Below are 144,179 nucleotides of genomic sequence, written 5' to 3'. Positions count from 1 at the left end.
TTCTTTTTGTTTGCATTTTGACTGCTTGTGTTGTGGTTATTGCAAACATGATGCCTTGTATAAAGGTGTCAGTTTTTGTACCAGTTGAAAGGGTAAAAACCTATTACTATATTTTGCCACTGGTAAAGGAGGTCTCATAGTGTAAATGCTTACCCCGAGCTCTCAATACTTTGATAGTGCGCTGTTTTTGAGTTGTACGCCTTTTGGCGTCATCTGGTCCAACACCAATGGAGACTGGGCTCTAAGAAAAGCTGTCTCGGGTGTGGACCAATCAACTTCAAGGACAGTGCATATCATTATCGTTATCAGAGTTTTTTCTTTTTGTTTTCATTTTGACTGCTTGTGTTGTGGTTATTGCAAACATGATGCCTTGTATAAAGGTGTCAGTTTTTGTACCAGTTGAAAGGGTAAAAACCTATTACTGTATTTTCCGAGTCAAGCCCTTTAAGCTAAGAAGCTAATTTTTTTAAAGGGAGATTCGGCCGGTGGACAGCATCACAGCATTCGACAATTACATAAAAAAACAAGCTTAATAATAGAAATTGTGTCGTAAAATTGCATTCACACTTTCAACATCAGCGACGATGGTGGCGCTTTTGGGGAATCCGTCGACCAGCGATCTGTAAATGCTTACCCCGAGCTCTCATACTCTGATGGTGCATTGTCTTTGAGTTGTGCGCCTTTTGGCGTCATCTGGTCCAACCCATGTGAGACTAGGCTCTAAGGAAAGCTGTCTCGGGTGTGGACCAATCAACTTAAAGGACAGTGCATACATTATCAGAGTTATGTTTTTTGTTTGCATTATGGCTGCAGGTATTGTGGTCTATGCAAACATGACTCCTTGTAAAAAAGGTGTCAGTTTTGTTGCCAGATAGAAGGGTAAATAAAACAATCATCATACCGATCTGCTTTGCGAGTGGCATTGCGAGAGGCAGCTGCCCACACGGTTGAATATCCGACCAGTGCCGATGGTGGCGACTTAAAGTGATCGTGGTGATTGGAAACAATCGAAAGCAGACTCAACTCAAAACGAGAAACGAACGCCCCTGAGCGAATTGGCGAAACCATTCCACGTTCCTATGACGGGTGCCGGTCTATCCCATGCGGTTGAAGGTAGCCAGGCAACTCTTTAAGGGCCAGACTAATTAAACTAATCCAATACCTATATTCTTGGTTCTTTCGGTAACGTCACGTAGAAGGGAAATAATAAAATAATATAAAACAATAAAAATTCTCACGACGTTTAGACTGCAACACGTGACTTTACCGAATGAACCAAGAATATGAATCCCTGCAGTCACGAAAGCTTTAAATCAAAATTTAATTCAAGACCTCTTTAATTGAACACGACGATAAATTGACGATAAGTTACATATTCTTGACTTTTGCTATACGTGGTGATGTTCTAAGTGCAGTGCCGTATTGTACATTGTTGATGTAAGTTAATCCTTGACGATATCCAAATTCTACGGATTGTAAGACGCAGCACTTTTGCCCGCGCGTGCGTCTTATAAACCGGTAAGTGTGAAACCCGCATTCGTCTGATGATTATTTAATGAGCGAATGATACCGGGCACAAGTTTTTGGAGGGGAGGGGTGGTCGGAGGGTGGGGGTGAGGTGCGTCTTAATTTCCGGAGCGTCTTATAATCCGGAAAAGACGGCGAATACTGTCACGGTTACGACGCTTCTCCGCAAATTTACTTGAACGATTGTTCGGCCTGTGGCGTATTCGACTGTAAAACGCAGTCAAGGTGAATCGACGGTGAATTCGCCTCCTGCTAACGCGTGGCGCGCGTGCGTGTGAGTATTCTACATATTCGTGGCGTCTATTAACAACAACGACAACAAGGTCTGGTTGTATCGTAGTTATTGTTGTGATTAATGCGCGTTTTGCTAAGGGAGGAATGTTCTGTAATGGATGACACGAGAGGAGTTCTGTGTGGGATGAGACCTGAGGGTTCCTTCCGTAGGAATCATTGCATCTCTATGATGTGTGGTTAATATCCTAAGTACGTGTGTAGCCAGTGCCGGAAAAAGCTAGTGCGGGGCCTGTAGCGTTGCGTTATAAAGGGGCCTTAAATAAAACAACACAAACACGTAAATATTAAAACACAGTAAAGTAATTGTATTTTTTCATTTTCTATACAGCCGGATAATACGACAAATCGCTAACCTTAAACACCTAGTCGTTCATAAAAGTTGCAGGCGGTATAGTACTATAGTAATAGAGCAAGTGCAGAATCACCGAACCGGAATTGATAGCTTGAAAGCATTTAGCGCGGGGCCCCAGAAAGTGCGGGGCCCGTAGCTACTACATGTGTAGTAGCTACTACATGTGTAGTAGCTACTACACGTGTTGTAGCTACTACACGTGTAGCTACTACATGTGAAGCTACTACACGTGTAGTAGCTACTACATATGTAGCTACTACATATGTAGCTACTACATGTGTAGCTACTACATATGTAGCTGCTACATGTGTAGTAGCTACTTGTGCTACGAGGATAATCCGGCACTGCGTGTAAGTTTTAATGTCGCGTGGAGGTCGTGCATTTCGCATGCCCTGCCGGGTGAACCAAACGCCCACAGTTCGATTCCCGACCACGGCTTTTAAACGTCAGTGGCGAGTGCTACCCGAACCGGTGACGGACACCCCCCCCCCCGCTCCACTCCCACACACCCCCACTAATAAATGAAACTGAAACCTGAAACTTCACCAAGCCGCGCTGAATCAGCGTGGTGCAGTACGGACACACTTCAACAACAGCGTGGAGAAACAGCTGATTGGCAGACTTGTGGACATGATCACTACGATTAATAATTAGATTCAAATGGGGGGAGGGCGCGCATCTCATGAGCCAGTGGTGGAAATTCCACAATCCCTGGCCGGGTGACCGCCAGTTCATTCTATAGGATGGCCACCGTTCAGTTGACATCCCACTGAATATTCTTAGGTTTTTTCGGTAAAGTCACGTTGGTAAAAACATTAAAATTAATAAAAGTAAAATAAAATAAAAATCACGACGTTTCGGAGGCAACACAAGCTTCACAAGTTGCCTCCGAAACGTCGTGATTTTTATTTTATTTTACTTTTATTAATTTTAATGTTTTTACCTACGTGACTTCACCGAAAAAACCTAAGAATATGAATCCTTGCAGTCACGAAAGCTTTAAATCTAGAATCCCACTGAATGGTACTAATTGTATCGACCATGCTGAGCTGATGATTGATGACCGGGGCTGAGTTGCCGGCCAACTTTGGCTCCGATTCTCGAACTCTTGAGTCCATGTCGGCATTTGACGTCGACCGAGCTGTGGTCGATGTCAACTTATTATATAACGTCGTGGAAGGGATTTGAGAACCGCAATTTGACGCAGATGCAGGCGACTCTACGCTTGTAACGACATACATCGCACATTGGAACCGCCCCGATATTCGTAAGCTAGGCTTAGGGAAGGTTTGTACAGCTGTGCTGAGTTGTGTGGTGCAGGGTGCTAAATATCAGCGTAATGAAGACACAGTGTCGACCGTTCGTAACTTTCGAGTGACTGACACTCAAAGAGTGTGACGCCTAAGCGGATAAAAAGCACTCGAGACCCGATGCAGTGAATACAACGGCACATCTGCAAAGGGTTCCCTCGCTTTATGCGGTAGATGTCTTCTAATATAAAAAAAATAGTGCGCATAAGGCTACGACACGATTTGTTTTTTAAATCAACTACTTATGTATTTTTTTTATCAGGTAAGGCCCATTGAGCGATAGAAAGCTCTTTTTTTTTAGAAGCGACCTGTCCACAAATGATAGCTCAACGAATTGGCTCATAACGTTGACATTTATAGCACTTAAATACTCGAAGCCCACGTTTCTAAATGTAGAGAGGGAAAAAACCGGAGGACGCGGAGAAAAATGCAGGCTACCACGGTAAGAGATCAATATGCGGGCTTCAAATATACAGCAGCAGGCGTCAGGGTCGGGATGAACCCACGACCTCCTGTGCACAGTACACACACACACAGTACACCCACAGTACTGACACAGTACACACACACAGTACACACACACACAGTACACACATACAGTACACACACACAGTACACATAGTACACACACAGTACTGACACTACACACACAGTACACACACAGTACTGACACAGTACACACAGTACACACACATAGTACACACACAGTACACACACACAGTACACATAGTACACACACAGTACACACACAGTACTGACACAGTACACACACAGTACACACACAGTACACACACTGTACACACACAGTACACACAGTACTGACACAGTACACACACAGTACATATACAGTACACAGTAAACACACACAGTACACACACAGTACACACACAGTGCTGACAGTACACACACAGTGCTGACATGGTACACACACAGTACACACACAGTACTGACGCAGTACACACACAGTACACACACAGTACTGACACAGTACACACACAGTACACACACAGTACACACAGTAAACACACACAGTACACACACAGTACGCACACAGTACTGACACAGTACACACACAGTACACACAGTACACATACAGTACACACGTAGTACACATACAGTACACACGCAGTACACATACAGTACACACACAGTACACACAGTACTGACAGTACACACACTGTACACACACACAGTACACACACACAGTACACACACACAGTACACACACCGTACACACACAGTACACACACACGGTACACACACACAGTACACACACAGTACACACACAGTACACACACACAGTACACACACAGTACACACACACAGTACACACACAGTACACACACACAGTACACACAGTACACACACAGTACACACACACACTACACACACAGTACACACACCGTACACACACAGTACACACACAGTACTGACAGTACACACACCGTACACACACAGTACACACACAGTACACACACACAGTACACACACACAGTACACACACAGTACACACACACAGTACACACACAGTACACACACACAGTACACACACACAGTACACACACAGTACACACACACACAGTACACACACAGTACACACACAATACACACACAGTACACACACACAGTACACACAGTACACACACAGTACACACACACAGTACACACACACAGTACACACACACAGTACACACACAGTACACACACACAGTACACACACAGTACACACACACAGTACACACACAGTACACACACACAGTACACACACAACACACACACAGTACACACACACAGTACACACACACAGTAGTACACACACAGTACACACACACAGTACACACACAGTACACACACACAGTACACACCCCTAATGCTCCACGTCCGACCGCATAGCCTCATGTAGAGTGCAATCAAACACCATCGAGTGCATTTGGTGGTAGATACAGTGAGGGATGATGATGATGTTCATGATGATGGTGATGTCGATGATGATGTTGATGGTGATGTGGATGACGATGTTTATGATGATGATGGCTACACTGTTACTGATGGATATATTAAGAACGAAACCCCACAATTTGCAGTTATTTCTCTTGTTGTCCTCTTGCCCAAATTAACAATTTACAACAACAAGCTATATATATGAAGTACCGTTGATGACTCTTGGACACCGTTGGTGAGGCACACCTATTTATTCCGTACAAGTAGTCACAACTGTGGACATACAATACTAGAGGGGGTATCGGCCCCCTCCCCCGGCTAGCTGGGAATACACTGCTAGCTATCTCTGACCTACCTCCTAGTCCTCCACTAACGGGCTAGGGGAGGCTGTCTGGCCCGACACTGGTAAGTCGGGCTACGGTACCCGGAGTCCCAGAGCACTAGCTCTGGTTCTCGGGACCACGCCGCTGGCTCGGTCCTGCGCGGCCCTGACAAGGGCGGCGTCCCAGGGGAGTCCAGGGCTCTAGCTAGACGATCTTCGGTCTTCACTGGTTTAGCTTTAACATTCTGCCCCGAGCCCTCTGACACATCCCCCTTTATACTCCACCCCGCTGAGGGGTGGGGCCCCGGGCTGCCTGGTGCGGACGTCGTTGAGAGCACCCCCCCCCCCGTGCACTCACGTAGCCCCGCCCACTGTGTTTGTTTCCCATAAGCTGCCATGCATAACGGCTCTCTCTCTAACACCCCTACATATATATGCACGTGCACGGATTATCCAAACCTGTCAACCCTGTCAACCCATGGCACTTTGTAGGATGAACGTTGAGATCTATAAGGGAGGAAATAATAAATTAAATACTAGCATACGACGTTTCGATTGCAACACAAGCAATCATCATCAGCTATAAATGTCGTATGCTAGTATTTAATTTATTATACTGGTAGGAACGAAGTGGACCAGACCACCAATAGATTAATGTGTCCGTCCGTCCGTCCGACTGTCCGTCTGTCCGACAAGATGGCCGCCCGCTCCCCCTGCGATCTGTGAACTAAACAAGATGGCCGTCGCTTCCGGCGCCTCACAGCGAAACTTTAAACTTCACTTCAAATTTACTTTACTGAAACGCAGCACGTTTTTTTTAACACAGAGACAAGATACATTTATGTTAACACAGACACGAGATACATTTAATCGCCTTATTTGCGAGGCCCACGGGCCAATCAGCACGGTGCTCAGAGCTATTGATGGGCACCGGGATACAATCGCAATTATCTCACCAGATATTTATTGGAGCTATTCCCAGGACTCAACAAATTGATCGTTTGGAAATGAAAGACTACGAGTCTTTAAATCTCACAGCGTTTCTTGTCAAAACAAACACTTTTAATTAACGTTACACTAGAATACAGTATTTTTTTCTTTAACTCCTCTATACCCGGTCGATATCCCTGTACCGGTACTAAGTATTATTCCTACCAGCCCACCCCGCAGGGTCCTGTTTTTCTCTTTATACGTGACTTTACCGAAAGAACCAAAGAGTAAGTCCTGCAGTCCGTAATAAGGTAGGGGCACTGGCAGCTATGGATTATGTAACGACGCTTTTCAACGCGTGATTGCCCTCGGAGTTTAAAATGATTTACAATTAGCAAAACGGAAGCCGACGACGGGAAGCTGCCAGGGGAAAACGCGATTCGCGTATTTGGCGAAACACACGTGGGAGTTCTTCGTGAGCCAGGTTCGCGTTTTCACTTTTTTAAGTCGGAGGAGGAGGGGGGGTCAAGCCCTGGCCCCCTTTGTCCAGGGCGGTTGCCCGAATGGTTAATGTTATCTGGACGTGCATCGCATGCGGTTGCGAGATGTTAAACCCCTCGCCTGGTGTACAGGAGGTCGTTGGATTCGATCCCGACCCTGACGCCTGCTGTGTATGTGGAGTTTGCGGCGTCTCTCTCTCTGTTTTCTTGGAATTTCTCTTATTTAATACAGCTATCGTGCTGTGACGGTTCTACCTGAAGACGGAGGCTTGTGTTGCCTCCGAAACGTCGTGATTTTTATTTTATTTTTATTTTACTTTTATTAATTTAATTTGTAATTTTTTACCTACGTGACTTTACCGAAAAAAACTAAGAATATGAATCCTTGCAGTCACGAAAGCTTCAAATCTAAAATTAGTCTCTCTCTCTCTCTCCCCGTGGTCGCGTGGATTTTTCTCCGAGTTCTCCAGTGTTTTTCCCCTCCACATTTAGAATCGACATCGTCACGCGTTTAGAGTGTTTTGGGCTGCTGTACAATCCACGTGATGAGCCACTTCATTGAGCTGTCATTTGTGGCCACGTCGCTTCTGGAGAAAGAGCTGCTTAGCTCAGTGCGGCTTCCCAGGCGAAATGAAAATATTTTAGTTTCAAGTAAATAAAACATTCACACTACGCTCGTACTGCGTATAGTCGTGTCTTTCTGTCAACCGCAAAACAAAGATCCCCCGTATAGCCTTAACAGACTGCTGGGACAAGTGCTGTTCGCTGCGTAACACCGACGACGGCCGGCAAACCACGCACGTACACACACGCGTACAACAACAACAACCGCCATTCGCCACTAAGTGGCGGTGACGTCACCACGACGCTTGTGCCAGGCCATGTGCACCTTGAGGCCACGTGAAGTGTCGAACGCCCGCTGGCAGGAGGTCACGGGGCAGACCCAGGTGCCATGGGTCGACTGACCGAGATGACCGAGATGACCGAGATGATTTGACATACTATACCGTATGTCAAACCATCAATCAAATAATGCATACGATGACAAAGGTCCCCCGTGTAGCCTTCGCCGACTCTCGGGGCAAGCATTTTGTGTGAGCTGAGCCACCAATGACGTTCGTCAACACGATGCACGAGGCGGGCGCGAGTCCAGAAAACCACCCACGGCCCGGCCACCTTTGTCTCCCCAAGATATGCAGGTCATCCGATGATCAGGACTCCGGGTTCGGACGTTACTCGTCACTCTGCAGCCAGTGCCGGATTCAGCTAGTGCAGGGGCCTGTAGCATGTGGTGTGTGTGTGTAAGTCGATGTGTGTGTGTAAGTCGATGTGTGTGTGTGTAAGTCGATGTGTGTGTGTGTGTAAGTCGATGTGTGTGTGTGTGTGTGTGTGTATGTCGATGTGTGTGTGTGTAAGTCGATGTGTGTGTGTAAATCGATGTGTGTGTGTGTGTACGTCGATGTGTGTGTAAGTCGATTTGTGTGTGTGTGTAAGTCGATGTGTGTGTGTGTGTAAGTCGATGTGTGTGTGTAAGTCGATGTGTGTGTGTGTGTAAGTCGATGTGTGTGTGTGTTTAAGTCGATGTGTGTGTGTGTGTGTAAGTCGATGTGTGTGTGTGTGTGTAAGTCGATGTCTTTGTGTGTGTGTGTAAGTCAATGTGTGTGTATGTATAAGTGTCTTTTTTGCCCGGGCAATGCCGGGTACTTCCCGCAAGTATGTTATAAAGGGGCCCTGCAAAAATATACGTAAATATTAAAACACTAATTTTTTACATGTGTAATGCGGGCGTAAGCGACCTTCCGGAGGTGACGTCACGGGGGGTGGAGTCATGTGACGTGGGGGTAAGGTTCGGGGCTTTAAGCGGGTAAACCGGAAGGGGAAGGTAGTCGGGGTGTGAGCGGAAAAGAGTGAGGCCACGCGGGCGTGTGTGGAGAGGGGGGGCGCCGACGGCCATCGGGAGCCAACCCCGAAGATAAGAGGAAGCTGCGGAGTGTTGTGCAGCTGGGGAGGAGACAGCCAGGAGGGCTGCGAGTTAGAGGCAGCGGTGTGGCTGCCAGGAGGAGCTGCGGAGAGAGAGAGAGAGAGGGGGCTGCTTGTTAGAGGCAGCAGTGTGGCTGCCAGGAGGAGCTGCGGAGAGAGAGAGAGAGGGCAAGAAGCTGTCAGAGCTGCGGAGGGAGAAGAGCAGCAGCGAGTACAGCCAAGGGGGGCTGTGTGAGAGAAACAGCAGCAGAGCTGCTGTTGTGGATCGGGCCGACATTGGAGTCAGCACCGTGGAGAAGCTACAGAGTAAAGACAGCCGTGTGGGTGTACAGCACGAACCGAATAATAAAGGACACTGAGCCAGACATCGTGGTCCAGTCGTTTATTACACTGGTGTCGGAAGTGCAACGGCATGTCGAAACAAGTGAGGAAGAAAGTTAATCCGGCGCCTGCATCGGCTTCTTCGTCCGACGACGACGAACTCCCTCCAACCACGGATCCTGTTGGGGTGGTGGAGGAGAGCCAGGCTGAGGCGACCACGGGAACGGGTGTGGAGGATGTTGGCGCGGTAGCGGGTCCGTCGACATCATCAGACGCGGATCAACGATGGCAAGCGATGGCGGTACAACTGGAGGCACTTCAGGACGTCCTGGCGCATCTATGCCATCTCGTCGCGCCAGGGACGATGGATGATGCAAGTGGTGCTCCGCGGGCCGCCACGTTGCCTGTCCTGCCGCCGCCATTGCCCACGCGGCAAGAGGCCGCCATTTTGCGCGCTCCGTGGCGCCAAACCGCCATCTTGGCCACGCCGCGGGCCGACGCCATTTTGAATTTGCCATCACAACCACCACCATTGGAAGACGGCGGGAAGAGGAGTCGGAGTCGCCACCTTACAACAGTTAAAGAATTTTCCGTCGGTGGGGACTGGAGCGCGTTCGCCTGCCGCTTCTTGGCGGCGGTACGCACAGCAAGATGGACCGATGCGGAGGCTTTGGAGGTGTTGCCGACTCTCCTGGACGACGAATCTGTCCGATTCTTCCGTTCCATAGCGACCGATAAGAAGGCAACTTTACGTGGTGTTTTTCAAGAAATGGCCGATGCTTATGAGCCACCAGATGATGCGCATCGGCGATTCGCTCAACGACAACGAGCACCAGAGGAGTCGCCCGTGGCGTTCAGGGGTGCGGTGCTGGAGCTGGCCATGGCAGCTTATCCTGAGACGCCACAGGACCTGCTTGAGCCTCTCATATTAGGGAAAATGTTGGAGCTGTCTCGGGATCTAGGGATCCCCATGCCTGTGTGTGGGCATGAGAAGCTAACTTCCCGGATGGCTGCTAAGTGTCTCGATGCGCAATTCAACCTCCGTCGCTGGAAACAAGTGACGGCGTGGACGGGGGGGCCCGTCAAAGATGGGGATGCGCTGGGATGGAACCCTGCGCAGGCCGTCTATGTTCCGGATGACCGGGGCCCTCAACAACTGACGGCCGCCTCCGCTCCATGGACGGGACGCGGCGGGCCGAGACCGCGCGCGGTGCTACCAGAACGGGGCCGTCAGGAGGCGAGGCCTGCGCTTCGGCGCAACGAGGCCGAATGTTTCCGCTGCGGGCGTAGGGGCCACTACGCCAGAGACTGCTGGGCCCGCTTCCCGGCTCCGCCGCAGCAGGAGGCCTCGGCACCGGTCAAGTCGGCTAAAGATCCTCCGAAACAGGCATGTCGGCACGCACCAGACACTCGGCAAGGCTTTCCACCTCACCCACCACCTGTGTTGCGCGATCCTATTGTTGTTGTTAAAGAAAGGCCATCGACGGGGCCTTGTCATTCAGTTACGCAGTGGCGCAAATTGGCACGGAGAGTTGTCGCGGCCGCTACGGGTTCGTCCACTGTACCGGGGTCCATACAAGGTGTGGACGTGCGCATTTTGGTCGACTCGGGGGCGTCTGCGACTATTATATCGGATGTCATTTTCCATCTGTTGGGCATTCCGTCGGGGGCTGTGCGTCCGGTTTATGGGTCGTGCGTCGCTGCGAACGGGGGTAGCATGGGCATCGTGGGTCAGGTGGATGCTAAGATATCTATTGGGGATGTGTCGGCCTCGGGTGTTGTGTTGATATCGAGATCTTTGGCGGTTCCTTGTTTGTTAGGCACCGATTTTTTGGCTAAGATGCCCATTTTGATCAAAATCAATGAGAATTGTATTGAACTGCCGGGGGGCCATCAAATCTCGTTTCTGCCGTCGCCCTGGGGGCGACCTGCTTCGGCCGTACAAGTGCAGGCGCTGTCCGTCGCATCTGTGGACATCCCACCTGGTACACAGATGCTTATACCCTTGCGGTATCGGAAGCCCCTGCCTGATCGGCTAGGAGCAGTAGGGGTCTTGTTGTCACCGTCCGCCACGATAACAACCGGGTTGGCGTTAGTGGGGGCACAGACCATCGTCCGGCCGGATCAATTACCGTTTTTACAGGTGCTTAATGCGGGGGGAGAAAACGTCCGTGTCCCGGCCGGTACGGTTGTGGCACATGCCACTACGGCGTTTGCGACCCATGATTGTCCACATAGCCGGGGAGTTGTTGCTGGGGTTTCCGAGCCAAGGAGTTCGGATGATCGTTGGGTTGCTCAATTATGTGACGAAAATTCTTCCCTGTCCATGGAGCAACGTGGTGCGCTGCGTAAATTGTTGTTGACATATTCCGATGTGTTCAGCTCCGATGATTTGGATTTGGGCCGCACTTCCTTGCTTTACCATCACATTGAGACGGGCGATGCTGCCCCTATTCGATTAAATTCGCATCGGATGAGTCCTGCGGAGCGAGAACACGTACGGGGGGCAGTGGAAGACATGTTGGCTGCGGACATTATATCGCCATCTAACAGCCCATGGGGCGCTCCAGTCGTCTTGGTTAAGAAGAAGGATGGCAAATTGCGTTTTTGTGTTGATTTCCGCAAATTGAATAAGATATCGGTGGCAGATGCGTACCCTCTGCCGCGTATGGATGACTCCCTCGACGCATTGTCGGGGGCTAAGTTCTTTTCCACACTGGACCTCTCTTCGGGATTTTGGCAGCTTCCCCTTGACGAGTCCTCACGGGAGAAAACCGCATTCCGTACGCCTCAGGGGTTATTTCAATTCAACTGTCTCCCGATGGGATTGAATGCGGCCCCTGCTACATTTCAAAGATTGATGGAGCTCGTTTTGACGGGGTTGCAGTGGGAGACATGTCTTATATATTTGGACGATATCATTGTCTTCAGCCGCACATTCGATGAACATTTGACGCGGCTGGAGACAGTGTTTACGAGGATGCGTTCTGCCAAATTGAAATTCAAACCAAAGAAATGTCACCTACTGCAACGGTCCGTCCGCTATTTGGGGCACATTGTGAGCGCTGAGGGAGTGTCCACGGATCCGGAAAAGACGGCGTGCGTCCGGGATTGGCCGACTCCGGCCACCGTGGGGGATGTTCGGCGGTTTTTGGGATTTGCCTCGTATTACCGAAGATTCGTGCCGGGTTTTGCGACGATTGCGAGGCCTTTGCATCTCCTTACGGGTAAAGGACGGAAGTTTGTTTGGGGACAGCCGGAGGAGGCGGCCTTTCGGAGTCTGCGTGATCTATTGGCCACGGCCCCAACATTGGATTATCCCGATTTCGATCACCCATTCATTCTTGATACGGACGCGAGTGACACAGGTATTGGGGCGGTGTTATCACAGTCTAAAGGGGGTGTAGAGCGTGTCGTGGCGTATGGTAGCCGAGTCTTGTCTCCTGCGGAAACCCGCTATTGTGTCACTCGCAGAGAACTATTGGCGGTTGTTTTTTTCCTACGGCAATTTCGACCATACCTCTACGGTCGTTCTTTTATTGTGCGTACGGATCATGCGGCCTTGCAATATGCCCTTAAAATTGACCAGCCATCCGGACAGTTGGCACGTTGGTTGGACACGCTACAGGAATTTTCCTTCCAAATTCAACATCGGAAGGGTGTGCGCCATGCGAACGCTGACGCACTTTCCAGATTACCGCGGCGCGGCCCTTGTAAATGTGAGTCGGGGACGCATAGGTGTTCGCCGATTCCAAACCCCCCTCAGCCGCTCACGCTGGCCGTCGAGAAGTCGGACACTCCGATGGAACCGGGACCGGCTGACGGGGTTTTGAATCTGCCGCGGTCTGTCTGGATCCGGGAACAGATGATGGATGAGTCATTGGTGTCCTTGCGAAAGCGGTCTGCTAAGGACAATGGGAGTCCGAGTACGGCTGTGGGGCCGCAAACCGCTCTCCGAGATGGTCTGCTTATGTGGCGGGAGGGGTTCCAGGAACGTTGGCGCCTGGTGGTACCAACGTCCTTGCGGTTCGAGTTGATTAGAACCCTCCATTGTGACACTCTCTTACATTTAGGGGTGCAGAAGACCTTGTTGACGTTGCAACGTCATTATTTTTGGCACGGCATGGCGACAGATGTCGTAGGGCACGTGCGCGCGTGCCCTGCGTGTGCACAACGTAAGCCGCCGAAACATCCTTACGTGCCGCCTCTCCAGTCGATTCAGGTGTCTCGAGTCAATGAATTGGTGGCACTGGACATATTGGGACCTTTTCCACCATCGGCGAGGGGTAATAAATATTTGCTGGTAGGGGTTGAGTACCTCTCCCGTTGGCCGATGGCCTGGCCGTTGCCCGATCAGTCGGCCGCGGCCATTACCGACGCCTTTTTGTTTGGGTATATTATGGATAAGGGGGCGCCTGAGAGACTCCTCACGGACCAGGGCAGGAATTTCTCTTCTAAATTATTGGCGGAAGTGTGCGCGGGCCTTGGGACTAAGAAAGTACGGACATCCCCATACCATCCGCAGACGGATGGTATGGTTGAACGGCTGAACAGGACATTGTCTGCCATGCTTTGCCATACCGTGAGTGAACAACAATCAGATTGGGATCTGCACATCCCCGGGGTGCTTTCGGCGTACAGGATGACGCCTCATGCGGCTACAGGATATTCGCCGTTTTACCTTATGTATGGTCGGGAAAACGTGCCGCCGGTGGATGTGCAATTGGGAACTGGGGTGAAGGGACCTCGGAAACCACTTCCTGAATACATCCAGGACACGGTTCGCCGAGTCACGGAGGCGCGGGAGAATGCCCGCGTGGCTACGGCCAAAGCCCAGGCCCGGAACGAGCGATATGCGCGACGGTCTGAGGGGGAGTGCCCTTGGAAGGTTGGGGACCTAGCCTGGCTTCATTGTCCACAGGTACGTCCGGGGACCTCGCCGAAATTGCACAAACCCTGGCATGGTCCCGTACGCCTCATTGCGGTTCCCAACCCACAGACAGCACGCGTCCAGATTGGGTCTCGTCGCTGGGTTGTGCATACGTCGCGCTTGAAACCATATGTTGCTCCCTTACATGATGCGTCATCCCCCAATATTGCCTTGCCGGGGTCTGTTGCTGCTGACTCTCCCCTGCCTGCGTCCATTGATCTCGCTAGAGCGCCTGTCGTACCTGTTCCAGACAGGCCGGCCGTGACATTGCGGGGGACGAGGGGCCCTGCTCGGAGGACGCCTGCCAGGTCTGCGGGACCTTCGAGCCCTGCAGCCCTTCCGACCCAGCTGCGGGCACGGTCACAGGACAAGCCCAAGACTAACTCTTTAGAGACACGGGACGGCGGTGGACTTCCAGCTGCGACAGGGGGATTACCCCCTGTCGTTCCTCGACTTTCATCGCGTTCCCGTTCTGCGAGTGGGCCGCCGACCGTCCGGGACGGGCCGGCGACCCGCACACGTTCCAAATCGCTTACGTTTCGTTGATTGTTGCTGTCTTGTTATTTTTTTCTTACAGTTGTATTTATTGCATGCTTTTGTACGATCGTTGATGTTGATTGCGTTGTTGTTGTTCTTGCTGTTACATTATATGCTTAGTGTCCTTTAGGGGGGGAAGCTCGGTTCGCCGCATTACGATTTGCTATTGGTCAGCCGAGGTCGGCTGGGATTTTTCTACGGGGGAGGGTGGTGTAATGCGGGCGTAAGCGACCTTCCGGAGGTGACGTCACGGGGGGTGGAGTCATGTGACGTGGGGGTAAGGTTCGGGGCTTTAAGCGGGTAAACCGGAAGGGGAAGGTAGTCGGGGTGTGAGCGGAAAAGAGTGAGGCCACGCGGGCGTGTGTGGAGAGGGGGGGCGCCGACGGCCATCGGGAGCCAACCCCGAAGATAAGAGGAAGCTGCGGAGTGGTGTGCAGCTGGGGAGGAGACAGCCAGGAGGGCTGCGAGTTAGAGGCAGCGGTGTGGCTGCCAGGAGGAGCTGCGGAGAGAGAGAGAGAGAGGGGGCTGCTTGTTAGAGGCAGCAGTGTGGCTGCCAGGAGGAGCTGCGGAGAGAGAGAGAGAGGGCAAGAAGCTGTCAGAGCTGCGGAGGGAGAAGAGCAGCAGCGAGTACAGCCAAGGGGGGCTGTGTGAGAGAAACAGCAGCAGAGCTGCTGTTGTGGATCGGGCCGACATTGGAGTCAGCACCGTGGAGAAGCTACAGAGTAAAGACAGCCGTGTGGGTGTACAGCACGAACCGAATAATAAAGGACACTGAGCCAGACATCGTGGTCCAGTCGTTTATTACACATGTATGGTAAAGTAATTGTATTTTTTATTTGCTATACAGCCAGATAATACGACAAATCGTCAACCTTAAACACCCAGTTGTTCATAAAAGTTGAAGGGCAGTATAGTACTATAGTAATAGAGCAAGTGCAGAATCACTGAACCGGAATTGATAGCTTAAAAGCATTTAGCGCGGGGCACCTTGAAAGTGCGGGGCCCGTAGCTACTACACGTGTAGCTACTACATGTGTAGTAGCTACCAGAGGTGTGGACTCGAGTCATGTGACTTGGACTCGAGTCAGACTCGAGTCATGAATTTGATGACTTGCGACTCGACTTGGACTTGCATAACAATGACTTTGTCCCACCTCTGAGATGTGGACTCGAGTCATGTGACTTGGACTCGAGTCAGACTCGAGTCATGAATTTGATGACTTGCGACTCGACTTGGACTTGCATAACACTGACTTTATCCCACCTCTGGTAGCTACACATGTAGTACACATGTAGTAGCTACTACACGTGTAGCTACTACACATGTAGCTACTACACATGTAGTAGCTACTACATATTAACTATTGTTGTTAATAATACTGATTGTTTGACATTCGTAAGGCACTTGGCCATCCCATGTTGTGTAGAACGTTGCGAAGAGTGACTGAGATGAGTACATACAAAGTGAGGAATGATCGCGTGACGCAGTGAACAACGCTTAACACGGACGACTTCAAATGAAATTGTTTCATAATCCACGTGTTTGACAATACTTACCGTGTGCACGCGTCTGTGTGTCAGTCACTTTATACAACAACAGCAGCGATGTAGTAACACATTCCTGCGGAGGGAGCTGGTAGGAACACGTTGGGTTGCTCGGTCAATGGCCAGGGTCAACGGCGGCGTGGTGTATTCCGCAAATATGCCCGACTGTGAGGGCGGGCACAAGCCGGCGTGAGTAGGTTAAACGTTGAGTTTTATAAGGGCACCACGGGGTGACCAGCCCCTTCCCACCCAGCCCCACCCCTCCCACCCCCCACCCAGCCCCACCCTCCCCACCCAGCCCCTCCCCACCCTTCCCTCCCCACTAAGCCCCTCCCCACCCAGCCCCCCCACACCCTCTTCTCCCCACCCAGCCCCTCCCTGCACGACGGACGGACGGACACAATAATCCCCTGTGGGCTGGTGTTAACAGAGGTTCCTACCAGTATAAAGTGGTTCGTGTGCGCGCGCGCGTGTGTGTGTGCTGGAATGGTGTGTGTTCTGGTGTGGTAGAATGGTGTGTTAGGGTGTGATGTAAGTGCGTTAGAATGGTGTGTGTATTAGAATGGTGTGCGGCGAGTGTGCGGTGAGGGTGTGTTGTGAGTGCGTTAGAATGATGTGTTATGGTGTGTTAGCGTGGTGTGTGTGAGGGTGTGGTGTGAGTGCGTTATAATGGTGTGCGGTGAGTGTGCGGTGAGGGTGTGTTGTGAGTGCGTTAGAATGATGTGTTATGGTGTGTTAGCGTGGTGTGTGTGAGGGTGTGGTGTGAGTGCGTTAGAATGGTGTGTTTTGGTGTGTTAGCGTGGTGTGTGTGAGGGTGTGGTGTGAGTGCGTTAGAATGGTGTGTTTTGGTGTGTTAGCGTGGTGTGTGTGAGGGTGTGGTGTGAGTGCGTTAGAATGATGTGTTTTGGTGTGTTAGCGTGGTGTGTGTGAGGGTGTGGTGTGAGTGCGTTAGAATGGTGTGTTTTGGTGTGTTAGCGTGGTGTGTGTGAGGGTGTGGTGTGAGTGCGTTAGAATGGTGTGTTTTGGTGTGTTAGCGTGGTGTGTGTGAGGGTGTGGTGTGAGTGCGTTAGAATGGTGTGTTTTGGTGTGTTAGCGTGGTGTGTGTGAGGGTGTGGTGTGAGTGCGTTAGAATGGTGTGCGGCGAGTGTGCGGTGAGGGTGAGCGTCACAATGGGGGTTGAGCATGAGGGGTGAGTGGCCGGGCGTCGGCCCAACCCACGCGCAGGCCTCTCTCACCGGCAGCGCTGCTGCTGCTATTCGCCAACAGCGATTGCTCCAGCGAGTCTGTTGGCGGCTACACGGGGGACCTTTGTCTTTGTGTGGCGAGGGAGTAAGTGGGTGTGGGAGTTGTAGTTTTCCTGTTTTGCGAGCCGCAGTTTGTGTTGTTTCTTTCTCCCCCCCACCCACCAACACCCCCCACTCACCAACCCCCCACACACACCCCCCACTCACAAACCCCCCCACCCACCAACCCCCCACACTCACCCCCCACTCACAAACCCCCCCACGCACCAACCCCCCACCCACCAACCCGCCCACCCACCAACACCCCCCACCCACAACCCCCCACCCACCAACACCCCACTCACCAACCCCCCCCTCCACTCACCAAACCCCCCCCCCCACTCACCCCCCACCCACCAACCCCCCCACCCACCAACCCTCCCACGCACCAACCCCCCCACCCACCAACCCCCCCACCCACCAACCCCCCACACCCACCAACACCCCCACCCACCAACCCCCCCACCCACCAACCCCCCCACCAACCCCCCCACCCACCAACCCCCCACACCCACCAACACCCCCCACCCACCAACCCTCCCCCCACCCACCAACACCCACCCACCACCCACCCCCCACTCACCACCCCCCACCCACAACCCCCCACCCACCAACACCCCCCCCCACCCACCAACACACCCCCCACTCACCAACCCCCCCCACCCACCAACCCCCACCCACCAACCCACCCACCAACCCCCCCACACACAAACCCCCCCACCCACCACTCTGCCCCCACCCACCAACCCCCCCCCCCGTGCCCCCCTCCCGCCACAACACACATTATTTATTTCCACACTCCAAGCCTCTGATCATTAATTATTACATTAATATTCTTTGGTTCTTTCGGTAAAGTCACGTAGATAGAAAAAGTAAAAGTAAATAATAATAATAATATAATAATAAAATCTCCGTGACTTTACCGAAAGAAGCGAAGAATATGAATTCCTGCAGTCACGAAACAATATACATTAATAGGCAAGGCACACGCATCATTGTTACTGAGGCGGGCGGGGTGGGGGCGAGGGGGGGGTCGTTTCCGAAGAGACGAGGGGTTTGCACAATAATGTGACAAAGACAAATGCAAAGATCCCCCGTGTAGCCTGTAACAGACTGTTGGGGCAAGTGCCGCTACACCTATGAAGGCCGGAACGGCACACGAGGGGGTGGGTGGCCAGCACCACGCCCGGCTGCCTTTGTCTCCCCAGTGCCGATATGAGTACACATCACACCAGGTACTCATTTGAGGCTGAGTCGACATAGGGGAGGCCCAGGACCGGTTCCAATATTCGTCACTGGTATTGGACATACACACACAAAAGACAAATATCCCCCGTGTAGCCTTAACAGACTGTTGGGGCAAGTGCTGTTAGCGAGCACCTATGAAGCTCGGCATGGCACTCGTGAGGGTGGGTGGCCAGTACCACGCCCAGCCGCCTTTGTCTCCCCAGTGCCGATATTAGTACACACCGCACCAGGTACTCATTTGAGGCTGAGTCGACCTAGGGGAGGCCCAGGACCGGGTTAGATAATCGTCACCGGTGTTGGCCATGAGCGGGAATCGAACTCGGGGCCGCTGGGTTCGTAGCGCAGCGTAGCGCTACCCGCTACACTACCGCTCCCCACAAGAATATAGAAAAAACAAATATCCCCCGGATAACCTTTAACATACTTTCGATTTAAAGCTTTCGTGACTGCAGGGATTCATCTTCTTGGTTCTTTCGGTAAAGTCACGTAGAAGGGAAGTAATAAAATAATAAAAATAAAACATAAGGCGCTCTTCTTCCACCTCCAACCCAGCTTATATATAAGTTCCAAGCTTGGCAGTGTCTCATTCTTCACCTGAAGACGGCTGCTTGCGTTGTAGCCGAAACGTCGTGAAAATTATTTTATTACGTTTTATTTTTATTATTTTATTACTTCCCTTCTACGTGACTTTACCGAAAGAACCAAGAAGGATTTAACATACTGTTGGGGCAAGTGCTGTTAGCGAGCACCTATTAAGGCCTTCGTGACACACAAGGATGGGGGGGGGGTGCATGGCTATGAGAGGTGGAGGGAGGGAGGGGGGGCTAACTGAGGCAGGCCCATGCAGTCAGAATCAGAACATTTATTGATCCTGGAGGAATCCGAAGAGCTATGAAGTTCTCTTTCACAGTCGTCCCGCGGAAGCTCGTACCGCAGTGGCGCTAACCACTGCGCCACCGCTCCTCCCCCCACACACAACGCTCAGCTGCCGCACTGTCACTGGGCGAGGGAGGGAACGCCACAGGGTCAACACCGTCCGACCCAGCCCATCGCTATTGGTCTTCAGGGGCCAATTTCGACTTCATAGCCCGTGAGTGCATTAGGGCCGCCGTGTAAGCCACGCAGCTGCGCACCGCACAGAGCGGCCCCGGGGTTAGGGTCGGGTCGTGTTAGGGTCGTGGTTCTCAACACGCTTGTTATGATGTTTGGTACGATGCCCCCCCCAATGAAGACCACTGGTCCACGTGCTCACCATCCCCCCCGTCTATCCCACCCTCCCCCACCCCACCGGCGTACGAAGGACACAATACACAAACAGATCACGTTGTCCAACGCGGTGTGCTTTGTCGCCGCGACGCGCAACTAAAGGTCTCTCCCCCGCAGCCCCCTACCCCCGCTCCCACCGTCGCATATTCTATAAAATTTTATTTATCCTGCACAGGATCCACGCCGCAGTCTGCGCCCCCCCACTCCCCTCCGAATTGGCTATCGCGCCACGCGAGTTCAGAACCGCTGGGTTCGAGTAAGGCCTCTGACCACGGCAGCTCTCTCTCCCACTCCAGCAAAAAAAAATACAGCATATATAAAAAAAACATGTTTTTTCTTACTGTGGTTTTCCCACCTGATGATGGTTGCTTGTGTTGCAATCGAAACGTCGTGATTTATTTTACTTTCTACCTACGTGACTTTACCGAAAGAACCAAAAGGTATGGGTTCCTGCAGTCACGAAAGCTTCAATTCTAGATTAAGGCAAAGTGGTTCTTAACCTTGACTGCAGAATTGCACCCCGTTGGTTCTTAATCGTAAACATTCTTTTTTTTACAATGTTAATAAATACGAAGGGGTTTGATAAATAAAAAACAAATAAGTTGTAATCTAGATTTGAAGTTTTTTCGTGACTGCAGGGATCCATAATCTTTGGTTCTTTCGGTAAAGTCACGTAGGTAGAAAAATAAAATAAAATAAATTAAATCACGACGTTTCGGGCGCAACACAAGCGTCCGTCATCAGGTGGGACAACCACAGCAATAAACAAGTGCTGAATTGTTTCAGCTGAATTGTTTCAGCTGAATTGTTTCAGCTGAATTGTTTCAGCTGAATTGTTTCTTGCTGTGGTTGTCCCACCTGATGACGGACGCTTGTGTTGCGCCAGAAACGTCGTGATTTAATTTATGTTATTTTCTACCTACGTGACTTTACCGAAAGAACCAAAGAGTAAGTAAGTTGTGCTTACATGCCCGTGCTTAATCTGTTTCTTCGATGATTCACCTTCTAAAAAACAAATCTGGACGTGTCTCGCACCCCCAGGAAGGGCATCTCGCACTCCTCAGGGATGTGCGCGCACCCCAGGCTAACAAGAAGAAGAACCTCTGGAGTAAGGCATAGAGAGATGTACAGGGTGGGGTGGAGGAATTGGGTTGTGAAACGAACGCTGGGTCGATTCTTCCATTCGCGTCGATCTGCTGGGCTCGTTCTGAGATCGCGCGATGGTTCGGGTCAAACAACAGACCCGACCCGCACGGATTGAGCTGGATTGGATAGGGGGGGGGGGTTCATTTAGCAGTGGATAGATCAAGGCTGGTAATGATGGAATAATCACTTTCAAAGTCACGCTGATATTCACCCACCACCCACCACCAGAGCCCTCTTTCGCCCCCCCCCCTCCCTCCAATCCACCCCCCCACCCCCCGTGGTTTATTTAACTTAATCTGTCAACACGTTTGACTGATTTGGCTTTTTGTTGTTGTTAATTCTTTACGGAATAAAGGATGTATTTCTTCACGTGATGTATATTTTGGGCCGACACAATGGGGAGAGAAAACGGCCGCATTGTGTTACACAAATAACACTTCAATTGCCCCTTTGTTTGCATTTATGACTTCTTATATCGTAACAATATTAATAATGAATGTTCACCCTGGTTTTTTGTAATCAACTGTTGGATGGAAAAGGCCGTGGGGTTTTCTTTTGTACCGTACTTGACAACAATACAACTTTTTTTTACTAATCAATCCAGGACAGCAACACTTTTGAGTCAAATTAACTCTTTTTCAGGAGGTTCCTGTTGCAGTTTATATTTTATTTTAAGCTCTGTTTAGACAATTAACGATGAGTTATTTATGATACAATGTGTTCGGAAAACGGGGAGCGCCCAGAGATAGCCCACGCCTTTGTGCGAGGGGAGCTACGCTCTTGCCCCCCCCCCCCCGTACAGTCGGAATCAACAGATGGAGATTAGTCCACACAGTTTGTGGCTGTACCGTCAGGGACATTTCACAGCATCAGTGCGGTGATCCCCCAACACCCCGCTGCTGCCTGCTCCACACAGTGCACAGGCGGCCACGTGCAGCGTAGCCAACAGGGCCCGTGGGAGCATAGAAGTGCAGTACAATGAGTCCTCGTTTTTGTCGCGGAAGATGCGCTCCTGGAAAGTACCGCGTTAAGCAGTAAAACCGCGTTGAGCGAAAACTGTTTCCCCATAAATAATATAACGGTGAGGTTTGGCGAGACACGATGTGACTACGCACACGCGGTGAGATGACGGGACGATTTACTGAGTGTGCGCCCCAGTGTTACTGTACCATTCCGCGCACTGCATCGTCCCGCCCAGCCTCGCAGCTCAAGAAAGTAGTTCGTCGTCGACCGCTCAGAAACCGCGTTATAACGGGGCGCGTTCCGTGTTGTAACGGGACGCGTTCCATGTTGTAAATGGGCGCGTTCCGTATCGTACTAAAATTGTTCCCAAATGGAAGAATCGCGTTACAGCGAAAACGCGTCAAGGTGTGAACATCGCGCATTAAGCGAGGACTTGCGGCATTCTACAGAGAAACATAAAAGTGCAGTGCAACAATGATTGGGAGCAGTGGCACAGTGGTGAGCGTACTACATAGACTCCGCCAGGCAGATAACGGAAATGACAGGAGTAGACATTCTTTTCGATGTCGGTACATTTCAAGAGCCGCAATGCACTGTGTGGTGAATGCGAGACGGTCCTCAATAAATAGTACCACGGAGATGCAGGTTGCTGACCCCTGCTCATGGTAAACTAGACTCGCGTGGTAAGCTGGACTTCCATGGTAAACTTTACTTTCATGGTAAACTGAACTCCCATGGTAAACTGGAATTCCATGGTGAACTGGACTCTTATGGTAAACTAGACTCGCGTGGTAAGCTGGACTTCCATGGTAAACTTTACTTTCATGGTAAACTGAACTCCCATGGTAAACTGGACTCCCATGGTAAACTGGAATTCCATTGTGAACTGGACTCACACGGTAAACTGAACTCCCATGGTAAACTGGAATTTCATGGTGAACTGGACTCTCACGGTAAACTAGACTCCCATGGTAAACTGGACTCCCATGGTAAACTGGACTTTCATGGTAAACTTAACTTTCATGGTGAACTGGACTTCCATGTTAAACTGGAATCCCATGGTAAACTGAACTCCCATGGTAAACTGGAATTCCATGGTGAACTGGACTCCCACGGTAAACTGAACTTCCACGGTGAACTGGACCTCCATATTAAAAGGGGAATTCCATCGTAAACTGGACTTCCATGTTAAACTGGACTCCCACGGTGAACTGGACTTCCATGTTAAACTGGACTCCCACGGTGAACTGGACTTCCATGTTAAACTGGACTCCCACGGTGAACTGGACTTCTATGTTAAACTGGACTCCCACGGTGAACTGGACTTCCATGTTAAACTGGACTCCCATGGTGAACTGGACTTCCATGTTAAACTGGACTCCCACCGTGAACTGGACTCCCATGGTGAACTGGACTTCCATGGTCAGGGCTCAGCAACCAAAATAACAAGAGGAGAGATTTTACGAATTCGGTAACCCCCGCCCCCCATCAACATTTCAAGAGCCATAATTTCAGTCTGTCAAGAGTCGCATGCGGCTCCAGAACTGCATGTTTCCGACCCCCTGGAGCTACACTGTCCCATTGAGAACCCGGCTCCAATCTATAAACTAAACTATTAAACAATGTTTGGTTTTGCCAGGTAAGGCCCACTGAGCTACAGCTTCCAGATTTGAAGCTTTCGTGACTGCAAGGATTAATATGCTTAGGTTTTTTTTCGGTAAAGTCACGTAGGTAAAAAAATTCAAATTAATAAAAGTTAAATATTTTTTTTTATTTTTATTTTACTTTTATTACCGAAAAAAAACCCTAAGAATATGAGCTATAGCTCTTTTTCACAAGCGACCTGGCCACAGATTCTGGCTCAACGGAGCGTCTTATCGCGTGGACATTCACAGCAGCCAAATGCTCTAAACGTGGAGGGAAAAAGCGAAAGACCAGGAGAAAAATCCACGTGACCACGGGGAGAACGCGCAAACTCCAAATACACAGCAGCAGGTGTCAGGGTCGGTATCGAACCCACGACCTCCCTCATACCAGGCGAGGTAGTTAACATCTCCTAGCCACCGCGGAGCAATCACTAGGGGTTGGGGGGCTGTATCCAGGAATCGAACCACCAGGCCTCTGAGTGATTCCAATCTCAGCGTGATTTGCCCTCTGTGCCAACCAACCCACCCCGGGTCCCCTCCAGAAAAAAATCATTTCGGCAAAAACACTCCCGCAAAAACACTCCTTATCGGGTGCTCTTGACAGCTGGCGGATTTACAAAAGAAATAAGGCAGCCGAATGTACAAATCTTTCTTTCTTCCCCCCCTCTCTCTTCATCTTTCGAGCTCATATCACAACGCTGTTTGGGAAAACAGCGTCGTGATGGATGTCACGCAGGCACGTGCCACCCTCCCGGGGGTTGGTCACTCAACAGGTGTGTGTATGTGTGCGGATGGGTGTGTGTGAGTGTGTGTGCGGCTACGTGTGTGTGAGTGTGTGAGTGCGGATGGGTTTGTGTGAGTGTGTGTGTGCGGATGGGTTTGTGTGAGTGTGTGTGTGCGGATGGTTTTGTGTGAGTGTGTGTGTGCGGCTGGGTTTGTGTGAGTGTGTGTGTGTGCGGCTGGATTTGTGTGAGTGTGTGTGTGCGGCTGGGTGTGTGTGTGTGCGGATGGATTTGTGTGAGTGTGTGTGTGTGCGGCTGGGTGTGTGTGAGTGTGTGTGTGCGGCTGGGTTTGTGTGAGTGTGTGCAGATGGGTTTGTGTGAGTGTGTGTGTGTGTGCGGATGGGTGTGTGTGAGTGTGTGTCTGCGGGTGGTTTTGTGTGAGTGTGTGTGTGTGCGGCTGGTTTTGTGTGAGTGTGTGTGTGCGGATGGGTTTGTGTGAGTGTGTGTGTGTGCGGCTGGGTTTGTGTGAGTGTGTGTGCGACTGGGTTTGTGTGAGTGTGTGTGTGTGCGGCTGGTTTTGTGTGAGTGTGTGTGTGCGGATGGGTTTGTGTGAGTGTGTGTGCGACTGGGTTTGTGTGTGTGGGGAGCGGTAGTTTAGCGGTTAACGCGCTGCGCTACGAGCCCGGCGGCCCAAGCTCGATTCCCGCTCACGGCAAACACCGGCGACGATTATCTGAACCGGTCCTGAGTACCTGGTGCGGTATGTAAACATCACTACTGGGGAGACAAAGGCGGCCGGGCGTGGTGTTGACCACCCCGCCCCATCGTGTGCCGTGCCGGCTTTCATAGGTGCACGCTAACAGCACTTGTCCCAACAATATGTTACAGGCTAGACGGGGGATCTTTTTCTTTATCTCCTTCATAGGATCTGCTATTCGCTAACAGCACTTGCCCCAACAGTCTGTTGAAGGCTAGACGGGGGATCTTTGCCATTAACTCCTTCATAGGAGCTGCTGCTCGCAAACAGCGCTTGCCCCTAACAGACTGTTGGGGCAAGTGCTGTTAGCGAGCACCTATGTAGGCTGGAACGGTACACGAGGGGGTGGGTGGCCGGCACCACGCCCGACGGCTTTTGTCTCCCCAGTGGCGGTGATTTTTTTACACACCGTACCAGGTACTCATTTGAGGCTGAGTCGACCTGGGGGAGACCAAGGGACCGGTGTTGGCCGTGCGCGGGAATCGAACTCGGATCCGCGGCTTCGTAACGCAGTGAGCTAACCGCTGCACCACCGCTCCCCGCAGACTCGCGTGCGTACATACAGACTCGTACAAACGGACAGACTCACAGAACCAACCAATTTACACAGACACATGAGACGCACACTTCGCTACGAAGTCAGATTTTCGGGTACGGTTAACATCAGTGGCGAGTATGTATTTCACTGTCTGTTGGACTTCTTTCGCACCGTACGAAGCCCACCGAGTGATATTTGAATCAGTCCTGGGCCTCTCCTATCTCGGTCGCTTCAGATCAAACGGTATTCTTTCTGGAGTGCGTGAAGACCAACACTGGGGAAAGAAAGGCGGCCGAGCGTGGCGTTTTGCCACACAACTCCCTCATTGTTCAAAATATAATTGAGCCAACATCCCAATGTAGCAGGACCCTCCTGTATAAGGTGTCTTGAGACTCAGTGAGATATTTATTGGTTAAATTATTAGCGCGACACAGCATTGGAATTTCCACTTTTTCTTTTTCGACATGATCACAATCAAACAAAAGCGTCTTTCCCGGTTTAGACGTATAGCGCGTATGGGTTAGCGTGGTCCTAAAGGGCAGCGGTGGAAATTCCACGTTCCCATGGTCGGCGTATGTGGGCGGGGGAGGGACGCGGGGTTGATTGGCGGCGGCGGCAATTCATCCTAACATCGCAGTCGTAGCCGCAGCAGCGGTAGCAGTGACTGCTGCATTGTCAAGGCGTAATTTATTTAAACATTGCGTGTCTGCGGTCGTAATCTCTGAGTCACTTCCGCGCATTGAGCCGCTCTTCCCACCCCCTCCCCGCCCCTGGGTCTGAGGGCCCAGCGCGCGCCACGCTATCAGGTGCTTCCCAATGAAATCCGCGCGCACGCGAACACAGCCTTGAACCCGAATTAGGAACGAGGAGGAGACACTGGAGGAGACGGAGTGACGGAAGGAGGAGTGGGTGGGTGGTGTGGAGGGGGGGTCAGTGGAAAGTGCAGTGGCTGGCCAGAGATAATGATGATGGACAAAACTAAAGCTATTGTTTTATTTTATTTTACCAGGTAAGGCCCCACTGAGCTACATAGACCTTTTTCAGACGCGACCTGGTCGCAAATGATAGCTCAACGAAGTGGCTCATCATGTGGGAATTCATAGCAGCCGAATACTCTAAACGCGTGATGTTGATTCTGAACGTGGAGGGAAACCCGGAGGACCCGGAGAAGAGTCCACGCGACCACGGGGAGAACATTCAAACACCAAATATACAGCAGCAGGCGTCAACGTCGGAATCGAACTCACGACCTCCTGTATACCAGGCGAGGTAGTTCACATCTCGTCTCTTTGCTTGGGTAGGCAGGCAGGTAAGTAGGTAGACAGATAGGTAACCAGTGAGGTAAGTAGGTAGGCAGATATGTAGGAAGGTAGGTAGATTGGCAAGCAGGCACGGGGGCAGGTAGGCAGGTAGGAAGGTATGTAAGCAGGTTGATATGCTCAAACATAGGCTGACAAGATGACAGACAGACAAATTAAATAAGCAGACAATGTTTCCTTCATATATATTACCTCTCAACGTAAAATAAAAGCTACACGACACTGCATAATGATAAAGACGGGGCACTGGCAGATCGGCATGCGGGTGGGCGGAAAGACGGGAGGACCGCCAGACAAGGTGCTTGGTAGATAGACAAGCCAAGGGGCCGGTCGATAGATATACTGGTCCAGGTGGGTAGGGCGAGAGAGGCGAGCCGATGAAGGGGTATGAAAACAAATAGGCAGGTGGCCTGGGTGACTGGATTACAGATGGACATGCAGGGAGACAGACAATCAGGTTGATGGACAGGCACACTATGGTATACAGATATGAGATACAGTCACACGGACACGTGGACACCATGTGCCTAGATAGACATACACCACCCATACAAAGATAAAGACGCCCCCGCCCTCAGTATAACTTCAACAGATTGTTGGGGCAAGTGCTATTAGCGAGCACGTATTAAGGCCGGCAGGGCACACAACGGGATGGATGTTTACGCATCGCACTCGGTAGCTCATTCGAGGCCCAGGACAGGTTCTAATATACATGGTATTCGAAAAGGATGGACCCAATTTCAAAGCGGTATATTTCACGATGGCAACATGTTACAATTACACTAAAAGTTACAGACGGTTTAATGAGTTAGCATTTTATAAATGATCTATGTGCCCTCCACCCGCTGTACGGACAACATCGAGACGATAGTTGAATTCGTCCCAAACGCCTCTCAAAGTGTCGTCTTCTTCCACTGAAGTCACCGCTACCGTGATTCTGTTTTTGAGGTCTTCCAAATTAGTCGCTAATGGTGGCACAAAACCCGGGTTTTTGACGTATCCGCACAAGAAAAAGTCGCAGGGTGCGATGAAACGCACGCTGCACCGCAATTACGGATTCAGTCTTGCTGAACTGCAGAACGCAAAACGCCTTGTGTTGCGGGGTCGTTATCTTGCGAATGACTGAGGCTCGGGGCTGTTTGTGCGCTGAGAGAGGCATCTGGTGGTAATACTTTGAAACTCTATGCCCCGCCCTTTCAAGTGGTAAGAGTTTAATTCATGGGCGGTTCGTGGTTGCAGAGATATAGCGATTTCAAATCGGGTCCATCTTTTTTAAACATGCTGCAATTGGCCACCGATGGTCGCCGTAACTGGGACTCGATTCGTAGCACGCTAACCGCTGCGCCACCGCTCCCCCGCATGTCGCACACATCCACGCAGATGCACACAGAGAGACAAAGGCCTGCAGTGAGAGTAAATTAAATAAACCACCTGACCCTGACCTTGCAAAGGGAAATATATCGATGTCCCCTCACCTGGTTAAATAAGTGGGATCAATCTCATTGTGGATAAATGGGGAATTTAAATGCGCACACATACACGTGCACGTGCATGCACACCTGCATATACGTACGTATTACAAACATAAAGACCCCCCATATAGCCTAAACAGACTGTGAGGGCAAGTGCAGTTAGCGAGCAAATATGAAGGCTGGCACGGCACACGTTGGGGTGGGTGACCAGCAGTGTGGATGTTTACACATCACACGAGGTCCTCAGTTAAGGCTGAGTCGACCTAGGAGGTGAAGGACCGATTCAAATATTCGCCACTGGTCGTGATCGATGGAAATCGAACTCGGGTAGACAGGTTCGTAGCGCAGTCACACGCAAAAACACAACAACAACAACCGCTATACGCCACGAAGTGGTGGTGACGTCATCACGGCGCTTGTGCCAGGCTAGGTGCACTCTGAAGCCACGTGAAGTGTGGAAGGCTCGCTGCTGTCAGGAGTTCACGAGACAGACCCAAGTGTCTATGGCTTCACTGACTGAGATGAACGGCAGATGCAACACCTAGGCCCCCCCTGACCGTGCCAGCTTGCGTTTTATTCGCCCGCTGCTCCGCTCGTTGTTGTGAGCGTCATTTTTCCACCCTCCGTTGTTGCTGGAGGGCGACTGCCTCCAACTGCCCAGTAGCATCCATCAGGAGCCTCCTTCACATGGGCCGACCTTGACACCGCTGGTATCAGTAATCGACCTGTTCGCTCAGCTCCACATCCTCCTGCATCGCATCAGCTCCATCTCTTCTCCAGCCCGTGCAGCGCCCGTTTAGCCCCCTCTGCCCGGATAAAACAGAAGCTACTTGGGCATACGGTGGCTGGACACGCGATGGCTGGGCACGTGCGAATACACACAGACAGACACAATTCATACCATTTTCTCAATGTATTTTGATGATGCCAAATGCATAGAGCATGACCTCTCCGTGCGTATGGCTTGTGTAAAGGCTCTCTCTGCGGGGAGCGGTAGCGCTGTGGTTAGCGCTACGCTGCGCTACGAAAGCCGGCCACACCGAGTTCGATTCCCTCTCACGGCCAAACACCAGTGGCGATTATCTGAATCGGCACTGGGGCTCCTCTAGGTCGACTCAGTCTCAAATGAGTACCTGGCGCGGTGTGTAAACATCAGAACTGTGGAGACAAAGGCGGTCGGAGGCGATGCCGGCCACTGACCCCCTTCATGGGCGCGATTCGCTAACAGCACTTGCCCCAACAGTCTCTTGAGGCTACACGGGGCACCGTTGTATTTGTCTCTGCATCGGGCCTGCGTTTGAAGATGTGGCACGTTTTTGTGCTATCGCCGCCCCTAATCTGTGCAGGACATCACTTTTCCGAGGACGTGCGTTCCATCAGTTGTCGCGCCGCCACGTTTCCTGCACACAAAGCGGTGTTGGGCTTGCGAGATTACCGCACGCGCGTGTGTGCGCACGAGTGTGTGTGAGAGTGCGGGGTGGGGGGGTCCTTTAAACCTGCAACGCTGTCCCAACGTTGACCCAACGTTGGCGCGACGTTGGCGCGACGTTGGCGCGACGTGGTTGGAATCGATGGGCCAGCGTTTGTCCAACGTCCCATTTTTACTGATCTTTGAATTTTGTTAATTTCAATATATATAGATACACACACATATCTTGCGTACCGCCTGATAAAAGTGATTCGAAGCGAATGGTCAGCACCCTCTACTTGTTATCCAAAGGTCGCCGGTTTTCGATTCGCTCTCCCGGCTCGGCAGCCGAATCAATGGGATGCGAGTTTCTGTCCACACGAGCAGCATACATGGGGGACACACCAGAGTTAACCTGGACCGAATCTTCCGATATTCCGTCACCGATGTTGACCGGGTTCGGAGCGCAGCGCGCTAACCACTGCGCCACCGCTCCCCGCTTGCACATCCACTGGAATGTCTGTGTGTGTGTCTCTGCGACGTTCTTAAAGTGCACCTTGCGTGGTACAAGCGCCGTGGCGACGTTACCGCCACTTAGTGGTGAACGGTGGTTGTTGTTCCCCATTGGAACCTCCTTTGCCAGTAGCAAAATATGATAATTGTTTATTATACCCTTTTATCTGGCAACAAAACTGACACCTTTTTTTGCAAGGAGTCATGTTTGCATTGATCACAATACTTGCTGTCGGAATGCAAACAAAATACACAACTCTGATAATGTATGCACTGTCCTTGAAATTGATTGGTCCACACCCGAAACAGCTTTTCTTAGAGCCTAGTCTCACATGGTGTTGGACCAGGTGATGCCAAAAGGCGCACAACTCAAAGACAATGCACCATCAGAGTATGAGAGCTCGGGGTAAGCATTCACACCATTGGAACCTCCTTTGTCAGTAGCAAAATATGATAATTGTTTTTTTTACCCTTTTATCTGGCAACAAAACTGACACCTTCTTTACAAGGAGTCATGTTTGCATTGACCACAACACTGCCTTTGTCCACGCAGCAGTGTCCATGGGTACGACCAAAGTTAGTTGAGCGACAGGACACGAGTGGTGGAGTAAGGTGTGTGTAATGTGTGAGAACGCCCAATACGTATGTCCACTGTGGAAGAATAGGCCAAGTACATTCCGGTGCTACCGCCGGCAGTGGCGTTAGCAAGCAATTGCAGGGATGCACCTTTGCCTCTTAACCTTGAAGGTGATTTGGTGTCAGAGACATCGGGCCAGTACGTTCTGAGTCCATGGGTTAGAATCCTGGGCCAGGGTGTCCGTTTGAGAAGGTTCTTAATGGCAGTGTCAAGCCCTGAAAATGGCCATGTCAACATAATGGCCATGTGGACAGCTTTGATTTCAGGGTTCACCCCGTAGGTAGGGCTGGATGTCGTGATAACGATGCTTCTGCTGCTGGTAACAATACAAAAAACACATTACCAAGCTGCGGTGTGTACAACATTCTCTGGCACGTGTCGTGATGGGCACTGCGAGATGCGACCGTGTCCGTCCAGTGCGAGCCGAGCTGCATTGGCATCCAGTTGCCGAACGAACACGTGGTTCTAACGAGGGTCGCGCTCGTTGCGCACACTAAGCGCTTGCCACAGATGAACCACAACTCCCTCGCTCATCTCGTCCAGGAGCATAAACTACCAGCACGCGAACTCCGGTGGTCACCCTCGCAGCAGCAGCGGCAGCGGCGGCTTTTGGGCTGCGAGCCATCGGACAAAAAGACGACGATTGTCACCGCATCGCGGGGCGCTTTCAGATGCGCTTCTGCGGCCGTCTGGAACGCTCTTCTTTCCGATGTTACGAAATCACTGGAGCTGTGCACTTTTAAATCATCATCTCGATTGGCAAACTCATTTTTTTTAAACTGCTTTTGTTGTGTTGAGTTTGTTGTCCTTCTCCCTGCACCTCCGACGAGCATGGCCGGCTACCTACGATGCAAAAGAAGTTCAACGTGCATACAGACAGACAGAGAGACACGCGTACGCGCACTGACTTGTACAAGATGGCATGTTGACCTCCGATAAGCTGAGGCGACACAGGTGCGAAGATGGGGAGGCCGCGGTGCAGATGGAGGAAGCGGTGGCGGTCTCTGTGCAAACACGGCCGTGCCATGGGGTGTGAGCTGGCCTGCAGATAGGAGGCAGACGGGGGCAGGTTAAGCATACTTCACCTTCCACGGCTCACGTTTGCCCTCACAGCCCAGTTAAGTAAATCAGTAGGAGACCCTCACATTGATCCGCCTGGACACCATCTCCTTGAAAGAACTCCACTTTGTTTTTTTTATCAGACATGGTCGCCCGGATTGTTCTTCATGCTGCACGAAATCTTATTGGGGCAACTCTCGACTACAATTAAACAAAAAACGAATATATTCAACTTCTTGTTGTCGTGCGGCTGCTGATGTAGACGCAGAGCAGCAGCTACAATGTCACGCTCAGGCGGTGAAGCCAGCAGATAATGATTATGATGGTGATGATGATGATGGTGATGACGAAAATAGTGGTGGTGGTGATGATGATGATAATTATAGTGGTGATTATAACAGCGGTGATGATGATGATGGTGTTGATGGTGATGATGTTAATGCTATTGATCGTGTTGATGGTGATAATGATGCTACTCCTGATGATAACGGTGTTAATGGCTGATGTAGATGCAGAGAAACAGCTACAATGCCACGTTCAGGCGGTGAAGCCAGTAGATAATGATTATGATGGTGATGACGATGATGAAGATAGTGGTGGTGGTGATGATGATGATGATGATAATTATAGTGGTGATTATAACAGCACTGATGTAGATGATGGTGTTGATGGTGATGATGTTAATGCTATTGATAGTGTTGATGGTGATAATGATGCTACTCCTGATGATAACGGTGTTAATGGCTAATGATGTAGACGTAGAGCAGCAGCTACAATGACACGTTCAGGCGGTGAAGCCAGCAGATAATGATTATGATGGTGATGATGATGATGGTGATGACGAAAATAGTGGTGGTGGTGATGATGATGATAATTATAGTGGTGATTATAACAGCGGTGATGATGATGATGGTGTTGATGGTGATGATGTTAATGCTATTGATCGTGTTGATGGTGATAATGATGCTACTCCTGATGATAACGGTGTTAATGGCTGATGTAGATGCAGAGAAACAGCTACAATGCCACGTTCAGGCGGTGAAGCCAGTAGATAATGATTATGATGGTGATGACGATGATGAAGATAGTGGTGGTGGTGATGATGATGATGATGATGATAATTATAGTGGTGATTATAACAGCACTGATGTAGATGATGGTGTTGATGGTGATGATGTTAATGCTATTGATAGTGTTGATGGTGATAATGATGCTACTCCTGATGATAACGGTGTTAATGGCTAATGATGTAGACGTAGAGCAGCAGCTACAATGACACGTTCAGGCGGTGAAGCCAGCAGATAATGATTATGATGGTGATGATGATGATGGTGATGACGAAAATAGTGGTGGTAGTGATGATGATGATAATTATAGTGGTGATTATAACAGCGGTGATGATGATGATGGTGTTGATGGTGATGATGTTAATGCTATTGATAGTGTTGATGGTGATAATGATGATGCTACTCCTGATGATAACGGTGTTAATGGCTAATGATGTAGATGCAGAGAAACAGCTACAATGTCACGTTCAGGCGGTGAAGCCAGCAGATAATGATTATGGTGATGTTGATGGTGATGACGAAGATAGTGGTGATGATGATGATGATAATTATAGTGGTGATTATAACAGCAGTGATGATGATGATGTTGATGGTGATGATGTTAATGATATTGATCGTGTTGATGGTGATAATGATGCTACTCCTGATGATAACGGTGTTAATGGCTAATGATGTAGATGCAGAGAAACAGCTACAATGCCACGTTCAGGTGGTGAAGCCAGCAAATTATGATTATGATGGTGATGATGATAATTATAGTGGTGATTATAACAGCGGTGATGATCATGATTGTGTTGATGGTGATGATGTTAATGATGGTGATGGTGATAATGATGCTACTCCTGGTGATAACGGTGTTAATAGCTAATGATGTAGACGCAGAGTAGCAGCTACAATGCCACGTTCAGGTGGTGAAGCCAGCAGACAACCGCCATCAGGAGCCGTAGCGGAGTTAGCGGCATCACCATCATCATCATCGCTGCGATGTTTACCTTCGTATTTGTGGATCGGGGCATTGCGTCGTTACACGTTGTTACGTTCTCGTTCTGGATGACCACAGTAGCCACACTACTACTGGAGAGTTTGAATTTTACATTTGTGTATCATCAGCCATCTGCATCTTCTATGTTGTATGTATATAAAATGGGATGACAGTCCATGATATAGGTTTTTTGGGGTTAGATAGCGTAAATATATAAATGTGTATCTACATTGTCTTTGAGCTGTACGCCTGTTGGCGTCCTCTGGTCGAGCACCAATTGGGTCGAGGCTCAAAAGAAAGCCGTCCCTGGTGTGGACCAATCAGTTTCAAGGACAATGCACTATATTACCATAGTGGTTTTTTTGCATTTTGACTGCAAGTATTATGGTTAATGCAGACATGAATGCTTGTAAAAAGGTTTCAGTTTTGCTGCCAGAAAAAAGGGGAAAACCCCCTATTATTATATAAATGTGTCGTGAAACCCGCCACCACCCGGCACAACCAATTCGTAAGGTTTGTCACGTAAATAAAACATACCACATCGTGACGAGTACAGCACGCCGGTGTGTTGGAGAGTAAACCCACAACATTGAGAGTATGCGTTTACAACGATCCCGTGAATTACCTTGATCACCATAATCGTGAACTGTGATTTATATCCACTGCTGGATGAAGCCCACTTCACACCCATTGGAACCTGATTTGCCAGTAAAAAATATGATAATTGTTTTTTTTACCCTTCTATCTGGCAACAAAACTGACACCTTTTTTACAAGGAGTCATGTTTGCATAGACCACAATACCTGCAGTCATAATGCAAACAAAAAACATAACTCTGATAATGGATGCACTGTCCTTGAAGTTGATAGCTGTATACTTACTTAATAATATATTTGTACAGCTATCGTGCTGTGACGGTTTCACCTGAAGACGGAAGCTTGTGTTGCCTCCGAAACGTCGTGATTTTAATTTTATTTTTATTTTACTTTTATTAATTTAAATTTTTTACCTACGTGACTTTACCGAAAAAACCTAAGAATATAACTCATGATGGATATGCGTCTTATAATACGTTTTTTTGTTTGTCTCTGTGTGTGTGTGTGTGGGACCAGGTTGGGCTAACTTTAACTGACTGCTCGTCTGTTATATGCGTCTTATAATCCGGCGGGACAATGTTGGGATAACTTTATTTATCGATCCTGGCTTCTCTTTAGGGACGCGCGTCTTATAATCCGGATATCCCGGTCAACATTATCTGCTGCTGTAAGCAAGCGAATGCACCACGCTGGATGGTTTGTCAAGGTCTCATTAATAAAACAATAATATTCGTTGCATAGTTAGGAATGATTTCTTTGGGAAGCTAAATGCGTAACTATGGCCGCCTCGCGTTGCCCGGGTAACGCGCCCTAGCAACCATGCCCGCCCCGTCTACAATTCCCACCGCGGATAGGCGAGGGCCGACTCGCCCTACACCGCGCTCCATTGGTCGCGCGCGCGCACGTGGTCGGGCGAAGCCGCTCGCCCATTGGTTCGGAGCGTCGGGTCGAGCGCATGCGCTCTATGGATTTAGCTACCATGGCGGAGCGAGTACAGGGCGGGCCGCTAGTCTTACCGACGCGTTGGTGATGTTCGTGCAAATATATTTTTATGATTAGAAACAAATACGGGAATCAAAATGTGATATTAATGCTCGTGTGTATCAAAAGACGACGAAGAGGGACCAAGCGTGCGCCGTCAAGAGCTCTCGACGGCTGAACGGGAGATATCTGCACCGCGTTACAGGTGAGGCCTGCACCCGGCCTATGCGAGTCTTAGCGACGACAATGTTTGTTCGTCTAAAAACGTTCTGTTTATTGAGCAAATGATTATTGTTATCACGTATTTATTTGTATTGCTATCGAGGGGTGGGCGTCGCGGTTAGCGCATTGCGCTATGGACTCCTGAAGCCGTCTCCCTTCAATTGCATTCGCGTGCCAGTTGTCACATCTGTGGCCAGTGGTGACATCTGTGGCCAGTGGTGTCATCTGTGGCCAGTCGTGAAATCTGTGGCCAGTGGTGACATCTGTGGCCAGTTGTGACATCTGTGGCCAGTCGTGACATCTGTGGCCAGTCGTGACATCTGTGGCCAGTGGTGACATCTATGGCCAGTCGTGACATCTGTGGCCAGTCGTGACATCTGTGGCCAGTTGTGACATCTGTGGCCAGTCGTGACATCTGTGGCCAGTCGTGACATCTGTGGCCAGTTGTGACATCTGTGGCCAGTCGTGACATCTGTGGCCAGTCGTGACATCTGTGGCCAGTTGTGACATCTGTGGCCAGTCGTGACATCTGTGGCCAGTGGTGACGACATCTGTGGCCAGTGGTGACATATGTGGCCAGTGGTGACATCTATGGCCAGTGGTGACGACATCTGTGGCCAGTGGTGACATCTGTGGCCAGTCGTGACATCTGTGGCCAGTGGTGACGACATCTGTGGCCAGTCGTGACATCTGTGGCCAGTGGTGACATCTATGGCCAGTGGTGACGACATCTGTGGCCAGTGGTGACATATGTGGCCAGTGGTGGCATCTGTGGCCAGTGGTGACATCTGTGGCCAGTGGTGACATCTGTGGCCAGTCGTGACATCTGTGGCCAGTGGTGGCATCTGTGGCCAGTGGTGTCTCGCACCGGTCTTAGGCCCCCCCCTCCCCCATCGGCACTCTCTGCATACCAACACAGCGGTGACCAACGTGGTGAAGTATGGTTAAATGTTAAATATTAACCGACCCACGAGCGGCTAAGGGCGTGGGCGAAGCCCCTCCGTTAAGCGGTGGGTTGACAAAGGGAGGAGTTGAGGGGGTGGCTGGCTGTGATTTTCGCAATGCGTTCAAGTAAAATGAGGTCTTCGTTTCAATCGAGCCGATACTTATCGAATTGCTGCTACTTATCGAATTGGGAGGACGCGAAAGCGATTGGGGTTGCAGATGAGACTCGAATGAACGCATGTAAGAGACGTTTTAAGCTTGGTTTTAGTCATGTGTTGGTGGTTAAGTTTTTCTTTATTTGAAGGTGGAGTAGTCGCATCGTATTGCTTGCACCGGTCTAATTTAGCATTGGTCTATATCTCGTCGTCATTAAGCGCATTGTGAATGCAAATTAATGTCGCGATGTCATTCGTGACTTGATTTACGAATCGATTGAAGCATCGGTTTTGCTTTAGTTGGAACTTCGTCTCGGGGCTGTGTCTCTCGCTCGCTCGCCTCCACAGTTTCCCCCACCGCCCGTCTCCGTCCCACGTGCTGTACGACAGAATCTCGGTGCAGTTATCTTCTGTCAAGTTTGTCTGTACTGACAGCCTAACTCTCGATTGCCTGCCGCGTTTGTGTTCTGAACATCGCCCACAAGCGTCAACCCAGAAGGCCTCTCCCCTCACTGGACGCCTGGTGAACAAGAGCTTAGTATCGATTTAAAGCTTTCGTGACTGCAGGGATTCATCTTCTTGGTTCTTTCGGTAAAGTCACGTAGAATGGAAATAATAAAATAATAAAAATAAAACATAATAAAATCATTCTCACGACGTTTCGGCCACAACGCAAGCAGCCGTCCTCAGGTGAAGAACATGTCTGTCGATAAGACAGAGTTCAGACTCTGTTCAGACTCTGTCTTATCGACAGACCTGTTCTTCACCTGAGGACGGCTGCTTGCGTTGTGGCCGAAACGTCGTGAGAATTATTTTATGATGTTTTATTTTTTCTTATTTTATTATTTCCATTCTACGTGACTTTACCAAAAGAACCAAGAAGAAGAGCTTAGTAGCTCACCAGGATAAATAAAGATTCTGACTCTAACGGTCGATGGGGACGATGGGTGTGTGAATCCTGAATGATTCATACGCTGTATTCGACGCGCTTTTAATCGCTAACATCCACGGTTATTAGCTAATGCAAGGGCGTCATTGGGGGTGACTCAATGCAGTCGAGACGCGCGACACTCACGCATGCTGACTTGGCGAGAGACATTCTGACGGTCACTGACAGCTACGCCCATCGACAGGGGATATGATGTGTGATTTATATACGGTGGCAGTGTAATAATGTAATGCACTATCCAGGATAATATATGAAGGAAAAAAAAACACATTTAATATCATGGGGGTTTTGTGTTTGTCATTTCGTGATCGGAGTTGAGATCATGGGTTCACTTATTACACCTTAACATACTGTCAGCCCCTTATCAGTGCCCTACCTTATTGCAGACCGATTCAGACCTTATTGGTCAGCCCGTGCCCTTATAAATGTCATCGTTCATCCTACAAAGTCCCATCACAAGGGACAAACACAAACAAATACACAACTTTTTTTTTGCCCGGATTGAAACGGGCTGTACGCCGTATGGATCTGAAAACTTAAGTTCCCGGTACAAGAAACCGTATGGGTTGACAGATATTCCTTAACAACTCCGTTTAAACCATGGGCGGCTCGGCGCTTCCGACTTCTTCTAGCATATGGCAGCTACAGTGCGTGTAAATTATACGTCCCAAGTTTTAAGTTTGCGAGCCACACGATAGCTTCGGGATTATCGCGACAAATACAGTGCAGTTCAGTCCGCAGGAGAGCGGGCGTAGTTGTTTGACGTTAAGGTCCCACTGCCTTGACCTCTGAGCCACCACCTCTTACGGGTGTTGAATTTAAATACGTGCGTTGGTGTTTGAACTAGACTTAAATAATGTACAGTACTCGCAAAATAATTAAAGTGTACGTCCATACATGAACGTGGAATTGGTGGCGCCTGATTAATTTTTTTTTGTCTGCGTTAGTATGGTTGGCTACGTAAGGTGCGAAAGAAGTTCAACATACATACATTGAGATCCAAAATGGAAGTTTTTTTTGGGTTAGATCGCGTAAATATATACATGTGTCGGTAAACCCGCCACCGCCCGACGCAGCCAACTAGTAAGGGTTGTCGCGTAAACAGAACGTGCCAATTCGTCACGAGTACAGCACATCGGTGTGTTGGAGAGCCAAGCCGCAACGTTTACAATACATTGAGATGTTTGGCCAATAGCTATTTAAAATAAATCCAGAGTTTTGCTGCAGGTGCAAGGAAACTGTAGAATCTGTTGAAAACCCACACTCACTCCGGGATAATACTGCCACCTCCACTCCACCTCGCATCCTAGCAGGGTTGGGAGTGTCCCAAGACAATTATGGAAATTCCACGTTCCTTTTACGGGGTGAGTCATATTTTTCACAGACAGGATGTGTATTGTTGATGCCTTGTGATTGATAAATATGCATATGTATCGTTGAATATGTTATGAATTTGTATATGCGTGTTTTCATTAATATCGTGCGTATTTTTAATTTACATAGAAACATTAAACGCTCTACTCTCCTCTGTGCACTCTCCGTTCCAGCAACCAAGGCTTTGAAACCTCTCAACATTCACTCAGTGGAAGGTCGATCAATATCATCTGCTTCTTTTATTGCCTGGAACTCAGTACTCTTGATTGCCTGGTTAAGCCAAGGCATAAAAAAAAATGCTTTCCTACGACTGCCTCTGTAAAATAAATATGCCCACTCTGTCTGTACATTATCTTGAAATGCAGTTGCATTTAGATGCTGTACAAATCCAAGTTGTATTGCATTGAGTATTGCAGAGACCAACTGTTCATACAGCACCCATTATTCGAGAAATAAACAGACCTCCGTGTGTCTCTGCACTTAATTTTTAAAAATATTTTTTATCCGATCAGCCGATAGTCAGTGGGTGTGGTCAGCTTTGAAGATGATGTCACTCATGTACAGTGGAGATGATGTCAGGCGTGTATTGTTAATGTACAGTTGAAGGTCGATTTATTCCACTCATAATTTCTAATAAGTGTCGTACTTTCTTTTGCAGACTGGAGTTGCTCACCCTGCCATCGTCAGGCCTCTAGCAGCGTGGCCTCAACCGACCCCACCACCGCCACTCTTTCTTGACCTTTATCACTACCGCCACTACTGCCCAGTCTTTACAACCACCACTGCCTCAATCCCTTAACTCTGTCACAACCACCAGCATAACACCACAACGACCACCACCTTTCCTCGCCCACGAGAATTTCCCATCACCTCACCTCAAGTGACCTTTCTCTCCACCACTGCTACCACCACCACAATTGCATTTCCTCTCTCACCACAACCACATCCCCTGTCCTTGCTTTTCCCAATACATCCATTCTCCTTCCTTTCTCCACCTCTCTTTTCCACCACTACCACCTCAACTGCCTTCCGGTACCACCCCCTCCATCACTTCGACCAACTTCTGTCTCTCACCTCAGTATCACCATCCTCTACCAGCAGCAGCACCACCACCACTGTGATCTATCTTCTCCCTTGCCACCTCCCACTCCGACCCTCTTCCCTCTCCACACTACCCGGCGGCCATGTCTCGCGCCAAGAGCGCCGAGACGGTGCGCGTGGTGGTGCGGTGCCGCCCGATGAACCCGCGCGAGTCGGCGGCATCGTACGAGAGCGTCATCACCATCGACGTGCGCGCCGGGCAGGTGGCGATCCGCAACCCGCGTGCCAACGCCGACCCAGTGCGCACGTTCACGTTCGACGCGGTGTACGGCGGCGATGCCAAGCAGCTGGACATCTATGAGGAGAGCTTCCGGCCACTCGTCGACTCGGTGCTGTGCGGGTTCAATGGCACCATCTTCGCGTACGGGCAGACGGGCACCGGCAAGACTTATACGATGGAGGGCGTGCGCTCTGACCCAGAGCGCCGAGGCGTCATCCCCAACTCCTTCGAGCACATCTTCACACACATCTCCCGCTCGCAGAACCAACAGTACCTGGTACGTGAGAGAGGGGGCGCCAGTAACTACGGCGGCGGTGGTGGTGAGAGGAAAGGTGGTGGTGGTGGCGGTGGGAGAGGGAACGTGGTGGTTGTTGTGGTGATGGTGGTGGAGGGGGATAGGTGGTGATGGCGGTGCCGAGAGGGAGGGCAGTATTTGTAGAAGGGAGGGTGATGGAGGTAGTGATGGTGGTGGCAGATGGAAAGTGGTTGAAAAGGTTTTGATTGTTTCCCTGGAGGTGGTGAAAAAAGTTGTATCTATGCCAACGTTTCGGGCAACCAATCTTTATCTAAGCTTGTCAGTCATCATGGCTCTGTTAACCTGTCTGTGCGTCAGCCTACCAGTCTGAGAGTGTATGATACTTAGCCCCACCCGCACTGGCACCTCCCCATGCTCCCCCGACAGGTGCGCGCCTCCTACCTGGAGATCTACCAGGAGGAGATCCGCGACCTACTCTCCCGCGACCAGTCACGGCGGCTGGAGCTGCGCGAGCGCCCCGACACGGGCATCCACGTCAAGGACCTGTCGTCCTTCGTGACGAAGAGCGCGCGGGAGATTGAGCACGTGATGGGCATCGGCAACCAGAACCGCTCGGTGGGCGCCACCAACATGAACGAGCACAGCTCGCGCTCGCACGCCATCTTTGTCATCACGGTGGAGTGCAGCGAGCTGGGCGCCGACGGCGAGAGCCACATCCGCGTCGGAAAGCTGAACCTCGTCGACCTGGCCGGCAGCGAACGGCAGGCGAAGACGGGGGCGCAGGGCGAGCGGCTCAAGGAGGCGACCAAGATCAACCTGTCGCTGTCGGCGTTGGGCAACGTCATCTCGGCGCTGGTGGACGGCAAGAGCACTCACGTGCCGTACCGCGACTCGAAGCTCACGCGCCTCCTGCAGGACTCGCTCGGCGGGAACGCGCGCACCGTCATGGTGGCCAACGTGGGGCCCGCGTCGTACAACTACGATGAGTCGCTCACCACGCTGCGCTACGCCAACCGCGCCAAGAACATTCGCAACCGCCCACGCGTCAACGAGGACCCCAAGGACGCGCTGCTGCGCGAGTTCCAGGAGGAGATCGCGAGACTCAAGGAGCAGCTAGAGAAGCGGGGGGGCGTCGGAGGAGGAGGAGGAGGAGGTGGAGGAGTCGGCGTGGGTGGTGGTGGCGGCGGCGGAAAGAAGAAGAGGAGGGGAGGGAGGAAGAGACCCGGGGAAGGGCCCGATGATGGCGAGGAGGATGATGATGATGACGAGGTGGCGGAGGTGAGGCCGGTGGCTTGCGGTGCGCGTGTTTTGCTGTCGCTTTCCGCTTGAGGTGGTGGACGTTTGTTCAAGGTGGCGCTTTTGTGAAAACATTTAAAGTAAAAGTTTGTTCTCATCCTTATATCTTTCTTTTATCCGTGCCCCCTGAATTGGCCTGCAGAAAATCCCGTACTTCCTCAGCGGTGCTTCATATTTATTCATGCTTATCCACACACAGGGTGGAACGGTGGCACAGCAGTTAGTGGACTGCGCTACATATATGGTCACCTCAGTTTGATTCCTGGCCACCAACCTGCACCATCCAACATGGTGAAGTATGGTTAAACAATCCCCACGATCGATAAGGCCTCTATCCAGTGCGATATATTGACGAAGGGCTCTATATTGTTAATTATGATGTATATCACGACGAGCCCAGTATAAAGTTATACTTATCCTCAAGTTTCGATTTAAAGCTTTCGTGACTGCAGGGATTCATCTTCTTGGTTCTTTCGGTAAAGTCACGTAGAAGGGAAGTAATAAAATAATAAAAATAAAACATAATAAAACAATTCTCACGACGTTTCGGCCACAACGCAAGCAGCCGTCCTCAGGCGAAGAATGAGAACATTATCAAGCTAGGAGCTTATATAGGTGTAGCGAGGAGGAGCGCCTTAACAAAAGAATGTGCATATGAAGAGGAATTTAGCATACCAATGGGCAATGAGTAGGAGGTGGGCGGAGGGGTTTCAAAGTCCCATTATGCCCATGCATTATGCAGGATCAACAGCACCACGGGGGGGGCGCAAGGAACAGCGTTAATAAAGGAAAGGAATGTTAATGATATGTAGCTGCATTTACCAAACAACCACGTAGAAAACCAAAGTAAAAACTACATAAAAAACTAAAATATAAACTGATACTTACTATACTCTACAATAAGCTGAGTTACTAACAACAAATAATAAATTACAATTCTACGTCGTAAGAAGTATATAATATACTTCCATCTAAACTTTATTCTCTTAGCATATACAGTACTATATACTGCCATAGATAAACCCAACATTAAATTATATACTGTATTGCTGTAAACCACCCTATACTTTATACATTTTAATATAACACTATGTATTATTCAACTCACCCTAATGTGTATCGAAATGGTTTATTACGTCCTTCCAATGATTGCTAAGCCTGAATCCATCTTCTCGGTTAAAATTGTCTCTGTGTTTGTATATGTGGATCGCCTCATGAACGAATCTCTCATGATAGCCAGATGGCTTGCAGAGAACCTCCGTCTTGGAGAAGTCAATGTCATGTGAGCCCACTGAGTTGTAACAGTGGTCTGCCACGGCTGAGGTGTTTGTCCTACCGTGTTTTAGATCAGCTTTATGTTCACGAATGCGGTCTGAGACGTGTCGTTTGGTTTCCCCAATGTAACTGCTACCACAGAGGCAACTTAGTTTGTAGACGCCAGGGTACTGTATGTCTGGAATGGCTCACAGGGCTATACCTAATAAATGAACTTGAAATGAACTTGAACTTGAAACATCTTTTACAGACGGTACCAGATCACGGATTTTATGTACTGTGTTGAATCGGACCTGGATCTTGTGTTTAATCAGGATTTTGGAGATCTTTTTTGTGACCCCAGCAATGTAGGGTAAGGTGATGGTCTTGAAAGGCTCCTCAACAGGATCTTTCTTGATGGTTGGAGTGATGGCTTTGCGGATTGTGTAGTCGGAGTAACCATTAGCCTTAAGAGCTTGGCGTACGTGTTTGAGTTCACTGGAAATGTGTTCATGGTCGGAGATGCATTGGGCTCTATGATATAGAGTCTTGATGAGGGAATTCTTCTGGGATGGATGGTGGTGGGAATCCGGTTTTAGATAAGCATCCGTGTGGGTGGCTTTCCTGTAGACAGAGTGGCTCATTGAACCATCAGGTCTCCTTTTGATTAGGACATCCAAAAAGGGTAGCTTGCCATCATTTTCGACTTCCATGGTGAATCTGATGGCTGGGTGTATGGAATTGATGTGGCCGAGAAATTGGTCTAGAGCAGGCCGGCCATGTGGCCAGATGACAAAAGTATCGTCTACGTACCTCTTCCATAAGGTCGGGCGTAGAGTGGCAGTCTGGATGGCGTCCGTCTCAAATTTTTCCATGAAGATGTTGGCTACAACCGGAGATAGGGGGGAGCCCATTGGGGTGCCCTCAATTTGCTTGTAGAAGGTTCCATTCCAGGTGAAGTATGTATTGGTTAAGCAGTGTCTCACCAGGGGGGGTACCCCAGCATTTAGTCCTTGATGAATTTAATGTTGGGTTTATCTATGGCAGTATATAGTACTGTATATGCTAAGAGAATAAAGTTTAGATGGAAGTATATTATATACTTCTTACGACGTAGAATTGTAATTTATTATTTGTTGTTAGTAACTCAGCTTATTGTAGAGTATAGTAAGTATCAGTTTATATTTTAGTTTTTTATGTAGTTTTTACTTTGGTTTTCTACGTGGTTGTTTGGTAAATGCAGCTACATATCATTAACATTCCTTTCCTTTATTAACGCTGTTCCTTGCGCCCCCCCCCGTGGTGCTGTTGATCCTGCATAATGCATGGGCATAATGGGACTTTGAAACCCCTCCGCCCACCTCCTACTCATTGCCCATTGGTATGCTAAATTCCTCTTCATATGCACATTCTTTTGTTAAGGCGCTCCTCCTCGCTACACCTATATAAGCTCCTAGCTTGATAATGTTCTCATTCTTCGCCTGAGGACGGCTGCTTGCGTTGTGGCCGAAACGTCGTGAGAATTGTTTTATTATGTTTTATTTTTATTATTTTATTACTTCCCTTCTACGTGACTTTACCGAAAGAACCAAGAAGATTTATCCTCAAGTCTCAACTCTTGCTCAGATGGCTCATATGTTGAGATGTTTGTCCAAAACCCACAAATACACACGGAGATCACAAATCCCCACTGAAGGCACTGCAGTGCACCGCAGTGTTTAACAGGAAAAAGTGTTTCTTACCTATAAAAGTAACGTTTTGCCTGTCTGTGTGTGGACGCCTTTCCTTGTAACGCTTTTAACTGACAAACTGTTGGGTTTACTTTTTAACAGAGTACACAGATACAACAAACTGAGCCCCCCCCCCCCCCCCCAAGAAAACTCGTTATTTGTTTTTGCCCTTGGTCCAATCTAAACTAAGAAAAATCACACTTTGTAACAATGTACGCTGATCATAATGATAACTTTGGCGGCCAAAGCACGCATCTGCGCATGTGCCAACTCGCGGTTGCCCCTAGCAACGCAAACAAGCTTGCTTAGTGGAGATGGGAGGGAGGTTTTCCTTGGCGTTAAAAATTACAAAAATAAAAAAAAACATAGTTACTGCTGCAGAAGAATACGCTGAGGTAAATCCTGAGCAGCGTGATGTCCTCTTCTCCCCACTCACCCCAATGTGTGCAGTTACTACTATAGTCCGTAGATACTACTGTTGTGAGTTCAACTGAGTCGCAGACGTACTCTTTGGAGGCAACACATTTATTAACACCACCACACGGGGTAACTGCCCCTTAACAGGACAACAACCCATGGTCGTGACCACCAGGCTAACTACGCTAATTACACCATAACTAGCTACAACGGACCGGACCACAGCTTGGGCCCAGGTCCACTTGTTGGAGACTCTTGTAGAACGTAGATTCTTCAGGATGAATAACAGCGCCGGTCCCTCTGGGGGACCCGGCTTATATCCTCTGCGGCGTGGCTGGCTCCGCCCTTGGCCACGCCCACCTTCTAGAATCCTCCAGCAGGATCTCGACTCCGACACGTGACCACCCCTAGCCCCCACTTGGGGCTCCTGTGTAGACTTTACTGGTCACGTGTCCTCTGGGGTCAACCAGAGTGCCATGGCCTTTAGTAACCCTATTTCTCTGGCTGGCACTCCCACACCATATCCTGTATGGGTCGGCACTGCACAATGAGCGTGGTGCCATCCAGCGCTTATCGATCAGCGCTCACCGAGCCCCTCTAGGGCCGGTACTGCACCCACATGTAAGTGGTGTCCGCGATGACAATACAATACATCGCACGCCGTGCCTCTCTCGGGCCAGCATTATGCAGTGACATCCCGGCATGTCACTCCACTACTATAGAGTCAATAAATACTACTATAGATGCAGTAGATACTACTATAGAGTCAGTAGTTCTTACTATAGTTAGTAGATACTACTATAGAGTCAGTAAATACTACTATAGTCATTATATAGTACTGTGGAGTCCGTAGATACTACTTATTTTTGATGTAGGGTGTGTAGGTATATATGCCTGCAAAATAAAATAAAAATTGGGTGGGGGGGGGTCAAAAACATTTGGAAACCTTTTAGATCAAAGTTTTACCCCCACTTTCTATAACTTTTTGATTCAGGACTTTTGACAGGCTCTTATAATTTTGTTGGCGGACAAATGGACAAACGGAACGCCGGGCTTTCATTATAGCTGAGTATTTGTGTATGTATATGTTATGTTACAGGTAGGAACAACAGTTCCACACTACCCACCAGGGATTATTTGTCTGTCTGTCGTGCATAGCCACGCCCTCGATTTGTATTTCATAGAGCGCTTCGGGCGGGCTCAGCACCACGTGACGCGCCGCCCCACGCAGCTTGCGCCGCGTGACACGGATCGCACGAATGCGCTGTCCAACCAAGTTCCTACCTGCCCACTCCGAAGGAACGTGTTTTTTAAGAGAAGACAAGTTTTGAAATATATATATTTCCCCCCCCCGGGCAAAGCCGGGTACTTTCTGATAGTCTTCAATAAAATTCTAACCATGGAAGAACCACATTGTAGCGAAAACGCTACAATGTGGTTATCGCCACGCGTTAAGCAAGCGTTTGGCGTCCTCAAGCGCCACATCCATTCTCGCTGACCCCCGTGCCTAACCCAAGCGCCGCTCGCTATCGCGTGCAGGTGAGCGAGCAGGACGAGGAGCAGCGCCTGGTGGAACGCCGCCAGCAGCTGGAGCGTGAGAGGCAGAGCATCCTGGACGACCAGAGCTTGCTGGCCGGGGAGCGCGAACGACTCATCCGCGACACCGAGCTCAAGATGGACGACCTCAAGCACCAGCAGGATGCGCGGGACTCGCTCGCCACTAAGATCAAGGTGTCTCGTCTTCGTCGATGTCATCATCGTCATCATCATCGTAATCATCATCATTACCTTCAAGCCATTGTATATCCACTGCTGGGTGCATTCACTGTCTCTCAGCCCGGTGCTGCACTCAGGTGTAGGTGTGAGATGAATGGTAGTTCATTACAGGTAGTCCCCGACTTACGATGGTCCGACTTACGATATTTCGATCTTACGATGGCGATAGCGATGACAAAATTGTAAAATATTTTACATTTCGCGCGGCAGGCAAACGCAGCAGCGTACGAGGTACGATACTGTACGTTGGGACGCTGCCGGGATGTACTGTACGCATCTCCCGCCTTGTGTGGTGATGCCTCTCACTCTCACCAGCGGTCGATGGAGTTAAGTTGTTTCGGTATTCAATGCACGTTAAAAGTTTTTATAGCAGATAGGATTGTTTCTTGAAAAAACTTTCCATGAAATTGCAGTTCATATAGGTAGGCTAAGAATTCACCTTGTTTTTTACTTTATATTTTACTGCGAAATACAGTATTGTAATTAATAAATACATACAGTATATAGTTTATACAGTACGGTACTATAAATTGCTCTGTTTTGCTAAATTATCACTCCTGGGTAGGCTAGGCCATTTTCGACTTACGATATTTTCGACTTACTATGAGGTCGTCGTAACGCATCTCCATCGTTAGTCGGGGACTACCTGTACTTAATTGGGCAAGCCGCCTAGCAACACTGCCCCCTGTTGGCAGACGGATACTTACTGGTCTGTGCTGCGTAAACCTTGTGCCTTTTAGGGACAGCTGCCACCGGAGGCTGTGCCCTGCCACAGGACGCCTTTGGATATACTGAATGAGTAGTACGTTTATAAATATTAAGTGATGATGGTTGTCGGAGCACTGGGCCGGCACTGCTGGGAGTCCTGGGTTCAAGCCCTGGGTTTGGCTGTCTGTCTCAAAATCTCTCAAGGGAGTGGCTTCATAATGGTGCTGGTCACATGATGCACACGTGTCTCACGTGTGTCTGGTTATGTCTCCGTGTGTATGCGAGTGCCCGTTTGTGTACGAGTCTGTGTATAAGCTGATGTGCTTTCGATTTAAAGCTTTCGTGACTGCAGGGATTCATCTTCTTGGTTCTTTCGGTAAAGTCACGTAGAAGGGAAATAATAAAATAATAAAAAGAAAACATTAAATCATTCTCACGATGTTTCGGCCACAACGCAAGCAGCCGTCCTCAGGTGAAGAACAGGTCTGTCGGGAAGACAGCTATAAACTAAAACTAAACTATCTTGTCTTTCCGACAGACCTGTTCTTCACCTGAGGACGGCTGCTTGTGTTGTGACTGAAACGTCGTGAGAATTATTGTATTTTATTATGTTTTATTTTTATTATTTTATTATTTCCCTTCTACGTGACTTTACCGAAAGAACCAAGAGGAAGCTGATGTGCGTTATGGCCTTTATGTTTAAACGAGGGATCTGTGTGTGTGTGTGAGCACAGGCGATGGAGAGTAAGCTGCTGGTCGGTGGGAAGAACATTGTGGACCGGACAAATGAGCAGCAGAAGGTTTTGGAACAGCGCAGGCAGGAGATAGCTGAGCAGGTGGGTGCTGCGCTCGTGTCCAGTGGCAGTTCGTAGCTCCAGTTTGAGGTGGCAGCAAAGCCCACCTTGGGTTTCCCAGTCTCGGGGTGATGATGGGTCATGCAGGGGCGACGCGGTGGCGAGATATTAACTCCCTCGCCTGATATGCAGGAAGTCGTCGGTTCGATCCGACCCCTGTCGCCTGCTGTATATTTGGAGTTTGTATGATCTCCCTGTGGTCACGTGGATTTTTCTCCGGGTCTTCCGGTTTATCTCTCCACGTTTTTGGCTACTATAAATTTCCGCGTGACAAGCCGCTTTGTTGAGCTCTCCTTTGTAGCCAGGTCGCTTCCGAAAAAGAGCTATATAGCTCAGTGGGCCTTACCTGGTAATTTAAAGATAGTTTAGTTTTAGTTTATAATAATTGGAACTCACAGGCAACCTGTGGTGATGATGCTGAGCAACAGCTGTGCTCCGACCAGACCAGCCCTGGAAAACTGCGTGTGCTGTCCGCATACAGATGGCGTCAATGATGATGAAACCACTGCCAACGCATGCTAATTTTTTACACCCATACATCCACATTATTGTGGATGTGATGATCATTTTGATATTATAATTTTTTAATTTCTATTGTGCCACGTAAATTGTTCACGTGAATCCTGCAGTTGCAGTTGCAGGATTCACGACATTGTTCAGAAATAAATTCTTTAATCAAAAACATGACCGTGGAATTGTGGCAATCCATCGTATTGCGAGGCGGGGGAGCAGGGGAAATAGTCACGTGACAATTGTGTTAAATTGCTAAGCAAGTAACATTTATGTTAGTGTGACAGCATCGTTGCATTGCCATACAGGTTCACAGCTGCTTTGTTACATTACACGGTTACAGCATACTGCTGTGTTGCCGCATGTGTTGCTTCACACGCGACAGGTCACCACGGCGCGTAGTGTGACGGTGGCTGTATGGCTGTGCTACCTTGTGTCGCTCAGTCTCGGCGCGAGCGGGAAATCCAGCAGAAGATGGAGGCGCGTGACGAGGAGACGCTGGAGCTCCGGGAGACGTTTACCACCCTGCAGCAGGAGGTCGAGATGAAGACCAAGAAGTTAAAAAAGGTTCCAACATCACAATTCTGTACAGCGTTCGCCTTGATTAGATATTATCAGCACAGCATGGGCCCTGCCACTTGACAAGACAAATCGGTACACGTTCTACCTTTATTTACGATCGCCGGTATGCATATAGGTATGTTAAAATTCATATGCACCGTATGTAGCCAACTGTAGTAATCGGAGGTGCGGAGCAAGGACAACAAACGACAGAAAAAGCTGTTGTAAAGAAATTCGATTTCAATCAAAATGTAAAATTTCAGCAGAGGGTGAATAGCAGTGCTACTTCATGCAAAAAAAAAATCTGTACAGGTTGCGCCTGTGTTTGCAATCGTCGACACAGTTTAAATGCAACAACTCATACAAGTCTCAACTTGATTAGAATTAATCAGCATAGGAATGGATATCCCTGCCTTTTCACATGACAAATCTGAACGTGATTCTTTCTGTCCGCATTATCACCTGTGCAGTATAGCCAAAGCGAGTCAGTGAAGGTTTCACCTTGAATTAGAGCTCCTCAGGACACCATGGTTAACTCTGCCACTCCGTACGCTGCCGTCACGCAGGCCTCACACTTGTTGGGGATCGTCAGTATCATTGCCACCCCCCCCTTCTTCTCTTCCCAGCTGTTTGCGAAGCTGCAGGCCATTAAGTCGGAGATCACCGACCTGCAGGATGAGCACAGCAAGGAGCGGCAGGAGCAAGAGCAGTCTCAGAACGAGTTCACACGGGAACTTAAGCTCAAGTGGGTCTCATCATCATCTCTTCACCTATTAAGCTATTTTAAACAATTTTACCTGGTAAGGCCCACTGAGCTATATTGCACTTTTTCAGAAGCGACCTGGCCACAAATCATAGCTTATCATGTGGGTATGTATTGCAGCCAAAAACTCTACATGCATGTTTCTAAATGTGGAGGGAAAAATTGGAGGATCCGGAGAAAAATTCGCACGACCATGGGGAGAGAGACACGCAAATTCCAAATATACAGGCGTCAGGTGTCGGGATGGATCCCACCACCTCCTGCATACCAGGCGAGGCAGTTAGCGTCTTGCCACCAGTGGCGAGATCTCACGTGATCAATTCTTGTGATCCATGAGATCCATCTCACCATCACTGTGTCTGTGCTGCATCATCTGCTTCCCTTCCCCGTTTTCAGAGTTCAATGTTCAGATCTGTACGTCTTATTACTGTCTCGGCGGTAGAGCCATTATCCCTCCAGGGTCCCTCCAGCGATGATAAAATGAATACCACTTTGTGGGGAAGTCAATATTGGTTGTTCCTTGGATAGACTCGCCCCTGCCATCAGAGTGTGGAATTTTCACCGCTCGATGCTCATATGAGCAGGAGATTACTTGAATATTCCTTTAAAACTATATTCGTGAGATGATGGATGATGGTCAAGAATAATAACATTGGCAGCCAAGGAATTAAATACGTTCAAGAGGACATCCACCAAGGAGATGGAGTGATGAAATAAGTCCGTATGCAGCTGCCGGATAGATTGTTGCATCGCATGATTGTGGGAGGTGACGGTGTTGTTGGGGAGGGCTTCATGGCTGATGGTTTTACTTACGACTTTATTGTGAAAAAAACAGATGGCAGTATCGCCCCCTCCTGGCAGGCTATACTATGTGCATATACGAAATGTATTCATTACAATTGTAGTAAGAGGAGAGAAGGGGAATCAATTCAATCGTTCGAGGAGGGGTATTTGTTTTATGATGATTAACATTTTGCTTGTTTACCAAAGAAAGCCTCACTGAGTCTCCAGAGGGTCCTACCAAGTTTTCGCAGTGGGGGGACCCAGGGAATATTGCAGTGTGTGCGATCCAAATTGCAGGTAACCTTTCAGCATTGGGAAGTTTTGGCCAACACCAATTACATTGTGTGTGTGTGTGTGTTTTAAAGCTATAAAAGGGAGAAACTAGCAGCCAAATACTGAAAACGCATGTTGATGCTAAATATGGAGGATAAAACTGGAGGACCCGGAGAAAAATCCACGTGACCACGGGAAGAACATGCAAATTGCAACTATACAGGAGTTATGATCGGGGTCGAACCCACAACCTCCTGCATACCAGGCAAGGTAGTTAACATCTTGCCACTGCGGCAGACTTGCAAAGAGCTTCTTAGCTGAATGGGCTTTACTCGGAAAATTAACTTCCGAACTTTTGATGAGTAGCCCGAGTCAGGGATCGAGCCCAGTCTCTTGTTGCTGCGTGACACAGGTGTCGCCTCTGTGAATCGTTACGTGACCGAGTTTTCTGCCGTGCCTCAGGTGTCTCATCATCGAGAACTTCATCCCCCCCGAGGAGAAGACGAAACTGATGAAGAGGGTTTTCTTCGATGAGGATGAAGAGCAGTGGAAACTGCAGCCGCTGATTCGCTCGCAGGGGTGAGACACGCGCACAGGAAGCCACGCACACAAAGACAAAGATTCCCCCCGTATAGCCTTAACATAATGTAGGGGCAAGTGCTGTTAGCGAGCACCCTCGCGTGCCGGCACGTGAGGGTGGGTGGCCAGTACCACGCACGCCTTTGTCTCCGTAGTGGCGATGTTTACCTATTGCACCCAGGACTCGTTTGAGTCGACCTAAGGTGAGACTCAGAACCTGTTTAGATAATCGTCACTGTTGTTGGTGACCGTTAGCAAGAATTGAACTCGGGTTGCCTGGTTTGTAGTGCAGCATAAAAACCACTGCGCCACACATACACACGTGCATGCACATAGACACACGTTTGTCTTATACGCGTATGGCAGACACTCGCATGCACGGTCCTCTTAAGGCCTACACAAACACAGTGATGGCAATGTGGTGGTAGTTGTTACGGTGGAGTTAATGGTAGTGATGATAGCAATGTTGATGGTGGTGATATTGACGGCGATATGCTAATAGTGATGATGGTGGTGGTGTTGATGGTAATGTGATCATAGTGGTAATGGTAGTGGTGTTATTGACATAAATGTGGTAATAGTGGTGATGGTGGTGTTGATGGTGGTGATGTTGATGATATGCATACAGGGAGCAGCAGATGATGCAGCGGCCTGCGTCAGCCGTCGGATATAAGAGACCCATTTCCCAGCATGCCCTGGACTCATCAGTCATCGTTCCAAACCCTCGTTACCGGGTATCTATGGCAACCGTGTGTATGTGTCTGATGTGTCTGTGTGGGGAGCGGTAGCGTAGTGGATTCGTGCACTGCACTACGAACCCTGCTACCCGAGTTTGATTCCCGCTCACGGCCAACACCGGTGACGATTATCTGAACTGGTTCTGGGCCACCTCTAGGTCAACTCGGCCTCAAATGAGTACCTGGTGCGGTGTGTAAACATCGCCACTAGGGAGACAAAAGCGGCATGGTGTGGTGCTGGCCACCCACCCCATCGTGTGCCGTGTCGCCCTTCATAGGTGCTTACTACAGCACTTGCCCCTACAATCTGTTCAGGCTATACAGGTGATATTTTTCTTTGTTTGGTTGTCTGTGTGTAACGTGTAGGCCGGCTGACATTACAGAGCTGGCAACACAGCAGCCAGCAGTGCTAAATAATCAGCACTGTCCTGCAAGTGGACATTAGTCTGACAATATCGCTGTCGGTGAAGTTAGGCAAAATGTGAACCGTGACGCCACCACACACGGCCCACACTCTTTTAGCGAAAATTATGTTACGAGATCTTTGACATCCTCAGCAGAGACGGCGCGTAGTGTAATACTTTACAAGGAATAAACCAGGGTGGCCGTTGGGCTCTTGAAAGACTGCTTCATGACGTTATTTATTAAGGACCACCGTCTCTTATTCGCATGCATTGCGGCTCTTAAAATATCAAGTTTTTGTTATTACCAAATAAAAAAACGGTTCTTGTCATGCGGTTTGCTGTCGCCCGGCCGTGTCACCACCGCCGCCCGTCCCCCTTCACCCCCCCCCCCCTCGCTGCGCTGCCGTTGCCCACCGCAGGCGGTGAACGTGGCGTCGCTGGAGCTGGACCCCCCTCACCGCACGACGCGCGACTACGAGGGCCCGGCCGTGGCGGCAAGCGTGCAAGCCGCGCTGGACGCCGCTCTGCTGCAGGAGGCCGACATCCACGTGGACGCCGGCGCCTCGTACGGCCTCGCCGACCTCGCCGGTGCCGCCACGGGCACCAGCGGCAGCGCTTCCTTGCGCAGGAGGGACCGGGCGAGGTGAGGCACCGGGCCGGCGTGCCCAGCATGAGATGAATTGGACGTCCTGTGTGAGAATGATGCGAGGATCTGATTGGGACACCCTGCATTATGAGAAAGATGTGAGGCTCGGATTGAGACGGCCTGCGTGGGAAAGATGTGACGCTCGGATTGAGACGTCCCGCATGATGAGATAGATTGGCGCTCTAATTCAGACACCCTGCATGAGATGGATATAATGCTCTGATTGAGACGCCTTGCATGAGATGGATATGAGGCTCTGATTGAGATGCATGAGATGGATATGACAACCCTGTATAAGATAAATGAGTCACCTTGCATAAGATATATAATAGATGCCCTGCACAAGCTGCTACAAAGACCGATCAGATACAGAACCCCCGTGTCATCGGCTATAGAACCCTTATCTCATCCCCGATTGACCCTCACTTCATCCCATACAGAAACCTCGTCTCATTAGTCGTATTCTAGTCTTATTTCGGTGAACATTTGCTACTTCTGGTCAATCGTACAACTAAAACCAATCAACCGTCCAAATTCCAGTTCAAAACGCCGCGTCAACGATTCGCTTAACAAAACGCGCGCACGCCTCTCCTCATCAACGACGGCTACTTCTCCGTTTTTTTACTGCAAACTACAACCTGGCCATCAGTCGCTGGCTCACGCTCACGCACAACGAGGCATTCATCATCTCTTACGGCTGTCATCGTTTTTTCTTACATTTTTCTTCGCTTTTGTGTTTTTTTTAGGCCCAAAACGGCGAAGAAATCTCCGTCTCCGAGCGGCCATCCTCCCCCCTCGCAGCTTTACCCACAACCCCGGGGGCTCGTGCCCAAATAAGGGTGTGCGTGCGGTCAAGTTATGGGGTCAAGCACAGGCAGGGAGAGAATAGAAATTTGACGGACTCTTGTCGACCTAACGTGTCTCCGCCCGCGCAGCCGAGGGTCGCCTTTACTTTTAACTTTGCTTTCACGCTTCTGATTAAAAACGTGAACCGTGAAAAAGTTGTCAGGTGGCTGCGCGAGTGGCTCAGTTGGTCCATAATGGCTTTGTCGGGGGGGGGGGGGGGGCGCAGTGGTAACTGAGCCGGCAATGCTGAGAGATCCTGGGATGCATCTCTGTCAGGGGGTGAGTGATTTTGGTCCGTAACGGTCACATTTCGATTATCAAGCTCGAGATACAGAACATACGTAGAATCGCGTGTTCAAGAATCGATTGTACTTGAGTGCTTATGCGTTGTAATGTAATGGGTTCGCATGACCCCCTGCAACCACTAGGGGTGATGCAATGCACCACAGTGTTAAAAGAAAAATAATTGATTGTCAGGTTGAATTTGTGATCCTGAATTGTGACACTTAGCGGAATTTACATGGGGGGGGTGGGGGTGAATTGTTACAACACCCCATTGAGCTGGCACCATTGAGATCTTGGGTGTGTGTGTGTGTTTCTCACGGGATTCATCAGAATCAGAATATTTATACTGGAGGAATTCGATGAGCTATGAAGCTCTTTTTCACAGATGTCCAGTAGGGGCATGGGGCAAGAACTTTGAACAACCAACAATACAAAAATGGCCATGTCGGAGCCATTGAGTGGACCCACCACTGACATTGCGAGTTCAAATCTGGGTTTCTCGGCCACCCATGATTGCAGAACGCTCCTCGAGCGTTAACGAGTCTGACTCAACCCAGTCCCCAATGACTGCACACACATACACACAAAAAAGAAAACCCTCAATCAGATTTAGCGTTTCACGTACACCCGCCCAGCCCATGCCTCGAGGGGTTAAAATTTGTAAATATTTCTGATGGTAGACACGAGACTTCCCAAACCGTTGTACTCACAAACACGCCTACCCCTACCGTAGCCTAATCTTAGCCGGAAATCTGAGAATTTGTCCTTTTAAGTCTTTGGAAACACTTTTGTCCATTCCGTGATGTCCACTATCATTTGTGGGATGGTCCTGGAAAGACTTGATAACCCACTCGAATATCATTGTTCAGAGAGTAGATGAGCGGATTTGAGTGAGTGGATGATTACGTTCATCGTGAGGAGAGCATACAACAAAAACGATCGAAAGTGGATTGTAAAGTGTTCCAAAGAAGCCAGCATGGGTTGCCATCATAAATATCTCCAAGTGGTTTATCAATTTTCCATTTTTTACAGTACATCCCTCATTTTAAGTAATCGTCTTTTTTAATTAGGCAAGCGGAGTGCCCTTAACATCAGTCATCTTTTGCAATAACTGGACGTCAGGGACAACAGCGTGTACTTCCTTTTGTACGTTGGATAGTAATTTTTCGAATGACACTGGCGTGCGCTGGTCTGCGCGCGTGCGAGTAACGACGTCACAGGGTCTTTTGAAATTCCTTTTCATGGCAGCCGTCGCGCTGTGGTTATCAACTATTTCAGTCGCGCGGTAATAATACACCGAGGAGCAGTCGCGGGCCTTCTGAAACTTAAACAGTGCTCCGTTTTTATACCGGTACTACTTTTCCCTCACCAGCACTGCTGCTGCCCTGCTTTGCAGCAGCTCCAGAGCGATAGCTCTCCGATGCGTTTTCAGGTTGTTCCCGCGCCGTTGTTCAGCGTAACGTCCAACGGTTCACTCCATGTGCTGGGAGCTTCTGCAGGAACTCGATTCGGTGCCTAAACGGAAGGGATCTTAAATTTCGACTTAAAGCTTTCGTGACTGCAGGGATTCATCTTGGTTCTTTCGGTAAAGTCACGTAGAAGGAAAATAATAAAATAATAAAAAGTAATTATATTATTTTCTTATGTTTTATTTTTATTACTTTCCTTCTACGTGACTTTACCGAAAGAACCAAGAAGGAAGGGATCTTGCTGACGAAGCTCGAAGCAATTAGCTGAATTCAGTTCCCGAGGAAGCTCGCAGCACGTGGAGGGGAACGTCGGAGGTCGTGCCAGACAACGTATGATGTTGCGGCCCAAAATCGCTCCGGAAAACTGTGCAGCACAATTGCAAAAGCCTACCGATGTAGCAGTCCTGGAATTCCCTACTGCTGCCGCCCTCTTGAACAGCTATCCCAGAATTCCTTACGAGTACCGTCGAGTGATCCTCTAACCCAACTGGCTACCATCCGATTTTGCTGGCTGCTCTAAAGTGGCACGGGGAAAATGTTCTTCATATTCAGGTCGACAAAAGTCGCAAATGTTTTGTAATTCCTGTTTCGTGGTAAAGGCCTGTGTCACGCTAGGTTTTACTGGTACCAAAATTGTCACAAATCTTTGCCCCCCCCCCATTAGCAGTGATTGTTAATGTCTTCGTGCATCTCTTAACAAAAACAGGCAAAGGACTTAGCTGCTGCATTGTTAAGAGATCATCGATTTAGCCGCTGCCAGTTAGTAGTGGTACAGCTTGCTAAATTTTTGCGTTACTGGCACAGACAGTTCAGTCCTCACAATCTATTACGCGGCGCCAGTAGTAGCAACTCGTAATCCCATCTTAGCGAGCTGACTGGATGGTTCACAGGGCTTATAATGACCATCTCAGTGCACTGAGCGAGCAACGCTAAGATCCTTGGTTTGAGATCAAGCCTACGTTTGTGCAGAGCAAGACTGGGGCTCTCGACTAATTATTCCACAAAAATAAACTGTCATGCAAATGTAGCATGGAAGAGTAGGCCAATTACCCACTGGGGGGAGGGGGGGGCTCTAGCCCTCTCGTGGAGGCCCATCCGCCAGCAGTGGCATGAGCAAAGCAATTATACTGCTGCTCCTTTACCGTACGCGTGCACACAGCTTTCCACTTAATTAAGTCCAGCTGATCATTGAGGGCTGAAATGTGCAAATATATGGGACGAGTGACACACGGTGATGCGCTGTTTACAGATCGTGAAGGTGCGCCGACTAGTGTGTTGGATAAGAGAGGCTTCTGCGCGATGTGACGCCTTTTGAAGTGGCTTGGTAGTGTCAACTTTCGGGGCCCATTCCCTTAGTGGCAGTGTTCTTCACTAATCTTCGGGGTGGGGACGGGGGGCAATTTCGCCGACGAGATAAGTCTGAGGGCCACCACAACACCTGTAAGGGGTGTTTTCAAATGTGTGTATTTGTCGGGGGGGGGGAGGTGGGGGCGCACGTCAGGGGCTGCACTAAAGGCCACCTGAGGCAGCCGGTGGCCCGCGGGTTTTGCAATGAAGAACACTGCCTTAGGTGATGACACGAAGATTCTGCCACCTGTAGGAGTCGCCAGAATGGGGTGGGGGGGGGTGTTTGCCACATACCTCAACTGTCGACAGCGCGATTGGGATGTAATTGGTAGGAAAAAATATATATCTGAAGTTAAATGAGCTATAATGATTGGACAGGTTAGGTTTACCAAAACAATTATCCCTTAGATTTATGTAGCTGAGAATCCAATTTATGATAACAGAGTAATTTACCCGTACGGTATAGCACCTATATCATCCGATACAAAACCTTCATCTCATCCGATACAGAACTCTTGTCTCGGCTGATAAAGAACCCTTGTGTCAATCGACACAGAACCCTCCTTTTATAAAAGGCTGCCTTAGTTTGGCTCGTGCATTGTCTGCCAATTCCGCTTAATGTACAGTTACATAACTCAAAAAATCTTAAGAGAACGCACTATATTAAATAACACTAAAGATTATACACCACTGCTGTTATGGCGACCAGTTTACGATTTAATGTCGCCTCTTATCCAACTTTAGTCAAGTAAGGCTTAGCTTATTTGATTCGGTGTAATACACGTGCAAATATATATTAATCATACGCAGTGGATTGGTTTGTAATGCTGTTATATACGTACGGTGCGAAAGAAGGTCACCGTACATAACATACATTGCGTAAGGCGTCATTAACCTTTACTTCAACACGGCTTACTTTACAAACGTTATAAGGGTAACATTTGTGGCCATAAATATACAAATGGATGCCCTTTCTGCCAGCAGTCGTGTGAGCAGGCAAGCCATTGCAGGGCTAACACTTTATAAACTGTTAACACCACTAGCAGATTTGTTCTTGGAATTTCGTACCCTCTGTTTCCACCTAAATATTTATTATAAAATAAAATGAATACACTTGCGTTGGTGTCGTGAGGAGTCGTGTAAGAAATTGGGTTGTTATTAATGGTTAAAGTAACAAAAATACAGTTTTAATCGATTAATTTAGAGCCGGTTATATTTATTGAGAGTGTTTTCTGTTGATTTTTGTAATGTGCGTCAGCATGTTTGTGACAGATTCCGGATTGACGTATATATATTTTTGTAGATTCACGTTTGGGAAATGCACGCTGCTACTGATCTATTAATTGGCAAATAAACGGATGTTTTTGTTTTGCCTTAATTACCGTGTGTGTGTGTCTGTGTCTCATTGTGTGGGGAGCGGTAGTGTAGCGGTTAGCGCGCTGCACTACGAACTTGGCGACCTGGGTTCGATTCCCGCTCACGGCAAACACCACTGACGATCATCTGAACCGGTCCTGGGCCTCCCCTAGGTCGACTTAGCCTCAAATGAGTACCTAGTGCGGTGTGTAAACATCGCCGCTAGGGAGACAAAGGCGGTCGGGCGTGGTGCTGGCCACCCACCCCCTCGTGTACCGTTCCGGCCTTCATAGGTGCTCGCTAACAACACTTGCCCCTACAGTCTGTTAAGGCTATACGGGGGATCTTTATCTTTGTGTCTCATTGTAACACCACATGTTACAGTAATACGTATTTGCCAAAGAACATTCAACAATTCTCTACCACTTACTAGCAAAATATATATACGATAGGCAACGTTTGGGACAATGCCCCTTCATCATAGTAGATAAATAGAGAAGCCAGATAGATACGAGTTGAAGACTGCACTACACACCACGGGGCCTGATACGAATTTTAAAAAATGTCCAGTTTTTAAATTGGCATATGAATAGTGACGGAATCGTAATAGCCATCTTCGCGCTTATGAAAGCCTGGGTTGCCGTGGTCGCACAGTGATGAGTGCCACTGCTACCATCTGTGGCAAATTATATCTACGATGAAAAAGTATCACTGTGTAATAAAGGACTCTTTCACTGTGTCTGTCTCCGTTGTCCTTTATTTGGGTTCTTACAACTTGTCCCACACGGCCCTCGCTCAGAGCCTCCACGCTTGGCAGCTCGACAGCTGCCGTCGCTCCCGTAGCCTTTCCCCACTCCGCTGCAGCTCCGCTGCAGGCTTCCTCGTGCAGTCTTTCAGCTGCTCTCGCGGCAGCTCCACCGCTGCTCTCCGTTCCACCCGTGCCCGGTCACCGCTGGCCGACGGTGCCGAGTCTCACCGCGTGGCGATCTCGCCACTCTCCACCCTCTGCCCTGCGTGGCCTCACTCTGTTTCTATTCCCATACTCTCCTCCCGTCTCTTCCGGTTCTCTCCCTTAAGAGCTTACCCCTCTCTCCCACGTGACCTAACCCCTCCCCCCGTGACGTCATATCCGCGAGGCCGTTTACGCCCGCATTACAACTGCAAGACGCCTCTGCAGAGTGGAAAATCCTGGCCGGAGGTGATTAAAGATGTGTGGAAGTGGCTCCACGTTTCAGAGAGGCCAAATACTGGCGCACAGCTGTCCGTCCTTCGCCAGGAGCTGAGACCCTCTGAATACATGGCTAGAAGATGGTATGTTTTAGCATCTTTTCACACCTTATCACCGTTTTTCACTGCAGAGGCATCTTGCAGTGTGACATTCCTCGTGTTCTTCCGGTTGCTGAACGAATACGTTATTAAGGTTGCACTCATTACACCCAAAGTGCTTGCTAGAAATGAACCACAACACTTTGCTGATCTCTTCACGAAGCATAAACCATCACGCAAATTCCAGTCATCCTCGCAGCGGCTTTGACTTACCATCGAGTAAAGACGACCACAGCATCGTGCACTTTCAAATGTGCTTCTGCGGCCGTCTGGAACGCTCTTCCGACAGGAAACCACTGGAGATATGCACTTTCAAATCATCCAGATTGAAAACTTATGTCGTTTGAGCTGCCTTTTGTGTTTAGTTTATTGTCCTCCCACACCTCCAATTAGCATGGTTGGCTACGTACCGTGCGAAAAAAGTTCAACATACATTTGCAGTGTCAGCGATTTGGAGACAAGGGTTTCCAGGAGGCACCTGCTTTATTCAACACCTTCACACTTCACCGGTTCACCCATACACTCTCCTTGATTGTCTAGCCTAGCCTAACACAACCCTGACTATGTAACACTGATGGCGCTGACCGGGGCAGCCAACAACTATCCGGCCGCGCAATATCTCGCGAAGACGGCAGCGACGAAGGCGGAAAGACGACAGCGACGACGAGGCGAGTCCACTCCCCAAACCGGCAGCCCTGAGCTCCCGCTCTCAGCTCCTTTTATGCTTCCCTGCGCGGCCTGCCTCCGTCCTGGCCGCACCTCTCTTCTCGAACCCACTAGCAGGTTCCAGGGGCGTCCAGATGGGGTCTTCCATGACCCTTGCCCCAGTTCCTCCGCCCTGCCGACACAGACTCCGTGTATATGCTCACCGGCGTGTGTACTGTTTGTCCACCGCAGTTTCCGCTGCTGGGCACCAGCCGGCGCTATTACACTCCATCTACACGGTGACATTGCTATCGTACATCTTTGTGATCTGGAGGTAAAATGCTCCAGGAATACAATCTTTAGCTTTTGCCACTTTGGGTGGTACCGATCATTCATTGGGTCAATTGGCTCAAGGACCAATATTACAAATACTTCCTAACCATGGAAAAATTACAACATTTGGAAAAGGAAATTTAATTACAAATAATAAACCACTTCGTTGAGCTATCATTTGTGACCAGGTGACAATCTAGGGATACGGAAATTCTATCCGCGATACAGGAAATCTGGAGCAATATATCTCCGGCAGTAGCGTAACTAGCGTGGGGGTAGTGGGTGGCTTGCACCCCCCCCCAGCCTTAACAACCACCATGAGATAATTTTCAATAACGGTGTAAAAGAACAACAACAATTATTTTGCGAAGACTGAGCGCCCCTACAGCGTTAAATGTTCGAGACCGTGAGCGTAACGATGATGTGGTGAGGCAAGAGGACCGTGCAAGATGAATCAAATATTGGGGCCCTACCTGCAGTGTCGGATTAGTTGTATTTTTTCACTTGCTAAACAGCGAGATAATACGACAAATCGCTAACCTTAAACACCCAGTCGTTCATAAAAGTTGAAGGCAGTATAGTACTATAGTAATCGAGCAAGTGCAGAATCACTGAACCGGAATTTATAGCTTGAAAGCGTTTAGCGTAGGGCCCTTGAAAGTGTGGGGCCTGTAGCATATGGAGCTACTTTTGCAACGAGGATAATCCGGCACTGCCTACTTGATCGATTGCCGCACCCTCTGAGCCGGTAATATTGTTGCTACGACCACTGATCTCTGGTGTTCAGTAACGGTAGCTGAGCATACTATTGTAGTGCCATACGAAGGGAGGGGCTGCTGGGGGCTTTGGGATCCTAGGCAGATAAGCCTTGGCGCCAGGCGCTAGGATCCCAGGCACCCCAGCCAGTTAAGTCCCTTGGCGCCACCAACGGGGGGGGGGGGGGGGGGGGCTGTGTGTGCTCTGTGGGATATCTGGGGGCGCACACAACCCCACCCCTCGTTGGGGACGAGGCATAAAAGGGCAGCTCCCTGGCCGATCGGGGACAGTTGGAGCTCAAGACCCAAGACCAGCCAGAGTAGGACCCTGGACCCCCTCGTCCTGCTTGTCCTTGTAAGGGCCGGGACGCTGTGAGGGCCAGTGGTGGGACTCTGGGACTCCCGGCTCTACGTCCTTGTAAGGGCGAGTTCCGAGGAAGCCAGAGTCCAGACCCGCACCTTGGCTGGGTCGGGTCAGATTAGCCTCCCCTAGGGTAATTGTAGCCGGAGGACCCCAGAGCGTAGCCAGAGTAGTGTATCTAGGCTTTGTATCTAGGCTGTGTACCTAGGCTGTGTACCTAGGCTGTAACAGAGTATCAGGACTGTTGGAGTGTTGTATTGTAATAAAGAAGTTACCTCTACAAGTGTCTCCGGAACCCATTACACTATTATTGGCGACATGTGGACGTCGGGAATTCCACAACCACGCCGGTCACGCTATTCGCTAAACCGGGACGCGAGTGAGTTGCTCCACAGATTAGGCGTCATCGACACGACGAACGTAATGGAATGGAGTCAATCGAATGGGCAACAACGAGGCAAAAATTAAAACCAGAGCAAGGGTCAACCAAGTACTGAGAGAAGCAATCAAAATAAACATCGGAGCGAAATCAACCAAAACAGGACAAATTTCGATTTAAAGCTTTCGTGACTGCAGAGATTCATCTTCTTGGTTCTTTCGGTAAAGTCACGTAGAAGGGAAATAATAAAATAATAAAAAATAAACCAATAAAATAATTCTCACGACGTTTCGGCCACAACGCAAGCAGCCGTCCTCAGGTGAAGAACAGGCCTGTCGGAAAGACAAACGTCGTGAGAATTATTTTATGATGTTTTATTTTTATTATTTTATTATTTCCCTTCTACGTGACTTTACCGAAAGAACCAAGAAGACAAAACAGGACAGTGCATACATTTGTGGGGGTATATCAACAACGATGGTCACCCCACCTTTGACCGAGTGGCTCATGCCTGAGCATGATCTGTTATGAGTCTTCGGATGCTTCCAGATCAGGTCATGATATCGCGTATTACCTCCACCACACTGCTGAAGTTGGCCTGGGGTCAAGGGGTCAACAAACCCATGACCTATGAATCCTACTCTCAGTTGCTCTTTGAGCTGCAGTGAAGCAACGATTATGTCGATTCCATGTACGAATGTCTGATGTGGCTATTGTTCACAATTGCACCCAACGAAACATAAAGCACGTTTTCTTTGACTGTTTCGGTAAAGTTACGTAGGTAGAAAAATATAATGAAATTCAAAATAATATACCACGACGTTTTTTTCGACCGCTTGTTTTGCGATCGAAACGTCGTGATATATTAAGTTTTATTTCATCTTTCTACCTACGTGACTTTACCGAAAGAACCAAAGAGTATCGATTCCTGCAGTCACGAAAGCTTCAAATCAAGATTGCACGTTTTGTTTGCTTGTCTTACCCACAAGCGTAATGTGTGGTTCATGCAGACTCGATGATGTCTTCTGGTAACAGGTGTCTATTTGGTGTTTCAACATTTTAACACCTGGATTTATTTTATTATTGCTGGAAAGGGTGAAAGCCTCTTCTTTTTTTATCAGCGTGGATTTATTTTTCTTTTTTTTTACGCAGTTGCCGAGCGCAGCGCCTTGTGGCCTAGAACGTCAAACGTCCAGCAACAAACAGCACTGCTATCAAAGTTGTAATAGATAACGAGGTACGGACGTGTTTCTCATCGATCAGCTAACGTGTTTCTTGAATTGGTTTATGTCGCTGTTGAGAAGAGTCGTTGGCCGAAACGTCGTCTCATATAATGATTCTGTTAATGTCACGCGGTGTTGTTTTGCTATTTCTATTTGTGCACCAGATCATGTTTTTTTATTTTTAAATTAAGCAGGAGTTATAAGGGCAAGGGAGGGGGGGGGAAGACGATCTGAGGGAGTGTTTGTTGAAGGGAGTTCCATAGTCTAGCATTGTGGTGAGTGTGTGGATCAATCGGTGGTTCAATTAGTGGGTGGGTGGTTCAGCGAGTGGGTGAATGAGTGTGTAGGTGGTTGAGTGGGTGGGTGGGTGGTTGAGTGGGTGGGTGGGTGGTTGAGTGAGTGGGTGGGTGAATGAGTGAGTGGTTGAGTGAGTGGGTGGGTGAATGAGTGGGTGGTTGAGTGAGTGGGTGGTTGAATGAGTGGGTGGTTGAGTGAGTGGGTGAATGAGTCGGTGGGTGGTTGAGTGAGTGGGTGGGTGGGTGGTTGAGTGGGTTAGTGGGTGAGTGGGTGGGTGAGTGAGTGGGTAGTTCAGTGAGTGGTTAAACTGAGTGGGAGCGTGGTTGAGTGAGTGGGTGGGTGAATGAGTGGGTGGGTGAGTGAGTGGGTGGTTGAGTGAGTGGTTGAGTGAGTGAGTGGTTGAGTTGGTGGGTGAATGAGTCGATGGTTGAGTGAGTGGATGAATGAGTCGGTGGTTGAGTGAGTGGGTGGGTGAATGAGTGAGTGGGTGGGTGAATGAGTGAGTGGGTGGTTGAGTGGGTTAGTGGTTAAGTGAGTGGGTGGGTGGTTGAATGAGTGGGTGGGTGAGTGAGTGGGTGGTTGAGTGAGTGAGTGGTTGAGTGGGTGGGTGAGTGAATGGGTAGTTCAGTGAGTGGGTGAATGAGTCGGTGCGTGGTTGAGTGAGTGGGTGGGTGAGTGTGGTGGATTAGACGAAACAGCCAGTTGCGGAGGAGAGCGAGTCCTCAACATGGGTGGAGGAATCAATGAGTCAAGCCGGAGTCACCCATCCTGCACGCGTGTCTAAAAACACTAGCCACGTGTTATTCCGAACCTCAAAGTCGATTACCCTATCTTGCTATCTAATTCCTAACCTCCACACGAAACGAGTGCGTTTCATCTTACAATGTTTAGTTTTTGTTTAGTCGATTCTCGGCCTGTTTATTTTTCTCTCAGTACTTCAGTAAAATTATTTTAATTTAAATACAGCACGCGCCCCGTTATACATTAACTTTCATATCTTCCTATCCATTTGTGCAATTATTTCTCAACAAGTATGAAAACACAAACCGTTGTCTGTCCCACACGTTTACTACAGAAGACATTATCAATTAAGTGGGGGGGGGGGCATCTATTTCCATGGCAATATAAGAGGGCCGAGGGGGGGGGGGCCTTGACCCCCAACTTAACCAGCCAATAGGAGTGTCCGTTGACGTGAATTGTAAAACCCAACGCGGATAAACCCTCCCACCCCCCACGCCCCCCCCCCCGCACCCTCTCATGCGACGCGTCGGCTTCCCCCATTGGCTGACGGGGCCAAATCGGTCGTAGGCCGCCCGCTTAAACGCGCTGGGAAATGCAAAGGGAGCGGAGTTCTTGGACTTTCGCGCCCCGCGAACGCTGAGGCGGCGATGTGGAAGTTTCAGGTGAGCGACGTCGTTTTTAAACTTCCACAGTCAATCCCCACCAACCTCACCCTCCCTCCGTAGCGGATGACTGTGGACGTCGTGTTGTTGTTGTTACAGTGCGAACAAAAATATCGCCCGTGTAGCCTGTAACAGACTGTCGGTATACGGTACACGAGGGGGGTGGGTGGGCCAACATCACGCCCGGTCGTCTTTGTCTTCCCTAGTGGCGATGTTTACACATCGCACCGGGTACTCGTTTTGAGGCTGAGTCGACCTAGGGGAGGCCCAGGACCGGTTCAGGCAATCGTCACTGGTGTTGGTCGTGAGCGGGAATCGAACCCGGATCGTCAGGTTCGTAGCGCAGCGCGCTAACCGCTACACCACCGCTCACCAGTGAACCACCCACACACATATCCACCCACACATCCACCACCCACCCACACATCCACCACCCACCCACACATCCACCACCCACCCACACATCCACCACCCACACATCCACCCACACATCCACCCACCCACACATCCACCACCCACCCACACATCCACCACCCACCCACACATCCACCCACACATCCACCACCCACCCACACATCCACCACCCACCCACACATCCACCACCCACCCACACATCCACCACCCACCCACACATCCACCACCCACCCACACATCCACCACCCACCCACACATCCACCACCCACAACCACCCACCCACCCACACATCCACCCACCCACACATCCACCCACCCACACATCCACCACCCACCCACCACCCACACACCCACCCACACATCCACCCACACATCCACCCACACATCCACCACCCACCCACACATCCACCACCCACCCACACATCCACCCACCCACACATCCACCCATCCACCACCCACACATCCACCCATCCACACACCCACACATCCACCACCCACACATCCACCACCCACCCACACATCCACCACCCACCCACACATCCACCACCCACCCACACATCCACGCACCCACACATCCACCCACCCACACATCCACCACCCACCCACACATCCACCACCCACCTACCCACACATCCACCACCTACCCACACATCCACCACCCACCCACACATCCACCACCCACCCACACATCCACGCACCCACACATCCACCCACCCACACATCCACCACCCACCCACACATCCACCACCCACCTACCCACACATCCACCACCCACCTACCCACACATCCACCACCCACCCACACATCCACCCACACACACATCCACCACCCACACATCCACCACCCACCTACCCACACATCCACCATCCACCTACCCACACATCCACCACCCCACCACACACGACGCTACGATGGTGAGAAATTAACCCGTACTGTATATAATTACAGCGCTAACCAATGCTCTTATTGCCCAACTTGCCATTGTTTTTGAAATGGCGGAGCTTTAAAATGCACGTGGGGTTGTTTTTTAGATGTTATAATCCGTCTGTGGCCGTAGTATATGTTGTTGTTTTTATAACGGATGCAATTGACATGTTTAACCCACTTGCTGGACCGGCGTAGTGACGTGTGGTCATGTTTACCATTGCTGTCAAACCCATAGGGTTTACCCCATATTCATGTACAGGGAAATTGAGTTTTAAGGTCCATACGATGCACAGCCGTTTCGATACGGGCAACTTTGTTTTAGTCTATTTGTTTGTGTTTCTCCCTTGTGATGGGACTTTGTAAGATGAAAGTTGAGAGATATAAGGGGCACGGGGTGACCAATAAGGTCTGAATTGGTCTGTAATAAGGTAGGGCAGTGATAAGGGGTTGACAGTAATGTGTGTGCATCCACATATCAAGCAAGCAGCATCAGCATACACGATCACAGACAGTAGCATGATAAGTAGCATCATTGACACCAATTATCAAAATGAGAATTAATACATTAAACAGTTTTTCTCTAGTAACATAACTTTTGTCTTTTGTGTTTCTCCCTTGTGATGGAACTTTGTAGGTTGAGCGTTGAAATTTACAAGTAGCACGGGGTGACCAATAAAGTATGAATTGGTCTGTAATAAGATTGGCACTGATAAGAGTTTGACAGCTATGCATTACCCCTCGCAGCCACGAGCCAGCATGGCATGACAAAGGCTCCCATTTAGCAGCGCTTTGAAGTACTCTATGTTTAAACTACTCCCGTTAGCTACAGGGCGTGGGGTGGCCTTCATCTAGCAGCAGAGGTCGCAAATGGGTTTTGATTTCTTACCCGTACCCGGCCGCACCAGGGTCGAAAACGGGTAACCGTACCCTACCCGATACCCGGCTACCCGTACCCGGCCGGGTATCTGGTAGGGTACGGGTACCCGATTGCGACCTCTGGGATGAAGCCATGTTGCAGGCGCGGGTGGGTTGATTCTAGGAACTTGAATTGTGAGAAGAGACAAGACGTTGGGAAATGCGTGACAAACGGTGACTCACCAGTGACTCACGGCCTACCCGTACCCGGCCGGGTACGGGTAGTCGGGTATCGGGTAGGGTACGGGTATCGGATACCCGTTTGCGACCTCTGTCTAGCAGTGGATTGTCAAAATGGGCTATAAATCATTCTGTGCCCCTGACTGTAACCCTGACCCTCTCACTGACCGTTATCCTCACCATATGACCCTTGACCTGACTTAACTCTGAACCGAACCCTGAGCTTAACCCCAAGCCTAACCCCAAAACCGAAATGTCAAATATTCCTTTTTCTAGAACCATCGGTGGAAGTTCCACATTCGCGTGACGGGGGCCAGTTGGAGCACTCTTGATCATGTTATTGGGGCCCTAAGCGAGATGAAGGGGCTGAACTTGAGCGTGGCCGAATTAATTAAATAGTTTCCCCTCGACTGCCTTAAATTACTTATACGGAATTTTCCACCAAATAACATATGACTAAGTCACCAGGGAATGTGCCTAATCTCAACACATCTCGGAAGCTAAATACGGTTGAGCTTTCGATAAAATTCTTGTGCGATCACCGTGCACAGCGGTGTGTTGTTATAGGCTGCCGCGTGGCTACGTTGTTGGCGTCAGTGGGAAGTGTGGCAAAATCCATTGTACTGCACTCTCTTATGCTCTCTTATGTCCGTTCACTTTCAGCAAGCCGCACTGATCAGCGTGGTTAAGTTTGTTAATACAATATTTAAAAAATACTTTTTTTTAAAACATGCTTTAATGAAATGTACCGTACTCAATGGCAGAACTCCACGACTCCAGGAAGTGGCCCCGCAGCTTGCCATAGCGTAAGGGGTCGTGGTGATTTACAGGCAACGTGAGTTGAGCGTGGACAATTAGACCCGTAAAAAAGATTGTTTAAAAATATTTTTTTAATTTTTAATGATAGAATATAGTATTGTCATCAGTATGACATACCTCTACCAAGTTTGCAGTGGATACGACTTTGGAAGACGGTTGAAATTGAGTTACAATATTTGAGGATACGACAACAGACAGAGTGAGTTAAACAAAAGCGTGTAAAATGTTTACAAATATATTTTAATTTTTTTATGATAGAACATAGTCTTGTCATCAGTATGACATAAGTATACCAAGTTTGCAGTCGATAGCACATTGGGAAGTGGGTAAAATTGAGTTACAAGATTTATTTAAGGATACGACAACAGACGGAGTGAGTTAAATAAATTAAAAGCGTGTAAAAACAAGCGCCCGTGACTGCCACGGTGTGGGCGATGCCCTCATCCAGCAGCAGAGGTCGCAATCGGGTACCCGACACCCGTACCCTACCCAATACCCGGCTACCCGTACCCGACCCGTTTGCGACCCTGGTGTGGCCGGGTACGGGTACGGGTAGGCCGTGAGTCACTGGTGAGTAACCGTTTGTCACTCATTTCGGGTAGGGTACGAGTAGGGAACGGGTACCCGTACCCGGCCGGGTACGGGTACCCATTTGCGACCCTGGTGCGGCCGGGTACGGGTAAGGACACAAAAACCCGTTTGCGACCTCTGTCCAGCAGTGCCTCTCACTGGCCATAATCCTGACCGTAGCCCAAAACCTGATAATGACCCTAACTTTAACTGTCACCTAACCCTGACTCTAACCCTGTGAAATCAAAAGTCATATCTCCCTTCCTAGATCCATTGGTGGTAATTCCACATTCCAACGGCAGGGGCCAGAATAGCCATACTTGTACGTGTTGCTGATCCCAAATTTGTATCCAGATAGTCGCTTAAATCTCATCCAGTTTGTAACTACTTATGCAGATTCCAGAAGTGTTCTGTGACGGTTGGAAATCTAAAAGTCGGCACAAATATAGTTGTGTTTAAGTAAACCGATCCAAAAAATATTTTTTTATGGACCCCCCCCCCCACACAATTTCCCAACACCAGTTATACAATTCCAGCTTGAGAGGAATGTGAAGTCACCCATGACTTTGTGGCAATAACAGATTTGGAATCTTGTGTTGACATGTAAACATTTGTACGTGTGTGTGTGTGCGCATGGTCGTTTTGTGCTCGATCACCTTATAACAACCTCTGTGTGGCTGTAGGGGTGGGGGGGGGAGAAAACAGTGACTGTTACATGCTGTAAAGAAAAGTAAGTGGGCTTGGGACACGGACTCGACATCGAGACTCGCTACGGGTGTGACGAACAAACGAGAGACAACACGCCTGAACCGAGCGTGTGTTTTCCGCAGAGCAGAAGTAATCCGTTAACCTTGTGGGCAGCAGCTAGATCGATTGTTGGCCTTTGTCCAGCAGTGGGTAGAGCATGGCTGGTGATTACATTGACGGGTGCCAGCGGCTGTACAGTGTTTAGCGCATTGCGTTACGTACCCCCAGCGACCTTGGCTCGGTTTGTCAGCCACGGCCAACATCAGCGGTGAGTGATATCGGAATTTGTCCTGGGCCTCCCCTGTGTTGATTCGGCCTGAAATGACGACTTGGTGGTGTGTGTAAACATCAGCACTGGGGAGATAAATGTTGCTGGGCATGGTGCTGGCCACACCACCACCCCCTCCTGCTGTTGCGGCCTTAATAGGTGCTCGCTAACAGCACTTGCTCATACGGCTTGTAGTAGCTACATGGGAGATCTTCATCTTTGGAGCGATGGTGCTGTGGCTTGAGCACCCTGTGCTACAATCGGCAACCTGAGTTCGATTCCTGGCCACGTATCTGGTTGATTTCTGAAACTGGCATTTGCTGGATAAGTTCTGCCTACAATCAGTACTTGCTGCCACGTGATTGTGAACATCGGCACTGGGAGAGACAAAGGTGGCCTGGTACCTGGGTGGTCCTTGACTTTCTATCTACTCGCCGTCTCTTTCCCTGAGGTCCTATAACCTTGCTCAATTTAAGAAATGTGTTCTTATCTGCTGTCGGTGTTCTTAGTTGTTTGCCACTTTGCAGACCTTTGTGCCGGTGTTCATGAAATTAGCTAAAAGCATGATTGCGTACTGTACGTGTGTGTTTGTTTTGGTTTGTTGCGCATGTGTGTTTGTGTGAGAGTGATGCAATGCCTATGTATGTGTATTTATGCGGTAGAGTGTTGGCATAGCGGTTTGCATGCTGCGCTTAGTATCCAGCTACCTGAGCTCGATTCCCGACGATGGCTAATATCAGTGGCGAGTAATATCTGAACCTGTTCTGAACCTCCCCTACATTGACTCGGCCTTAAGCGAGTACCTGGTGCGGTGTGTATGCAGCACTGGGGAGACAGATGGTTGAGCCTGGTCTTGACCACACTGCCCCCTCGTGTGCCGTGCCGGCCTTCATAGGTGCTCGCGAATAGCACTTGCCCAACAAAACCTGTGAAAGGCTACACGGAGGGTGGGAAACCTTTGTTGACTGTATCATTGTTTAATCACAAAATGTATGTCTCTGTGTGTGTCTAACTGAGGAGCGGTAGTGTAGTGGTTAGCGCGCTGCACTACGAGCCTGGCGACCCGGGTTCGATTCCCGCTCACGACCAACACCAGTGTCGATTATCTGAACCGGTCCTGGGCCTCCCCTAGGTCGACTCAGCCTCAAATGAGTACCTGGTGCGATGTGTAAGCATCACCGCTAGGGAGACAAAGGCGGTCGGGCGTGGTGCTGGCCACCCACCCCCTCGTGTACCGTTCTGGGCTTCATAGGAGCTCACTACCAGCACTTGCCCCTACAGTCTGTTAAGGCTATACGAGGGATCTTTATCTAACTGGTTCTGCACACCCACACACACACCTATGTTCTGCATCTTCTCTATCTACATCAGGACACCCTTTGCAGGCCCAGCAGAAAGCATTCACCACCTGTCAATTTTCATCGCTACAAAAGCCACATTTAACATGATATTTTTTTATTGTAGTCATCGGTGACCAGGTTGAGACCATCATCAACTCACTGCATCTGGGGGAACCCGGTTTAATCGCAGGCGGCTGAAACCCGGGTTCGAACCCAGGATGTCGGCGTCGCCGGTTGAGCGTCTCCGACACGGCCCCATTGTGAGCCTCCTGGGCCTCCCAGCCAACGTCTGTACACACCCTTCCCTCCCGCTCACTCGCTCGCGACACGTGCGTACGTGCGTCCATACAGGAAGGAGAGTGTGCGTGTTGGTGAAGGCCGAGGTCGTGATGGACATGATAGAGGATTACTACAGCAAGGAAGACGGAGGCTGGCAGGTAGGGACTTGATCATTCACCTCCCATGTGAGTCGACACATTTTTTTAATCCTTTATATTAAGTTCGCTTGCTTGCTTGCGCGCTTACGACCGTGCAAATTTTTCGGTCGTTTTTTAACCCACTTCCCGTGATCCAATCGAGCTGACATTTTGCACACAGACTCGTTGTGCATGACAATTTATTTTCGTGAAAATTTTTTTCCAAAATGTTACACTTTTTAGGAAAAAATTAATTATATTTAATTACCAATTGCTTAATGGTGTCAGGTAATCATCTGACCAATAGGTGGCAGCCATCTCAAACCAGAGGACGAGAGGACTCTAGCCGCCACGCATATAAAGGATTTATAGTGAAAAACTTTGTTTTTACGGGTTAACTTTTTCACGATTCCGGGTAGCGTGGCGAGATGTTAACTACCTCGCCTGGTATGAATGAGGTTGTGGGTTTGATCCCAACCCTGACGTCTGTATATTTGGAGTTTGCATGTTCTCCCCGTGGTCACGTGGATTTTTCTCCGGGTCCTGCAGTTTTTCCTTCCACATGCATTTAGAGTATTTGGCTGCTATAAATTTCCACGTGATAAGCCACTTTGTTGAGCTATCATTTGTGGCCAGGTCGTTTCTGAAAAAGAGCTGTATATCTCAGTGGGCCTTACCTGGTAAAATAAAAAATATTGTTGATAGTTTTTCAAAAATATAAACCACTAATCCTTATGCTAACAGCACTTTCCCCAACAGTCTTGCTAGGCTATAGGGGGGATCTTTGTCTTTCTCTTCATGGGTGCAATTCCCTATCCAGGTGGTGAATGTGAAGACCAATCCCAACCGGCAATCTCACGGGGCAGCCCCGGATCCGGAGGGTGAGGTCCTGAGGCCCCTGCTGATTGGCCAAAGCAACGTTCTGCAGCAGTTCCACGTGGAGCAGGTGGGTCCAAAGAGTCCGAGTTGAGAGGTCACAATCAGGAACACGATCCTAACGGCGATGCTGGTGATTGGGCCGGCAAAGGCGCAGTCCTGCAGTTGCCTGGCTCACGCCACTGCTGGCGGAAGGGCCTCTGCTGGAGGGAGCTCTCGACAATATTTGGGTGATCGGGAATTGATTGTTAATAGGTTTTAACAAGTGCTCGCTAACAGCATTTTACCCCGACAGTCTAAATACCCTACACCAGCGCTATTAGTGTGCGTATGGGAGTGTTTGGGAGCAGTAGTGTGCAGTGCTACGAACACCGAGTTTGATTCCCGCTCACGGCCAACACCATTGACGATTTTCTGAACCAGTACTGGGCCTCCCCTAGGTCGACTCGGCCTAAAATAAGTACCTTGTGCGATGTGTAAACACTTCGCCGCTAAGCAGACAAAGGCGACCAGGCGTTGTGCTGACCACCCACCCCCTTGTGTGGCCGTGCCGGCCTCCGTAGTTGCTCGCTTAGCAGCACTTGCCCCAGCAGTCGGTTAAGGCTGTACGGGGGATCTTTGCCTTTGTGTGGAGCAGCTCTCGCGCCACCTGCCCCCGCGCACTGTGGGTTACCCGTGGCAACTCAAGTACGGGACGGCAACGCACGGCACAAGCCTGCGCACGCTGTACCGCACGCTGGCGCCGCTCAGCTCGCCCGTCCTGCTCGCCGTGCAGGACACACACAAGCAGGTGTGTGTGTGAGAGAGCCAGTGAGAGACGGGACACACACAGGTGGGTGTGTGTGTGTGAGAGCCAGTGAGAGACGGGACACATGCAAGCAGGTTGGTGTGTGTGTGTGTGTGTGAGAGCCAGTGAGAGACGGGACACACACAGGTGGGTGTGTGTATGTGTGTGTGAGCCAGTGAGAGACGGGACACACGCAGGTGTGTGTGTGTGTGTGAGCCAGTGAGAGACGGGACACACGCAGGTGTATGTGTGTGTGTGTGAGAGCCAGTGAGAGACGGGACACACGCAGGTGTGTGTGTGTGTGTGTGAGCCAGTGAGAGACGGGACACACGCAAGCAGGTAGGTGTGTGTGTGTGTGAGAGCCAGTGAGAGATGGGACACACACAGGTGGGTGTGTGTGTGTGTGAGCCAGTGAGAGACGGGACACACGCAGGTGTATGTGTGTGTGTGTGTGTGAGAGCCAGTGAGAGACGGGACACACGCAGGTGTGTGTGTGTGTGTGAGCCAGTGAGAGACGGGACACACGCAGGTGTATGTGTGTGTGTGTGAGAGCCAGTGAGAGACGGGACACACGCAGGTGTATGTGTGTGTGTGTGTGTGAGCCAGTGAGAGACGGGACACACGCAAGCAGGTAGGTGTGTGTGTGTGTGAGAGCCAGTGAGAGAGGGGACACACACAGGTGGGTGTGTGTGTGAGAGCCAGTGAGAGACGGGACACACGCAAGCAGGTAGGTGTGTGTGTGTGTGAGAGCCAGTGAGAGACGGGACACACACAGGTGGGTGTGTGTGTGAGATGGTGCTACCGCACTGGTTAATCCTAACAAGGGTGAAAACGTGTACGTTAAGTTCTCGCTTTAACACGTGGTGTTCACACTATAACGCATTTTCGCTAATACGCGGTTCTTCCATTTTTTTGCACAACGCAGAAACGTACCCCGTTACAACGCGGACCGTCCACCGTCATAACACTCAACGCATCCCGTCATAACGTGGAACACGTCCCATTATAGTGCGGAACGCGCACGGTTATAACGTGGAACGCGCACGGTTATAACGCGGATTCCGAGCTGTGGACAACAAACTACTTTCCTGAGCTGCGTGGTTGAGCGGTACAGTGATACAGTGCGTGGAATGATACAGTAACGCGGCGGCGGTGGCGGCGTACCCTCGGTAATTTGTCTCGCCATCTGTCTGTGCGTAGTAAATCGTAACCACATTGTTACATTATTTATTGGGAAATAGTTTTCGCCTTCCGCGTTATTCGCTGAGCGCGGCATTTATACGGGAGCGCGTCTGTGACCGCGTTCAATGAGGACTCGCTGCTTGCAGTTGTGTCGTTGTCCTCCGACCACGATATTGGCTTCTCCGGAGTACGGCGGTCTCAAACCAAGGCGGCACCACGTGCAACGCGGTGATGTTTTACGCACGCGGCACACAAGGTCACGATGGGAGATCGCTGATCTTGCGCTGTTGCAGGTGTTTGGGGCCTTGGCCTCGGAGCCGTTCAAGGTCAGCGAACATTTCTACGGGACCGGAGAGTGCTTCCTGTTCACCTTTAACCCCGACCTCAAGGTGAGGTTCATTGAGCTGCGTAGCTATTTTTGAGAAGCGACATTGGCCTCAAATGGTAGTTCGGCGAAGTGGATCATCGCGTGGAAATGTTTAGCAGCCAAATACTCTGAAACGCATGATGTTTATTCTAAATGTGGAGGGAAAAACTGGAGGACCTGGAGAAAAAAACACGCAACCACGGGGAGAACATGCAAACTGCAAATATACAGGCGTCAGGGTTGGGATGGATGCCTTACGAACCCGAAGACCTGAATTGAATTCCCGCTCACGGCCAACATCGGTGATGGAATATCTGAACTGGTCCCGGGCCTCCCCTAGGTCGACTCAGACTTAAATGGAAACCTGGTGCGGTGTGTAAAACATTCGCAATGGGGTGTGGGGGAGACGCAAGCGACCGGGGCGTGGTGCTGGCCACCCCAACCCCCTCGGGTGCCTTGCCGGCCTTCATAGGTGCTTTCGATTTAAAGCTTTCGTGACTGCAGGGATTCATCTTCTTGGTTCTTTCGGTAAAGTCACGTAGAATGGAAATAATAAAATAATAAAAATAAAACATAATAAAATAATTCTCACGACGTTTCGGCCACAACGCAAACAGCCGTCCTCAGGTGAAGAACAGGTCTGTCGAGAAGACAGAGTCAGACCTGTTCTTCACCTAAACCGGACGGCTGCTTGCATTGTGGCGGAAACGTCGTGAGAATTATTTTATTATGTTTTATTTTTATTATTTTATTATTTCCATTCTACGTGACTTTACCGAAAGAACCAAGAAGATTCATCGGTGCTGTTTGCAAAACAGCACTTGCTCCCAGCAGTCTGTTGAAGGCTATACAGGGGAGGTGATCCTTTGCCTTTGTCGTTTAGGTTTACCGCTGGACCGGAGATAACACGTTCTTCATCAAGGGGGACCTGGATTCACTGGGGATGGGAAGTGGAAGGTGAGGGAGTCTTGGTGTTTTATTCTTCTCACTCTTGTTTTACCCAATTGTGTCCCAGTCTGCCAGTGCCCATGCCTTCATATCATATACAATGTGTACATTGTATATGATATATATCATCGAAGTGCATTCGCATCTCTGGACGCTTTACAGGTTGGAATAAATACGTTTTTGCTTATTTGATCTGCTGCACGGATGGTGATCCCGTTTAGCCAGTTTCCCCAGCTATTTTACTCGGGAGAGGGACACCCTTGCTGCTGCTGCGTGAGCACAGCAGCAACAACAAAAAAAGACAAAAACACCGTCAAGATTACAGAGAACGAGTACAGGGTCCTTAAGCGACTGCACCACGGTGGAAGGGAGGTAAGGGGGGGTGCATGGAGGAGTCAGGGCAGGGAAACAAGTTCAAGTTCATGTATTAGGTATAGCCCTGTGAGCCATTCGGCTCTTGAATCGGGTGCAACCGCAACAAACAAAAAACTAAAACATGAACAAGAAAACATCTTAAAGTGAATATGTGACTAAGTGCAAACAGAAATCCAAGAAAAGACAGCAAAACATTGCAGAATAAAATTCACCGTACACCAACGCTGTGTGCAAAAATCCCAGTTGGATGCAAGTCAAACAACCAACAACAACCACAAGACAACTTAGATTAAGGCATTCAGTCTAACTCTGTACTACGACAAACAAACATGGCTAAACCAATATACTTTTCGAAATCACTAAAATAAAGCCATGAAAGCAATGAAACAGTGATCATAGGAACTGTGACGGAATTTTGAGTGAGGGAGAGCCACACCGCGGTACAGCTTGGGACAAAGCAAACTGGGCCAACGGGACCAGCGGCCAGGGCGGTGCCATCGTGACGAGTCGCCCTTAAAATGCCGCCGATTGCTCGCTCATCGTCATCATCCCCTCTCCCCCCGTCCCTCTTCCCATTGTGCTGCTCGTCCCAGGGGAGCGTTTGGCCTGTGGCTCGACTCGGACCTCTACCACGGGCGCAGCCACCACTGCGACACGTTCGCCAACGCTCCCCTCTCCACGCAGGAGGACTTCTCCGTGAACCAGCTCGAGGTGTGGGCGTTCCTGTGACGGGCGCAATCCCTGCTCCGACTCCGACCGACCCCCGACGCACTTGGACTCTCCCGTGCTTCCGCTCGGCTGTTGCCGCACACAGGACCACGCCACTGCAGTGGTGCGGTGTGGGAGGGGGGGGGGGATGGCGGGAAATGGGTGGGTCGGTGCATTATCTAGTTGGCTTATATAGTCAGTACGATGTATTGTCAGTGAGTGACTGAATGAATGGCGTGTGCTGATCTTTAACCAAGTTCTCAATGGCCTAAAGCCACAGACCGTTCTAGTGAATGGTTTGAGGCTACTAAGTCCACGTGCATACATACGTACAACAACAAAAATACAACTACAATGATAGAACAACAATAACAGCTGCCGTTCACCATGCAGTGGCGGGGACATCACCCACAGCACTTGTGCAAGGCTCGGTGCAATTGTAGGCCACTTTAATACAAAGACAAAGATTCCCCCATTACAGGATTTTGGGGCAAGTGCTCTTAGCGAGAACCTATTAAGGCCGGCACGTTAATACGAGAGGGTGGTGTGGCCATCGCTACGCCCGGCCAGTCGTGATGTTTACGCACCAGGTACTCATTTGAGGCCGAGTCAACCTAGGGGAGAGCCCAGGAGCGGTATAGATAATCGTCACTGTTGTTGGTGGCCATGAGTAGGAATCAAACTCGGGTCGCCGGGTTCGTAGCACAGCGCTTACACCACTGCTCCCCTCACTTTCCCATACGTACACACACGCACGTGCGTGCGTGCACAGGTACAATTGAAACGCATAGATTCCCGTATCTACACGCGCACAAAACAGATACATATGTGCCTACAAACATATGTTATACTTTATATGTAGCTGATAGTTAATAACGATACTTCTAACCATAAGTTAGAACAACTAGACTTTAAAAAATATATTTATTCCAGCGAGTGATGGCGTTATTAGATACTCCTAACCGTAGATTAGAACAACTAGACTTTAAAAAAAAATGTTTATTCCAGCGAGTGATGGCGTTATGATGCAAGCAAGCAGGTGGGCGAGTGATAGTAGTGGCTGCGAATCGATGAATATATACACGTCGATTAACATTTGCTGATGGGTAGCAAGCGAGGAGTTGTGATCCAGGGGTCACCGGGTCAAATTGACCTCCCGGTGCGACGGTTGAAACGATGGGACAAGCGTTTTCCTTTTCTTCAGTAGTCCCCCGACCTCGGGTTCGCTCAGCAGTGTGTGAACGAGTTACACCGGAGTTCGTCGATTGGCAGGTCACGTGCGGTGTGGTAAAGTGTGGGGTCCTCCCACCTCTCCTCAGGCGTCGGACCTGTATGGTCGAATAGGCCGAGAAATACCCTCCGTCGTGGCTGTGAAAGAGGGGCACGCTTTGGCTGGGAGTTTGTATTTGTTGGCGTTTAGCGCTAGTGGGTTGGAGAGTGAGGCGCGTTTAGTTGACGCAGTATTATTTTTGTTAATTATATTTTAATTACAAATTTTCTTTTCAGCTTTGTGGTACCAGACGGGGAGCGTCTTGTGTGGAACTCTCACAGAGCATGGCCTCACCCCCCCACCCCCGCCTTCCCCCACCCCACGTGTTAGGGCACAGCCCACAAGGAGGGAATATTTAGCAAAAACCCGAGATCATTTCAAGTGGCCCCACGCTTTCATGCCACGTTTTCCTGCTACAGAGAGAAATTTAAAAAATGTTTACGCACGGCGGTCAAGATGATCGTTTACATTTTTTTTGGAATTCTCAACAGTTGGAATTTTGTTTCCATGTTGAGCGCAGAATCCACATTGGACGCATGCTTTTTTGGGGTTAGATCCCGTAAATATAAATGTGTCATTGAACCCGCCACCAACCGACACACACAGCCAATTAGTCAGGGTTTGTGACGTAAACAAAACGTGGCAATTAGTGACTAGTTCAGCACACACCGGTTGTGTGCTGGAGAGTAAACCCACTACAACATTTACAATTCTAATACAGTGATGTTTCGCCGATTTAATTATAACCAGCCTCATGAGGCGACAACCAGAATTGTGCAGAAATCCTCCTCCTGTTTCGGTCTTAGAGGGATAAATGCCACGTCATCACTTGTGAGTGCGAAGACCAGAGGGGGAGGGTTAATGTTTGCATATAAATTACTATGGATGTCTGTTATTGGTTGGGTTATTCACAGTTAATCAGCATACATAATGTTTGTATATTGTGTGTACATTATGTATGTACATTCTGCGGTTTTTTTTTTTGGGTCCAAAAATCTCAATACATGTTATTGGCTTCTCACCACCACCAGTGTTAAACCAAACTACAGTATTTTTCCAGTGGTTTTATTTTATTTTAGCAGGAAAGGCCCTCTTGAGTTGTGTCGCTCTTTTTCTAGAAGCGACCTGGCGATCACAAATTAGAGCTCAAAGAAGTGGCTTATAATGCGGATATTTAAAGCAGCCAAATGCTCTTAAGCACACATTGATTCTAAAAATGTGGAGGGGAAACCAGAGGACCTGGAGAAAAATCCACGTGGCCACGGGGAGAGAGAGCGAGACGCAAAAACTCCAAATATACAGCAGGCGTAAGGGTCGGCATCGGACCCGCAACCTCCGTGTACACCAGGCGAGGAAGATGACATCTCACCACAGCGGCAGACGAAGCCCAGAATCAGACCCCAGATGCCATCGGTGGCAGCTCTACAGAATCGGAATATTTATACTGGAGGAATCCAATGAGCTTATTAAGCTCTTTGTTCCACAGATGTCCAGTCGTACGTTACGTGGGACCAGCAATCAAAGCTTCGTCCAGATTTGGGCCAACTTCATTTTTGTACGATGACAACGGGGCGATGACCGCCAGCAACGACCGCCCTAACATTGCCACGGTTACGCAGCCGCAGCTCTTCGTTACGTGGAACGCGCACACGTGTACGCACGCACGTGTACGCGCGCGCGCGCACCGAGATCTCAATCTTAATTCGCATCGCCTCTATTAACGCAGAAGGCTCAAATCTTAGTTGTCCTTCCCTCACACCTCGGCCGATTCTCGCTGTTGGATACGTACGGTGCGAAAGAAATTCAACACCCACACAAACATCATCGCTTACCGCGTCACGTGGGGGACGTGTGTAACAATCATCGGGCGCGTGCGGCGTGCAAAGAGTTGATTCGAAATGGGAGGAGTCGATTGGTTAAAGCGGAAAGACGGAGCGTGGGTTGGGGGGGGGGGAGATTTGCGAGGACTTGAGTTTGGGAAACCCGGGCGTTGGGGGAATGTGACCAATAGGTGGTTCAGCACGACCCCCCCCCACACCTTCCATTATACACGTAACTCACGTGACCATAAAAAGCCAATCAAAAGCGAGGGCCGTACATTTAGCTCGCTGCGAGAAAAGGGACAGCAATTGGTTGGGTGGTGGGAGGTGGAAAGAGCTAAACATGTGTTAACTTGTTTTCACTGAAACGGGAAGTGAAAAAAAATAGTGATTTAAGCGTTGTGGGAAAAGCTGAGCAACGCCGCAACTCCACTTTTATTTTAGTTTCGAACATTTGCTTCGTTATTTTCCCCCAATGTTATCCCGATTTGTCGCTATCGGCGTTACGTCGTCAGTTCCATTTCACCGTGTTGGGGGGAGCTGCCCCCGGGGAAAGCGGACACCTGGGAGCTACTGCTGACAACTGCCCCCCCCCCCCCCCTTCTTCAAGCGACCCCCGGTCCACGCAGCGTGCGAGACCGACCGCGATCGCTATCCCCACTGCGCTGTGCGTGCGAGGGTGATGTCCGTCGCGTGGCAGCCCCAACCCGTATATGAACTGAAACGTAACCAAATCGCGCAACGCAACGTCCTTTCGACGCGACGGTAGCAAAAGGCTTTTTGCCGCACCGTTACATTTCAGAGCGGCGCTCCCCCCCCCCCGCGCGAGTGGGTCGACGGTTCTTCGCCGTACGTATGTTGAACTTCTTTTTCCACCGTACATAGCCAACTGTGCTAATCTATTAATCATTCTTGACTCGAAAGGAAGCATTCTCTACTCGGTGAATCATTCTCCACTCTCGGAGAGAGAGAGAACACAAAAACTGTGCACTTGGCAAAAAATCCTCAATTATCTTACAAGTTGTCTTTCGTACTGTACGGTGAGATTAGCGACATGACGTGTGGATATAACATCGACCCCCGCCGTGCATTCGATGTGAATATTGGAAGTGGTGGTGACGTCGTACCGCAGTGTTGCCCTTCGAAGATCAGTCTAACACGACCACTAGAGTGAGCTCTCTGTCTCTAGCAAGCGCGTGGACGAATACTAAACTATTAAACCATTTTTATTCTACCAGGTACGGTCCCACTGAGCTGCGTGTAACTCTTTTTCAGTAGCTACCTGGCTATCAGCAATAGCTCAACGAAGTGGCTCATCATCACGTGGACATTTACAGCAGCCAAATGCTCTAAACGCGTGATGTTGATTCTAAATGCGGAGGGAAAAACTGGAGGACCCGGAGAAATAAATCCACATGGCCACAGGGAGAGAGCGAGAAAGAGGCACGCAAACTCCAAATATACAGCAGCAGGCGTCAGGGTCGGGTTCGAACCCACGACCTTCTGTATACCAGGCGAGGTAGTTAACATCTAGCCACCGTGATGATGATGATGATGATGAGAGAGAGAGACACGCAAACTCCAAATATATAGCAGCAGGCGTCAGGGTTGGGATCGAACCCACGACCTGTATACCAGGCGAGGTAGTCAACATCTCCTAGCCACCCTGATGATGATGAGAGAGAGAGACACGCAGACTCCAAATATACAGCAGCAGGCGTCAGGGTTGGGATCGAACCCACGACCTGTATACCAGGCGAGGTAGTCAACATCTAGCCACCGTGATGATGATGATGATGATGAGAGAGACACGCAAACTCCAAATATACAGCAGCAGGTGTCAGGGTTGGGTTCGAACCCACGACCTGTATACCAGGTGAGGTAGTCAACATCTCCTAGCCACCCTGATGATGATGAGAGAGAGAGACACGCAGACTCCAAATATACAGCAGCAGGCGTCAGGGTTGGGATCGAACCCACGACCTGTATACCAGGCGAGGTAGTCAACATCTAGCCACCGTGATGATGATGATGAGAGAGAGACACGCAAACTCCAAATATACAGCAGCAGGCGTCAGGGTCGGGTTCGAACCCACGACATCCTGTAGTCCAGGCGAGGTAGTTAACATCTCGCTACCGGGGACGCTCCCGCTGGGCCTACTAGGAGCCCTGGGCCTGGCTCCGCCTCCCGGGTCGCGGTCAGACGTTGGATTCGTAATTTTCCCAGATTGTTTTGTACGTGTTGGAAGTCGGTCGCAGTATTATAACAGTAATTATTTGAAAATTGGGTTTAAAATTAATTGAGTTTGCGCCCGCACAGCGTGGGGAAGGCATCGTCCAGTAAGTTTACAAGAGGGCTCTCTCTCCATGTTCCATCTCATTAAATCAAGTTTGATGTGGTTTCAACCCTGTCTCATCCCATACAGAACTCCCCCATCTTATCCCACACAGAACCCTCGTCTGATCTCACGCAGAACCCTCATCTCATCCGAAGCTGCAGCATCACTAGAACAATCTGTGTCATCTCTTTTTCTATATGGAGGAGGCGGAGGCTGCGTTAGTGATGAATGATGTTGGGTTTGACTGTTGTCTTTCAGTATTGGATTGGACGGATTTTGTTGTAATCTTACTACGCGTACTTAGTAACACTAACACGCACTTAGCACCCCCCCCCACCCCACCCCCGTTTTTTTATACTAATATAATTTAATCGCATCGCTATATTATTTTAACTATTGTTGTTATGGTAGACAAATGAATCTTGACACGCAACCACTCGAGGTGTAAATGCGTCGCGCGTCGACGCACCTTTGCTTCTGTTCTGGCCTCGCCGTTTTGGTTTGTGGATCGATTCCGAAGCTCAGCATTGCGGTGGATGTAGCGGCCTCTCGTGGCTGGCTGGCGGGTGGGCGAGCGCGGGCTTCACGTTTAAGCACTTAAGCAAATAAAACACATGTCTATTTTACCAGGTAAGCGCACTGAGCTATACAGCTTTCTTTTTATTTTTTCAAAAGCTACCTGGCCACCGCAAACGATAACAGCTCAACGAAGTGCCCTATCGTCGTCGTCGTGTGGAAACTTATAGCAGCAGCCAAATACTCTGAACGCGTGATCCTGATTCTAAATGTGGAGGGGGGAAAAAAACCGGAGGACCCGGAGAAAAATCCCACGCGACCACGGGGGAGAGAAAGCGACATGGAACTCCAAATACACAGCAGGCGTCAGGGTCGGGATTGAACCCGCAAACTCCAGCTAGTTAACATCCTGCCACCATGGAGCCCCTTGGTGGTTACAGGCGCGTTGTTTGACCATACTTCACCCGCACTGGTTCAGTGCGGGATTGGCGAAGGTTTAAGCGGGGCCAGGGTCCAGGACCGGTTCCGATTTCGCTCGCCGTTGGCCCTGGCCAGGAATCGAACTCGTGTCGCCACCGTTGGTAGCGTGGCCGCGCCAACCTCTGACCCCACCGCTCTCACGCCACGCAAAAGAAATGCGCTCACTTCTACGCCCACCCGCACTGGACACCGGGGTGGCGAAGTGGTCGAATACACCCCGCAGGCTTGCATGGCGTGGGGAGGCCATCATCTAGCAGTGGATTGACAAAGAGTCTGCACGTGATCAGAGCAGAGGTCGCAACCGGGTACCCGATACCCAGCTACCCGTACCCAGCCGGGTACGGGTACCCGTTTGCGACCCTGGTGCAGCCGGGTACGGGCAAGGAATCAAAACCCGTTTGCGACCTCTGGATCAGAGTGGGGAGGGGTAGTGGTGGTGCAGTGGTTAGAACGCCGCGTGACCAATTGAGGTACAATTATTCTTAGGTTTTTTCGGTAAAGTCACGTAGGAAAAACATTAAAATTAATAAAAGTAAAATAAAATAAAAAATCACGACGTTTCGGAGGCAACACAAGCATCCGTCTTCAGGTGGAACCGTCACAGCCACGACAGCTGTATCAAGTAAATGAGAGATTGCAAGAGCTACCACTCCGTATATATAGTGGTTGGAGAGGGGGAAGGGCCAAGTACGGCACACTTTTTATTAATATGGTAAGGTGAGGCTACCTGGCCACCGCAAACGATAACAGCTCAGCGAAGTGCCCTATCGTCGTCGTCGTGTGGAAACTTATTGCAGCAGCCAAATACTCTGAACGCGTGGTCTTGATTCGGAGAGTGCCGTACTTGGCCCTTTCCCCTCTCCAACCACTATATAAACGGAGTGGTAGCTCCTGTAATCTCTCATTTACTTGATACAGCTGTCGTGGCTGTGACGATTCCACCTGAAGACGGAAGCTTGTGTTGCCTCCGAAACGTCGTGATTTTTTATTTTATTTTACTTTTATTAATTTTAATGTTTTTCCTACGTGACTTTACCGAAAAAACCTAAGAATATGAATCCTTGCAGTCACGAAAGCTTCAAATCTAGAATTAAAGGTACAATTCTGGCAACGACTCACATCAGTGGCGACGGATATCTGAACGGATCCTGCTGCCACTCTCCACCAGCCCCTTCATCAACCCTCATTGACCTGCGTGGTGAAGTATGGTCAAGCACCAGTGGTGGACTGATCAGAAACTAAACTGAACAAAGAAGATTAAAAAAAAAAATTGGGAAGATATCTTGAATTCACATCTTTTTTCCAAAAGCAATTTTTATTCCAAAGAGTATTTTTATATATTTTTTCAAAAGTGACCATCTTTCACGAGTTGTGCTTTGGTTTAGCGGGGTTAACGTTACATTACGGTCACACGTGGTGACCTGTTACCCCCAGCGGTCGATTATAAGATTACTTTGATAATTGATGACAGCGTTCTTCATTGAAAGGCATCGCGGCCCACTGGTGGCCTTTCGTGCGCCCCCCCCCCTCCTCCTCCCCCCCGACAATACACAAATATTGAAAGCACCCAAATCATCATCGTGCTGCTGTCAAAACCCGCCAATGGTTTCAAATGTGTGGCGACCCTCGCACGCTGATGATGTTCTTATCGGCGAAAGTGTTCCCCGCTGAAAACGAGTGAAGAACACCGATTGGTAATGAGTTTTAACACAATAATAATTACACGGTATAGTCATACCTGTCAACCCCTTATCAATGCCTACCTTACGACAAACCAATTCAGACCTTATTGGTCACCCCGTGCCCCGTATACATCTCAACGTTCATCCTACAAAGTCCCATCACAAGGGAGAAACACAAACAAACAAAATTAGTTTTTTTCTGCCCGTATTGAAACGGCTGTACGCCGTATGGACCTGCAAACTCAATTTCCCTGTGCGAGAATACGGCTACACCGTATGGGTTAACGGCTTTGTATAGCAGCGCGCAGATTCTCATGGGGCGCCATCAGCAGCCACGAGGAGGGAAGAGGAAAAAAACAAATCACGGAATGGATTCCGGAATGGAATCGCGCGGCTCGTGAATCCGCGACGTGGTCTGATCGTCACAGTTCATGCTACTTGGCCGGACGTCCCGTACACGGCCGCTCGGAATCGATGGAAGTAACGAGAGTGAGGCGGGCGCGTTCAACGAGAGATGGAACAAATGAATGGTTGAAATAAAACTCCACGTTATTTTTATACGGCGCGTTAAACGGAAAGAAAGATGTCTCGTGTCGTTTGTTCGTGTACCCAGTGGAGGCGATTTGTTTGAGAAGTTATGGTTCTGATTTTTTGCTGCTCCTGCGTTGGTGGTAAGTGGGTGTACAAACAACATCTCAGCACCTTCCCTGTCAACAACTGTGTGTGTTTAATATGACTTTAAACCTCCTACGCATTTCACAAGTAGTACTAATCGCATATCTGCATTTCCCATAAATATGCTAAATTCCTCTTGATATGCAAATTCGTTTGTCAAGGCGCTCTTCCCCCCTCCAACCCAGCTTAAATAGACGCTCCAAGCCTGGGGTGCGTCATTCAGACGCTGTCTTCTCGACAAACCTGTTCTCCACCTGAGGACGGCTGCTTGCGTTGTGGCCGAAACGTCATGAGAATTATTTTATTATGTTTTATTATTTCCATTCTACGTGACTTTACCGAAATAACCAAGAAGATGAACTGTGTGTGTGTGTCCTTAAAAGGTAACAATGTGACGTTTCGGGTAAGGTCCCTTCCTCAGAGCATGGAAATAAAGAGGCCAGACGAGAGATGGACGGGATAATAAAGATTCGGAGACTGCGGTTGACCATGATGCCTTTAATTCTGATAATTGTAATCTATATTCAGACCGGAGGAATCCGATAAGTTTTGAAGCTCTTTAAAGACGTCCGGTGTGGCCGGGTCAACGGGCTCTTTGCTGGGAGCTTCTCCAGGCACGGTGTCCGACGTTTCATTCCACGGTGCTGGGGACCCTCTGAAAAATATCACCCAGCACGTGATGCAAAACGTCGGGCATCAGGCCGAATCACCAAAACCAGATTTGAAGATCTCCATGGCACCTACCTTGTCGATACAACCCCAGGCCGTGTGTTTGCGGCCGTTGTTTGAAGAGTGCCGAATTTAAAACAAACACAACACCCTGAACAGACTTCTAAAGTCACGGACAGCCGCTGATTCCACTGGTCGACACACTTTTTCTGGCATAAGGTATTCCAACGGTTTTAAGGTAATTTTGGGGAGTGCTGATTCCAAATCTGGCATCAGTTTTTGTCTATCACATCAGGTTTTTGAGGTATCAAATATTGCATTTTCAATAAAAACTGCAGAAGAAAAATATTAAATAAATGTGGATATCTACATAAAATTATATTATAAACACACTATCCTAAAAATACAGCACCATATTTTAACACTAAAGCAGTCACTGACTCGCAACAACTTGCAATCATAAGTGACGGAGTTGATTTCGGGTAAAATCAATGAAAATGGGGTATGCCGATAGCATAAAAATGATGTGATAGAGCAAATCTGAGATCAGATTTGGAATCAGCACCCTGCAATTAGTCTAAAGCAGCTGCAAAAGTCCAGGCCAGAAAAACATGTTTTTTTTGTTGACCAGTGTTCGTATCGCTCTGGTCACGTCACTGCATCGAGGCACTACGGGTGGTGAGATGATAACTACCTCGCTCGGTATACAGGAGGTCGTGGGTTCGACCCCGACGCCTGCATATTTGGAGTTTGCGTGTCTCGCTCTCTCTCCCCGTGGTCGCGTGGATTTTTTCTCCGGATCCTCCGGTTTTTCCCCCTCCACATTTAACATCAACATCCTGAGATTAGAGTAGTTTGCTGCTGCTCAACACGTCCACGTGATAAGCCAACTTCGTTGAGCTATCATTTGTGATCGCCAGGTCGCCCCTGAAAAAAAGTTACGGAGCTCAGTGGGCCTTACCTGATAATAAATATATACATTTCGATTTCAAGCTTTCATGACTGCAGGGATTCATATTCTTGGTTCTTTCTGTGAAGTCACGTAGAAGGGAAATAATAAAATACTACATATAAAACCAATACAATTCTCACGACGTTTCGATTGCAACACAAGCAACCATCATCAGGTGTGAAACCCACCGCATTAAAATTAGAAAAAAGTGGTGTTCACACTTGATGATGATTGCTTGTGTTGCAATCGAAACGTCGTCAGAATTGTATTGTTTTATTTTTATTATTTCCCTTCTACGTAACTTTACTGAAAGAACCAAAAAATAAAATATCTAGTTTAGTTTAGTTTCTCTCCACGCTGGCGAGCCTTGTACCCTTTTCCAGACCGCACAGGGGCAGCTGGCCATAGAGGTCCCCTTGGCTCGACTGTAGCAGGGCATTGTGAATGGCTTGCGTTGAGACGTAAGGGCGCTTTAAGTTGCCCTATGAATACAAATCATTTTCTATCTCAAGATCAGCAATTTCCGTATATGATGTCATACATCTCTCCGAAGGGCATCTATTTCAGGTCACATATATTCGGCAATCTATCGGTATATGAGGTCACCAATTGATACATTAGGTCCTCTGCATATATTCGGTCATATATCTGTGTATTGTATGCACGTATGGTGAACTTCTTTCGCACCGTACGTAGCCACCCGTGCTCACCGAAGGTGAAGATGACCTATCGATAAATATGAGGCAATCCATCTCTTTCAAAGGGGTCGTCTATTCGCACGAGGCTATTCGTCGAAGAGGTCATCCGGCTGGCCATTCGCGCACCTCGTTCAAGTTCAAGTTCATTTATTAGGTATAGCCCTGTGAGCCATTCGGCTCTTGAATCGGGTGCAACGGCAACAAACAAAAAAATAAAAACATGAACAAAAAAACATCTTAAAGTGAATATGTGACTGAGTGCAAACAGAAAATCCAAGAAAAGGTAGCAAAACATTGCAGAACAAAGCACCGTACACCAACGCTGTGTGCAAAAATCCCAGTGGGATGCAAGTCAAACAACCAACAACAACCACAAGACAACTTAGATTAAGGCCATCAGTCTAACTCTGTACTACAACAACACAAACATGGCCAAACCAATACACTTTTCGAATTCACCAAAATAAAGCCACGAAACCAATGAAACAGTGATCATAGAAACTGAGCCACGACAAAGGTGGGGGGGGGAGTGGGCCCTGTGGGAAAAGAAGCTCCTCGGGTCGTGGTTCGCATCAACGTAAACAGCGAGGAAATCAAAATCGCAATATACATTTTTTTTTAAATAAATGTTCAGTTAACTATTAGAAAGGGGGACCGGGGAGGCTGTCACACCACGACTCGATCCATGAATCGATTGGCTATTGACCCGCAAATAATGATGTGTAAATATCGGCACGAGGGGAGACAAAGGCGGCCCGGCGTGGCGTTGACCTCCCACCCCCCTCGTGTGCCGTGCCGGGCCGGCCCCCCACCACCACCACCACCCACGTTCCGTCAGAGGCTCCCCAAGGCCCCCCTCCGCCTGGCTTAGCGCTGTGTGGTGTGCGGTCACCCAGAAACGCGAGACCGCAGTGGCAACGATGACGCGGTTGCCCCGAATCCACACACGCGCAGGAAGACATCGCGATGATGATGATGACGATGCCGCTAACTGACGGCGGTCCGTCTGCTGGTGTGGCCGCCTGAACGTGGCATTGTAGCTGTCCCTCTGCGACCACGTCAGCCAGCCACACCGTTATCATCAGGAGTGGCATCATCATCACCATCAACACTATCAATATCATCATCACCATCAACACCATCATCATCATCACTATGATCATTCCCTGCTGGCTTCGCCACCTGAACGTGGCATTGTAGCTGTCCCTCTGCGACCACGTCAGCCATTCCCACCGTTATCATCAGGAGTGGCATCATCATCATCACCATCAACACTATCAATATCATCATCACCATCAACACCATCATCATCACTATGATCATTCCCTGCTGGCTTCGCCACCTGAACGTGGCATTGCAGCTGTCCCTCTGCGACCACGTCAGCCATTCACACCGTTATCATCAGGAGTGGCATCATCATCATCACCATCAACACTATCAATATCATCATCACCATCAACACCATCATCATCACTATGATCATTCCCTGCTGGCTTCGCCACCTGAACGTGGCATTGCAGCTGTCCCTCTGCGACCACGTCAGCCAGCCACACGATGAGAAGAAGAAGAGGAAGCGGTGTTCTTACACGTGCGTGGTGCGTGTGCGTGGTGTGTGTGGTGTGTTTGCGTGGTGTGTGTGGTGTGCGTGGTGTGTGTGCGTGGTGTGTGCGTGGTGCGTGTGCGTGGTGTGTTTGCGTGGTGTGTGTGGTGTGCGTGGTGTGTGTGGTGCGTGTGCGTGGTGTGTGTGGTGTGCGTGGTGTGTGTGCGTCCCCCCCCCCCACTAATCCTCCACCTCACCCACCAACCCCCCTACCAACCCACCCCCCACCGTCCCCTCCCACTAACCCCCCCCTTTCATCCACCCCCCACCCACCAACCCACCCCCACCGTCCCCCCCCCCACTAACCCCCCACCTCACCCACCCACCGTCCCCCCTCCCACTAACCCCCCACCTCACCCACCAACCCCCCCCCCCACCAACCCACCCCCACCATCCCCCCCCCCACTCGCGGCCATCACCACGGTGACGATTATCTGAACCGGTCCTGGGCCTCCCCTAGGTCGACTCAGCCTCGAATGAGTAACCAGTGCGATGCGAAAAAACATCGCCACTGGGGAGACAAAGGCGGCCGGGCGTGGTGCTGGCCACCCACCCCTTCGTGAGCCGTTCCGCCCTTCATAGGTGCTGCTCGCTAACAGCACTTGCCCCAGCAGTCTGTTAAAGCTACACGGGGGATCTTTGTTTGTTTGCTGTTGTTGTTGTAATTCGCACCGGCCAGTCAACCCACGGCACCCGGGAATGTCCCGTGACCTCCTGCCAGCGGGACTTCGACACTTCACGTGGCCCTCGCAGTGCACCTAGCCTGGCACAAGCGCCGTGCTGACGTCACCGCATGCTATTCCCAGTTTAACTCCACGTGGCAGAGAGAGGAACTCTACCCCACGTGGTGCTGCTGGTGGTGGTGGTGGCGAAATACAAAAACAAAGAAACATATCCCCCGTATAGCCGTTGTAGAGTGTTGGGCAAAGTGCCGATAGCGAGCACCTGTTCACGCCAGATCGTCGCACGACGGGTTGGTATGGCCAGCATCCACGCCCGGCCGCCTTTGTCTCCCCGGTGGCGATCTTTATACACCGTACTCATTTAAGGCTGAGTCCATCTAGAGGAGGGCCGGTTTCAGATATCACTCGCCACTGAAATTTAGCCATTAGTTGTGAATTGTACTCAGGTCGCCGTGGTGATTGTAGTGTCGATTATGTTGTTGAAGATGTTGTTGAAGATGATGATGCTGTTAATGGTTATGTTTGTGATGATGCTGATGATTGGTCATGCTGATAATGTTAGAATTAGTGATGTTGGTGGGAGTGATGTTGGCGATGATGGTGTTGGTGATGTTGTTCATGATGGAATTGTCTTTGGTGATGCTGTTGGTGATGCTGGTGGCAATGTTGATGGCGATTGTTGGAGGTGATGTTGCTTATGGTGATGCTGTTGATGATAATGATGTTGGTGGTGATATTGATGTGGCGTTGGTGGTGATAGTAGTGGCGGTGATAGAGCTGGTGGTAGTGATGTTGGTGGTGATGGTGGTGGAGCTGGTGGTAATTATGTTGGTGGTGATGGTGGTGGAGCTGGTGGTGGTAATGGTGGTAGTGATGTTGGTGGTGATGGTGGTGGAGCTGGTGGTAGTGATGTTGGTGGTGATGGTGGTGGAGCTGGTGGTAGTGATGTTGGTGGTGATGGTGGTGGAGCTGGTGGTAGTGATGTTGGTGGTGATGGTGGAGTTGGTGGTGATTATGTTGGTGGTGATGGTGGTGGAGGTTGTGGAGCTGGTGGTAGTTATGTTGGAGGTGATGGTGGTGGTTGTGATGGTGCTAATGTTGGAGCTGGTGGCTAACATACAGCAAGTTAGCACAGTGGGGGGTCCAGCTGGTGGTGCATCTACCGGTCATCCCAGTCAGCCAACCCATGACATCTGATGGGTCTGTCCCGAGACCTCCTGCACCTAGCCTGGCACAATAGGGGGTACAGCTTGTGGTGCATCTACCGGTCATCTCAGTCAGCCAACCCATCGCACCTGCTGGGTCTGTCCCGAGACCTCCTGCACCTAGCCTGGCACAGTAGGGGGTACAGCTGGTGGTGCATCTACCAGCGGTCATTTCAGTCAGCCAAACCATGGCACCTGCTGGGTCTGTCCCGAGACCTCCTGCACCGAGCCTGACACAGTAGGAGGGTACAGCTGTTGGTGCATCTACCGGTCATCTCAGCCAACCCATGGCACCTGCTGTGTCTGTCCCGAGACCTCCTCCTGCACCTAGCCTGGCACAGTATGGGGTACAGCTGGTGGTGCATCTACCAGCGGTCATTTCAGTCAGCCAACCCATGGCACCTGCTGGGTCTGTCCCGAGACCTCGTGCTGTCAGCAGCGAGCATTTGACATTTCACGTGGCCACAAAGTGCACCGTCACTTAGTGGCGAATGGCGGGTGTTGGTATTGGCTGGTGGAGGTGATGATGTTGGAGCTGGTGGAGCTGGTGATGGTGTTAATGGTGGTAATGTTGGAGCTAGTGATGGTGGTGATGTTGGAGCTGGTGGTGGTGGTGGTGATGGTGATGTTGGATCTGGTGGTGATGGTGGTGATGTTGGAGGTGGTGGTGATGTTAGAGGTGGTGGTGGTGATGTTAGAGCTGGTGGTGATGGTGGTGATGTTGGAGCTGGTGGTGATGGTGGCGATGTTGGAGGTGGTGGCGATGTTGGAGGTGGTGGTGATGGTGGTGATGTTGGAGCTGGTGGTGGTGGTAGTGATGCTGGAGCTGGTGGTGATGGTGGTGGTGATGGTGGTGATGTTGGAGGTGGTGGTGATGGTGGTGATGTTGGAGCTGGTGGTGATGGTGGTGATGTTGGAGGTGGTGGTGATGGTGGTGATGTTGGTGCTGGTGGTGATGGTGGTGATGTTGGAGCTGGTGGTGATGGTGGTGATGTTGGAGCTGGTGGTGGTGGTGTTGATGTTGGAGGTGGTGGTGATGGTGTTGATGTTGTAGGTGGTGGTGGCGATGTTGGTGGTGGTGGTGATGATGTTGGAGGTGGTGGTGTTGGTGGTGATGTTGTAGGTGGTGGTGGTGGTGATGGTGGTGATGTTTGAGCTGGTGGTGGTGATGGTGTTGATGTTGGAGGAGGTGGTGATGTCGGGACCCTCACGGGACACGGGGCTGGCAATGCGCGTGTCTCTAAATATCCCTCTCCTCCACGTGCCCGGGTCTATCTGTGGCTCCAAGCAACTTGACACCGCCCCCCCCCTCCTCCCTCTCCTCTCTCAACCCACCACCCTCTCAGCCACTCGCTCAACTCAGTCGTAGCGTTGATCTGTCGTCGCTCAGTCGACCCACCAGGTTCAAGTCCCCCCCCCTACTTTCGTCGAGTAACTCTTTTGCTGTTGCGACTGCTGCTGCTGCTGCTTGTGTTGAATTGTGCAGCGAGTCTGCTCATCGCAAGCGAGCCCCGGTGGCTACTCGGTTGGATTTGGGGGATTTTTTTGGGGGGCGTTTTGTTGCTGTTGTTGTTGTTGTTTTGTCGCAGCCGCAAAGGAGAAGTCGCTCTGCTTTTCTTTTTGATCGTTCACTCGGTGAGTCCGTTCGAGGAAAGTCGCCCGCAACCACCGCCACCACCGCCACCACCGCCACCACCACCACCCAACCACACGACCACACGACCACACGACCACCGTGTTGCGCCGTTGGGCGAGCGACGCAGCTTTTGAGTGAAGTCTTCAAGAAATGTCCCCGTGTCCTATTTGCAGGTCTCCCGTCGTATCGTGGTCGCTCCGAGCTGAATCGCTCGGTGAATAGATCGGTCAACTTAGTCAGTCACTCGAATGTCAAGTGAGTTGCTGAGTGAATAGGTCAGCCTGTTAGTCAGCTCAGTGACTAGATCAGTAAACTTAGTCAGTCCCTCGAATGTCAAGTGATTTGCTAAGTGAATAAGTCAGTCTGTTAGTCAGCTCAGTGAATAGATCAGTCAACTTAGTCAGTCCCTCGAATGTCAAGTGAGTCACTCAGTGAATAGGTCAGTCTGCTACTCAGTCGCTCAGTGACTAGATCAGTAAACTTAGTCAGTCCCTCGAATGTCAAGTGATTTGCTAAGTGAATAAGTCAGTCTGTTAGTCAGCTCAGTGAATAGATCAGTCAACTTAGTCAGTCCCTCGAATGTCAAGTGAGTCACTCAGTGAATAGGTCAGTCTGCTACTCAGTCGCTCAGTGACTAGATCAGTAAACTTAGTCAGTCCCTCGAATGTCAAGTGATTTGCTAAGTGAATAAGTCAGTCTGCTACTCAGTCGCTCAGTGACTAGATCAGTCAACTTACTCAGTCATTAAACTTGTTCAGTAAGTCGCTCAGTGAGTCGATAAGTCGCCCAGCTAATACATCAGTCCGCTATTTAGGGGCCGTCCAGTGAATATGTATCGGTCCGTTACTCAGTCGCTCAGCTGTTGAGTGAGTCGCTCAGTGAGTCACTCAGTGAATCGCTCAGTGAATCGCTCAGGAATTGGCGTCAATTTGTACCAAGGCAGGGCTCGTGAAGAGTTCGACTCAGGCGCAGGGTGAATCTCAGTTACACATGCACGGGGCTAGTTGACTTTCATACACGAATACGTTGAGCTATCACACCGTGGCCACACACACTGTGGATACCAGGTGAACGCGTGAACGGTATAGGTCTACGCGTGTAGTACGAGTGGTTTCACTTCTGTGTGTCTCTCTGTATCTGTCTCTCTCACTCTGTACCTACGTCTCTGTCTGTCCGTGTCTCTATCTGTCGCTCTCTGTATCTATGCCCGTGTCTCTATCTGTCTCTGTCCCTCTGTGTCTGTCTCTGCCTATCTCTGTGTCTCTATCTGTCTGTCTCTCTCTGTGTGTGAGTCCCTCCATCTGGGTGTGGGGGGGGGCGGTGGTGTAGCGGTTAGCGCTGCGCTGCGCTATGAACCTGGCGACCCGGGTTCGATTCCCGCTCACGGCCAACACCCACTGACGATTATCTGAACCGGTCATGGGCCTCCCCTAGGTCGACTCAGCCTCAAATGAGTACCTGGTGAGGTGTCTAAACATCGCCACTGGGGAGACAAAGGCGGTCGGGCGTGGTGCTGGCCACCTACCCCCTCGTGTACCGTTGTGACCTTCGTAGGTGCTCGCTAACAGCACTTGCCCCTACAGTCCGTTAAGGCTACACGGGGGATCTTTGTCTTTGTTGCGTCTCGGGGCAGCAGGGCGGAGATGCAGAAGGACACCACCTTCACCAAGATCTTCGTCGGGGGGCTGCCCTACCACACCACGGACGCGTCGCTCAGGAAGTACTTCGAGGCGTTCGGAGAGATCGATGAGGCGGTGGTGATCACCGACCGGCAGACGGGAAAGTCCCGCGGATATGGATTTGTGAGTTGGGACCCCCCCCACCCACCATGCCCCCCCACTCACCTTGCTCCCCTGCCCTCCCCCACCCACCCTGCCCCCCCCCCCACCCACCCCCACTGCCCCCCTGCCCCCCACTCACCCTGCCCTCCCACCCACCCTGCGTTGCGGAGCGTCGGATGGGCTAGAACGCGGCGAAGGGGACACAGGCAGTGCCGGATTATCCCAGTAGCACAAGTAGCTACTACATATGTAGTAGCTACATATGTAGTAGCTACTACATATGTAGTAGTTACTACATATGGAAATTCCTTTGGTATAGCCATGGACAATTCTCGACCTGTACATGGTCAGAAAATACGCGCCGTGGTGCTTGGGACCCAAGGACATCCCTGTGACTCCCCCCCCCCCCAAACGTCGACGGAAATGTCTCTGATTCCCGGCCACGCGGCTTGACCCGGGGCCTGAGCACCGCCGATGACTGTTCTTAATGATCATGAGCAGAGGATACAGAAGGGTCAGGACCTCCCCCCCCCCCCAAAGTGTGGAGAACAATTCAAAGCCCTGACGTCTGGACGGTGGTACCGTCTGTTCTTCTATAAGGCGTGTTTTCTGCACGCGAATTGAATGTTATAACGCGATTTTGAATTGGGTACAACAACGTGATCGAGTGAACAGAACTACGTCGCACGAGGAGGCACAGGCGGTCGTTCGGCTGCCTCTGCCGAGCGTCATCGCGCAATGCATTGGGGGTTCTGCTGGATGCTTCCAGAAGCTACCCCACGCGCCTTAGTCTTTGCTCAGCCTGCGTACGCACCTCACGCGTTATCGCGGACCCCCCCCCCCCCCCCTGTATTCAATATTATAACGCGGTTTGTCCATAACGCGGTGTTCTTCAGGAACGCAGCTACCGCCGCGTTGCAGGAGAACCATCCCGGATTAGGCACTGGCCATTATACCCAGATGGACACACAGCAGAGGTGTAGGGGTCCTTCTAGATTTGAAGTTTTCGTGACTGCACGGATCCATACTCTTTGGTTCTTTCGGTAAAGTCACGTAGGTGAAAAATTAAAAATATGATTTTTATTTTTCATTTACGTGACTTTACCGAAGGAACCAAAGAGTATGTTGGGGTTCTGTCCTGTTAAAATCTCCCCATCCTCCTACACCTCTGCTGAAGTAGACGGCTCTCTAGGCGTCTGGCCCAAGGCACTGTTTGAATCGTTGCTGCCTAGTCGGGGGTTTAACCCGTCAGCCCCCACCGAAGCGAAAGCACTTTCGCCCAGTGCTTTAGTCACTGAGCACTCGTGGCTGTGGAGAGAGTACACGGTGGCTAGGAGATGTTAACTACCTCGCCTGGTCCACAGGAGGTCGTACGTTCGATCCCGACCCTGATGCCTGCGGTTGTATATTTGGAGTTTGCGTGTCTCTCTCTGTCTCATCGTCATCACGGTGGCTAGGAGATGTTGACTACCTCGCCTGGTATACAGGAGGTCGTACGTTCGATCCCGACCCTGACGCCCGCTGTTATATATTTAGAGTTTGCGGGTGTCTCTCTCATCATCATCACGGTGGCTAGGAGATGTTAACTACCTCGCCTGGTATACAGGAGGTCGTACGTTCCATCCCGACCCTGACGCCCGCTGTTGTATATTTGGAGTTTGCGTGTCTCTCTCTCATCATCATCATCACGGTGGCTAGGAGATGTTAACTACCTCGCCTGGTACACAGTAGGTCGTGGGTTCGAACCCGACCCTGACGCCAGCTGTTGTATATTTGGAGTTTGCGTGTCTCTCTCTCTGACCGTGGTCGCGTGGATTTTTCTCCGGGTCCTCCCGTTTATCCCTTCACATTTAGAATCAACATCGCGCGTTTAGAGTATTTGGGCTGCTATGAATTTCCACGTGATAAGCCACTTCCGTTGGGCTATCATATGCGATAGCCAGGCCATTTCTGATCAAAATAGCTCCAATGGTCTTTGCCAACTAAAAACAAATCTATATCCTGTACTCTTTGGTACTGTCGGTAAAGTCACGTCGGTAGAAATAAAACGAAATAAATCACGACGTTTCGAACGCAACACAAACGTTCGTCTTCAGGTGAAAATCGCGATAGCCATGAAGTCTGCTGCAAGCAGCACGATGTCTGCTGCCTTTGTTTTATTTCTACCCACGTGACTTTACCGAAAGAACCAAAGAGTACGGATCCCTGCAGTCACGAAAACTTCAAATCAAGATTGAATACATCTTGTAGTTTATCCTCTCGGTTATTTCGGTAAAGTCACGTAGAAGGGAAATAATAAAATAATAAAATAAAACATAATAAAATAATTCTCACGACGTTTCGGCCACAACGCAAGCAGCCGTCCTCAGGTGAAGACCAGGTCTGTCGGGGAGACAGCGTCTGACTTTACCGAAAGAACCAAGAAGATGAATCCCTGCAGTCACGAAAGCTTTACATCGAAATCTTGTAGTTGAGTTTTGTGCAGCAGAGGTCTCACTCCAAATCAGTCGAGCGACGTCATCGTTTATTCACCTGCACGCGTAACGCCCAGGAGCTCCCGTGTCGTCGACAAGATCTGGCCACAGTCCCATCATCGGCGAGAGAACTGGTCCCCGCCGTGGGAATGTGGAATTGCCATCGCTGGCCTGGTGCCGGTCGAAGTCGCGTCCACTGGACCCTCGACCGTGGCGCGTGGCGTCTCGCCCAGACCTCATCAGAGGGTCCGTGTACACGTGGTGCAACGTGGAGCGGTGGCGCCGCGGTTAGCGCGCTCCGCTGTGTGAACCCGACGGCCTAAGTTCGATTCGTGGCCACTGCTGCGTAGTATTGTTGGTGGCTGTGTGTACTCGCCTCGTCCGATGTATGCACACATCACGCACGCGTGCACACACACACACACCTCGTGTATTCAACTGCGTCTGTACGTGTATTCAGCTGTGTGTCCCCATCTGCGTGCATATAGTCACCTGTACACGCGTGTACACGTCTGTGTGTGTGTGCATTAACTTGTGCGTGTACACGTCTGTGTGTACACACTTGTACGCGCGTGTACACGTCTGTGTGTGTGTATTAATGTGTGCGTGTACACGTCTGTGTGTGTGTATTAATTTGTGCGTGTACACGTCTGTGTGTACACACTTGTACGCGCGTGTACACGTGTGTGTGTGTGTATTAATGTGTGCGTGTACACGTGTGTGTGTGTATTAATTTGTGCGTGTACACGTGTGTGTGTGTACACACTTGTACGCGCGTGTACACGTCTGTGTGTGTGTATTAATTTGTGCGTGTACACGTGTGTGTGTGTGTATATTAACTTGTGCGTGTACACGTCTGTGTGTACACACTTGTACGCGCGTGTACACGTCTGTGTGTGTGTGTGTATGAACTTGTGCGTGTACACACCTGCGTGCGTTTGTTGTGTCCTCACCTGTATCTGTACTAACCTGTGTGTGTACTCGCGTGCGTGCGTCTACCCACCACACCTGTGCACCTGTGCACGTGTACACACCTGTTCGTGTATACTCGCCTGTGTGCACGTGTGGTGTACTCACCTGTACGTGCGTGCCCGCCTGTGCGTGCGCCGCCGCAGGTCACCATGTGTGAGCGCGGCGCAGCCGAGCGCGCCTGCAAGGACCCCAACCCGATCATCGACGGCAGGAAGGCGAACGTCAACCTCGCCTACATCGGCGCAAAGCCGCGCGTCATGCAGCCAGGCACGGACAGGGGAGGGGAGGCCACGTGGGCATCCGTATGGGGAGGGGGGGTGGGCAGAGCTTCATAGCTCATCGGATTCATCCGGTGTAAATCAATATTCAGATTCTGGCCGGGAAGATTACGGGAAGGCCGGTGCGTGGGTGATGGGGGAGGGGGTCACGTGGCAGTATGGGAGGCAGGGTAGGGGTGGATATTTGTAGGATGAACGTCGAGATTTATCAGGAGCACGGCGTGAGCGATGAGGTCTGGAATTGGCCTGTAATAAGGTAGGGCAATGATAAGGGGTTGACAGGTGTGTAGTGTCACTTAGAAGGGAAGTAATAAAATAATAAAAATAAAACATAATAAAATAAAATAATTCTCACGACGTTTCGGCTGCTTGCGTTGTAGCCGAAACGTCGTGAGAATTATTTTATTTTATTATGTTTTATTTTTATTATTTTATTACTTCCCTTCTACGTGACTTTTCCGAAAGAACCAAGAAGATGAATCCCTGCAGTCACGAAAGCTTTAAATCGAAAAATAGGTGTGTAGTGGTGAGTGTACTAGTGGTGAGTGTACTAGTGGTGAGTGTACTAGTGAGTGTACTAGTGGTGAGTGTACCAGTGGTGAGTGTAGTAGTGAGTGTAGTAGTGGTGAGTGTACCAGTGGTGAGTGTAGTAGTGAGTGTAGTAGTGGTGAGTGTACCAGTGGTGAGTGTACTAGTGGTGAGTGTACTAGTGGTGATCGTCTGATTGTGTTTCTCCCTTGCGATGGGACTTTGTAAGATGAACGTTGAGATTTATCTGGGGTCACGGGGTAACCAATAAGATCCGCAATACGCTTGGGCACTGATACGGGGTTGACAGCTGTGAAAACGAGACTCCTCGTGCTGCCCTCCTCTTGAGCTCTCTCTCTCTCTCTCACCTGGCCCAGCAAACCCCGTGACCTGAGTCGTGCCATGCCCATCCCCGTGCCAGCGGCGTTGGCGATGCTCAGACGCGTTGCTTCAGAGGGCCGCTCGGCTGATGGATGAATGAGCGTCGCATTTTGTTTTGAGAATTGCACAATGCACCACCACCATCACCGTGCATAACCAGTTTTGTGTCTTGTGTGTGTGTACACGTGCGTGTGTGTGTGTGTGTATACGTGTGTGTGTGTATACGTGTGTGTGTGTGTACACGTGTGTGTGTGTGCAGGCTATGGATTTGGTGTTCAACAGTTCCCCACGTTTGTTCAGCGGCCCTACGGGTGAGTGACTTGACGCATTGAGAAGTTCGCACAAAGACAAAGATCCCCCCCCACCCACCCCCGCCCGTCTAGCCGCCCCGCAAGAGTCTATGAAGGCTATTCGGGGGATCTTTGTCTTTGTGGAGAGCGGTGGTGCAGCGGTTAGCGCTACGCTGCGCTACGAACCCAGTCTCCCGGGTTCGATTCCCGCTCACGGCCAACACCGGTGACGATTATCTAAACCGGTCCTGGGCCTCCCCCTAGGTCGACTCAGCCTCAAATGAGTACCTGGTGCGGTGTGTAGTAAACATCGCCGCTGGGGAGACAAAGGCGGCCGGGCGTGGCGTTGGCCACCCACCCTTCGTAGATGACTTACTTGCCCTAGCGGCCTATATATAGAAGGCTATACGGGGGGCATTTGTCTTTGTTATGCTATAGACACGCGTGTGGAAGGGGCGGTCCATAAATGACGTCACGCACCTGGGGGGGGGGGGGGTGAGACATTTGTGACGATGTGTGACGAGGGGGGGGGGTTGAGAAATGTGACGTCACATCAAAATGCGCAACTTTAAATACATATAGACAACACGTTCTACTTAATTAAATAGACTTTTTAATAAATGTTTTCTCCTACAACATCAGAGTGCAGCGGCACATTAAATACGCACTACAATGACAATAGTTTAAAGCGATTTGAAGCATGTTAAAACAAATGGGGGGGAGGGGGGGGCAGAGCTTTGTGACGTCATATTTGAGGGGGGGTCTGATTTTTTGTGACGCCGTGTGACAAGGGGGGGGGGGGGTGAAAAATCGTCCAAAATCGCGTGACGTCATTTATGGACGGCCCTTAAGGCACCAGTAATGCGTGTGAGTGTGTGTATGATAAAGACCACACACTGCGTGTTAGTGCATGCTCGTGTGGAGAGTGGTGGCGCAGTGCTTAGCGCACAGCGCTACGAAAATCCGGCGACCCCGAGTCCGATTCCCGCTCACGACCACCGAGATCGGTGGTGGACATTTGAACTGGTCGTGGGCATCCTCTAGGTCGACTCAACCTTAAATTGGTACCTGGTGCGGCGGGGAAACATCATCACCAGGGAGACAGAGGCGGCCTTGCGTGGTGTTCGACACCCACTCGTGTGCCGTGCCGGCCTTCATAGGTTGCTACTCGCTGGCAGCACTTGCCCCAACAGTCTGTTGGGGCTACACGGGGGACCTTTGTCTTTGTGTGTGGATCTTGTGAGCCTCTCCACACGGGGCTCACAGCTGATGCTCTCACTTAACAGGTGATGACGCCGGCTGTGGACAGCAGTTGCCCAGCCCGGGTACACACACGTGTACACACATACACACACGTGTACACACATACACACACGTGTACACACATACACGCACGTGTACACACATACACACACGTGTACACACATACACACACGTGTACACACATACACACACGTGTACACATATACACACACGTTACACACATACACACACACATACACACACGTTACACACATACACGCACGTGTACACACATACACGCACGTGTACACACATACACACACGTTACACACATACACACGTGTACACACATACACACGTGTACACACATACACACACGTGTACACACATACACACACGTGTACACACATACACACACGTGTACACACATACACACACGTGTACACACATACACACGTGTACACACATACACACGTGTACACACATACACACACGTGTACACACATACACACACGTGTACACACATACACACGTGTACACACATACACACGTGTACACACATACACACACGTGTACACACATACACACGTGTACACACATACACACACGTGTACACACATACACACACGTTACACACATACACACACGTGTACACACATACACACACGTGTACACACATACACACACGTGTACACACATACACACACGTTACACACATACACACGTGTACACACATACACACGTGTACACACATACACACACGTGTACACACATACACACACGTGTACACACATACACACGTGTACACACATACACACACGTTACACACATACACACACGTGTACACACATACACACACGTGTACACACATACACACACGTGTACACACATACACACGTGTACACACATACACACACGTTACACACATACACACACGTGTACACACATACACACACGTTACACACATACACACACGTGTACACACATACACACGTGTACACACATACACACACGTGTACACACATACACGCACGTGTACACACATACATACACACACATACACACACGTTACACACATACACACACGTGTACACACATACACACACACACATACACACACACACGTGTACACAGATACACACACACATCCACACACGTTACACACATACACACACGTTACACACACGTTACACACATACACACACATACACACACGTGTACACACATACACACACGTGTACACACATACACACACATACACATACACACACATACACACATACATACATACACGTTACACACATACACACACACACATACACACACACACGTGTACACACATACACACACACATCCACACACGTTACACACATACACACACGTTACACACATACACACACGTGTACACACATACACACGTGTACACACACGTGTACACACACGTTACACACATACACACACGTTACACACATACACACACGTTACACACATACATACACGTTACACACATACACATACACACACATACACACACGTGTACACACATACACACACGTGTACACACATACACATACACACACATACACACACGTTACACACATACACACACGTTACACACATACATACACGTTACACACATACACATACACACACATACACACACGTGTACACACATACACACACGTGTACACACATACACACACGTGTACGCACATACACATACACACACATACACACACGTGTACACACATACACACACGTGTACACACATACACATACACACACATACACACACGTGTACACACATACACACACGTGTACACACATACACATACACACACATACACACACGTGTACACACATACACACACGTGTACACACATACACACACGTGTACGCACATACACATACACACACATACACACACGTGTACACACATACACACACGTGTACACACATACACATACACACACATACACACACGTGTACACACATACACACACGTGTACACACATACACATACACACACATACACACACGTGTACACACATACACACACGTGTACACACATACACACACGTTACACACATACATACACACACGTATACACACATACACACACACATCCACACACGTGTACACACATACACACACGTGTACACACATACACACACGTTTACACACATACACACACACACATACGCACACGTGTACACACACACACGCGCACGTTACACACATACATGTACACACACACACATTGCAGACGTGAGAACACGCAAGTACACACATGTCCAACATACCAACGAGCACATTCGCGTAATGTGTATGTGATACATGTATGGTCATACATATAAACGGAGGTATTTATGTATGTACCCGTATGCACATACAGGAATATGTATAGATGCATGCATATACCAGAGTACACTAAAAAAGCCTTTAGGGGTCGTCCATAAATGACGTCACGCACCTGGGGGGGGGGGTGTCAGACATTTGTGACGTTGTGTGACGAGGGGGGGGGGGTTGAGAAAGGTGACGTCACATCAAAATGCGCAACTTTTAATATAGACAACACGTTCTACTTAATGAAATAGACTTTTTAATAAATGTTTTCTCTTACAACACACATTAAATACGCACTACAATGACAATAGTTTAAAGCGATTTGAAGCATGTGTTTTTTATTTGGGGGGGGGGGGGCAGAGCTTTGTGACGTCATATTTGAGGGGGGGGGGGGTCTGACTTTTTGTGACGCCGTGTGACGAAGGGGGGGGGGGTCAAAAATCGTCCAAAATCGCGTGACGTCATTTATGGACGGCCCTTTTAAGATACTGTCGGGGCAAGTACTGTTAATGGGGGTCGGTGGCCAGCACCACGCCTGGCCGCCTTTGTCTCCCAAGTGGCGGTGTTTACACATCGCACCATGTTCTCATTTGAGACTGAGTCGACCTACACGTTGACTCACACACACTGACATCAACAAGACACAGATCTTCTTGGTTCTTTCGGTAAAGTCACGTAGAAGGGAAGTAATAAAATAATAAAAATAAAACAAAATAAAACAATTCTCACGACGTTTCGGCCACAACGCAAGCAGCCGTCCTCAGGTGAAAACCAGGTCTGTCGAGGCGACAGCGTCTGAATGAAACAGCACACGTGCTTGGAGCATATATATAAGCTGGGTTGGAAGGGGGGAAAAGGGCGCCTCAGATCCCCCATATATTATCTGTTGGGGCGAGTGTAGTCAAAAAGCACCTACTCACATCGTACAATGCATTACACACACGTACACACACCAAAACCCGCACACACATGTTTATGCGCACGCACACACATGTTTATGTACACGCGCACACACAAGTACACACACACACACACAACTGTGTAAGGCTAGTAGCCTGACCTTGAGCGAGCACGTGGCTGAGCACGTGGCTGAGCACGCCGCGCACACGTGGGTAAGAAGACGGTTTGACGTGGTGTGACGTGCCGTGACGTGGCATGATTGGGTGTGCTGTGCCGTGCTGTGGAAAGCCATTGTCACTCACGTGGATCCCTTTCACGTCTGTGTGAGGATCACGAACAATTCCCCTCGGCGTTGTATTTACTCCTGGGGTGGTTGGGGGGGAGGGGTTTACTTCGTGGGGAATTTTGAGGCATATTCTTAGGTTTTTACGGTAAAGTCACGTAGGTGAAAAATTGAAATTAATAACAGTAAAATAAAAATTAAATAAAAAATCACGACGTTTCGGAGGCAACACAAGCGTCCGTCTTCAGGTGGAACCGTCACAGCACGATAGCTGTATCAAGTGAGACACACAGCCATACGTAGAGATACAGCTATCGTGCTGTGACGGTTCCACCTGAAGACGGAAGCTTGTGTTGCCTCTGAAACGTCGTGATTTTTATTTTATATTTATTTTACTTTTATTAATTTTAATTTTTCACCTACGTGACTTTACCGAAAAAACCTAAGAATATGAATACCTGCAGTCACGAAAGCTTCAAATCTACACTTTTGAAGCACGTTCACAATTTCCTCGTGGGTTAAAATGGTGGCGTTCCACGCGGTATAAGCGGGGTCTGTATCGATCTCCCGCGATTTCTACAGCGCCTCAGCGCGACTTGCAAACGCAATGCACGCGAACGGTAATCGGGGCGGGAAATGGGCAGAACGGGAAGAGAGAGAGAGATGGGAAGACAACATCAGGGGGGGGGACACGGAAGGGAATACAACAGAGATCGAGACCAACCACGTTATTCAGAGCTTTGGTTTGCGATCCAGATATGTGTTTGGGGTTGACTTAAACCAAAATAAAATAAAACATCCAGAATAGCTGTGGGTTTTTTGGGGGTGTTAGATCGCGTAAATAGAAATGTGTCGTTAAACCTGCCACCACCCGACACAGCCGATCATGAAGGTTTGTCACGTAAACAGAACGTGCTATCTTCTTGGTTCTTTCGGTAAAGTCATCACGTAGAATGGAAATAATAAAATAATAAAAATAAAACATAATAAAATAATTCTCACGACGTTTCGGCCACAACGCAAGCAGCCGTCCTCAGGTGAAGAACATGTCTGTCGAGAAGACAGAGTCTGAATGACACTTCCCTTCTACGTGACTTTACCGAAAGAACCAAGAAGATGAATCCCTGCAGTCACGAAAGCTTTAAATCGAAATTTAATACAGTGGGTGTTACGATGTTAAAAGGTTAAATGGACACCCATCGCAAGGCATCGAGTCTGCATTAACCACGCATCATGCTTGTGGTGAAACACGCAAACAAACGTGCTTTGATAACGTAAGCATTGTCCTTGCAACTGATGGGGTGGGGGGGGGGCTATGGCAGAGACAGCCCTCCCGCATGGCCCTGTCTCGGCTCACCAAATAGGCGAACGGCAACACAGACGATGCAAATGTCGAAAGCATTAATAGCTCGGGTCGAGCGAGCAGTTAAATCTGTGGGACCCCCTTTTTGTGCCAGTGAACGTCAACGGCCTTGGCAGACAAGCTCAGGGGGGGGGGGGCGCCAGTGCCTTGGGCTGGCGCTCGGCTGTGAGCGAACGAAGCCAAGGGGGCCACGGATTCATGACGAGGTGGAGTGTTCGCAGGATATCAACTTCGTAACAAGATGGCGAACATTCAAATCGGGCTCCTCAGCTGTCTGTCTCGTCTCTGTCAACTAACTGGATTCGAAGCTTTCGTGACTGCCGGAATTGTTATCTGGTTCTTTCGGTAAAGTCACGTAGGAAGAAAGTGATTTAGATAGTAATGGAATACGACGTTTCGATTGCAACACAAGCAAGCATCATTAGGTACAAATGAAGGATTAAATAAATACAGTAAACTTGGAAATATAATGCAATACAACACAGAGAGTCGGCCAACATAACAGTCAACTCCCCACCTGGTTGATTACGTTCCTCCAAGATTGCTAAATTTGAGAGAGATGAAACATAGACACACAGACAGACACACAAGCAGAGAGAGAGAGAGACTCACACAGAGCCAAACAGAGAGAGACACACACACAGGCACACAGAAAGACAACGTCTCTGTGTCGAGGCCTTAAAAATAGAGAGAGAGAGGGGGCGGGGGGGGGCCAGAGGGGGAGTTGTGAGGAATTCCTGCCCATAGCGGCCGGAGGAGAGAATTGACCCATAAACAAGCACGGTAGACATCAAATTTAGCAAAATTAGGAAGTCTAATGCAATGTAAGAACAGAGAGTTGGTTAGCACACAGTTAACGCATAGCCTGGTCGATTACGCCTCGTGCCGTGTTATCGACGATTGTCGGTGTTCTTCGGAGAAAGGCTCCCTCGGGCCCCTGGTGGCCTTTAGTGCGGCCCCCTGAGGTGCCACAACCCCCGACAGCACACAACTAATGTGAACACCCAAGGGTTTCCAATGTGTGGCGGCCCTCACAATGATGTCTTATCGGCGAAAGTACCCCCCCACCCACCCCCTCTGATTATAATTAGCGAACAACACTGCTCTAAACCCCTTCCGTCATCTCACTCGGAGTTCATAGCTTGAAAGAGGGTTTGGGGGCGCGGTGCCCTACAAAAGTAAATTTCATACTTGAGGGGCCCCTCATGTAGACCAACAGCCACACCGCTGCTGATGATGACGGTGGGGGGGGGGGCAGTGGCATCCCCGTTTAACCGGAGAGACATTCAACCCACCCGAGCAAGGAGACTACGGTCATCGTCAGCGCTGAACCTGCACCCACCGAAATTCACAAATGTTGCACCCCGTGGCCACTGCGTCCCAGTCCTTTGACCGTGATCCTCAGCGCGAGAACACTGGGGTTTTTTTTACAATCGAATCATCAGAGTTCGGTAGAACTCACGCGGCTGGCTACGTACGCTGCGAAAGAAGTTCAACATGCGTACGTACATGCGTTGTGTTCTTGCTTCTGCTCCGAGGGCCCCAACAAACCCAACAACTTGTACTTGAGGTAGCAGCGCGCCCCACTTTCTCACCTGCCAGCCACCGTGCACACGTGGAGGCCCTCAATGCGATGTCAAAGAACCACCGCAGTGGTGGCCCGTTTATTCGCACAGACGCGCCACGACTCCACCACAGTAAATACGACAGGGTCGCGCAACGTTCACGACAGCGCATCGTCAACGCCCCCAGCTCCCTCTCGATGCATCTGTCTAGCGCGATGACGACGGCGTCTCTAAAACGGCGACAATGTCAGCGACTCGGCTTGTATTTCTAGCTTTGCTCTTGGCAAAAGCTGGGATCAAACCCCTGACTTTGTGGTGGCGTTTGGGTTTGTGGTGACCCACTGCGATGCTTGAGATTGTGGTGACGGGTTTGTTGTGTCTGGGTTTATTTTAGTGCCTGGGTTTGTGGTGATTGCAGTGTCCGGGTTTGTGGTGCCTCGATTTGCAGTGCTGGGGTTTCCGATGTCTTGAGTTTTTTGGTGGCGCTTGTGTTTGTGGTGTCTTCCTTTGCCGTGTCACGAATTCGTAGGGGCTAAGTTTGTGGTGTCTGGCCTTGCAGTGTCTGGGATTCGCGTTTCCTCGGTTTGTGGTGACTGACTGCAATACCCTGGCTTTGTGGTGATTGATTTGTGCTGTCTGCAGTATCTGGATGATTTTTTTGTGTCTGGATTTGCAGTGCCTTCATTCGTGCCGCTCAAGTGTGTAGTGGCTGGGTCTCTGTATGGTTTGTAGAAGGCTAGGTTTGCAGTGCCTGGGTTTGTGGTGACTGGATTGGTTTTTCTGTCCAGGTTTTGAGTGCGTGCATTTGCGGTGACCGATTGCAGTGTATGGGTTTATTTGGCTTGGGTTTGCTGTGCGTGGGTTTGTTAAGCCTGCGTTTTTGTGTGGGTTTGTTTTGTCAAGATGTGTTTTTGTGTGGGTTTATTTTGCCTGGTTTTCTTCATTCTGGGCTTGTTTGATCTGGGTGTGTTTTGCCGAGGTCTATTTTGTCTGGTTTTGTTTTGTCTCGGCTTGTTTGATCTGGGTGTGTTTATTCTGGGCTTGTTTCGTCTGGATTCGGCCTGGGTGTGTTTATTCTGGATTTTCTAGGCCTGTGTTTTGTTTTGTCTGGGCTTGTTTGATCTGGGTGTGTTTTGTCAATGTCTATTTTGTCTGGTTTTGTTTTGTCTGGGTTTTTGTCTGGGTTTGTTTGGTCTGGGATTGTTTATTCTGGGCTTGTTTTGTCTGGATTCGGCCTGGGTTTGTTAATTCTGGATTTGCTAGGCCTGTGTTTTGTCTGGGTTAGGCCTGGGTTTGTCTGGCCTCGGTTTGTTTTGGCTCAGTCTGGGGTGTTACGTCTGGATTTGTTTGGCCTTGGGTTTATTAGGTCCAGTTTGTTGGGCCTGGTTTTTTGTCCAGATTTAAACCTGGGTTTTTTAGGCCCAGGTTTGTTTTTCCCGTGTTAGGCCTGGGTTTTCTTTTGGCCCAGGTTTGTATTGCCTGGGCTTGTGGTGTCTTCACCGTGGTGTCACATTGAGAGTGAGCACAGGGGCATCAATTTTAGCCTAACAGCTTTACGTTGGAGTTCATCCATCGAACCAAGTTAGATAGGAACTCGGAGCTCCACCGCAGATGTGGCTCCCAGTTCTCCAGCCTCAATCGAACTTGTGCAGGCCTCTTACCCTACCCAACTACTTTTAAATGTTATCTATTCATCTTACCGAGCCAGGCAACAGCCACTTCGTCAACGGTGTGGTCCACCCGAGTCCACCGTCGAATCCAGTCAGTGGGCCCTCGTCGAGGATGTGTGGCGACGTGGTCTGTCGCTGACCACATCCACACGATGGGCTGTGGTCACGGCCCATGATGTGGTCACTTTGGCGCCCCAGCTGTGAAGGTCACGTTGGCCCCCTAGGTATGGAGGTCACGTCACGTTGGCCCCCTAGGTGAGGTCACGTTGACTCCATACGTGTGGAGGTCCCGTTGGCCCCAGGGGTGGTCACGTTGGATTCCTAGGTGTGGAGGACACGTTGGCCCTCTAGGTGTTGGGGTCACGTTCGCGCCCTAGGTGTAAAGGTCACAATGGCCCCAGGAGTGGAGGTCACGTTGGCTCCCTAGGTATTGGGGTCACGTTCGCACCCTAGGTGTAAAGGTCACGATGGCCCTCTTAGGTGTGGAGGTCACGTTGGCCCTCTAGGTGTGGAGGTCACGTTGGCGCCCTCGGTGTGGAGGTCAGAGATGTGCGCTCGTGGACCTGGGTGGGACCCACACGATGAGCAGCTTAGAAAATCAAGCACGAGGCCAGACACAGGCAAAGGCTTTTACGATGTTTTGCAGTGCCTGGCTTTGTATTGACTGTACATTTGTATTTCCTTGATCTTGTGATGCCTGGACTTGTAGTGTCCCGATTGGGAGTGCCTTGCATTTGTGGTGCCATGGGATTGTGTTGCCTTGAGTGTGTGGTGCATTTTGCAGTGCCTTTAGTTTGTGGTGCCTTGTGTTTGTAGTGCCTTCAGTTTGATGCCGTGGAATGTGTAGTTCCTGGGTTTCTAGTGCCTTGAGTTTTTGGTACCTTGGTATGTGGTGCCTGGGTTTGTGGTGTCTTCATCTTTTGGTGCCTTGGATTGTGGTGCTTTGGTTCGTGGTGCCTTGCTTGGGTTTGTGGTGCCTTGGGTTTTTAGTGTTCGCTGCGTGTTGGATGCTGTGGTGGTATTGTGCAGTGTGGAGGTATTTTGTGTTTGGTGAGTATTCGGTGTGAGTCGTGTATCGGGTGGTCTGTGCGTGACCCTTGTGTTGTGTACAATGCGTGAGACGTGGTGTGTGTGTGATCCTTGTTGATGGTGAGTGGTGGTGTAGCGGTTAGCGCTATGCACTACATACCCGGCGGCCCCGAGTTCGATTCCCACTCAAGACCAATAACAGCCATGAGTGTGTGAACCGGTCCTGGGCCTCTCCTAGGTCGACTCAGCTTGAAATGCGTGCCTAAGTGCGGTGCGTATTGAACATCGCCACTGGGGAGACAAATGCGGTCGGGCGTGGTGCTGGCCACCTACCCCCTCGTGTGCCGTGCCGGCCTTCATAGCTGCTGCGCGCTAACAGCACTTGCCCCGACAGTCTGGTGCAGGCTATACGGGGGTTCTTTGTGCAGTACTGTATTTGTCTTTGTTGTGTACACTGCGTGAGAAGTGATTGACGCACAATGTCCGACGTTTCGCTCTGCGTCCTTCTTCAGCTCCACGCGGTACAACCTGCGTATGGTGTAGTGAAGGTGTGGTGGTGAGGGTGTGGTGGTGAGAGTGTGGTAGTGTGGGTTTGGTGAGGTGTGGTGGTGAGGGTGTGGTGGTGAGGGTTTGGTGAGGGTGTGGTGGTGAGGGTTTGGTGTGGTGGTGAGGGTGTGGTGGTGAGGGTGTGGTGGTGAGAGTGTGGTAGTGTGGGTTTGGTGAGGTGTGGTGGTGAGGGTGTGGTGGTGAGGGTTTGGTGAGGGTGTGGTGGTGAGGGTGTGGTGGTGAGAGTGTGGTAGTGTGGGTTTGGTGAGGGTGTGGTGGTGAGGGTTTGGTGGTGAGGGTTTGGTGAGGGTGTGGTGGTGAGGGTGTGGTGGTGAGAGTGTGGTAGTGTGGGTTTGGTGAGGTGTGGTGGTGAGGGTGTGGTGGTGAGGGTGTGGTGGTGAGGGTGTGGTGGTGAGGGTGTGGTGGTGAGAGTGTGGTAGTGTGGGTTTGGTGAGGTGTGGTGGTGAGGGTGTGGTGGTGAGGGTTTGGTGAGGGTGTGGTGGTGAGGGTGTGGTAGTGAGGGTGTGGTGGTGAGGGTGTGGTGGTGAGGGTGTGGTGGTGAGGGTGTGGTGAGGGTGTGGTGGTGAGGGTGTGGTGGTGAGGGTTTGGTGAGGGTGTGGTGGTGAGGGTGTGGTGAGGGTGTGGTGGTGAGGGTGTGGTGGTGAGGGTGTGGTAGTGAGGGTGTGGTAGTGAGGGTGTGGTGGTGAGGGTGTGGTGGTGAGGGTGTGGTGGTGAGGGTGTGGTGAGGGTGTGGTGGTGAGGGTGTGGTGGTGAGGGTTTGGTGAGGGTGTGGTGGTGAGGGTGTGGTGGTGAGGGTGTGGTGGTGAGTGTGTGTAGTACGTGCTGTGTGCTGTACGCGGGGTGTGTAACGTGTGGTGTGGTGAGCGTGGCATGTGGTGAGTGTACAGTGTGTGTCGTGAGTGATGCGTATATATAACACCGTGACAAGGTGGAGTGAGTGGGACAGCTGATGCTCCGCTTTCTCCTCTCTGCCCTTCCCTCCCCGCCCCTCTCTGTCCATATCGGTCCCTCGCTCTCTGTTCATCGCCCCCCCTCCTCGCATTCCCCACCCCACCTCGCCCTCTCTCTACCCTCGTCTCGTGCGTCCCGCATCTCCCCCGTCCATCTCTTGTCACCTTCCTCGCCCATCACTCTCCACCCAACTCTCCCACCCCACCCCTCACCCCACCTCTCCCCCCCCCACCTCTCCTCTCCCCCTACCTCTCCCCCCAACTCTCCCACCTCACCTCTCCTCTCCCCCCAACTCTCCCCCCACCTCTCCCACCACACCTCTCTCCCCCACCTCTCCCCCCACCTCTCCTCTCCCCCTACCTCTCCCCCCAACTCTCCCACCCCACCTCTCCCCCCCACCTCTCCCACCTCACCTTTCCCCCCACCTCTCCCCCCACCCCTCTCCCCCCACCTCTCCCCTCTCCATCCCCCGCACCACCCCTTGCCCACCACCACCGCCCGCAGACTGCAGGCCCAGTACGTCTACCCGCAGGCCTTCGTGCAGCCCAGCCTCATGATGGCGCACGCCCCGGGCCTCTCAGCCGCCGCGGCCGCCGCGGCCGCCGCCGGCTCCCCGTCGCTCTCCTCCTCCTCCTCGCAGTCCGCGGCCGCCGCGGCCGCAGCGGCCGCCGCCTCCTCCTCCCCGTACCTCGACTACTCGTCGGCCGCCGCGGCCGCGGCCTACGCGGCCCAGTACAACGCCGCCGTGGCCGCCGCCGCGGCCTACGAGCCCTACCCGTACGTGGCGTCGCCGGGCTACGCCGTGGCCGGCTACGGCTACATGCCCCAGGGGGCGGGCGCGATGATCGCGGCCGGCGGAGGCGTCTCCCCGCCGGCGCCGTCCCCCGCGGCCGGAGGGGGGCCACAGGCCTCGGCCTACGCGGCGGCGTTCCAGGGCGCGCACCACCTGCAGGGCGACCGCCTCTGAGCGGCCGCGGTGTGGGGGGGGGTGAGGAGGAGGAAGGGGGGCAGGGTTCGCAGTGGCGGTCGTGTGAGAGTGGGGGAGTTGTGCGGGGTGAGGCGGTGTGGTGCAGGAGGGTGTGGAGCTGAGTGGGATTGCCGATGGCCGGTGGCGGTGGTGGCAAGGTCGGCGGCCTCTGCGGAGGAGGAGGTTCGTGAAGGACGCTGCTGCTGCTGCTGGTGGGGAAACTTGGTGGTAGTCGCCCTCCAGCAACAACGGAGGGTGGAGAGTAGCGACGCTCACATCAACGAGCGGAGTGCTGAGCGGATAAAACGCAGAGAGTTGGCGCGGTAGGGGGGAGCGCAGTCGGGGCGTCTGCGGTCACCCCGGTCAAGTCAACCCACGGCACCTGCTGGGGTCAGTCATGTGACCTCCTGCCGGCGGAGCCTTCAACACTGCACGTAGCCTGAAAGTGCACCTAGCCTGGCACAAACACGGTGGTGACGTCGCCGCCACGAAGTGGCGAATTGTTCTGGATAAATAAGCAATTCAATTGTAACACAATTACTACCACGTGGCCTAACTAAAAACAATATTTAAAACTTTTATTGCTATTTTACCAGCTAAGGCCCACTGAGCTATGTAGCTCTTTTTTTAAAAAGCGACCTGGCTATCGCAAATGACAGCTCAACAAAGTGGCTTGTCACGTGGACATTTTTCACAGCCAAATAGTCTAAACGCGTCTTTCTAAACGCAGAGGGAAAAATCGGAGGACCCGAAGAAAAATCCACGCCACCACGGGGAGAGAGAGAGGCATGTAAACTACAAATACACAGCAGGCGTCGGAGTAGGGATTGAAATCAAGACCTTCTGCGTACCAGGCGAGGGAGTTAACATCTGGCCACCGTGGCGCCCAAATATGGCCTCATTGCACCTGGCTACGACCACCCGCCGTCGTGAGGTAGCCTCGTGCATGCCTTCGTTTTGAGCGATCACATCTGACCACAGGTAAGAAGAGTGACCCCGTGTCTCAATGCGGAACCAACGACCCAGTGGGCAGTGGCCATCGCCACGTGTTCGTCACAACAGCCTCGCGACGTCACAATAGACGCCCGGGTCTGAGCCAATCGGATTCAACGGCTGAACCGGAAGCAGATCACCTCGCTCCTGGAATCGCGTGTGTTGTGTGTAGCGGTTAGCGCGTTGCGCTACGAACCCGGCAACCAGAGTTTAATTCCCGCTCGCTGCTACCGACGCCAGCGACGATTCGGTCGACTTGGCCTCACATGAGAACGTGGTGCGATGTGTCAACATCGCTACTGGGGAGATAATGGCGGCCGGGCGTGGTGTTGGCCTCCCACCCCCTTCTGAGGCGTGCCGGCCTTCATAGTTGCTACTCGTTCGTAGCACTTGACCCACCAGTCAGTGTGGGTTATACGGGGGGGTGGTTGGGGTGCGGGGCGTCTTTGTCTTTGTGTGCGTGGGTGCGATGTGCGGATGTGTAAATGGCCTGATAAGGTAAATGTAAGTCATTGCAAATAAAATCATTAATGTAAGGTCTAATAAAGTCAAACCGTCTTACGTTGTCAATTGAGCGGAACGTCAGGGAGCTCCTTTGATTGGTTGACGACCGGAGGTGACCACGTGGCCTTCTCAGGCGCTGGCCTCGTCTCAATGTGAACGAAGGGTACAGGCGCAGCCCCTGCAACGTCGTTACTCCAGGCGAAGAGGACCTCTATTGGGAGGAAGCTGGTCTCAGTACCTGCAGTGGGTGTGGTCTACATGAGCTGTGGGCGGGGTTACCTGAGCTGTGGGCGGGGTTACCTGAGCAGTGGGCGGGGTTACCTGAGCTGTGGGCGGGGCTACCTGAGCTGTGGGCGGGGCATCCCGAGCAATGGGCTGGGTTACCTGAGCTGTGGGCGGGCTTGTGAGGAGAGTAGGCGGGCCCTGTGGGCAAGAGAAACGACGGTGGTCGACAGTTGAGACTAACAACGGATTGGCAGTCGAAACGGCGAAGGGCGGACCACCGCAGGAGATGGAGCCATGGAATCGGCTCGAGTGCAGGCAGTGCAGGCGCTGGGTGGATTGTTGCATCGCGAGATCGTGACGGATTCTACTATTTCACTATGTTTTACCAGGAGCGACCTGTCCACAAATGATAGCTCAACGAAGTGGAAATTTAGAGCAGCCAAAAACACTCTAAACGCGTGGTGTTGATTCTAAATGTGGAGCGGAAAACCGGAGGAGCTGTCGAAAAATCCACGCGACCACGGGGAGAAACAAACAAACTCCTGCATACCAGGCAAGGTAGTTAACATCTAGCCACCGTGATGATGATGATGAGAGACGCGCAATCTCCAAATCTACAGCAGCAGGCGTCAGGGTCGGCATCGAACCCACGACCTCCTGTAGACCAGGCGAGGTAGATAACATCTCGCTTGGGGAGGAGGCCCTTCATCAAGCAGTGGCTAGATCACGGCCGATTAGAATAGCGACGATGGATCTGGAAGACGAGTGGAGCACTCCAAGAGAGCGACTCGCGTCATTTTGCGGGAGGTGCAGACGTCCGCCAAGACGAGGCTTGCCAGTGATGCGTGGGGAGCCAATCGTGAACATTGAGATTCGCAGGTTTCAGCGACGGGAGGAGGCCCTGGTGGGAGATTTAAAACACATTCCTGCGGAGGGAGCTGGTAGGAACATTGGGTTGCTCGGTCAATGGCCAGGGTCAACGGCGGCGTGGTGTATTCCGCAAATATTCCCGACTGTGAGGGCGGGCACAAGCCGGCGTGAGTAGGTTAAACGTTGAGTTTTATAAGGGCACCACGGGGTGACCAGCCCCTCCCTACCCAGCCCCACCCCTCTCACCCCCCACCCAGCCCCACCCTCCCCACCCTTCCCTCCCCACCCAGCCCCTCCCTCCCCACCCAGCCCCTCCCTGCACGACGGACACAATAATCCCCTGTGGGCTGTTGTAACCAGGAGGTTCCTACCAGTATGAGTATGGATTCAACTCCTTTATTTAACTACGTGAGAGACCATTGTGAATAGGGATAAATCTTCGAGTATTTTAATTCCCCTTGCGATTTACTGTTAATGAAAAAATAAATGTATCTAGTGGGATCCAAATGATATGAATTATTAATGACTTTCGTGGGAGTGGTGGCGCAGTAACCAACGCACTGCCCGACGAATCCGATTTCCCGAGTTTGCTTTCCAGCCACGGCCAACATCAGTGGGCAGTATATGAGCCAGTCCTGGGCCTCCCCTAGGTCGACTAAACCTCATAACAACAATACCTGGTCCTCGGTGTAAATATCAGGCGTGGTCTTGGTCGTGTGCTTTGCCGGCCTTAATCGGTGTTCGCTAACAGAACTTGCCCCAACAGCCTAAAATATCTATCCTGGTGATGTGTCTTTGTATGGGCCATGTAGCCTCCATGCCCAAGCAACTTCTGTTTGGCCGAATAGAGAGGGGTGATCAGGCTTTACACAAGCTAGAGAAGAGATGGAGCTGATGCGGTAGAGGAGGATGTGGAGCTGAGTCGGCTTGCTGATGACCGGTACCAGCGGTGTCAAGATCGGCCTCTGTGGAGGAGGTTCGTGAAGGACACTGCTACTGGGCAGTTGGAGACAGTCGCCCTCCAACACTAAACGGAGGGCGGAGGAGCGACGCTCACAACAAAGAGCGGCGCGCCGTACGGCTAAAAGGTGTTGTGGTAGTGCTCATCATGATGTTTACAGCGCTCTGAGCCAATGGTAGTCCACGTTCATATGGCAGGGGGGGGGGGGCGAGTCTTTTGGACAACCACTGCGGGTAGTCACTCGTTGGGCCACCGTTCGCGGCAGAGCGATGTTTGCAAAAAGCGTGACGAGAAGGGTGTTTTAATGCGACAGCGAAATGCATATTTTAAAATATGAAGCAAATATAACAGATTAACCCTTAGGCATTAATATTACCACTGCCCTCAAATATATATACACACGCGCGCGCACGCACACATGCACACGTCCACACACACACATGCATGAGAAGACAGTCAGGAGCTTTGAGAACTGTGGATACCCACCCCGACTGGACACGTGTGAAAAAAATAGCTTTATAGCCCATTGGATTCCTCCTGTATTAATACATATTCTGATACAAGTGTAGTGACATAGAATCGGTCACGTGGCAGCACAGCGCTGGCTGCTGGTAGGGAAGGGGATCTGCAGCTTACAGCAGCCCTGACTGACAGCAGGTCACGTGATAAACCAGAGAGAGGGATGTAGGGGAAAGGTCAGGGAAGGGGCGCATCGAGAAACCGCTCGTGGGTTCCAGAAGGTGGGCGTGGCCTTGGGAGCGTAGCCAGCAGGCCACGCCCACAGTGTAGGAGGGGCCCTGGGAGGGGACCTCGGGGCTGTCGTTTGGAGTGGGATCTCCGTCGTGCTGCTGCTGGAGTCTTCGTCGCTGCCTTCACCGTCGCCGTCACCGCCAGTGAGGCAGTCTGCCAGCTGTCCTGAGCGGGAACCGGAGTTGCTAAAGTGTGAACTGCCAAGGCTGTTGAATAAATAGAGGGCCTCCTACTCTTCGTGTCTCCGAGTTAGTCACTACACAAGTACCACCACCAGACACGTAATATCCATAATAAAGGTGGTTGGTTTTTTTGGTGGGGGAGGGGGGGTTAGATTGCGTAAATGTGTCGTAAAACCCGCCACCACCCGACAGTGCCAATTAATTTACGGTTCGTCACGTAAACAAAACGTGCCAATTTTGTTATTAGTTCAGCACTCACCGGTTGTGTGTTGGAGAGTAAACCCACTACAACATTTACAACCCGAGTACTGTGATGATAACAACAACCACCACCAGCTTCATCTGGCTATTACCTGATCGAACCCACAAAACACCTTTATTATGGATAATCGTGATGCTGATAGCGATTGATTGTGACAAGGATTGATTCGGGATCGTGATTCGATTCTTTCAGAATCCCCTTTGAACGCTGCCGTCAATCGATAGCGCTTCTGATTGGCTGCAGATGTGACGTGAACTGCTTTTGCATACGTCTTGGACAACAATAAAAAATTAACCCGTAAAAACAAAGTTTTTCACTATAAATCCTTTATATGCGTGGCATCAGTTTTATTTTATTATTCATTTCTGTTTTTCTTGAGTAAGAGTTTCATTTTTATCACATTGGTATATTAAATGAAATCTGAAAAAAAAAATCCTAAAAAGTGGAAAATTTTGGAAAAAATTTTTTGACAAAAATAAATTGTCACGCACAACGAGTCTGTGTGCAAAATGTCAGCTCGATTGGATCACGGGAAGTGGGTTAAAAAACGACCGAAAGATTTGCACGGTCGTAAGCGCGCAAGCAAGCACGCAAGTGAACTTAATATAAAGGATTTAAAAAGGTAAATGCTCACACCACAATGCCTTGCGATAGGGGCCTCGACTATAGCGGGGGCTCTTGAGAGCATCCCCCCTTCTAAGCTGGTGCAGATCGTCTTGGAGGTTTTTTTTATTGTACAAAGTAATATGTAAAACTATTTTAACCAAGTAATATTCAAAACTACTTTTTATTTTTTACCAGGTCAGGCCGACTGTGCAATGTAGCTATTTAAAACTATTTTAACCAAGTAATATTCAAAACTAATTTTTATTTTTACCAGGCAAGGCCGACTGTGCAATGTAGCTATTTAAAACTATTTTAACCAAGTAATATTCAAAACTACTTTTTATTTTTACCAGGCAAGGCCGACTGTGCAATGTAGCTATTTAAAACTATTTTAACCAAGTAATATTCAAAACTACTTTTTATTTTTACCAGGCAAGGCCGACTGTGCAATGTAGCTATTTTTGAGACACGACCAGACCATCACAAATGATAGCTCATCAAAGTGGCTAATTATTGTCACTTAGAAATGTATAGCAGCCAACTGCTCCATGTCATATGAAAAATAAGAATAGGTTTAAGAATAGATTGGATCACAAGTGACGACATCATATGTATCCCTATTTTTAAGAACGAAACAGGAGGATTTCTCCACAAATCTGTCTGTCGCCCGATGATGCTAGTTGCAATTACTGGCAAAACGTCGTAATCGAATTGTAAATGTTGTGGGTTTACTTTCCAACACACCGGTGTGCTGTACTAGTAACGAATTGACATGCTTTGTTTACGTGACAAACCTTACTAATTGGCTGTGTCTGGTGTTGGCTGCCTTAACGCCACATTTATATTTACGCGATCTAACCCAAAAAAACTCTATTTTGGATAATACTGGTCGCGAAAGCCGACGTGTTGAACAGGTTTTAACCTTTCTGGTAATACATAAGGTGGTGTTAAGATGTTCAAACACCAAGCAGATACCTTTTTCAAGGAATCAAGTCCGCATTAACCACACGTACTTGTGGTGAACATGCTCCGCTAATATATGCATTGTTTTTTTTAAAACTAATTGACCTACACCAGAGACAGTCTTCTCTATGGCCTACTCTCAAAAGTACCAGACCAGAGGACGCCAGAGGTGGGACAAAGTCATTGTTATGCAAGTCCAAGTCGAGTCGCAAGTCATCAAATTCATGACTCGAGTCTGACTCGAGTCCAAGTCACATGACTCGAGTCCACATCTCATAGGTGGGACAAAGTCATTGTTATGCAAGTCCAAGTCGAGTCGCAAGTCATCAAATTCATGACTCGAGTCTGACTCGAGTCCAAGTCACATGACTCGAGTCCACACCTCTGGAGGACGCCAAAAGGCGAACAGCACGAAGACCATGCACGTATCAGAGCATTTACAGATCAGGGTGAGCAGCTACATCGTAGGAATTGTTTTGCCAGTATCAAGGTATGAAAAATAAGCGCGTTAACCAAAGCGCTGTACAGTGAATTAACGACGGGACAAAAACACACTGTGGGGCATGGGACCAGATGGAATGGGCGCGGTGAACGTTATAGATATGAGGATGATGATGTTGATGACGATGATGCGATAACTAATTGAATGAATCCATGGGAGGATGACCATGGAGACTGGGAGGGTATCATCTACTGCAACATTATTACTCTTCGTCTGTTCAATTATTATCGTCGTTCGCATTTTTGTTCACCACATTTGTCACAACAGCCGCCCGCTGTCAGTGTGTGGGTGCAAAGATCCAGCTTTTCTTCGTCTATTTTAGGCATGAGAAATTACATTTCATTATGGAATGCAACTGGAAAGGCACCATGGACAGGTCACTAATAGAATCCTAAGGGCCTCCCTTACCACCACCACCACCACGACTGTCTTCAGCCTTGCCACGTATCTGCTGAATGAGTCCTCTCACAGCTGACTCGAGTGGCAAGTAAAAAAAAACATCCAATTAATACGACGTTATTAGCGACCAGGCCGAGGCAAAGTGTACATTTCCACAAGATTGGCGACTTCGTTGAGCTATCATTTGTGGCCAGGTCGCTTCTGAAAAATAACCTCATAGCACAGCGGGTTTTACCTGGTAAAACAAACAAAAAAGTTTAGTTTCATTTGTATATCTTTTTAAAGTGATTTGTTTACCTTTCCGATACTTTGCACTCATATCGTTTTAATATTGTTTGTTGTTGTAACGTTTCTGACCCGACACTACTGGACATCTGTGAGAAAAGAGCTTTATAGTTTATCGGATTCTTCCAGTAGAAACACACATTATGATTCTGAATTGAACTGAGTGCAGACAAGAACCTCTATGCCAAAACCCTGGAGTCGAACCCAGGCTCTCAGCTGCGTCTATGCGTTGGCCAAGACGTGACCATCGTGAACAAACCCATGAGCTACCAAATGCACTCCACTGTTTTGCTCTGGAGGGGGTAACTGTGTATTGATGGCAACGCCAAGGACTGAATGTGAAACGGTTGTGAAATCGTGAAATATGATGCGCCCTTCAACCTTTGCAGGCTTTTTCAAAGTTCTCAAAGCTCCTTGACATATTCTCCTAAACGTCATATATATATGATCGTATTTTTAAAATCCCAAAAGTAATCACGTTTCATCAGCAAAGGAAAAAAAACACTTCACTTTCGATGTTCACCCTAGGAATTGAGTATATTTACTCAAAAGTTAAGACCGTACAACCAAAGTCACTCATATTAGCATGCCCTATGATTTGTCTGATAACGTTGAACATAACGGTCTCTGGCGACACACACATGTGGTGGGTTTCCAAAACTTGAATACATTCTGTGTTATGTTTTAATTGCACATTTATACATCGCTTTATGTTTTGTTGTTACGGCTTTGGGATTATAAATGATCTCCATCATTTCTTGTACAGGCATCATTGAATACCTCTCTGTATCTGGGTCTCCTGTAGGAGAGTTCTTGGCCTCCTTGAGGAGAGTAGTCACTCCCATTAAGAAGATTACTCAGCTTCCTGGAAGAGAGTATTTCATCCTTTGGAAGGAAGTACTCGGCTTCCAAGGAGAATAATAACTGTCTTCCTCCTGGAGGAGAGTCATGAGTCTACTGGCGGAGACTACTTGGCCTCCTGGAGGAGAGTACGTGGCCTTAAGAAGATCTCTCTGGGACCACGTTTCACATTCAAAGGTACATTTTGGAAACCCGTCCACTGTTTAGTTTACACTTCTGTCTTGCGAGAACCATCCACCGACATAACAGAGAACGCTGGACGGTTCTGCTACAGCGCTGTCTGCAAAGAGCTCTCCGTATCGAAGCTTCAACAGGGGGGCCAGGGGTAGGCCAATGCCACATGCTGCACACCTAGGGTAAGAGGTCTTGCAATGTCACGCAATTCGGGTTTGCTGCTTTGACAAATCATCGACGCACCTGTTGACATACAAGTTGGAATACTTCTAGGATTCACAATTTACTTTTTAAAGGTCAGATCGCCGGGTGATTAAATGTGTTGTTACACCCTCCACCGTCCCGCAGCCAATTCATAAAGTTGTCACGTGATGAACGTTCTGCTTCAGCAACACCACCGGTGTGTTGTTCTTGGACAGTGATCCGCACAACATTTCACAACTGTATCCTATGGGTCTTTCGGTCGACCGCTTGTGTTGTGATCGAAACGTCGTAGTTTTTTCGGTATTTTTTGCTATTTTCTTTGATCCTTTTTACGTGACTTTACCGAAAGACCCACAGAATATGAATCCCTGCAGTCACGAAAGCTTTAAGTCAAGATTTCACAAATGCTACAGGCATTTCGCTGGTGGTTACAAGCAGCAACATCGGACAGCTGCCAGAATTGTTTGTTCATCACGTGACAACTTTATTCATTGGCTGTCGGGTGGAGTACGGTGTAACGACACACATTTTACTCGCTCGCGCGATCCGACCCAAACAAAAATATATATATATCGTGAATCGTAACATTGATTTCGAAAGCCTACGAGCAAAATACTTGTTTTGCCATACATGGGTTAGAGCACCCAGTTCGTACCCCCACCTGCGCTTGATCGATGATCCATAACTCACAACCGTGATAATACAAAAGAAATTAATCATTTGCCACCGATAATCAGTGATAAACGGCCACACGGACAAAGAAAAAACAATGGCAACTCATTCTTCCGACAGAACATAGGCAGCACCCGTTCTTCGGATAACCTACGAATGTGAGCACCTATGGGGGCGCACGTGGCATTGATCTACCGCCCACCTGACCCACGCCTCTGTCTCTTTGTCTCTACATCTTCACCGAATGCAGCAATAAAAAATAAATCGTCTGGTAGAAAACGATAGAGCGTTTGGTAAGAAAAAGCTGGCGATACACGCGGCCGGATCTGCATAGTGTGGAGCTAGGACAGGCGTCGTCACAGATAAAAAGCCCATCGCGAGGACGACAACTCGCCCATTTTTTTGCGATTATCTCGCGGCACATAAAACGTTGGCACCTCTCGTGAAGAGGAGGAGGTCATGCAGGAGCGTATACAGAGGCAGCAGTGTTGACGCGCGTGGAGGATGAGTAGGCCAAAGGAGGCTGCGGGTTGAGGAGGCTAGTACCCCTTATCCACTGGCACATCCGAACCGAGCCAGCAAGGGACTGCTCGGGGGGTCACGGTCCCGGTGGGTTGCCACTGGCTATTTGCCGTTCCAAGCCGGAACCTCCAATGCAGCGCTGTCGCTACGATTTCACTGCGCGTGATGTCGGCACGAGTACATTCAGAATCAGAATATATATATTTATATTGGAGGAATCCGTTGAGCTGTAAAGCTCTTTTTCACAGATGTCCTGTAGTTTTCACAGATGTCCAGTAGGATATCATTCGTCTCGGCTCGATTGTTGCAGTGAAAACAAACAAACAAACATCGATCTGGTACCTCCTGGGCCGGCACGGCACAGCCCCGGCGCGGCTCGGTTTGTACGGTGGAAAAGAGGTAAAATTCCGCCTCGGGTTTTCTCAGTATCGGACGACGCATGCAGGTGGATGGCGACAAGTGTAACGATACTGAAACTTAGCGGCGCAACGATTCTCCATCCCAGCGATTCGAAGAATTGTCGCGGTTCAGCTTCATGATTCCATTCGAGAATCTATTATTGTTTTTTGACATTGTGGTAAATGTTAGCGGCCTCTGGTTGCTGCGGGAGTCACGCGAACACCAGGATTTCCCAAACTTTCCGATTAGACCAATTGACCTCCGTTTCAGCGCACATAGATCGGATACAAGCTGCCCACGCCTGATGATTGTGAAACTCGTAATTGGAGAGCCAGCTGATTTAACTTGAAACAGCCAGCCTACGTCACGTGGGACGCACGTAATAACAGCTGCCACGAAGTGGTGGTGACATCACCACCAGCACTTGTGCCAGGCTCGGTGCGCTTTGAGGCCACGTGAAGTGTGGCAGGCTCGCTGCTGGCAGGAGAGTATGGGACAGACCCAGGTGCCATGGGTTGACTGAGATGACCGCAGATACACCACCTATGCTATCAACTGCGCCAACCTGTTACATTTTAGCCACCCTGCACTCCGCTCGTTGTGAGCGTCGCTCCTCTGCCCTCTGCTGTTGCTGGAGGGTGACTGCCTCCAACTGCCCAGTAACGTCCTTCACGAGCCTCGTCCTCCACAGAGGCCTATCTTGACACCGCTGGTACCAGTCATCAGCAAGTCCACTCAGCTCCACATCCTCCAGTACCACATCAGTCCATCTCTTCTCCAGCCTGAACCGCGCCCATTTAGTCTCCTCGAACTGGCCAGACAGAAGCTTCTTTGGACATGCGGTGGCTGGGCAGGCTACATGACAAAGATCCCCCATATAGCCTTAACAGACTTTTGGGGCAAGTGCCGTTAGTGAGTAGCACCTATGAAGGCCGCCACGGCACACTGGGGGGTGCTACACACAGACGATGGCTGCCTAAATTATGAAACTGCGTTCTGCATCGCGTGGAGCTCCCGTTTAGAAATCATCAGGCGTTGCCCAGTTGCGCGATCCCTCCCTTTGCATGCGAATGGAGGCGATTGGCAAACGAGGGAAATCCGGACGGCTCCTTCAGTTGCGAGGAGACCGGAGTTTGAGGAACGATGACAAATGCGGATCCAAATGTGCCTCCTTTTGGGCGCGCGATTCGATGTATGGGATGGGATGTGTCGCGAGGCCGGGGGGATTCATATGAACCGATGAATCTCATTGCATCGTTACAAACATTACAATCACCGTTAAATCGGGGTTCAGTCGGTAGCGGTGGTGTTCATGGTGCTTAAACAACACAGTCTTTCAGCGTCAAGAGTTGTCATGCGACCGAGACGGATTAATCAACACTCGTTGAGCCACAAACTAAGGCACACTGACAGGACGAGGGTTCTGTATAGGACGAGGTGAAGGTTCTGTATGGGATGAGACAAGGGTTCTGTATCGGATGAGGTCAGGGTTCTGTATGGGATGAGACAAGGGTTCTGTATGGGATGAGACAAGGGTTCTGTATGGGATGAGACAAGGGTTCTGTCTCGGATGAGACGAGGGTTCTGATTCTGTATAGGATCGTCTGCTCTGAACAAAAATTCATCGCAAACCGTATTCTCAAGAGCAGGAATTAAATTGTTAACCATCACCTCATTCCCGTTCATTCCACATCTAAGCGTTTGCAATTCTACAAAAAAACACACAGTTGGATTCCTCCTTCGACGTTTCCACAACCCCCCTCCCTCCACCCCCGCAAGATTCAACCGCAAAACGTTCTAAAAACGTGGTCCCGAGCGTGCAAAAACCACGTGCAAAGGTTCATGCAACACAAGTCATCACCGAACTCAGACGAACACAAAATGTTTCCCAAATTGCTTTTAACTCTGACCTTTGAGGATTCGAAGTAAAATAAAATATTCCAAACCATCCCCTTTATAATTGTGTTTTTATATATACGCTCGATATATATATCACAATTTGTATATAGATATATATTCGTGTTTCACATCTCTTCCAAATTGGACAAGTGCTTTCATCGTCAATTGTGCTTCGCAAGCAGAAATATTGTGCGTTAAACCCTTCCCACCCCCCCAAACCCTATGCACCTGCCGTTGATTGAGTGTAATTTTTATGCCTCTGCAAATCTGATTAAAGATTGCATAATTGTCAATAATCATTATACATCTTTGATTAAGGCGTCACCAGATGCTCCTTAACTATGAATAATAACACGGTAATAATATTAATGACATTTTTTTTTATCCAGGAAAGCCCAGCCGGAGTCTGGAACAGACTCGTTTTCAGGAGGGTCCTGCAACATCGACACGTCTGGACGGTTCGTTTATTTACGATACATGTGCGGGCTTTTATGTTCACATAATGGAGGAGGCAAAGCAAAGTACCCGGAGGAAACCCCACCACGCATACGAGGGAACGGGACAGCACTCGCAAAAAAATCTGCTACCCAGACGAGTTCGCAATCCCACTTGCTGTACTGCCACCTTGAGGCCAGCGCGCGGCATGCAGCGAGCCAGCGATGAAGCTGCCCATCGGGCTAACGATCGACTGCCACCAGCGTGAACCGGTTGCAAATAAAGAAAATAATCTGGAACCTCTCCGCGTTTGCGTCGGTAGCACCCGAGTTGAACTGTCGAGCGAGACCAAGGAGCGCTGAAGAAACGCTGCGTCGATCACGGGACAAGGTGGCTTTCCTCACTTGCATTGTGGGTAAAATAAAGTATGGCCGCATTCAAGCGGCCATTTTTTGCTTTGTGGCACCAAGATGTGTTTAGCAGTTTGCATTGGAACATTTTTCCGTCGTAAATACAACTTTTTTTGTTTTCAAATAACAATTAATTACATTTTTTCTAGCGTCATTCATGCTATCCCACAACGCTGTACATTAATTATATAAATAAGGGCCAAATCATATTTATAGCAACTACCGAGCAAATGAAAACGCTCAGAAAATAAGAATGTGAAAACGAATCAAGAAATGGCACCAAAATAAAAGGCACAAGTCACAAGCAAGTTATCACAACAAATAAATGACTCCATTAAGTCACATCCCAGAGCACAATCCCCAACATCACGACTGCCACAACCAGCTACCCACAATGCAAAGCTCCCATTTCAGGAATCCCAAACCTTTTTCGATCGGCAACTAATCTCTCTCACGTTGGGCCTCTTATACCCCTGTTCCACTGCCAGATCCGAGCCAAGTCAACGCGGGGGCCTCACGGTACGGGTGATTATGTTTCCACTGACTGTTTGCAGTGCCGAACCAGAACGAAGCTGTGATTTGGATCGGGGCAACACAGGGCCAAGCACCCGGGCACAGCAAATGACTCATCCATTGCATCCAACGTCAGTCAGTCCAACTCAACAGATCGTCCCGGACGTCCAGGACGATGTCTGTGGCACGGCTCGCCTTCTGCAGTGGAAAAGCAACCTGGCGCCGGGCTGGCTTGGCATGGCACCGGTTGTACAATGGAAAAAAAGAGGCGTTGGCACCCATCGTCTTACAAGTGAAGGTCGCAAGCGAATGCCACCTTGTTATTGCCAACTTTAAACAAAAATATACGAGAGAAAATTACGATTTTTTGATATGCATAAAAGAAAGACGGTTGCTAGGTTTGCCAACTTTCTAATTTCTATTTTAAAAACTGATAAACTCGAGTGGTGATGGCAGAGTGGTGGTGTGGGTGGGGCGGCGGACTGCATGGTGGAACATCTCAATCAATTAGGCTCATGGGTTGAAAAATTAATCAATGTTGAGACACGTTTTTTTATTTCTATCGACTTCACATTACGTAATGTCCTCCGCTCCATGTTCCACGACGCATGCTCCATGACACGTTTTGGTTAAAGCCTATACACGGTGCAAGTACGTTGCACTCCCTACGAATCATTTTCCACGCCGTGTTGTGGGTTTCAGCTATGCACAATGCACACGTGCTCCACTCCATGTTCCACCAAACACGATCCACGCCGTGTTGTGGGTACCAACTCTACACAACACAAACGTGCTCCACTCCATGTTCCACCAAACACGATCCACGCCGTGTTGTGAGTACCAACTCTACACAACACAAACGTGCCCCACTCCACGTTCCACCAAACACGATCCACGCCGTGTTGTGAGTACCAACTCTACACAACACAAACGTGCTCCACTCCATGTTCCACCAAACACGATCCACACCGTGTCGTGGGTACCAACTCTACACAACACAAACGCGCTCCACTCCACGTTCCACCAAACACGATCCACGCCGTGTTGTGGGTACCAACTCGACACAACACAAACGTGCTTCACTCCACGTTCCACCAAACACGATCCACGCCGTGTTGTGGGTACCAACTCGACACAACACAAACGTGCCCCACTCCACGTTCCACCAAAGCAGATCCACACCGTGTTGTGGGTACCAACTCTACACAACACAAACGTGCTTCACTCCACGTTCCACCAAACACGATCCACGCCGTGTTGTGGGTACCAACTCGACACAACACAAACGTGCTTCACTCCACGTTCCACCAAACACGATCCACGCCGTGTTGTGGGTACCAACTCTACACAACACAAACGTGCCCCACTCCACGTTCCACCAAAGCAGATCCACACCGTGTTGTGGGTACCAACTCTACACAACACAAACGTGCTCCACTCCACGTTCCACCAAACACGATCCACGCCGTGTCGTGGGTACCAACTCTACACAACACACACGTGCCCCACTCCACGTTCCACCAAACACGATCCACTCCGTGTTGTGGGTACCAACTCTACACAACACAAACGTGCTCCACTCCATGTTCCACCAAACACGATCCATGCCGTGTTGTGGGTACCAACTCGACACAACACAAACGTGCTCCACTCCACGTTCCACCAAAGCAGATCCACGCCGTGTTGTGGGTACCAACTCTACACAACACAAACGTGCTTCACTCCACGTTCCACCAAAGCAGATCCACGCCGTGTTGTGGGTACCAACTCTACACAACACAAACGCGCTCCACTCCACGTTCCACCAAAGCAGATCCACGCCGTGTTGTGGCGCACGTGCGTCAAAAACAACCTCCGGCGTCGGATCTCAGAGGCAAGGAACGGGACTCGCGCAGTTCAAAATCAGAAACACCCCGGTGGGAAAGTGGAAAGTTGGCAAACACCCTAGGAGCCACCATAGACGCGTCGCACGGCTTGTCATTATTGCTCACAGGCGAGAAGTGTAAGGGGGGGGGGGGTCATTTGGGCACGAAAGGCCGAGCTCGTTCCATGCAACATTGCCCAGAGCATAACCTGTGGCAGTGCAGCACAGGCAATTCCCAATGAGGGGTCAAACCAATGTTCAGCATAATAATAAAGTCATTTTGTTGGAGTTAGATCGCGTCAATATAAATGTGACGATTCCCAATGAGGGCGAAAACCAATGTTAAGCATAATGAAGATTTGTTTTCGTTGGGTACATGTAACTGTGTCGTTTGAGCCGCCACCACCCGACACGCAGCCAATTAGCGAGGGTTCGTCGCGGAAACACAACGTGCCAATTTAGTGACTGCTTAAGCACTTGCCGGTTGCGCGTTGGAGAGTTCAACTCCACGCAACATTGAGACTCCCAGCACCGTGAGGTTTCTCCGGTGACTACAACAATAACAACAACCAGCCGCATTAGGCGATTCGTCAGAATTGTGGAGAATTCCTGGTCTTACTCTTAGTTCTTTCGGTAAAGTCACGTAGGTAAAAAATGAAATAAAAATTTATAAAAAATAAAACAATAAAATCACGACGTTTCAGAGGCAACACAAGCTTCCGTCTTCAGGTGCTAACAGATATTTTTTACCTACGTGACTTTACCGAAAGAACTAAGAGTAATCCTTGCAGTCACGAAAGCTCAAATCTAGAATTAATTCCTGGTCATGTTTCGGTCTTCAATAGATGGGGTTGGGGCGGGGGCGAGGTAAAGGTGATGCCATCACTGTGGCTCTGTCGGGTGTTCGGCAGTAGCTGCGGACTGAACTGATAGAATAACGAGCGATGAGTCCGCATGTAAGGTGCCTGTATGCATGGCGTCTCGGGTACGTGCAGGGCCGGATTGTCCCAGAAGCACAAGTAGCTACATATGTAGTAGCTACTACATATTTAGTAGCTACTACATCTGTAGTACATCTGTAGTAGCTACTACACATGTAGTAGCTACTACATGTGTAGCTACTACATATGTAGCTACTACATCTGTAGTACATCTGTAGTAGCTACTACATGTGTAGCTACTACATATGTAGTAGCTACATATGTAGTAGCTACTACATATGTAGTACATGTGTAGTAGCTACTACATGTGTAGCTACTACATATGTAGTAGCTATATATGTAGTAGCTACTACAGATGTAGTACATGTGTAGTAGCTACGGGCCCCGCACTTTCAAGAGCCCCGCGCTAAATGCTTTCAAGCTATCAATTCCGATTCAGTGATTCTGCACTTGCTCTATTACTATAGTACTATACCGCCTTCAACTTGCATGAACGATTGGGGGTTTAAGGTTAGCGATTTGTCGTATCATCTGGCTGTATAGCAAATTATGTCATACGATTACTTTACTAGGCAAGTAAAACAAAGTTGTGTTTTAATATTTGTTTTTGTTTCAAATTTAGGACCCCTTTATAACATATGCTACAGGCCCAGCACTCGCTTAATACTGGCACTGGGTGCGTGTGTTTGTACATTTGTCCAGATCGTTGGCTCTTCACCCTTCCTGCAGCCTTGCATCCCTGTTGGTTCTCAATGGTCAAAAAAAAAGTACAATGTTAATAAAGGTTTGATGAAACAAAGTAATATTCATATTCTTGGTTCTTTCGGGAAAGTCACGTGGAAGAGAAATAACAAGATAATAAAAATAAAACAATAAAATTCTCACGACGTTTTATATTTGTATTATTTTGTTATTTCCCTTTTACGTGACTTTACCGAAAGAACCAAGAATATGAATCCCTGCGGTCACGAAAGCTTTAAATCGAAACAAAGTGAGTTGTTACTTAGCGTGCCCCGTGCTTAATTTGTGTTTTCCATGATTTTCCTTCTTATATATATTTAAGAACTTGCATCTTGGAAACCCTGCCTCACTTGATACAGCAAATGTTGCTGTGACGGTCCCACCTGATGACGGAGACTTGTGTTGCCTCCGAAACGTCGTGATTTTTATTATTTTATTTTTATTAATTTAAATTTCATTTTTTACCCACGTGACTTTACCGAAAAAACTAACAGTATGAATCCTTGCAGTCACGAAAGCTTCAAATCTAGAATTATATATATATTTTTTAAAAATATGGCCATGTCTCGCACAACCCCCAGAAAGGGCATCTCGCACCCCCAGGGTGCAGCGAGCAACCCCTGGGGTGCGTGCAACCCCTGCGGTGCGTGCAACCCCTTGGGTAAGAAGAAAGCACCGCTGGTCCAGGCGATACCGACGAACATCCCGAGTCGTTCGAAAGCTCGCGGAGTCGTTCGAAAGCTCGCGGTGCCGTGCGCGCGTGCGCGCGTGCGGCGAGCAACGTGGACGCTTTGAGCCGAGGGGTTTGTTGCCTTAGTCCGTTGTTGGTGGTACCGCTGCCGCCGCTCCAGTCGCCTGGGTGAAAAGCGGGGCGAAGTTTTGCTGCGATCCTGGCCAGTTGGCTCAAAGAAACGCAATGAACGAACTTGACTAGAATTCGTCTTGTCGGACCTGACGGACGATGATGCTACCCATCCGCTCCACCATCTACAGTAGCCCGGAGACGTGACGCAGAGGCGCGTTTCTAAATTCTACGGCGGATAGGCCGGTGCCATGGGGGGTCGGGGGGGGGGGGGCTCTCTGTGGTGGGGCCGCTGAGCAGCGCTACGAACCCGGCGGACCCGAGTTCGATTCCCGCTCAAGGCCAACACCGTCGACGATTATCTGACCCGGCCCTGGGCCTGCCCCTAGGTCGAGTCAGGCCTCAAATGAGTAGCCAGTACGGTGTGGTAAAAAAACATCGAACACCGGGGATACAAAGGCGGTCGGGTGTGGTGCTGACCACCCATCCCAACGTTGTTCCATTCCGGGACTTCATACGGTTGCTACTCGCGAAGAGCACTTGCCCACAACGGTCTGTTAAGGCTACACAGGGGAGCTTTGTCTTTGGGGCCAGTGGACCGATTCCATCACACTGACCCTTGTTTAATACGCGTTAAACCACCACCAGTTATGATTTATATTTAACTCAACTATATTATTTAACCAGATAAAGCCCACTGAGCTATTGCCGTTTTTACAGATCCCAACGGTCTATCACACGACATCAGCCGGCTCATCGTAGCTGATATCATCATCATCACCACCACCACCACACACACAGACACGTACGTACCAACATACAAAGGTCACCCACGAGTGCTTAGTGCGGCTGTACGACCTCACATTGCGTTGACAAGCGGCGCTGTGCTGTGCTGTGACCGCAAGCCCTGTAGCCAATAGCGCATTGTAATCATGTGGATCGGGACTTTTAAAAAGCAAGGTAATCGGATTACTATGTTATGATTACTTTTGCTTCGTATCAACATCGACTGCTCTGACCACCACTGCTCAACTTGCTGACCTGCCCATACTGGACATCTGTGTGTAACAAAACAAAAAAAGCTTCATAGCTCATCGGATTTCTCTACCAGTCTACGTAAAGTTTCTGATTCGGTAAACATGCCAACGCTTGTATTTGCACCTGGTACCCTCATTTACCCAGGCTGCAAACTCAGCTTTTGTCTGTTCTTGGAATAGATTCATCATTAACAACAACAACAAGATCCCCGCAAGTGAAAGTAATCCCAAGACAGTAATTCACCGGCAGATGCTAAAGAAACTGTAATCTCATTACACGTTGAAAAAGTTGGACTGATAATACTGGAATACGGGAGCCCATTTTTGTAATCTCATTACAGTAAACGGAGTGAAAAATAATACTGAATTTGTAATGTGACCCTGACCGCCCCCGAATCATCGCAGTTCCATTGAAGAAATCCATCATTTTGTGTATGCGGCCAATATGGCGGCCTCTAGTGCCCGCAGGTGCCACGTGCCAACCCACGAGCCCTCGACGCGCACGGACAGGAACGATGCGGCCCGCCTCTCGGATCGATACTCATCAATTAATCGTTTTTTATCGTCGGCCATGGTCAATCCACTGCTGGACGAAAGGCCCCCCCTCCCCCCACATCGCCACCACCTCTCAACAATACCGCAGCGGTGATTGTCCACAGTAGTCATCCCCCCCACCACCACCCCCCGCGCGGGTCCCTACCTCGGCTGCCACTCCGTCACGAGGCGGTTGTTTTAAATATCACGGTAGCAGACCGTGGATTTTAAGTTTAAACAAATGTCAGATATATCATGGGACCTCCTTTGCCAGTACCAAAATATACTAATAGGGTTTTTCCCCTTTTTTCTGGCAACAAAACTGACACCTTTTGATTCCTTGCAAAAGGTGTCAGTTTTGTTGCCAGAAAAAAGGAGAAAACCCCTATTAGTAAATTTAAGATATATTTACGTTTTCTGTCTCTTAACAAAAAATCTATCCACCCGGGGCGCTTGTTGACCACAGCTTTCTGGCGGTACATCGCGGTGGAGCCCGTTGAGAGCCACCCGCGTGGACGATCGCAGTTGCCTGGTGGCCTAAGTAAGTGATGTTCGCGAACATACGCACCACATCCACCTCCCGTATAGGCTTCGTAGACTTTTGGGGGCCAGTGCTGTTGGCGAGTAGCACCGATGAAGGTCGACACGGCACACGTGGTGTGGCCCGCAGCACGCCCGGTCGCCTTCGTCTCCCCCGTGGCGATGTTTACACATCGCACCAGGTACTAATTTGAGGCTGAGTCGACCTAGAGGGGGCCCAGGACCAGTTCAGATAATCGTCACCGGGTGTTGATGGCCGCGAAGGGGGACTCTAACTCGGGTCGCCGGGTGCGTAGCGCAGCGCGCTCACCGCTACGCCACCGCTCCCCACACACCACACAAGCGCACGTACACACCGTAGCACAGAGACACACACGTACACACACGTACACACACGCAGTTCCGCGGCTCACGGTTACAAAATACTAGAAAAAAACGTAAGAAAATGTGCAAAACAGGACTCCATACAAAAACGCACGCGTACACACGTAGAGGAGTCGGGCTGGGAGAGCGCGCGGAGAGGGAGAGACAGGGAAGAGACGGAGCCAGGGATGGAGCGAGAGAGGAAAGGGAGTGCGATGTCTCGAGTCCACGTGGAGAAATGTACCCAGGCGACAGCCAGGCTGCGCTCATGGCCCCGACTTTGTAAGCATACATTTCTTTTTCGCCCAGCTTTCTAGCCGACATATATATACACGCAGGAGTTGAAGCTAGTCCGGCTGATTGATCACCACCTCCACCGCTAACTCGGGCATTCCTAAAGGTTTTCCGTGAAGCCGCGACCACGATACCGGTGGCGACGTCACCGGAGGGGTCGCCACGGCAACGCTGCGCACTGTGACGTCACACCCCGCGCCATCGAGTAACCGACCTGTCGTCGTGTTCGCTTTTTTGTTAAGTGTCGTGGCTTTCCCCCCCACCCCCACCCCCAAGTTAGTTCCGATTCGTAAAGATGTTTTGGGGGTTAGATCGCGTAAGTATAATTGTGTCTTTTTATGATTTAAAGCTTTCGTGACTGCAGGGATTCATATTCTTGGTTCTTGGGCCTCCATAGAGCCCAATGTGTAGTGTATAGTAGTGTAGTGTATAGTTGTATAGTGAATGGTAGTGTATAGCGGTGAAGTGTATAGTAGTGTATAGTGTAGTGTAAAGTAGTGTAGTGTATAGTGTAGTGTAAAGTAGTGTAGTGCCTCCATAGAGCCCAATGCGTAGTGTATAGTGTAGTGTATAGTGTAGTTTATAGTAGTGTAGTGTATAGTGTAGTGTAAAGTAGTGTAGTGCCTCCATAGAGCCCAATGTGTTCGCTTACCGACCATTCCCCTGTTAACAACAAGCTGTTGTAGCTACAGTAAATAACAATTAATGCATTAATTAACTGTTTCTTTTAATAAATTGTGTGTTTATACTGTTGTTGGTATCTGTAAATATGAATAGCCAGTATTTAAATATGATAAAGTACGTTTTTCGGGTCAAAGATGGTAACTTTCGATGCTATCGGAACGATTGAAGCCTTTAACGTGCATTTCCTGTACTCGCTTAACGACCAAATCACTTGACGACCGGTTCCGCGGAACCAATCACCGTCGTTGAGAGGGATTCAGCTGCATTTGACACTTTCTGATTGTGCTATCGCCGTTGTGCTATGAACTGGGGGGGGGGGGGGGGGAACCCATTTGGAAATCTCGCAGAGCGGAGTTGCGTCACCCCACGTGTTAGGGAACGACCCCGCTGAAGCGGACATGGCAGAGCTACCTCTGAGATCCCTTCAAATGTGCCAATGGTGTAAATGCTTACCCCGAGCTCTCATACTCTGATGGTGCATTGTCTTTGAGTTGTGCGCCTTTTGGCGTCATCTGGTCCAACACCAATGGAGACTAGGCTCTAAGGAAAGCTGTCTCGGGTGTGGACCAATCAACTTCAAGGACAGTGCATACATTATCAGTTATGTTTTTTGTTTGCATTATGGCTACAGGTATTGTGGTCTATGCAAACATGACTCCTCGTAAAAAAGGTGTCAGTTTTGTTGCCAGATAAGAGGGTAAAAAACCAATTATCATATTTTTTACTGGCAAATGAGGTACCAATGATGTGCCTGCTTTCATCCGCACGCACGCGCGTGCACGATGGGGCGGCGCTCGTTCTGCCGCGGAGGCAAATGCTCGTCGCGCGGCAGTTGAACCGATCGATATTTTTTCATCTTCTTGGTTCTTTCGGTAAAGTCACGTAGAAGGGAATTAATAAAATAAAAATAAAAAAACATAATAAAATGTTTTTATTTTTTATTTTATTATTTCCCTTCTACGTGACTTTACCGAAAGAACCAAGAAGATGAATCCCTGCAGTCACGAAAGCTTTAAATCGAAATACATTTTTTCAATTCTCGGATTTCTAATTTAGCCAAAGGAAGTTAAAACTTTCCGTTAAATCGAATGCGAGCGAGTGGTTTTTTGTTTCGGCGGTCGTCGAGTGACCGGGCTGAGAACGTCGACGTCGGTTTGACTCGAGTCCTCGGCTCCATCGCTGATTCGAACCCAGGAGTTCGGCGGTGCCGGCTCGGAACGTACGACCCCCACCTCCCACGGAGCCCACCCAAGAACCGTGACGGGAAACATTAAAAACGAGAAGCGTCCGACTTTCGCGCCACGCTTGGCCATAGGCTTTGGCGCACGACAAAGCCTATGGCGCCACGCTTGATCAGAGCAGAGGTCGCAACCGGGTACCCGATACCCGTACCCTACCCGATATCCGGCTACCCGTACCCGGCCGGGTACGGGTACGGGTACCCAGTTGCGACCTCTGCCGTGCGCCCGACGCAGCCCTGGATCCCCGACGTTCAGAGCGCTCCGTTCTTTAAGTGCGGAGTCGCCACAGGCGGTCGGCGTTGTCACCCGCGGCGTTGTCCGTGTTGCGCAAGGTTCCAATGGCTCGCTCGCCGGCACGAAGATCGCAACGGGACAGCCCTTTTTTGTTGGATGGATATTAATAAATAATGAATGCTTCGGTAAGATTGTTAATTATTATTATTTCATAATCAACGTTTTTGGGTTTAGATCGCGTTATTTATAAATGTGTCATAACCCTCCACCACCCGACACGGCCAATCAGTAAAAAAGTGTCACCTTGACAAAAGACAAATAGTTCACTGCTTTAGCCCACCGGTGTGTTGAAGCGTGAAGCCACAACATTTACAATTTGAGTAGTACGACGTTTCGCTGGTAATTCCATCCAGCATCATCGGGCAATTCGCCAGAATGGTGAGGCTCTGCTCTGTCTCCCGTTCTTACATAGAGCATTATTTATTATTTTGTAAAGATCAATCGGCATCAGTGCCGCGGGGGTCCCCTCTTTCGTGTGAGGCCCGGTGCCAAGCGGCTCTTTGCTTACCGCCACCGGCCCCCCCCCCACCCCCAACCTGTCTGGGCAGCCCTGATCAGGATAGCGCAGCAGCAGCAGCAGCTGACGACGATGACGACGATGACGGGAGGTGCACGTCGCAGATTTTAACCGCACCACCACCGCCGCCAACACAGCCACCACCGCCACCACCGCCACCACCACCGTCTCGTCCTCCACCCCCCCCCCCCCCCATCGTCGCCGCTGCCTCTCGCGTCCGTTCTGACCTCGCTTCTCGCTCGCGCAACGTCCGCCCCCGACAACGCAACGACGTTCGGCGAATTGGGCGGCAAGGGGGTCATTTTGACGGTGATGATCATCTTAGAAAATCGTGTTGGGGAAGTCTTGTGGCCCGTCTATTGCGTCTGATCTCAGAAACGAGTCTGCTGGCGTTAGTCGTTGAATCTAGAACAAATAGGTGGTTCCTGCTGCGTGGGGTGGTTCCGAACACTAATCCTTAACCCTAACCGCTAAGCTCTAATTCTAGATTTGAAGCTTTCATGACTGCAAGGATTCATATTCTTAGGCTTTTTCGGTAAAGTCACGTAGGTAAAAATTAAAATTAATAAAAGTAAAATAAAAATAAAATAAAAATCACGACGTTTCGGACTGTTCCACCTGAAGACGTAAGCTTGTGTTGCCTCCGAAACGTCGTGATTTTTATTTTATTTTTTATTTTTTACTTTTATTAATTTTAATTTTTTTTACCTACGTGACTTTACCGCTAAGCTCTAATTCATTAGTAACCCTAAAGCTACAGCCTAACCCCTATACACCATCAGCCTTAACTCAAAACCCTAACGCTAACCCTCCAGAGTAACAACAGCTAGCGCTAAGCTCGATCCCGAACACTCCACAGACACCAACCAAGGGGCCTCCCCCTCCGTATTCCATGAGCTGGGGGCTACCGACGCAAAATAGTGAATAGGGCAGCGAATGGGCGGAAACGCAACAACCTCGGGACGAAAAAATCTCCCCGACGATCGTAATAAAAATAAATAAAAACTGTGGAACATCAGTATCAGAGACTCGCTCTCCCAAGCACCTCCCCCCCCCCCGCTCACTCTGTCTCCCGTGGCAGCGTCTCCCTCACGGCGCGACGCAGCAGCAGCAGCAGCATCGTCGCCCCCCTCCGGCCTCTCGTCCCCCTTCACGACGCCTCTCCTCTCACCTCGCCGTAACTCAGCGGCCGCTCCAGCGAACTCGCGCCGGCCATCGGTGCCGCCGCCGCGGCCCCTCCGGCCCCTCCGGCCCCTCCGGCCGCGTGGCCCTCGAAGCTGGGGCTCGGCGTGATGAGCGAGCGCGAGCCGAAGGGGCTCGGCGAGAGCGACTCGACGCCCGGCGAGAGCGACTCGTAGCCCGGCGAGCTGGGGTCGAGCGCCGACGCGCTCTCCAGCGACGACTCGGAGATGGCGCGCGCCGTGGGCCGCCCCGCCAGCAGGGCGCCGGCGCCGCGCGGGAACAGCCGGTACCACGCCGGGGCGTGGCACTCGGCGGCAGCGACGGTCGAAACGGGGGGGGGCGCCGGCGGCGGCGGCGGCGGGGGCCGCGGCGTCCGTGCCCCCGGAGTCGCCGGCGTTGGCACCGCTGCTGTTGTTGTTGTTGTTGGCGCCGCCGCCGCCGCCGCCCTCCTCTTCGTCTTCGTCGCCGGTCGAGGAGGCAGGGTGCAGGCCCAGCTCGTCCAGAGCGATCTGAGCCAGCCCCATGAAGGACTTGCTGTCGCGCCGGCTGTAGTCGCCCCACAGCACCACCTGGGAGGGAGGGAGGGAGCCACTGGGAGGGAGCCACTGGGAGGGAGGCACTGGGAGGGAGCCACTGGGAGGGAGCCACTGGGAGGGAGCCACTGGGAGGGAGCCACTGGGAGGGAGCTACTGGGAGGCAGCCACTGGGAGGGAGGGAGGGAGCCACTGGGAGGGAGCCACTGGGAGGGAGCCACTGGGAGGGAGGGAGGGAGCCACTGGGAGGGAGCCACTGGGAGGGAGCCACTGGGAGGGAGCCACTGGGAGGGAGGGAGGGAGCCACTGGGAGGGAGCCACTGGGAGGGAGGGAGCCACTGGGCAGTTGGAGGCAGCAGCCACCCCCTACCCCCCTACGGCAACAATGGAGCCACGCTCACAACAATGAGCGGAGCGCCGGGCGGATAAAACGGTCGTCTCGGTCGGTCAACTCACAGCACCTGGGTCTGCACCGTGACCTCCTGCCAGCAAAGAGCCACATGTCACGTGGCCTCAAAGTGCACCTAGCCTGGCGCAGGCGCCGTGGTGGGGACGCAATCTGCATTTGGTGGCGAACTGCGGCTTTTCTTGTTGCTGCCGCTGCTGTGGTGAGTGGGGGAGTGTGACGAATGTGGTGAGTTGGCGAGTAACGAGTGCGGCGAGCGTGGCGAGTGCGGCGAGCCGGGGACTGTGGTGAGCGTGGCGAGTGTGGTGAGCGTGGCGAGTGTGGTGAGCGTGGTGAGTGTGGTGAGTGTGGCGAGTGTGGTGAGCGTGGCGAGTGTGGTGAGCGTGGTGAGTGTGGTGAGCGTGGCGAGTGTGGTGAGCGTGGCGAGTGTGTTGAGCGTGGCGAGTGTGTTGAGCGTGGCGAGTGTGTTGAGCGTGGTGAGTGTGGTGAGCGTGGCGAGTGTGGTTAGTGTGGTGAGCGTGGTGAGCGTGGCCGCTGGTGGTGAGTGCGACCTCACCTGGAGGACCTTCCCGCGCGGGGTCTCGTCGAAGGTCAGCTTGTGGTGGAAGTCCGGCTCGAGCGAGCGCTGCGCGGCACGCACCTTGCGCTTGTCCACGCACGCCCCCCCGCACAGCAGGTACACCTTCACCGTGAGCACTGTCAAGACACAGACACAGGCAAAGATCCCCCGCGTAGCCTCCACACACCGACCGGGGCAAGTGAGGACACAGGCAAAGATCCCCCGCGTAGCCTCCACACACCGACCGGGGCAAGTGAGGACACAGGCAAAGATCCCCCGGGTAGCCTCCACGCACCAGTGGGGGTCTGTGAGCGAGCAGCGTCGATGAAGGCCGCCATGGCACACAAGGGGGTGGGTGGCCAGCACTACGCCCGGCTGACGTTATGTCCAATGAGTACCTCGTGTGATGTTCACACGGATATTGGCCGTGAGTGGGAATCGAACTCGGGTTGCTGGGTTCATAGCGCAGCGCTGTAAGCGCTGAACATGCAAACACACACACACAGAGTTCCACACACACACACACAGTCTCCGTTTCATCGCTTCATCTGTTGTGACGTGGTTGTGACGTAGTTGTGGCGTGGTTGTAGTGTGGTGTGGGTTTGGTTGTGGTGTGGTCGTGGCATGCTGTGGTTGTGGTGTTGTTGTGCTGTTGTGTGGGTTGGTTGTGGGGTGGTTGTGGCGTGGTTGTAGTGTGGTGTGGGTTTGGTTGTGGTTTGGTTGTGGCGTGCTGTGGTTGTGCTGTTGTGTGGGTTTGGTTGTGGGGTTGTTGTGCTCTGCTGTGGATGTGGCGTGTTTGTGGTGTGGTTGTGGCGTGGTGTGCCATAACGTGGTTGTGCTTTGGTTGCGAGGTGGTTGTGGAGTGGTGTGGCATGGCATGGTTGTGGTTTCGTTGTGGGGTGGTTTTTGGCGTGGCATGACATGCTGGTCGGGTGATTGTGGCATTGGTTGTGGTGTGGTTGTGGCGTGGTTGTGGTTGTGACGTGGTTGTGGCGTGGTTGTGGTCGTGGTTGTGGCTCTCACGTGGCAGTGTCTTGGCTCCGGGTTTCGGAACGAGGTTGCGGGCTCGCAGCAGATCCACAGTGAGGCCCTCGTCCTTCAAAGAGACGCCCAGCTCCACGTCCCCTACACACACCACATACACCACCACCACATACACACACTCACTGGTCATCACCACACACGGCACACACCACCACACAGCAACACACCACCACCACACTCTGGTCATCACCACACACAGCACACACCACCACCACCACCACACACACCAACACGCAGCACACACCACCAACATACACACCACTACACACAGGACCACCACACACAGCACACAGCACCACACACAGCACACAGCACCACACACACCAACACACACACAGCACACACCATACACAGCACACACCACCACACACACCACCACCACACACACCACCACCACACACAGCACACACCACCAGCACACACACCACCACCACACACACAGCACACACCACCACACACACCACCACCACACACAGCACACACCACCACCACCACACACAGCACACACCACCACCACACACCACACACACCACCACCACACACACCACCATACACACCACCACCAACACACAGCACACACCAACACACACCACCACCACCACACACACCACCACCACACACACCACCACCACACACAGCACACACCACCACCACACACACCACCACCACACACATCACCACCAACACACAGCACACACCAAGACACAGAACACACCAATACACACCACATTCACATACCACCACACACAGGACACACCACCACCACACACACCACCACCAACACACAGCACACACCACCACATACACCACCACACACAGCACACACCACCACCACACACATCACCACCACACACACCACCACCAACACCCAGCACACACCAAGACACAGAACACACCAATACACAGAACAAACCAATACACACAGCACATTCACATACCACCACGTACACACACTCCCCATTCATTGCACACGGTGGTAGTGTTGCGTTAGTGGTGATATTATTGTAATTGTTGTTGGTGTTGGGCTAATTTTGGTGGTGGTGGTGATGGTGGTATTGGTGGCGGTGGTGTTATTGTTGGTGGTGATGGTGGTATTGGTGGTGTTGTTGGTGGTGGTATTGGTGGTGGTATTGGTGTTGGTGGTGATAGTGGTGTTGGTGGTGTTGTTGGTGGTGGTGGTGTTGGTATTAGTATTGGTGGTGGTGTTGGTGGTGGTGTTGTTGTTGTTGGTGGTGTTGGTGTTGGTGGTGTAATTGTGGGTGGTGATGGTGGTTGTGGCATTGGCAGTGGTGCTCTTGGTGGTATTGATAGTGGTGTTGGTTGTGGTCTTGTTGGTGGTGGTGGTGTTGGTATTAGTATTGGTGGTGTTGTTGTTGGTGGTGGTGTTGGTATTAGTATTGGTAGTGGTGTTGGTGGTGTTGGTGGTATTAATAGTGTATTAGTAGAGTATTATTAGTGTTGTTGGTGGTGGTGTTGGTATTAGTATTGGTGGTGTTGTTGGTGGTGGTGTTGTTGTTGTTGTTGGTGGTTGCCGTGCCGAGGGAGAGGGTGGCCAGGCTCTGTCTCCCTGCCACTTGGCCCGGCCCCAGTCCGTCCAGGAAGCCGCTCAGCTCAGCGTGGGAGTGCAGCCTCACCTGGGGGTACAGCGCCCTGCCACAACCACAACAACCACCACAACAACAATTACTATTGAGGGGTACAGCGCCCTGCCACAACCACAACAACCACCACAACAACAATTACTATTGAGGGGTACAGCGCCCTGCCACAACCACAACAACCACAACAGCCACCACAACAATTACTATTGGGGGGTACAGCGCCCTGCCACAACCACAACAACCACAACAACAATTACTATTGAGGGGTACAGCGCCCTGCCACAACCACAACAACCACCACAACAACAATTACTTTTGAGGGGTACAGCGCCCTGCCACAACCACAACAACCACCACAACAACAATTACTTTTGAGGGGTACAGCGCCCTGCCACAACCACAACAACCACCACAACAACAATTACTTTTGAGAGGTACAGCGCCCTGCCACAACCACAACAACCACCACAACAACAATTACTATTGAGGGGTACAGCGCCCTGCCACAACCACAACAACCACCACAACAACAATTACTATTGAGGGGTACAGCGCCCTGCCACAACCACAACACGCACAACAATTACTATGGCGGGGGGGCACAGTGCCCTACCACAACCACCACAACAATTACAATTTGGGGGGTACAGCACTCTACCACAACCACAACCACCACAACAATTACAATTTGGGGGTACAGCACTCTACCACAACCACAACCACCACAACAATTACAATTTGGGGGGTACAGCGCTCTACCACAACCACAACCACCACAACAATTTCTATTGGGGGGTACAGCGCTCTACCACAACCACAACCACCACAACAATTTCTATTGGGGGGTACAGCGCCCTGCGTCAACTAGCTACGGCCTAGCCACCCTTACCTTTAACCACTCAACCCTGCCCTGTTCTGTGCTCCCTACTAAACTCACCCTCACACCATGCCCACCTTACAACTGCTCCTGCTGCATTGCTCCTGCTGCCCCCACTGCCCCATGCTGCCCCGACCTTCCTCTGCTGACCCCGTGCTTCCGCTGTTGCCCTGTACTGCCCCGTGCTGCCCTGTACTGCCCCCGTGCTGCCCTGTACTGCCCCCAAGCTGCCCTGTACTGCCCCGTGCTGCCCT

General features: G+C 50.1%; 3 protein-coding genes across 6 annotated transcripts; all 3 read left to right on the top strand.

Annotated features, from left to right (window-relative positions):
* Positions 1–36,084: 36,084 nt before the first annotated feature.
* LOC144726242 (kinesin-like protein KIF3B) lies at positions 36,085–59,930 on the top strand. 2 transcript variants are annotated; one of them, XM_078604780.1, is made up of 11 exons: positions 36,085–36,297; positions 40,396–41,335; positions 41,741–42,592; positions 47,551–47,742; positions 49,230–49,331; positions 50,304–50,426; positions 51,047–51,165; positions 52,702–52,818; positions 53,447–53,552; positions 54,379–54,602; positions 55,352–59,930. In XM_078604780.1, exons 2-11 carry the CDS (start codon positions 40,922–40,924, stop codon positions 55,440–55,442), a joined length of 2,340 nt encoding a protein of 779 aa, XP_078460906.1. In that variant the 5' UTR covers positions 36,085–36,297; positions 40,396–40,921; the 3' UTR covers positions 55,443–59,930. The 2 variants fall into 2 exon arrangements, with proteins under 2 accessions (XP_078460906.1, XP_078460907.1); XM_078604781.1 differs by lacking the exon at positions 36,085–36,297 and adding an exon at positions 38,245–39,952.
* Positions 59,931–66,526: 6,596 nt separating this feature from the next.
* On the top strand, positions 66,527–84,531 carry LOC144726241 (oxidation resistance protein 1-like). 3 transcript variants are annotated; one of them, XM_078604777.1, is made up of 8 exons: positions 66,533–66,630; positions 66,837–66,963; positions 73,161–73,246; positions 74,046–74,171; positions 74,739–74,891; positions 76,364–76,459; positions 77,321–77,394; positions 78,354–84,531. In XM_078604777.1, the coding sequence occupies exons 3-8, from the start codon at positions 73,199–73,201 to the stop codon at positions 78,487–78,489; spliced, it is 633 nt and encodes a 210-aa protein (XP_078460903.1). In that variant the 5' UTR covers positions 66,533–66,630; positions 66,837–66,963; positions 73,161–73,198; the 3' UTR covers positions 78,490–84,531. The 3 variants fall into 3 exon arrangements, with proteins under 3 accessions (XP_078460904.1, XP_078460903.1, XP_078460905.1); XM_078604778.1 differs by lacking the exon at positions 66,837–66,963 and having other exon boundaries at positions 66,527–66,630; XM_078604779.1 differs by lacking the exons at positions 66,533–66,630; positions 66,837–66,963 and adding an exon at positions 70,515–71,469.
* A 9,896-nt stretch (positions 84,532–94,427) lies between these two features.
* On the top strand, positions 94,428–114,280 carry LOC144726509 (RNA-binding protein 24-like). Its single transcript, XM_078605306.1, has 5 exons — positions 94,428–94,692; positions 96,327–96,495; positions 100,064–100,187; positions 101,367–101,418; positions 113,818–114,280. Exons 2-5 carry the CDS (start codon positions 96,337–96,339, stop codon positions 114,278–114,280), a joined length of 798 nt encoding a protein of 265 aa, XP_078461432.1. The 5' UTR covers positions 94,428–94,692; positions 96,327–96,336.
* Positions 114,281–144,179: the final 29,899 nt, after the last annotated feature.

Source organism: Lampetra planeri, chromosome 23 (genome assembly GCF_965212315.1).
Source record: "Lampetra planeri chromosome 23, kcLamPlan1.2.h2, whole genome shotgun sequence".
Lineage (NCBI taxonomy): Eukaryota > Metazoa > Chordata > Hyperoartia > Petromyzontiformes > Petromyzontidae > Lampetra > Lampetra planeri.
The sequence above is the reverse complement of the archived record's forward strand: the minus strand, read 5'-3'. Positions and strand labels throughout refer to the sequence as shown.

Excerpts from the sequence above, each read along its gene's own strand:
- LOC144726242 (XM_078604780.1), top strand. The coding sequence starts at position 40,922 with ATGTCTCGCGCCAAGAGCGCCGAGACGGTGCGCGTGGTGGTGCGGTGC. Across the intron at positions 47,743-49,229 it reads CGCTCGCCACTAAGATCAAG|GCGATGGAGAGTAAGCTGCT; the intron begins GTGTCTCGTCTT and ends GTGTGAGCACAG. Across the intron at positions 53,553-54,378 it reads TTCCAAACCCTCGTTACCGG|GCGGTGAACGTGGCGTCGCT; the intron begins GTATCTATGGCA and ends TGCCCACCGCAG.
- LOC144726509 (XM_078605306.1), top strand. The coding sequence starts at position 96,337 with ATGCAGAAGGACACCACCTTCACCAAGATCTTCGTCGGGGGGCTGCCC. Across the intron at positions 96,496-100,063 it reads AGTCCCGCGGATATGGATTT|GTCACCATGTGTGAGCGCGG; the intron begins GTGAGTTGGGAC and ends GCGCCGCCGCAG. Across the intron at positions 101,419-113,817 it reads TTTGTTCAGCGGCCCTACGG|ACTGCAGGCCCAGTACGTCT; the intron begins GTGAGTGACTTG and ends CACCGCCCGCAG.
- LOC144726241 (XM_078604778.1), top strand. The coding sequence starts at position 73,199 with ATGGACATGATAGAGGATTACTACAGCAAGGAAGACGGAGGCTGGCAG. Across the intron at positions 76,460-77,320 it reads CCTTTAACCCCGACCTCAAG|GTTTACCGCTGGACCGGAGA; the intron begins GTGAGGTTCATT and ends TTTGTCGTTTAG. Across the intron at positions 77,395-78,353 it reads CTGGGGATGGGAAGTGGAAG|GGGAGCGTTTGGCCTGTGGC; the intron begins GTGAGGGAGTCT and ends TGCTCGTCCCAG.